Source organism: Salvelinus namaycush, chromosome 11 (assembly GCF_016432855.1).
Source record: "Salvelinus namaycush isolate Seneca chromosome 11, SaNama_1.0, whole genome shotgun sequence".
Taxonomy (NCBI): Eukaryota; Metazoa; Chordata; class Actinopteri; order Salmoniformes; family Salmonidae; genus Salvelinus; species Salvelinus namaycush.
This window is the reverse complement of record NC_052317.1, coordinates 12,137,450-12,281,628: the sequence shown is the minus strand read 5'-3', so window position 1 is coordinate 12,281,628 and position 144,179 is coordinate 12,137,450. Positions and strand designations below refer to the sequence as shown.

Here is a 144,179-nt window from a genome sequence, read left to right as displayed (position 1 = left end):
TGTCCAAATGCCTCGGACACCTGGATGACTGGCCAGACAGACTGAGGGTGGCTAAGGAGTCTGGTGAGGGAGCAGGGGACAGGGGTCCACCCTTATGCAAGCCTGCCTTTACCTGTAGTGTCCTTTTGAAGGCTGTCTAGTCTGTGTAGGGCTTTATTTGTTCCAACCCCGGACTTTAATACCCGATTCAATTGATCAACTAGTCATCAACTAAATTAGGTGGGTCAGGTGTGTAATGCCTGCACACACGGCGCTCTTCCAGGATCAAGAGCGAAGAATACTATTTTAGTGCATTGTCTCACCTGGAATTTTGAATCCCATGTAATCACAATGAACAGGGTTAGTCTAATTTCTTAGGTCACGTATGGACAGCAGTGTAGTTCAAGGTCCCAAGCCAATGTTTACACTACATTTCACCTTGTCATTCTGCAATATCCCATTCTTGAAAGAGGGCTAGGTTAATCATCAACATGCTGGCGGGTTACAAAATGCATACATCTAGTAAGTGACAGAAGTAATATAAATGATGCCGTATGATAGACAGTGTTCCCTGTGTCATTTGTATGAAACTAAACATGTATGTGAATAAATAACATTCAGCTAATTTCTTCGAATATGTCTTAAAATATCTTATAACATGTTATTTCTTATAGTACTCATTTATTACATTGTTGATTTTAAGATATTTTGTTTGTTTCCCAGGCTACAACATGATCCACTTTACGCCTCTGCAGACGCTCGGTAAATCTAGGTCCTGCTACTCCCTAGCTGACCAACTAAGCCTGAACCCAGAGTTTTCGCCACCGGGAAAGAACTACACCTGGACAGATGTGGGAGAGTTGGTGCAGAAACTGAAGAAAGAGTGGAACATGATCTGTATCACTGATGTGGTCTACAATCACACAGGTGTGCGTGTGTCGGGGGAGGGGCTTTACGTGTGTGTTTGCGGGAGAGCATGGACGTGGGTGTGGTGGTGGTGGGATGGGGCATGGACGTGTGTGTGGTGGTGGGATGGTGCATGAACCTGGGTGTGGTGGTGGGATGGTGCATGAACGTGGGTGTGGTGGTGGGATGGGGCATGGACGTGGGTGTGGTGGTGGGATGGGGCATGAACGTGTGTGTATTGGTGGGATGGGGCATGGACGTGTGTGTGGTGGTTGGATGGGGCATGAACGTGGGTGTGGTGGGATGGGGCATGAACGTGGGTGTGGTGGTGGGATGGGGCATGAACGTGGTGGTGGGATGGGGCATGAACGTGGGTGTGGTGGTGGGATGGGGCATGGACGTGGTGGTGGGATGGGGCATGAACGTGGGTGGTGGTGGGATGGGGCATGAACGTGGTGGTGGGATGGGGCATGAACGTGGGTGTGGTGGTGGGATGGGGCATGGACGTGGTGGTGGGATGGGGCATGAACGTGGGTGTGGTGGTGGGATGGGGCATGAACATGGGTGTGGTGGTGGGATGGGGCATGAACGTGTGTGTGGTGGTGGGATGGGGCATGAACGTGTGTGTGGTGGTTGGATGGGGCATGAACGTGGGTGTGGTGGTGGGATGGGGCATGAACGTGGGTGTGGTGGTGGGATGGGGCATGAACGTGGGTGTGGTGGTGGGATGGGGCATGAACGTGGGTGTGGTGGTGGGATGGGGCATGAACGTGGGTGTGGTGGTGGGATGGGGCATGAACGTGGGTGTGGTGGTGGGATGGGGCATGAACATGGGTGTGGTGGTGGGATGGGGCATGGACGTGGGTGTGGTGGTGGGATGGGGCATGAACGTGTGTGTGGTGGTGGGATGGGGCATGAACGTGGGTGTGGTGGTGGGATCGGGCGTGGACGTGGGTGTGGTGGTGGGATGGGGCATGAACATGGGTGTGGTGGTGGGATGGGGCATGAACGTGGGTGTGGTGGTGGGATGGGGCATGAACGTGGGTGTGGTGGTGGGATGGGGCGTGGACGTGGGTGTGGTGGTGGGATGGGGCATGAACCTGGGTGTGGTGGTGGGATGGGGCGTGGACGTGGGTGTGGTGGTGGGATGGGGCGTGAACGTGGGTGTGGTGGTGGGATGGGGCTTGAACGTGGGTGTGGTGGTGGGATGGGGCGTGGACGTGGGTGTGGTGGTGGGATGGGGCATGGACGTGGGTGTGGTGGTGGGATGGGGCATGAACGTGGGTGTGGTGGTGGGATGGGGCATGAACGTGGGTGTGGTGGTGGGATGGGGCATGGACGTGGATGTGCATCTCCCTCTCCTTGGTTGAACGACTAGCTGCCCAGTAGATTACAGCAGTCTGTTACAATGAGGCCATACGTAAAGAGCAGTTAGTTCAGAGGAAAATAACCAGGGTTTGTCAGCGAGCCAGGCAGGTCTCACAATTCATAGTTTAGTAGTCACCCCTAAGAGTCCTCTACATGTACAACATTTATAAACTCCCACTCTAGGGAATGTAGGAAAATTATTTTCTTTTTTGGGGGGGGGGGGGTTGTTATCAGTATAGTGTCGTGTGTTGACTAAGTTGCCATAGCAGAACTCCTAATATCACAATGGGTGTGCATACTACATGCCTCTGACTGAATATAGACTAGGGAAAGGCCACTATTGAAAGGCCACAGTCGCAAAAAAAATGGTCCTAGGATCTAGTGCAAGCTTTAAAGATGAGTGCCGTGTTATAAATACCCTCCCTCGATAATTCTGCCATAACTTAGTTATGGGTGAACTTCAACCTAGCCACTGTGTGCAGCTCTGAAGTCAAGCTGTTGCATAGCAGTTCAGGCAGACACTATGTGGAGTCTTTGTGACTAGCATGCTAAACTAAAAAGGGAGAATGAAATCATTGACTCATGCTCCAATTGATTAGATGTGTTTTGAATAGAACCTGTGTCAAAGGGACTCGTTGCCATTGGTTCAGAATTGGTTTCTTTTGTCCTAGTAGTTGAGTTGTTTTTCTATTGTCTACTTGTTCCTGTTTAGTACAGTTACCCTATTTGGTTTGCAAGTTTATCTAATGAGGGTCATTTATTATAGTGCAGTGTAGTTAGCCTGCTACAAAAAAACCTAGATAAGGCTTGGAGAGTATAAAGGCTTGAAAACAGAATTCTCTGGCCCAGGCCCAGTATTGTAAAAGGTTGAATGGTCAGAGAAACCTTATCTCCATGGCAGCTTAAAGGCCATGTGCTAGCTGACACCCAACCTGGGCTGGCTACTGGTCTGCTCTGTGCTCAGTGCAGCTCAGGGTTAACCAATGGGTGTGCTCTGCTGTTACTTGATGCAACATTAAGAAAACCTTTGTTAGTTTTCCCCTTTTCTGTCATAGTTGCTCATATCATAAGCAGGCACACACTATGGTTAGAATGCTTTTCGTACTCACAACCCGGGCTCGAATCTTACTCAATATTATTGACAGCTGTAATGGCTTCCGAAGGTGCTTCGAACAAGTATTAACTCTGGGGTGTGAAGACATATGCAATCAAGACAACTTTTACATTTTTGAAAATTCATTTGGAAACATTTCTATACTTTTTTACACTTTGAAACTGTGGAGTAGGTTGTGTACATTTGTTTTTTAAAAATGAAATGAATCCTCTTTTTTGGGGCTCCCGAGTGCCGCAGCGGTCTAAGGCACTGTATCTCAGTGCAAGATGCTTCACTACAGTTCCTGGTTCGAATCCAGGCTGTATCACATCTGGCCGTGATCGGGAGTCCCATAGGGCAGCGCACATTTGGCCCAGCGTCATCCGGGTTTGGCCGGGGTAGGCCGTCATTGTAAATAAGAATTTGTTCTTAACTGACTTGCCTAGTTAAATAAAGGTTAAATATTTAAAAAATATATATATTTAATTTTAAGGCAGCAAAATGTGAAGACTGTGCAAGGGGTGTGTAGACTTTCACTATACACTGTACAACAGCCATTTTAGTCATATGCCCAACGATTATCCTACCACTGACAGAAGGTTAGCTTTTATATCATCAGGGAGTGTCTGCATAGGGAGAGTCCATTAACCTTCATTGACCTCTGTATTAACCGCTGTAATATTCCTTGGCAAAAGGCCTCAATGTCCTCCATAACATTTAGGATGTCTGTGTGGTAACTCTTGCATTGGCCCCTTTCCCTTCCATGTGCAGCCGCCAACAGCCCATGGATCAAGGAGCACCCTGAGTGTGGCCACAACCTGGTCAACTCCCCCCACCTGAGGCCAGCCTGGGTCCTGGACCAGGCCATATGGCACATGACTTGCAACATGGCTGATGCCAAGTACGCTGCTAACGGCCTTCCCGCCCAGGTCCAGAATGAGGGGCACCTGAATGTGAGTGTCTTAAGGTCACTTTCATAGCTAGGTTTGCAACATTCCCAGAAACCTTCCTAAAATTCAAACATTTTCTGAAAATCCTCAAACTGGGAACTTAAGGAAAGTTTATGGGATTTTGTAACCCTCTGGGTCCAGAGTTTTTCCTGGTCATGCCATGATGTGGTCAGGAAAAACTCAGGGCCTTACACATATCACCTTATTAGGTTTGTCTTGATGAAATTGTGAGCTCCGTTTGTGAAGAGCTGAACCTTGAACCGTTTATATGTATATTTTTCTCTCTCAGGCAATCCGCGATGTTCTGTGGGGGCAGATCTTCCCCAAGATCAAGCTGTGGGAGTTCTTCCAGGTCAGAATCGAAAGCGCTGTGGAGGAGTTCAGGGACCTGCTCGCAGATGGTGAGAGCATTCAACTGAGCACTGTACTGTTCTGTTCTGTCTTTCTGTTCATGACATCTGCTGTTCATTATAATAACTGGGATGTATTCAGAAAGAACCAAACAGAAGCAAAGAGGCCGAAACAGGGAGGGACTTGTCCAATAAGAAACTCTCCCTTTCGTTGCAAAAAGTTTTCCGGCGTGCACTCATGAATACACCTCTGTGTTATAAACCCCTAATGCCAGTGGGTTATGCGAAAGAGTAACCGTCTCCCCTTCTCATGAGCTCCACCTGTCCAAACAGTGACCGTGTATGGATTCGCACGAGAAGTAGATCCAAGTCACAGTCAAACAGGCACCTACCTCCACCTCAATGAGAGTTTGTCCATGTCTGATGTGAAACAAAAGGAGTCAATAAAAAAGAAAAAGCACATAAATGGGATTTTTTTTGTTGTTGAATTTATCATTATCCAATTTTTATTTTAAGATGAATTTTGGCAGCTACAGTACATGCTACCTAATCCACCACCCTTGTCAATCAGACAAATGATGTGTGTTGGTATTGATTCATTAATTGAATGGGTTGTGGTATTATGTGGTTGTAATCAGGAGAGAAACCAGACCAGAAGAAGACTGGGGGTAAACAGGGACTGAAGATCATTCAGGACCCCAAGTTCATACGCTTCGGAAACGAAGTGGACATGGACTCTGCCCTGGAGACCTTTGTGCCTCACAGGTAAGTACATTGAAATTCCAATTTCCTCAATGCTTTAGTTTGCAATTGACCCCAACCCTGGTGCGTGTTTGGTACTTTATAAATGTGTGTGCTGTCTAGTTCAGCAGTGTTAAACCTATTTTGCCCCATGGGACACATTTAGTCTTCAACGAGGTACGGAGGGCCGCACAATGTTTTTCAAATATTTCCTTGCCGTCAAAATGTGCAGAAAACAGTCCTCTAGCTATAGTTTTTGGAATTTTCAATGCTCCCTGACTGTCGAGCTTTTGTTAGGGTGACTGTATAAATGTAGGTCCGTTATCATGTCGACTCAGTTTCCATTTGGTTTTAGTCATTTCAATGTAGATTGAGGTTGTAAAAAACAACAATGAAAAAAAAACAAAGAAGAAGGGTTTTAGTCAAACCACCGCGTTGATTAGGATCCGGCCCGCGGGCCTTATGTTTGACACCTCAGACTCTAGTTACTTGGATTGACAACGTTGACGATCCTGACTTTACATCAGTTCATTGAGTGGATTCTCGAATCAACCCCCAAATCTAAAACCAAGTCTCATTCTGCACATGTCAATCCATTTCCCTGTCCAGCCACAGTACACAAGCCATTCTGGAGGCCTGTAACAGGCTGTGGGGGAGACTGGAGGAGATCAATAAAGAGCAGTACCAGCAGATGATACACCACCAGGAGAAGGTAGGTACCACCCCCCCCCCCCCCCCCCCCCCCCCCCCCCACCATCAGTAGATTTGGTATGCTCCATATGCATGTCTGGATAATGTAGTCTATACATTTTACATTTCATTGTTCTGCTTCTTTTTTTCTACTCAGGCCGCGGACTGCATTGTGGGAAATGTAGTTTATGAGCGCCTTGCTGACCATGGACCCAAACTGGGCCCCGTCACCAGGAAAGACCCTATTGTTCCCAGGTAGGCCAGTGGTCGGGTCGGGGGAACTGCAGTGGGGTCGTAAAAAAAATATATATATATATATATATATATAGCTAAATTCTGGTTGAAAATATGGTGTCCTCGCTGAAAAAGTTTGACTACCACTGAGGTAGGCTGTGTGCTGACTGTATGTATATGTTAAAATGCTTCATGACCTAGTTTATTTCACTCACATTAATATAGAAAACTGCTTTAGGAACAAGGTTGACAGTATTATGACTGTCATGTTAAAGAGGCAGATTAACTTTATTGAAATCTCGGCAGTGAATAAAAAAAGTTCCATCCGTGACATAAGAGATTATATCATGCTAAACTTCTTTCAACAGGAGTTCCCTCCTCAGGGCCGAAGCAGTAATGCACATGCAAATACAATCCTTTGTTTTCACGTTTCATTATGGTTCCAAGTCAATAAATATGTGTGTTTACAGATACTTTACCTTTCCGTTCGAGGAGAAGAGCCTGGAGGATGACCTGAAGATGATGGACCAGCCAGACAAGGCCTGTCACTTCCTGGCTCACAACGGCTGGGTGATGGGAGACGACCCTCTGAGAAACTTTGCCGAGCCTGGTTTGCACTTTTTATTTGACATTCATTCACTTCTCCCAAATTGTGCACGGCTGGCACTTAGGGCAGCAACACAAGTATCTCCACTTCTGGCAGTCTTTGGCCGACTTATCCACTGTTTCCCCAGCTCTGCTGATGTTGGTGCTTAGTACATTTGTTTTTACATTATAATCATTTAAAAAGATGCTCTTATCCAGATCAACTTACAATATGTGCTTTCAGTCAAGGAAGATGATAATACCTTACACTCACTTATTTCATCAGGCCAAAGATCAGTGTGTCTATGGGTCAATGGCACCCAAACAGTCTGGAGATGCATGATCCAGTCACTCTCAACTGCTATCTTACCATGTGTAGCCCAAGTGATATAGATGAATGCTTAGTTTAGACTTCAGAGAGTCACTCGGGGGGGCTCCCGAGTGGCGCAGCGGTCTAAGGCACTGCATCTCAGTGCTAGAGGCGTCACTACAGACCCTGGTTTGATCCTGGGCTGTATCACAACCGGCCGTGATTGGGAGTCCCATAGGGTCGGTGCACAATTGGCCCAGCGTGGTTAGGGTTTGGCCTGGGTAGGCCATCATTGTAAATAAGAATTTGTTATTAACTGACTTGCCTAGTTACATTTTTTTTTAAATTAAGCTGGAAATAGCAATGCCATTCCAGTGGTAACCTGATCATTCCACAAGGGGGAGCCAGTGTGATGTAAATATCATTCCCAGTGTTACTAAAGACCCAGTCCCTGAGAGTGTCAAGAAACGAATGCCTCTTCGTCTTTCCAGGCTCCAACGTGTACATCAGGAGAGAGCTGATCTGCTGGGGCGACAGCGTCAAGCTTCGCTATGGCGACAAGCCCGACGACTGCCCCTACTTGTGGGCCCACATGCGGAAGTACACAGAGATCACAGCCAAGCACTTCGCTGGGGTCCGCCTGGACAACTGTCACTCCACCCCCCTGCACGTGGCTGAGGTACGTTCCATTTAGTCTGAGCCATTTTAGTTTGTTATTACAATCCGTGTAGGCCATACCATACCCCTCTCTATGAAACACATAGCGTTACTGCATGTAGTTTCCAAGGTAACAATTGATACACTTGATGTATGAATAAAGTTAGGGATCATTTGCTGTAAAGGGACGAAACAATGTCATTACTGAAACCACTCTCCTTCCGTAGCACATGCTGGCAGCAGCCAGGGTGGTCAGGCCCAACCTGTATGTGATCGCGGAGCTCTTTACGGGCAGCGAGCTCATTGACAATGTGTTTGTTAACCGCCTGGGGATAACCAGTCTTGTCAGAGGTACCCGGATGTTAACATGTAGTAGACAAAGCACTGGAGTGGTGGGGGTTAAACCCTAGGTTACACTTTATTTGACATATCTGGTGTTTACTTACTAACATTGAAAATGTGTATTTAAACCACGTCATAATTACATTTTGCATAGTCTGTTACCTGTTTCTTCAATGTAAGTACCAGAAAGTATCGTTGGTTACCACATCATTTTCGAGTAAACGCCAAGTACCATATTAGGACTGTAAAATAAAGTGTTACCAAAAATGTTTTGTTTTGGCATGACACTAAATCTCTGTTTTTGTCTCTTTCTGCATGTCTCTCTCACTACATCTCTTACTCCCATTTACAACCCTTCATTCATCATTCCTGATACTTCCCATACTATTGCTCTGTCTGATTAACATTTTTGCATTAAACATATCACCTGTCGTTTACTTCCTGGTCTAAACACCTCATTGACCTTTTGACCTTTATAATTGGTTGTTCTCCTCACCCCTTTGTCGGTTCTCTTCTCATTTTCTGTCTCTTTGTTTGGTCTCTGTTTTGGGTTTTGTCATGTTTTCTTTTGCATTTTGACCCCCCCATCCATCACTCCTCCATACTAACCTCCTCTCCTGCTTAACTTTGCCACCTCCCTGCATTTCTACTTCATCTTCCCTATCCCTCGTCCATCCTTTCTCTCCCTCCCTCCCTCAACCTAACCCTATACCCTCTCTCTGTGATATAACCCCTTGTTGACTGGCCTGTGGATGTGGACATGTAGTACATGTTGGACGTGGCTCGTGTGGCGATGCCCAGTCTGTATGTGGTGGCTGAGCTTTTCACGGGCAGCGAGGACCTGGACAATGTCTTTGTAAATAAGCTAGGCATTACCTCACTCATCAGAGGTAGGACTACACACCACTAGTCTGGTCCCAGATCTGGTTTGGTCAGCCTTGCCAACTCCTTTGGTCGTTGTCATGAATGACCATAGGAGTTGGTGAGACACCACAAACAGATCTGAGACCAGGTTAATGCATCACTGCATCTTTGAAGAAAAAATGGCATCAACGGGCATTCTCGAGTCCTGCATGTTGGCATCGTATGTGATTGAAAAGACGACAAAGTAATACAGTGGTATAACTGTACATCCCTTCTTCCCTCTCTTTCCCTCTACCTGGTCCCTCCAGAGGCAATGAGTGCAGGGGACAGTCACGAGGAGGGCAGGCTGGTGTACAGGTACGGAGGGGAGCCCGTCGGAGCCTTTGTCCAGCCCAGCCTCCGGCCCTTGGTGCCCAGCATCGCCCACGCCATGTTCCTGGATGTCACCCACGACAACGAGTGCCCCATCCAGGTACCTTATTCTTTAGTGCCCTATTTAGGTAGCCTATTCTTGAGTTTCACTATTCAGGTACAGCACAGCATTATAGTGGCCATTGCTAGTTCATTGCTGTAAACATATCTAGGCAATGTTTCAATATGCAGACTAGCTAGCATACTACTTAGAATGAAGCAAATATCCTGGCCATGCATTCTAAGTGATATGCTAGTATGTACATTGAAACATATTGTTAAACGATATAGGGGCTTCACACTGTCCAGAACCTGGTTGATTTCAGTATGAACTTTGGGTTTAAATCCAGTGCTATATGAAACTCCAGTGAGGCAGGGGGAGCTGTCTCCCTGTTCACAAAAATGGGAACATTGCCCCTCCAGTAAAAAATAAAAATAAAAATGGAGATATCCACAAACCTGGTTGTGTCAATTCCTTTCGTTGTTGTCTATGTTCCAGCTCCGCTCTGCGTACGACTCGCTCCCCAGCTCTGCCATCGTCTCAATGGCCTGCTGTTGCTCTGGCAGCACCAGGGGATACGATGAGATGGTGCCCCACCAGGTAACACACATACGCACTCACACTTTTTCTCGGTCATAACAGTATAATGACTTTTGTCTTGATATTTGCATATGTTAATTGCATATACACCACTATAGCATCACTATATATATTTCAAATCTCTTTAAAGAGTCATTTAGAAAAATGTAATCTTCATATTCATCATCTCCAGTATGTGAAAATGGTGTGTTTCTATGTTTAGTAGTAAAAAAAATAGAGAATGATAAGTGTTTCCAATGACATCATCAACCAATTAGTAGACAATTATTAAGCAATTAGTAGGCAATACCTACTCACAATTGGTCAAAATCACACAATGCACACCGATGGTGTCGTTGGAAACACTTACCTTCCTCTATTTGTTTTTACTACAAAACATAGAAACGTGCTATTTTCACATAAGGTTGATGTTGGGGTGGTGCTGGAGATTAAAAATTGTGAAGTTTCCCTTTAAGTATAAAGTCAAAGGAAAGTTTAGAATTATAGTAGGTACTATAGTAGTATTGTACAGTAAATAGCCATGGAGAATGAATGACTAAGCTCTTCAGTAACCATCTCCTCTGCGTGTCTGCCTGTAGATCTCAGTGGTGAAGGAGGAGCGTTTCTACCCCAAGTGGAACCCTGACGCCAAGGCCTCGTCCCCCGGTGAGGTCAACCTGAAGACGGGTATTATCGCCGGCAAGCTGGCCCTCAACAAAATGCACCAGGATCTGGCCTCCAAGGGCTTTAACCAGGTGGGTGTGTGGAGGAGTAAACGAAAACTGAAATGAAAACGAATCATGAAAAAACGAGTTAGTAAACTGAAATTAAATAATTAGCAGACAAAAATCGAATGGGGTTTTCAAGCATTTTCCCCCTCTAATTGGGTTGTCAGGCTTCTGAATCTAGTGTGGTGACTCAGCGAGATGACATTGTCATGAACGGCACCGCAGATGTTGGTCGCGCTCCCCTGCTTAGACATTGCATGCATCAATAAATGGTTTCGTGCCACGTCATTGACTGTGCAGTCGGGCACCAGATTGCTATAACATGTCAGTCGTGTTCCTCTGCTCAGACATTTCTAACGCATGCCAGATCTTACAACTCCTGGATAAGTATTTTACGTATCAGTTAACCACTTTATGTTATAGCAGTCTGGTGTCCGACTGCACGGTCGATGACGTGGCCCGCAACCATTGGTTGATGCATGCGACGTCTGAGCAGAGAAACGCACCCATTGAGATGAGCGCGATGCAAGACTTTGCTACTATGGCTACACTCGAAATGGCCACCAGTCCACCCATTATGCCTTTATTGACTTGAATGTATCAGGCTCCCGAGTGGCGCAGCGGTCTAAGGCACTGCTTCTCAGTGCTAGAGGCGTCACTACAGACCCTGGTTCGATTCCAGGCTATATCACAACCGGCCTTGATCGGTAGTCCCATAGGGCGGCGCACAATTGGCCCAGCGTCGTCCGGGTTTGGCCGGGGGGTAGGCCGTCATTATAAATAAGAAGTTGTTCTTAACTGACTTGCCTAGTTAAATAAAATCAAAATGGGGATCCTCGTTCTATTCATTATATTTCTATGGCAGCACATGCAGTCAGGAGTGAAGGAGAGGATAAAATGTGCGTCTTTTTTGCTATTCGAACGGTTATTACATTGAGCTCGGTCATTTGGCTGGCCAATTACCATCAACAAAAATTCCATGACCGTCACAGCCCTACGTTAAACCTAACCTAACCAATCACATAACTCATCACCTTATGTATTACTGCACTACAGTAGCATGAAGTGACATCCCCAAAAACAGAAACTATACTACACATAAATGGCTGTTAGCCTCCCACACACAGGTTACTTTTTGTCCCCAACACTGAAACTAAATCATATAAAAACTAAATAGAAATGCCTCCCAAAAAACAGGTTTGTTATTTTATTTCAGTTTACTTAATCGTTTTTTCATGATTAGTTTTAGTTTCCGTTTACTATAATACCCTTGGTGAATGTATAAATGTATTTGCATGATAAGAGTTGTGTAACAATGCTTGTTATTTCCTCTGTTCCCTTCCTAGGTGTACGTGGACCAGGTGGACGAGGACGTTGTGGCGGTGACGCGTCACTGTCCCAGCACACACCAGTCTGTGGTCGCCGTGTGTCGCACTGCCTTCCACAACCCCAAACACCACCAGTACAGGAAGGAGGTTCCACCCATGTTCATCCCTGGTATGATGCTTCACTGTTACCATAAACAGGACACTGCCCTCAGAATGGGCCATCCATAGAAATACAATAATACTAGAGTGGCCTATGTCATTCATCTTCATAACTTTAGAATGTGCTGATAATGGCAGACATCTTGGTCAGGGATCAGTTCCGAACCAGTATTGTTGGAACAAATGACAGGAGATGACTTGAGAACACTACAGACCTGGATGCATTTTAACACAATCAACATAGTCTCTCTCCATCTCCAGGTAAAATTAATGAGGTGGTTCTCGAGGCGCGTGTCATCGACAAGCAAGCCGGCACCTACAAGAAATGTGAGAAGTACATTAACGGCATGCCGGAGTACACTGTGGAGATTAAGGAGCACATCCAGGTAACGTGACGCCGGGGAACGTGGGTAATTACAGTTGTTTAGGCCCCCTGTCACAATGGGCTTGAGATGTATAAGTCTTTCCTCTCAAACAAAACAAATCCATTCTCAGACTGGGTCTTGATAAACAAGCTGCTTCAGGGGCATCCGGTTACGTTTCACAAGCTGGTATATTGTCTGTATTCTGTCTGGCTTGTTTGTGAGTTTCCATTGAATGCCATTTAGTTTACATAGCTATTTACTCAGTGTTATCTGCTTCGCTAAATGTACTTTTTGCTTTTTAGTTAAAGTAAAACATTTGGTAATGATTAATGCCATGTTTTTGCAATGATTTACACTAGATGACTAACAGGTGCTGCTTTTTTGAAGACACCATCTTGGTACTCCTCCGTTGTATTTTTATTTTTATTTTGGAAGCTATATAAATAGATTTTTAAAATTTTAACTAGACAAGTCAGTTAAGAACAAATTCTTATTTACAATGACGGCCTACCGGGGAACAGTGGGTTAACTGCCTTGTTCAGGGGCAGAACAACAGATTTTTACCTTGTCAGCTCGGGGATTCGATCCAGCATCCTTTCGATTACTGGCCCAACGCTCTAACCACTAGGCTACCTGCTGCCCCCATCTTTATTTACTTCTACATTTTGTTTTTGCCATGTTTATTCTATTACAGACGCCTTAATGCATATTTTTGTATTAAATTATGTTAGCTAAACATTAACATGTCAAATGAAAAGATATACACAAAAATTTACCTTAAAGCATAATTGTTTTGTATAAAAAAAAGTACAAGTTCTAATTTGACTGTCCCCACTACTACAACAACAAAATACTTAAATACATGTAATTTTGTCCTCAAAACATTTGATTTCAATGCTGTAGAATTCCATTCACTCTTATGGAGTTCTGCTTCTTCTGGGGAGTGCCAATATCGCCAACCGGTGGCTTCAAAGCGTCTCACTGGTCAATACTTAGCATCAGCAATCCAGTGTTTATATACATAATTGATATAGGCCAGCAAAAGCCAATTCAGAATTGTCCTCAACGCTCCTCTCAATACCCCATTGTGGACCTTGATACTGTTTTGTGTGGTAGTGAAACTTTATTCAACCCTGGTCTTCTGTGTCCCCTGTCACCCCAGCTGAAGGACAGTGGCGTTGTGAAACATGCAGGCGTGACATCTAAGGGCAGCAGTGAGTTTGTCCAGGAGATCGTCTTCGAGCGCCTCACCCCCGGCAGCGTCATCGCCTTCAGGTTAGAGGTCATGATGAGCAGCCCAATATACCCACACATTGAATAGAATTTAAAAGTCTACTGTAAAACACACACAAATGTTAGTGAGGAGTGGGGATGTTCTTTGGCCAGTTTGGCCTCATATTGTCTACTCACAGCTCACAGGTAATGCTGTTAACTCTTCACCCCTTCGATAGCTCAGTTGGTAGAGCGTTGGACTGTAAAATAGCAGTGATCTGTAGGTCGCTGGTTCAAATCTGTCTTGAAGGAAGAAACCTTTTGGCCTGAGAAATCTCTTCAGCATTGCAGACTGTATGTCTCCTAGCCTGGTCCCAGATCTGTTTATGCTGTTTTGACAACTTCTATGTTCATGTCAGGCCAATGGCACAAACAGATCTGGGACCAGGCAATATGTTTCCCTCTGAGATGTGTCGTTTCCCTCATCAGGGTGAGTCTGGATCCCAGGGCCCAAGAGCTGGTGGGAGTCATCAGACATCACCTGATCCAATTCAGCCCAAAGTACAAGCTTGGCAGTCTGCCCGACCAGCACACACCAACCATACTGGAGACACCCCTGGCACAGTGAGTATACATCGCACAAAGACAAGCTTGCACACACACACGCACCCACACACAAATGTACCGCTACACACACACACACGCCGCTTTGCAAACACACCTTTTGCAAGCACACCATGTCTATTGGAAAAGTGCTGAAAAGGTATAGTACAGATATTGTATCTTAATTTGATCATGTTGCAGGAGAACTTTCCTGCAATGCAGGGAATTAAAAACGTGTATTGTATTTGAAGTTTAAAAAGGCTTCTGAAGTTTGTATTTTCCACTTTGAAATTTCAGACTTGATTTTCCCTCACGAAAAATGTATCAACCCGTACCAAAAATGTACATTGATTATAATCCGCATAATAATTGACATGTCCTGTTGCTGCGGGATTATTTTCCTGCTGTAGCAAACTTGCTCAAATTAAAATCCTACATCTGTATGTTTTTTTTAAATGATGGTCATATATTTGTATTGTGAGGAATTGATCAACACACTGATCAACATACTGATCAGTGGAACTCTGTAGTCTCAAATTGTGCCCAGTAAGGTGAGCGTGTGTTGTAATGTTACGTGACCCTGTCCTCTATCCCCATGCAGGATCATGTCTAAGCTGACCCTGGCCGACATGAACATGCTGCTGTTCCGCTGTGACTCTGAGGAGCAGGAGGAAGGAGGAGGCTGCTACAACATCCCCTCCTGGACTAGCTTCAAGTACGGTGGCCTGCAAGGTACAGTACAGTTCACACAGAGGTGGGGTCCAGTCAGCACCAGGGTTGGGGTCAATTTCCCATTTTAATTCAGTCAATTCAGTGTAAATTGAAATCGAAATGAGAATTTTGCGGTTTACTTCCTGAATTGACTGATTTTGAAAGTGAATTGATCCCAACCCTGGTCAGCGCACATTGTGGAAGTTGCCCCTAACCACTGATACTGGGTCAGATATTTTTCCACCCCCCATGGTTAAGGTTAGGATTTGGGTTGGTAAGCTGATCCTAGATCTGTGCATACGAGCATCTGTACACATGAGAATATTGTTGAATGAAACTGGACATAGACATTAAAAATCTGATTCATTGTTTTGATACAGGTTTGATGTCAGTGATGGCGGACATTCGTCCCAAGAACGACCTGGGCCACCCGGTGTGTGACAACCTGAGACAGGGTGACTGGATGATTAACTACGTCAGCAACAGGCTGGTGTCCCGCGGTGGCGCTCTAGGAGAGGTGAGCACGGTTTGAGTGACAGTAATTCAAACCTAATGAATCCCTCTTGATTTTCTATAAGGCCTTATGACAAAGTAGACTGCCAAGACGGTCTGATGAACTAGACAATAACGATGCTAAATAGAAGGGAATCCATCCTACAACTCTGCCCATCTAAGGTCCAAGACCTGAGTTTTAAATCTACCAGTGTGGTAGCAGTAAGATGAGGATTCACTCACTGTCACCATTTTCCATGGTCGTCATTTTCAAGGTTGGTGTTTTCCATATAGCATGTGTTGTGCGAAACGTTTCCAGGTGGGGAAGTGGCTGAAAGGGATGTTCCACTATCTGAAGCACATCCCTCGCTACCTCATCCCCTGCTACTTTGACGCCATCCTAGTGGGAGCCTACACCACGGCTCTGGACATCACCTTCAACAAGATGTCCAGGTATGTCCCCATAGACACAACCCTGTAAATGTTTCTCACACACTCAACATACAGTCAGAAAATGATGCAATAGAACAATTGGAAGATACTTCAATTAGATGTAGTATTTCGTGTTAAAAAGGCCCTGCACCTTTAAGGGTGTGCCCAAAAACCTTATTTACATAATTTTTGCAACTTATGTGTTTTTCTGCACAATAGTTTTAATGTAAAAACATGGTTTTTCTCTGTGTTTCTCTCTTGTTCAGTTTTGTCCAGAACGGCTCCACCTTTGTCAAACTGCTGGCTCTGGGCTCGGTCCAGATGTGTGGTGTTGGCAGTTTCCCGGCTCTGCCCCCCTTGTCCCTGGCGCTACCCGACGTCCCCTACCGCCTCAACAAGGACACCGGCAAGAAGGAGCAGTGCTGCGTCTCCCTGGCCGCAGGTCTGCCTAGCAACAACTCATGTCTATTCTACTACTGTAAACAGTGGTCGGACGCCACCCAAATAACTCCTCATGTTTTTCTGTTGATATCCTGGAAACGAATGATAATAATCATCATGCTGGACTACATTGAGTAGCCAAATAACTGGTGTTTAGAAGTCTACTGGTAATCATTAAAACAGCCTATCGTTGTCGCCTGGTATTTTACTGAAACGACGGCTTTCAGCTTCAGTTCATGACCAGTTCAGTAGCTAGCAGCTGATAAAGTCCTGTTTGTATCTCTGTACCATTTGAGAATTGGTGTTTGAATTTCAGCTGTGTTCGAACATCTGCTTCCTTTATTCATCTCTACCGTCCTGTTTCACAGGTCTGCCTCACTTCTCCTCTGGAATCTTCCGCTGCTGGGGCCGTGACACCTTTATCGCTCTGCGTGGACTCATGCTGGTCACTGGTCGTCACCTGGAGGCTAGGTGACTGTGCCCCGTACTGCACTAGTATCCAAATGGAACTTCTAAGGTATCATTTGATACAATTGTATATGTTAATTCAATGTTTATTTTCATGAACAGAAACATCATCCTGGCGTTTGCAGGCACCCTGAGACACGGTCTTATCCCCAACCTGTTGGGTGAGGGCATCGGTGCACGCTACAACTGCCGTGACGCAGTGTGGTGGTGGCTGCAGTGCATCCAAGACTACTGTACCCTGGTGCCCGAGGGCACTGCCATCCTCCACTGCCCCGTGGTCAGGATGTACCCCCATGACGACTCCGAGCCCCACGCCCCTGGCACTCCGGTAGGTCACAGCAATGCACATACCGTACACACACATTTTCTTAATCTCTCTCTCTCTCTCTCACACACTCCCACATGGACACATGTATACATACACACACACGTGTAGACACCCACTCACACATGTAGACACCCACACACACACATGTAGACACCCACACACACATGTAGACACCCACACACACACATGTAGACACCCACACACACATGTAGACACCCACACACACATGTAGACACCCACACACACACGCATGTAGACACCCACACACACACATGTAGACACCCACACACACATGTAGACACCCACACACACACATGTAGACACCCACACACACATGTAGACACCCACACACACGTAGACACCCACATACACACGTAGACACACACACACGTAGACACACACACACACACACACACACACACACACACACACACGTAGACACACACGTAGACACACACACACACACACACATGTAGACACCCACTCACACATGTAGACACCCACACACACACATGTAGACACACACACTCACACATGTAGACACCCACACACACACATGTGGACACCCACACTCACACGTGTAGACACCCACTCACATGTGTAGACACACACACTCACACATGTAGACACACACATGTAGACACCCACACACACCTAGACACACACACGCACACATGCATAAACACATAAATGCACACCCAGGCACACACTCTTCATCTTTCTCTCTCACACACACACTCCCACATGTACACATACAGTATATACACCCACACACATATGCATAAGCACAATCTACACACACACGTACATTGTAATATTGTTGTATGGTGGTATTATACTTTTTGTATTGTAGATATGTAGTGGTGTAATAATGTTATGTGATGATGTAAGTGCCTTAATGTGTTTGGACTCCAGGAAGAGGGAGAGCTAATGGGGATCCCTAATAAATACATTCACTCACACACTCTCCCATCTCTCTCTCACACACACTCTCCCATCTCTCTCTCTCACACACTCTCCCATCTCTCTCTCTCACACACTCTCACATCTCTCTCACTCACACACTCTCCCATCTCTCTCTCACACACTCTCACATCTCTCTCTCTCACACACTCTCCCATCTCTCTCTCTCACACACTCTCCCATCTCTCTCTCTCACACACTCTCCCATCTCTCTCTCTCACATCTCTCTCACATCTCTCACATCTCTCTCTCTCACACACTCTCCCATCTCTCTCTCTCACACACTCTCCCATCTCTCTCTCTCACACACTCTCCCATCTCTCTCTCACACACTCTCCCATCTCTCTCTCTCACACACTCTCCCATCTCTCTCTCTCACACACTCTCCCATCTCTCTCTCTCACACACTCTCCCATCTCTCTCTCACACACTCTCCCATCTCTCTCTCTCACACACTCTCCCATCTCTCTCTCTCACACACTCTCCCATCTCTCTCTCTCACACACTCTCCCATCTCTCTCTCTCACACACTCTCCCATCTCTCTCACTCACACACTCTCCCATCTCTCTCTCTCACACACTCTCCCATCTCTCTCTCTCACACACTCTCCCATCTCTCTCTCTCACACACTCTCCAATCTCTCTCTCTCTCTCTCTCTCTCACCCACTCTCCCATATCTCTCACTCACACACTCTCCCATCTCTCTCTCTCACACACTCTCCCATCTCTCTCACTCACACACTCTCCCATCTCTCTCTCTCACATCTCTCCCATCTCTCTCTCTCACACTCTCCCATCTCTCTCTCTCACACACTCTCCCATCTCTCTCTCTCACAGACTCTCACATCTCTCTCTCTCACACACTCTCCCACCTCTCTCTCTCACACACTCTCCCATCTCTCTCTCTCACACACTCTCCCATCTCTCTCTCTCACACACTCTCCCATCTCTCTCTCTCACACACTCTCCCATCTCTCTCTCTCACACACTCTCCCATCTCTCTCACTCACACACTCTCCCATCTCTCTCACTCACACACTCTCCCATCTCTCTCTCTCACACACTCTCCCATCTCTCTCTCTCACACACTCTCACATCTCTCTCTCTCACACACTCTCACATCTCTCTCTCTCACACACTCTCCCATCTCTCTCTCTCACACACTCTCACATCTCTCTCTCTCACACACTCTCCCATCTCTCTCTCTCACACACTCTCACATCTCTCTCACACACTCTCACATCTCTCTCTCTCACACACTATCCCATCTCTCTCTCACACACACTCTCACATCTCTCTCTCACACACACTCTCACATCTCTCTCTCTCACACACTCTCACATCTCTCTCACACACTCTCACATCTCTCTCTCTCACACACTCTCACATCTCTCTCTCTCACACACTCTCCCATCTCTCTCTCACACACTCTCCCATCTCTCTCTCACACACTCTCCCATCTCTCTCACTCACACACTCTCCCATCTCTCTCTCTCACACACTCTCCCATCTCTCTCTCTCACACACTCTCCCATCTCTCTCTCTCACACACTCTCACATCTCTCTCTCTCACACACTCTCACACCTCTCTCTCTCACCCACTCTCACATCTCTCTCTCTCACACACTCTCCCATCTCTCTCTCACACACTCTCACATCTCTCTCTCACACACTCTCACATCTCTCGCTCTCTCTCACACACTCTCACATCTCTCTCTCTCACACACTCTCCCATCTCTATCTCTCACACACTCTCCCATCTCTCTCTCTCACACACTCTCACATCTCTCTCACACACTCTCACATCTCTCTCTCACACACTCTCACATCTCTCTCTCACACACTCTCACATCTCTCTCTCTCACACACTCTCACATCTCTCTCTCTCACACACTCTCCCATCTCTCTCTCACACACTCTCACATCTCTCTCTCACACACTCTCCCATCTCTCTCTCTCACACACTCTCACATCTCTCTCACTCACACACTCTCCCATCTCTCTCTCTCACACACTCTCCCATCTCTCTCTCTCACACACTCTCACATCTCTCTCTCTCACACACTCTCACATCTCTCTCTCTCTCACACACTCTCCCATCTCTCTCACACACTCTCACATCTCTCTCTCTCACACACTATCCCATCTCTCTCTCACACACACACGCTCACATCTCTCTCTCACACACACTCTCACATCTCTCTCTCTCACACACTCTCACATCTCTCTCACACACTCTCACATCTCTCTCTCTCACACACTCTCACATCTCTCTCTCTCACACACTCTCCCATCTCTCTCTCACACACTCTCCCATCTCTCTCTCACACACTCTCACATCTCTCTCTCTCACACACTCTCACAACTCTCTCTCTCACACACTCTCCCATCTCTCTCTCTCACACACTCTCCCATCTCTCTCTCTCACACACTCTCCCATCTCTCTCACTCACACACTCTCCCATCTCTCTCTCTCACACACTCTCCCATCTTTCTCTCTCACACACTCTCACATCTCTCTCTCTCACACACTCTCACATCTCTCTCTCTCACACACTCTCACACCTCTCTCTCTCACCCACTCTCACATCTCTCTCTCTCACACACTCTCCCATCTCTCTCTCTCACACACTCTCACATCTCTCTCTCATACACTCTCACATCTCTCTCTCTCTCTCTCTCACACACTCTCACATCTCTCTCTCTCACACACTCTCCCATCTCTATCTCTCACACACTCTCCCATCTCTCTCTCTCACACACTCTCACATCTCTCTCACACACTCTCACATCTCTCTCTCACACACTCTCCCATCTCTCTCTCACACACTCTCACATCTCTCTCTCTCACCCACTCTCGCATATCTCTCACTCACACACCCATCCCATCTCTCTCTCTCACACACTCTCCCATCTCTCTCACTCACACACTCTCCCATCTCTCTCTCTCACATCTCTCCCATCTCTCTCTCTCACACTCTCCCATCTCTCTCTCTCACACACTCTCCCATCTCTCTCTCTCACAGACTCTCACATCTCTCTCTCTCACACACTCTCCCACCTCTCTCTCTCACACACTCTCCCATCTCTCTCTCTCACACACTCTCCCATCTCTCTCTCTCACACACTCTCCCATCTCTCTCTCTCACACACTCTCCCATCTCTCTCTCTCACACACTCTCCCATCTCTCTCACTCACACACTCTCCCATCTCTCTCTCTCACACACTCTCCCATCTCTCTCTCTCACACACTCTCCCATCTCTCTCTCTCACACACTCTCACATCTCTCTCTCTCACACACTCTCACATCTCTCTCTCTCTCTCACACACTCTCACATCTCTCTCTCTCACACACTCTCCCATCTCTATCTCTCACACACTCTCCCATCTCTCTCTCACACACACTCTCACATCTCTCTCTCTCACACACTCTCACATCTCTCTCACACACTCTCCCATCTCTCTCTCTCACACACTCTCCCATCTCTCTCTCACACACTCTCACATCTCTCTCTCTCACACACTCTCACATCTCTCTCTCTCACACACTCTCCCATCTCTCTCTCTCACACACTCTCACAACTCTCTCTCACACACTCTCACATCTCTCTCACACACTCTCACATCTCTCTCTCACACACTCTCACATCTCTCTCTCACACACTCTCACATCTCTCTCACTCACACACTCTCCCATCTCTCTCTCTCACACACTCTCCCATCTCTCTCTCTCACATCTCTCTCTCTCACACACTCTCACATCTCTCTCTCTCTCACACACTCTCACATCTCTCTCTCACACACTCTCACATCTCTCTCTCTCACACACTCTCCCATCTCTCTCTCACACACTCTCCCATCTCTCTCTCTCACACACTCTCCCATCTCTCTCTCTCACACACTCTCACATCTCTCTCATACACTCTCACATCTCTCTCTCACACACTCTCACATCTCTCTCTCACACACTCTCACATCTCTCTCTCTCACACACTCTCACATCTCTCTCTCTCACACACTCTCCCATCTCTCTCTCACACACTCTCACATCTCTCTCTCACACACTCTCCCATCTCTCTCTCTCACACACTCTCACATCTCTCTCACTCACACACTCTCCCATCTCTCTCTCTCACACACTCTCCCATCTCTCTCTCTCACACACTCTCACATCTCTCTCTCTCACACACTCTCACATCTCTCTCTCTCTCACACACTCTCCCATCTCTCTCACACACTCTCACATCTCTCTCTCTCACACACTATCCCATCTCTCTCTCACACACACGCTCACATCTCTCTCTCACACACACTCTCACATCTCTCTCTCTCACACACTCTCACATCTCTCTCACACACTCTCACATCTCTCTCTCTCACACACTCTCTCATCTCTCTCTCTCACACACTCTCCCATCTCTCTCTCACACACTCTCCCATCTCTCTCTCACACACTCTCACATCTCTCTCTCTCACACACTCTCACAACTCTCTCTCTCACACACTCTCCCATCTCTCTCTCTCACACACTCTCCCATCTCTCTCTCTCACACACTCTCCCATCTCTCTCACTCACACACTCTCCCATCTCTCTCTCTCACACACTCTCACATCTCTCTCTCACACACTCTCACATCTCTCTCACTCACACACTCTCCCATCTCTCTCTCTCACACACTCTCACATCTCTCTCTCTCACACACTCTCACATCTCTCTCTCTCTCACACACTCTCACTTCTCTCTCACACACTCTCACATCTCTCTCTCTCACACACTATCCCATCTCTCTCTCACACACACTCTCACATCTCTCTCTCACACACACTCTCACATCTCTCTCTCTCACACACTCTCACATCTCTCTCACACACTCTCACATCTCTCTCTCTCACACACTCTCACATCTCTCTCTCTCACACACTCTCCCATCTCTCTCTCACACACTCTCCCATCTCTCTCTCACACACTCTCACATCTCTCTCTCTCACACACTCTCACAACTCTCTCTCTCACACACTCTCCCATCTCTCTCTCTCACACACTCTCCCATCTCTCTCTCTCACACACTCTCCCATCTCTCTCTCTCACACACTCTCCCATCTCTCTCTCTCACACACTCTCCCATCTCTCTCTCTCACACACTCTCCCATCTCTCTCACTCACACACTCTCCCATCTCTCTCTCTCACACACTCTCCCATCTCTCTCTCTCACACACTCTCCCATCTCTCTCTCTCACACACTCTCACATCTCTCTCTCTCACACACTCTCACACCTCTCTCTCTCACCCACTCTCACATCTCTCTCTCTCACACACTCTCCCATCTCTCTCTCTCACACACTCTCACATCTCTCTCTCACACACTCTCACATCTCTCTCTCTCTCTCACTCACTCTCACATCTCTCTCTCTCACACACTCTCCCATCTCTATCTCTCACACACTCTCCCATCTCTCTCTCACACACACTCTCACATCTCTCTCTCTCACACACTCTCCCATCTCTCTCACACACTCTCCCATCTCTCTCTCTCACACACTCTCCCATCTCTCTCTCACACACTCTCACATCTCTCTCTCTCACACACTCTCACATCTCTCTCTCTCACACACTCTCCCATCTCTCTCTCTCACACACTCTCACAACTCTCTCTCACACACTCTCCCATCTCTCTCTCACACACTCTCACATCTCTCTCTCACACACTCTCACATCTCTCTCTCACACACTCTCACATCTCTCTCACTCACACACTCTCCCATCTCTCTCTCTCACACACTCTCCCATCTCTCTCTCTCACATCTCTCTCTCTCACACACTCTCACATCTCTCTCTCTCTCACACACTCTCCCATCTCTCTCTCACACACTCTCACATCTCTCTCTCTCACACACTCTCCCATCTCTCTCTCACACACTCTCCCATCTCTCTCTCACACACTCTCCCATCTCTCTCTCACACACTCTCACATCTCTCTCTCTCACACACTCTCACAACTCTCTCTCACACACTCTCCCATCTCTCTCTCTCACACACTCTCCCATCTCTCTCTCTCACACACTCTCCCATCTCTCTCACTCACACACTCTCCCATCTCTCTCTCTCACACACTCTCCCATCTCTCTCTCTCACACACTCTCACATCTCTCTCTCTCACACACTCTCACATCTCTCTCTCTCACACACTCTCACACCTCTCTCTCTCACCCACTCTCACATCTCTCTCTCTCACACACTCTCCCATCTCTCTCTCTCTCACACACTCTCACATCTCTCTCTCATACACTCTCACATCTCTCTCTCTCTCTCTCTCACACACTCTCACATCTCTCTCTCTCACACACTCTCCCATCTCTATCTCTCACACACTCTCCCATCTCTCTCTCTCACACACTCTCACATCTCTCTCACACACTCTCACATCTCTCTCTCACACACTCTCCCATCTCTCTCTCACACACTCTCACATCTCTCTCTCTCACACACTCTCACATCTCTCTCTCTCACACACTCTCCCATCTCTCTCTCACACACTCTCACATCTCTCTCTCACACACTCTCACATCTCTCTCTCACACACTCTCACCTCTCTCTCACTCACACACTCTCCCATCTCTCTCTCTCACACACTCTCACATCTCTCTCTCTCACACACTCTCACATCTCTCTCTCTCTCACACACTCTCCCATCTCTCTCACACACTCTCACATCTCTCTCTCTCACACACTATCCCATCTCTCTCTCACACACACTCTCACATCTCTCTCTCACACACACTCTCACATCTCTCTCTCTCACACACTCTCACATCTCTCTCACACACTCTCACATCTCTCTCTCTCACACACTCTCCCATCTCTCTCTCTCACACACTCTCCCATCTCTCTCTCACACACTCTCCCATCTCTCTCTCACACACTCTCACATCTCTCTCTCTCACACACTCTCACAACTCTCTCTCTCACACACTCTCCCATCTCTCTCTCTCACACACTCTCCCATCTCTCTCTCTCACACACTCTCCCATCTCTCTCTCTCACACACTCTCCCATCTCTCTCTCTCACACACTCTCCCATCTCTCTCTCTCACACACTCTCCCATCTCTCTCACTCACACACTCTCCCATCTCTCTCTCTCACACACTCTCCCATCTCTCTCTCTCACACACTCTCACATCTCTCTCTCTCACACACTCTCACATCTCTCTCTCTCACACACTCTCACATCTCTCTCTCTCACACACTCTCACACCTCTCTCTCTCACCCACTCTCACATCTCTCTCTCTCACACACTCTCCCATCTCTCTCTCTCACACACTCTCACATCTCTCTCTCTCACACACTCTCACATCTCTCTCTCTCTCTCACTCACTCTCACATCTCTCTCTCTCACACACTCTCCCATCTCTATCTCTCACACACTCTCCCATCTCTCTCTCACACACACTCTCACATCTCTCTCTCTCACACACTCTCCCATCTCTCTCACACACTCTCCCATCTCTCTCTCTCACACACTCTCCCATCTCTCTCTCACACACTCTCACATCTCTCTCTCTCACACACTCTCACATCTCTCTCTCTCACACACTCTCCCATCTCTCTCTCTCACACACTCTCACAACTCTCTCTCACACACTCTCCCATCTCTCTCTCACACACTCTCACATCTCTCTCTCACACACCCTCACATCTCTCTCTCACATCTCTCTCACTCACACACTCTCCCATCTCTCTCTCTCACACACTCTCCCATCTCTCTCTCTCACATCTCTCTCTCTCACACACTCTCACATCTCTCTCTCTCACACACTCTCACATCCCTCTCTCACACACTCTCACATCTCTCTCTCTCACACACTCTCCCATCTCTCTCTCACACACTCTCCCATCTCTCTCTCTCACACACTCTCCCATCTCTCTCTCTCACACACTCTCCCATCTCTCTCTCTCACACACTCTCCCATCTCTCTCTCTCACACACTCTCCCATCTCTCTCACTCACACACTCTCCCATCTCTCTCTCTCACACACTCTCCCATCTCTCTCTCTCACACACTCTCCCATCTCTCTCTCTCACACACTCTCCAATCTCTCTCTCTCTCTCTCTCTCTCACCCACTCTCGCATATCTCTCACTCACACACCCATCCCATCTCTCTCTCTCACACACTCTCCCATCTCTCTCACTCACACACTCTCCCATCTCTCTCTCTCACATCTCTCCCATCTCTCTCTCTCACACTCTCCCATCTCTCTCTCTCACACACTCTCCCATCTCTCTCTCTCACAGACTCTCACATCTCTCTCTCTCACACACTCTCCCACCTCTCTCTCTCACACACTCTCCCATCTCTCTCTCTCACACACTCTCCCATCTCTCTCTCTCACACACTCTCCCATCTCTCTCTCTCACACACTCTCCCATCTCTCTCTCTCACACACTCTCCCATCTCTCTCACTCACACACTCTCCCATCTCTCTCTCTCACACACTCTCCCATCTCTCTCTCTCACACACTCTCCCATCTCTCTCTCTCACACACTCTCCCATCTCTCTCTCTCACACACTCTCCCATCTCTCTCTCACACACTCTCACATCTCTCTCTCTCACACACTATCCCATCTCTCTCTCACACACACTCTCACATCTCTCTCTCACACACACTCTCACATCTCTCTCTCTCAAACACACTCTCACATCTCTCTCACACACTCTCCCATCTCTCTCTCTCACACACTCTCACATCTCTCTCTCTCACACACTCTCCCATCTCTCTCTCACACACTCTCCCATCTCTCTCTCACACACTCTCACATCTCTCTCTCTCACACACTCTCACAACTCTCTCTCTCACACACTCTCCCATCTCTCTCTCTCACACACTCTCCCATCTCTCTCTCTCACACACTCTCCCATCTCTCTCTCTCACACACTCTCCCATCTCTCTCTCTCACACACTCTCCCATCTCTCTCTCTCACACACTCTCCCATCTCTCTCACTCACACACTCTCCCATCTCTCTCTCTCACACACTCTCCCATCTCTCTCTCTCACACACTCTCACATCTCTCTCTCTCACACACTCTCACATCTCTCTCTCTCACACACTCTCACACCTCTCTCTCTCACCCACTCTCACATCTCTCTCTCACACACTCTCCCATCTCTCTCTCTCACACACTCTCACATCTCTCTCTCTCACACACTCTCACATCTCTCTCTCTCTCTCACACACTCTCACATCTCTCTCTCTCACACACTCTCCCATCTCTATCTCTCACACACTCTCCCATCTCTCTCTCACACACACTCTCACATCTCTCTCTCTCACACACTCTCACATCTCTCTCACACACTCTCCCATCTCTCTCTCTCACACACTCTCCCATCTCTCTCTCACACACTCTCACATCTCTCTCTCTCACACACTCTCACATCTCTCTCTCTCACACACTCTCCCATCTCTCTCTCTCACACACTCTCACAACTCTCTCTCACACACTCTCCCATCTCTCTCTCACACACTCTCACATCTCTCTCTCACACACTCTCACATCTCTCTCTCACACACTCTCACATCTCTCTCACTCACACACTCTCCCATCTCTCTCTCTCACACACTCTCCCATCTCTCTCTCTCACATCTCTCTCTCTCACACACTCTCACATCTCTCTCTCTCTCACACACTCTCACATCTCTCTCTCACACACTCTCACATCTCTCTCTCTCACACACTCTCCCATCTCTCTCTCACACACTCTCCCATCTCTCTCTCTCACACACTCTCCCATCTCTCTCTCTCACACACTCTCCCATCTCTCTCTCTCACACACTCTCCCATCTCTCTCTCTCACACACTCTCCCATCTCTCTCTCACACACTCTCCCATCTCTCTCACTCACACACTCTCCCATCTCTCTCTCTCACACACTCTCCCATCTCTCTCTCTCACACACTCTCCCATCTCTCTCTCTCACACACTCTCCAATCTCTCTCTCTCTCTCTCTCACCCACTCTCGCATATCTCTCACTCACACACCCATCCCATCTCTCTCTCTCACACACTCTCCCATCTCTCTCACTCACACACTCTCCCATCTCTCTCTCTCACATCTCTCCCATCTCTCTCTCTCACACTCTCCCATCTCTCTCTCACACACACTCTCCCATCTCTCTCTCTCACAGACTCTCACATCTCTCTCTCTCACACACTCTCCCACCTCTCTCTCTCACACACTCTCCCATCTCTCTCTCTCACACACTCTCCCATCTCTCTCTCTCACACACTCTCCCATCTCTCTCTCTCACACACTCTCCCATCTCTCTCTCTCACACACTCTCCCATCTCTCTCTCTCACACACTCTCCCATCTCTCTCACTCACACACTCTCCCATCTCTCTCTCTCACACACTCTCCCATCTCTCTCTCTCTCACACACTCTCACATCTCTCTCTCTCACACACTCTCACATCTCTCTCTCTCACACACTCTCACACCTCTCTCTCTCACCCACTCTCACATCTCTCTCTCTCACACACTCTCCCATCTCTCTCTCACACACTCTCACATCTCTCTCTCACACACTCTCACATCTCTCTCTCTCTCTCACACACTCTCACATCTCTCTCTCACACACTCTCCCATCTCTATCTCTCACACACTCTCCCATCTCTCTCTCTCACACACTCTCACATCTCTCTCACACACTCTCACATCTCTCTCTCACACACTCTCCCATCTCTCTCTCACACACTCTCACATCTCTCTCTCTCACACACTCTCACATCTCTCTCTCTCACACACTCTCACATCTCTCTCTCACACACTCTCACATCTCTCTCTCACACACTCTCACATCTCTCTCACTCACACACTCTCCCATCTCTCTCTCTCACACACTCTCCCATCTCTCTCTCTCACACACTCTCCCATCTCTCTCACTCACACACTCTCCCATCTCTCTCTCTCACACACTCTCCCATCTCTCTCTCTCACACACTCTCACATCTCTCTCTCTCACACACTCTCACATCTCTCTCTCTCACACACTCTCACACCTCTCTCTCTCACCCACTCTCACATCTCTCTCTCTCACACACTCTCCCATCTCTCTCTCTCACACACTCTCACATCTCTCTCTCACACACTCTCACATCTCTCTCTCTCTCTCACACACTCTCACATCTCTCTCTCTCACACACTCTCCCATCTCTATCTCTCACACACTCTCCCATCTCTCTCTCTCACACACTCTCACATCTCTCTCACACACTCTCACATCTCTCTCTCACACACTCTCACATCTCTCTCTCACACACTCTCACATCTCTCTCACTCACACACTCTCCCATCTCTCTCTCTCACACACTCTCCCATCTCTCTCTCTCACACACTCTCCCATCTCTCTCTCTCACATCTCTCTCTCTCACACACTCTCACATCTCTCTCTCTCACACACTCTCACATCTCTCTCTCACACACTCTCCCATCTCTCTCTCACACACTCTCCCATCTCTCTCTCACACACTCTCCCATCTCTCTCTCTCACACACTCTCCCATCTCTCTCTCTCACACACTCTCCCATCTCTCTCTCTCACACACTCTCCCATCTCTCTCTCTCACACACTCTCCCAGCTCTCTCACTCACACACTCTCCCATCTCTCTCTCTCACACTCTCTCTCTCACACACTCTCCCATCTCTCTCTCACACACTCTCCCATCTCTCTCTCTCACACACTCTCCCATCTCTCTCTCTCACACACTCTCCCATCTCTCTCTCTCACACACTCTCCCATCTCTCTCACTCACACACTCTCCCATCTCTCTCTCTCACACACTCTCCCATCTCTCTCTCTCACACACTCTCACATCTCTCTCTCTCACACACTCTCACATCTCTCTCTCTCACACACTCTCACACCTCTCTCTCTCACCCACTCTCACATCTCTCTCTCTCACACACTCTCCCATCTCTCTCTCACACACTCTCACATCTCTCTCTCACACACTCTCACATCTCTCTCTCTCTCTCTCACAGACTCTCACATCTCTCTCTCACACACTCTCCCATCTCTATCTCTCACACACTCTCCCATCTCTCTCTCTCACACACTCTCACATCTCTCTCACACACTCTCACATCTCTCTCTCACACACTCTCCCATCTCTCTCTCACACACTCTCACATCTCTCTCTCTCACACACTCTCACATCTCTCTCTCTCACACACTCTCACATCTCTCTCTCACACACTCTCACATCTCTCTCTCACACACTCTCACATCTCTCTCACTCACACACTCTCCCATCTCTCTCTCTCACACACTCTCCCATCTCTCTCTCTCACACACTCTCCCATCTCTCTCACTCACACACTCTCCCATCTCTCTCTCTCACACACTCTCCCATCTCTCTCTCTCACACACTCTCACATCTCTCTCTCTCACACACTCTCACATCTCTCTCTCTCACACACTCTCACACCTCTCTCTCTCACCCACTCTCACATCTCTCTCTCTCACACACTCTCCCATCTCTCTCTCTCACACACTCTCACATCTCTCTCTCACACACTCTCACATCTCTCTCTCTCTCTCTCTCACACACTCTCACATCTCTCTCTCTCACACACTCTCCCATCTCTATCTCTCACACACTCTCCCATCTCTCTCTCTCACACACTCTCACATCTCTCTCACACACTCTCACATCTCTCTCTCACACACTCTCACATCTCTCTCTCACACACTCTCACATCTCTCTCACTCACACACTCTCCCATCTCTCTCTCTCACACACTCTCCCATCTCTCTCTCTCACACACTCTCCCATCTCTCTCTCTCACATCTCTCTCTCTCACACACTCTCACATCTCTCTCTCTCTCACACACTCTCACATCTCTCTCTCACACACTCTCACATCTCTCTCTCTCACACACTCTCCCATCTCTCTCTCACACACTCTCCCATCTCTCTCTCTCACACACTCTCCCATCTCTCTCTCTCACACACTCTCCCATCTCTCTCTCTCACACACTCTCCCATCTCTCTCTCTCACACACTCTCCCATCTCTCTCACTCACACACTCTCCCATCTCTCTCTCTCACACACTCTCCCATCTCTCTCTCTCACACACTCTCCCATCTCTCTCTCTCACACACTCTCCAATCTCTCTCTCTCTCTCTCTCACCCACTCTCGCATATCTCTCACTCACACACCCATCCCATCTCTCTCTCTCACACACTCTCCCATCTCTCTCACTCACACACTCTCCCATCTCTCTCTCTCACATCTCTCCCATCTCTCTCTCTCACACTCTCCCATCTCTCTCTCTCACACACTCTCCCATCTCTCTCTCTCACAGACTCTCACATCTCTCTCTCTCACACACTCTCCCACCTCTCTCTCTCACACACTCTCCCATCTCTCTCTCTCACACACTCTCCCATCTCTCTCTCTCACACACTCTCCCATCTCTCTCTCTCACACACTCTCCCATCTCTCTCTCTCACACACTCTCCCATCTCTCTCACTCACACACTCTCCCATCTCTCTCTCTCACACACTCTCCCATCTCTCTCTCTCACACACTCTCACATCTCTCTCTCTCACACACTCTCACATCTCTCTCTCTCTCACACACTCTCCCATCTCTCTCACACACTCTCACATCTCTCTCTCTCACACACTATCCCATCTCTCTCTCACACACACTCTCACATCTCTCTCTCACACACACTCTCACATCTCTCTCTCTCACACACTCACATCTCTCTCACACACTCTCACATCTCTCTCTCTCACACACTCTCACATCTCTCTCTCTCACACACTCTCCCATCTCTCTCTCACACACTCTCCCATCTCTCTCTCACACACTCTCACATCTCTCTCTCTCACACACTCTCACAACTCTCTCTCTCACACACTCTCCCATCTCTCTCACTCACACACTCTCCCATCTCTCTCTCTCACACACTCTCCCATCTCTCTCTCTCACACACTCTCACATCTCTCTCTCTCACACACTCTCACATCTCTCTCTCTCACACACTCTCACACCTCTCTCACCCACTCTCACATCTCTCTCTCTCACACACTCTCCCATCTCTCTCTCTCACACACTCTCACATCTCTCTCTCTCACACACTCTCACATCTCTCTCTCTCTCTCACACACTCTCACATCTCTCTCTCTCACACACTCTCCCATCTCTATCTCTCACACACTCTCCCATCTCTCTCTCACACACACTCTCACATCTCTCTCTCTCACACACTCTCACATCTCTCTCACACACTCTCCCATCTCTCTCTCTCACACACTCTCCCATCTCTCTCTCACACACTCTCACATCTCTCTCTCTCACACACTCTCACATCTCTCTCTCTCACACACTCTCCCATCTCTCTCTCTCACACACTCTCACAACTCTCTCTCACACACTCTCCCATCTCTCTCTCACACACTCTCACATCTCTCTCTCACACACTCTCACATCTCTCTCTCACACACTCTCACATCTCTCTCTCTCACACACTCTCACATCTCTCTCACACACTCTCCCATCTCTCTCTCTCACACACTCTCCCATCTCTCTCTCACACACTCTCCCATCTCTCTCTCTCACATCTCTCTCTCTCACACACTCTCACATCTCTCTCTCTCTCACACACTCTCACATCTCTCTCTCACACACTCTCACATCTCTCTCTCTCACACACTCTCCCATCTCTCTCTCACACACTCTCCCATCTCTCTCTCTCACACACTCTCCCATCTCTCTCTCTCACACACTCTCCCATCTCTCTCTCTCACACACTCTCCCATCTCTCTCTCTCACACACTCTCCCATCTCTCTCTCTCACACACTCTCTCATCTCTCTCACTCACACACTCTCCCATCTCTCTCTCTCACACACTCTCACATCTCTCTCTCTCACACACTCTCCCATCTCTCTCTCTCACACACTCTCCAATCTCTCTCTCTCTCTCTCTCTCACCCACTCTCGCATATCTCTCACTCACACACCCATCCCATCTCTCTCTCTCACACACTCTCCCATCTCTCTCACTCACACACTCTCCCATCTCTCTCTCTCACATCTCTCCCATCTCTCTCTCTCACACTCTCCCATCTCTCTCTCACACACACTCTCCCATCTCTCTCTCTCACAGACTCTCACATCTCTCTCTCTCACACACTCTCCCACCTCTCTCTCTCACACACTCTCCCATCTCTCTCTCTCACACACTCTCCCATCTCTCTCTCTCACACACTCTCCCATCTCTCTCTCTCACACACTCTCCCATCTCTCTCTCTCACAAACTCTCCCATCTCTCTCTCTCACACACTCTCCCATCTCTCTCACTCACACACTCTCACATCTCTCTCTCTCACACACTCTCACATCTCTCTCTCTCACACACTCTCACACCTCTCTCTCTCACCCACTCTCACATCTCTCTCTCTCACACACTCTCCCATCTCTCTCTCACACACTCTCACATCTCTCTCTCACACACTCTCACATCTCTCTCTCTCTCACACACACTCTCACATCTCTCTCTCACACACTCTCCCATCTCTATCTCTCACACACTCTCCCATCTCTCTCTCTCACACACTCTCACATCTCTCTCACACACTCTCACATCTCTCTCTCACACACTCTCCCATCTCTCTCTCACACACTCTCACATCTCTCTCTCTCACACACTCTCACATCTCTCTCTCTCACACACTCTCACATCTCTCTCTCACACACTCTCACATCTCTCTCACTCACACACTCTCCCATCTCTCTCTCTCACACACTCTCCCATCTCTCTCTCTCACACACTCTCCCATCTCTCTCACTCACACACTCTCCCATCTCTCTCTCTCACACACTCTCCCATCTCTCTCTCTCACACACTCTCCCATCTCTCTCTCTCACACACTCTCACATCTCTCTCTCTCACACACTCTCACACCTCTCTCTCTCACCCACTCTCACATCTCTCTCTCTCACACACTCTCCCATCTCTCTCTCTCACACACTCTCACATCTCTCTCTCACACACTCTCACATCTCTCTCTCTCTCTCACACACTCTCACATCTCTCTCTCTCACACACTCTCCCATCTCTATCTCTCACACACTCTCCCATCTCTCTCTCTCACACACTCTCACATCTCTCTCACACACTCTCACATCTCTCTCTCACACACTCTCCCATCTCTCTCTCACACACTCTCACATCTCTCTCTCTCACACACTCTCACATCTCTCTCTCTCACTCACTCTCCCATCTCTCTCTCACACACTCTCACATCTCTCTCTCACACACTCTCACATCTCTCTCTCACACACTCTCACATCTCTCTCACTCACACACTCTCCCATCTCTCTCTCTCACACACTCTCCCATCTCTCTCTCTCACACACTCTCACATCTCTCTCTCTCACACACTCTCACATCTCTCTCTCTCTCACACACTCTCACATCTCTCTCTCTCACACACTATCCCATCTCTCTCTCACACACACTCTCACATCTCTCTCTCACACACACTCTCACATCTCTCTCTCTCACACACTCTCACATCTCTCTCACACACTCTCACATCTCTCTCTCTCACACACTCTCACATCTCTCTCTCTCACACACTCTCCCATCTCTCTCTCACACACTCTCCCATCTCTCTCTCACACACTCTCCCATCTCTCTCTCTCACACACTCTCCCATCTCTCTCTCACACACTCTCCCATCTCTCTCTCTCACACACTCTCCCATCTCTCTCTCTCACACACTCTCCCATCTCTCTCTCTCACACACTCTCCCATCTCTCTCTCTCACACACTCTCCCATCTCTCTCTCTCACACACTCTCCCATCTCTCTCACTCACACACTCTCCCATCTCTCTCTCTCACACACTCTCCCATCTCTCTCTCTCACACACTCTCACATCTCTCTCTCTCACACACTCTCACATCTCTCTCTCTCACACACTCTCACACCTCTCTCTCTCACCCACTCTCACATCTCTCTCTCTCTCTCACACACTCTCACACCTCTCTCTCTCACACACTCTCCCATCTCTATCTCTCACACACTCTCCCATCTCTCTCTCACACACACTCTCACATCTCTCTCTCTCACACACTCTCACATCTCTCTCACACACTCTCCCATCTCTCTCTCTCACACACTCTCCCATCTCTCTCTCACACACTCTCACATCTCTCTCTCTCACACACTCTCACATCTCTCTCTCTCACACACTCTCCCATCTCTCTCTCTCACACACTCTCACAACTCTCTCTCACACACTCTCCCATCTCTCTCTCACACACTCTCACATCTCTCTCTCACACACTCTCACATCTCTCTCTCACACACTCTCACATCTCTCTCACTCACACACTCTCCCATCTCTCTCTCTCACACACTCTCCCATCTCTCTCTCTCACATCTCTCTCTCTCACACACTCTCACATCTCTCTCTCTCTCACACACTCTCACATCTCTCTCACACACTCTCACATCTCTCTCTCTCACACACTATCCCATCTCTCTCTCACACACACTCTCACATCTCTCTCTCACACACACTCTCACATCTCTCTCTCTCACACACTCTCACATCTCTCTCACACACTCTCACATCTCTCTCTCACACACTCTCACATCTCTCTCTCTCACACACTCTCCCATCTCTCTCTCACACACTCTCCCATCTCTCTCTCTCACACACTCTCACATCTCTCTCTCTCACACACTCTCACAACTCTCTCTCTCACACACTCTCACATCTCTCTCTCTCACACACTCTCACATCTCTCTCACTCACACACTGTCCCATCTCTCTCTCTCACACACTGTCCCATCTCTCTCTCACACACTCTCCCATCTCTCTCTCTCACACACTCTCACATCTCTCTCTCTCACACACTCTCACATCTCTCTCTCACACACTCTCACACCTCTCTCTCTCACACACTCTCACACCTCTCTCTCTCACACACTCTCACACCTCTCTCTCACACACTCTCCCATCTCTCTCTCTCACACACTCTCACATCTCTCTCTCACACACTCTCACATCTCTCTCTCTCACACACTCTCCCATCTCTCTCTCTCACACATTCTCACATCTCTCTCTCTCACACACTCTCACATCTCTCTCTCTCACACACTCTCACATCTCTCTCTCTCACACACTCTCACATCTCTCTCTCTCACACACTCTCACATCTCTCTCTCACACACTCTCACATCTCTCTCTCACACACTCTCCCATCTCTCTCTCACACACTCTCACATCTCTCTCTCTCACACACTCTCACATCTCTCTCTCTCACACACTCTAACAACTCTCTCTCACACACTCTCCCATCTCTCTCTCACACACTCTCCCATCTCTCTCTCTCACACACTCTCACAACTCTCTCTCACACACTCTCACATCTCTCTCTCTCACACACTCTCCCATCTCTCTCTCACACACTCTCACATCTCTCTCTCTCACACACTCTCTCACTCACACACTGTCCCATCTCTCTCTCTCACACACTCTCCCATCTCTCTCTCTCACACACTCTCACATCTCTCTCTCTCACACACTCTCCCATCTCTCTCTCTCACACACTCTCCCATCTCTCTCTCTCACACACTCTCCCATCTCTCTCTCTCACACACATTGTGCATAAATCCACACATGTCCACACAAAGACCTACAGGACATCAAGCAGGGGCACAGTCTCACGTCATCCTCGTGTGTTTCAGTTCTCGTTCACACAGCCCCTTTGTGATGTCATCCATGAGGCCATGACACGTCACATGCAGGGTATCGACTTTAGAGAGCGCAACGCCGGACCAAATATCGACATGCACATGAAGGACGAGGGTGAGTCCGCCACGGTCACCTCCGGTTGCGTTCACACTTTGAGTTAATAAGTAGGACCAGGAGTTTTTCCTGGTTACGTTACCTTCTGGGCCCCGGTTATTCCCTAAGGTAGCTCTAGTTGGTTATTATGTTTGTTCTTATGGTGAACATTGTCATGGTGTCTTGCTTCAGCAAACGTGGTATATTATTGTTCTCCTTGCTCCCAGGCTTCAATGTTGTGGCCAAAGTGAATCGTTATACTGGCTTTGTGTACGGCGGCAACCGTTTCAACTGCGGAACGTGGATGGACAAAATGGGAGAGAGTGACAGAGCTCGCAACAAGGGCACGCCCGCCACACCCAGGTTAAGACCTTTATCGTCATAGACCGCCAATATAATAGACTAGAATACAAAACGGTACAATAAAACACAACGTAAACCAAACTGTGAGGCAAACGTATTATTCTTCAAACATTAAGCTGTTGTAAATGCACAATGGATTCATGTTTCATTTGATCTGATTTGACTCATGTCCCTGGTTTTGTGTGTCTCCAGAGATGGGTCAGCGGTGGAGATGGTGGGCCTCAGTAAGTCTGCGTTGCGCTGGCTGGTGGAGCTCCATAAGAAGGGCCTGTTCCCCCACAGTTCCATGAAAATACATCGGGACGGTGAGTGCTGCCTGGGCACAAGCGCACACACACACACATTCTATTGTATGCAAACATACACGTACCCAACTTCCTTTTCTTTAATTAGACATAGAATAACAAAGTTTTCACTATGATTGTTTTCCCTGGCAGGTAAAGAGTTGAAGGTGTCCTATGAGGATTGGAACCATAAGATCCAGGTCAACTTTGAGAAGAACTTCTACGTGTCCCACGACGAGAAGGACCCCGACGAGAAGCACCCCGACCTGGTCCACAAGAGAGGCATTTACAAGGACAGCCACGAAGCCTCCAGCCCCTGGTGTGACTACCAGCTCAGGCCCAACTTTTGCATCGCCATGGTGGTGGTGAGTTGCTATCAGAGTGGCGTCAGCTCGTGCCCGGTTTCCTGTTCTTTTTCTCTCATTGGAATTTCAGTTTACTTCCAGAATCGACTGATTGAAATGGAATTGACCCCAAGACGGGTCCTTAGCTCTTTTCTTGCAATGATCTACAGCAGTGGTTCCCAAACTTTTTATAGTCCCGTACGCCTTCGAAACATTCAACCTCCAGCTGCGTACCCCCTCTAGCACCAGGGTCAGCGCACTCTCAAATGTTGTTTTTTGCCATCATTGTAAGCCTGACACACACACTATATGATACATTTATTAAACATAAGAATGAGTGTGAGTTTTTGTCACAACCCGGCTCGTGGGAAGTGACAAAGAGCTCTTATAGGACCAGGGCACAAATAATAATCAATAATTTTGCTCTTTATTTAACCATCTTACATATGAAAACGTATTTGTTCGTATTTGTTAATAACTCACCACAGGTTAATGAGAAGGGTGTGCTTGAATGGATGCACATAACTCTGCAATGTTGGGTTTTATTGGAGAGATTCTGTCTGAAATCATTTTCCACACACAGTCTGTGCCTGTATTTAGTTTTCATGCAAGTGAGGGTTGAGAATCCTCTCTCACATAGGTACGTGGTTGCAAATGGCATCAGTGTCTTAACAGCGCGATTTGCCAAGGCAGGATACTCAGAGCGCAGCCCAATCCAGAAATATGATTAAATAACATTTTCACAGAACCGCTTGTTGCAATTTTGATGCGGCTCTCTTGTTCAGATATCGGTAAGTGGACTGGAGGCAGGGCATGAAAAGGATAACGAATCCAGTTGTTTGTGTCATCCTTTTTGGGAAAGTACCTGCGTAATTGTGCACCCAACTCACTCAGGTGCTTCGCTATATCACATTTAACTTTGTCCGTAAACTTGAGTTGATTTGCACACAAAAAAATCATACAATAATAGAAAGACCTGTGTGTTGTCCTTGATAATGCAGACAGAGAAGAGCTTCAACTTCTTGATCATAGCCTCAATTTTGTCCCGCACATTGAATATAGTTGTGGAGAGTCCCTGTAATCCTAGATTCAGATCATTCAGGTGAGAAAAAACAGATAACCAGCGCACTTCTGTATGTTGTAAAAGCGTAACATGGTCGCTGCCCATATCATTACATAGTGCAGAAAATACACATGAGTTCAGGGGCCTTTCTTTAACAAAGTTACCCATTTTCACTGTTGTGTCCAAAACGTCTTTCAACCTGTCAGGCATGTGGGAGCCAAGCCAAGGTAGATGCTGCAGTGTACCCAAGTGGTATCGGGAGCAACTGCTTGCATGCGCGTTACCACTCCACTAGGTCTCCCTGTCATGGCTTTTGCGCCATCAGTACAGATACCAACACATCTTGACCACCAAAGTCCATTTGGTCACAAAGCTGTCCAGTACTTTAAAAATATCCTCTCACGTTGTCCTGGTTTCCAGTGGTTTGCAGAAGAGGATGTCTTCCTTAATTGACCCCCCATAAACGTAACGGACATATACCAGGAGCTGTGCCAGGCCTGCCACGTCTGTTGACTCATCCAGCTGTAATGCATAGAATTCACTGGCTTGTATGCAAAGCAGTAATTGTTTCAAAACATCTCCTGACATGTCACTGATGCGTCGTGAAACAGTGCTGTTTGATGAAGGCATTGTCTGTATAGTTTTTTTGGCCTTTTCCCCCAGCATTGTCCCAGCCGTATCCGCGGCAGCAGGAAGAATTAAGTCCTCCACAATAGTATGGGGCTTGCCTGTGCTAGCCACTTGGTAGCTCACCATATAAGACGCTTCTAGCCCCTTCTTATTAATGGTATCTGTTACTTTTATACATGTCTTACTACTCGAAAGTCTTCTTAATTCTCGCTCAAAAAACTCCTGTGGCTTATTTTTCAAATTGGCATGTTTTGTTTCTAAATGTCTGCGCAAGAGTGAAGGTTTTCATCGAGTTGTGAGATAGTACCTTTGCACATATAACACACTGTGGCTGAGGAAAGGCACTTCTCCCAATATAAGTGAACCCCAAATCAATGTAGTTATCATATTGTTATCATATTTGCGCCTCTTCGATGGTCCAACGTCCCTGTCTGTTGTTCGGTGCTTTCCCGGGTAAGGGGGCAGTAGCTCTTCGGCTGCATCAGATTCACAACTGTCAGTGTCCATGCTAGCTGGGCTAACAACAAATGTAGAATTACTGACGCTAGCATTGGATGTGCTCGTGGAAGCAGAACAACTTGTGTCGTCGACAGGTGCAGGTGTAGTACTGCTGGTAGTAGCAGTACTACCAGTAGAGCTGGTATGTGTCTCTATGGATGTGGCCTTACTGTTTGGCTACATACGGACCGTTAGTGGAATTCCCGCGAGAGAGTAACAGTTCATGTGATTGGATGTTAATTATTTGACTAGGCTACCTGTATTTGACATTGTGTTGTTATTTCGCTGAACACTAGATGGTTTCATTTTATTTTTGCCAGTGAAACAAGGTTATTCAGGTGAGAAAAAAAACTCACCCAAATGTATAGCCCTGTTGGAAAATATAAATGGACTGTTTGAAAATTAATATATATATTTTTTAAATGTGAATCACATTTTTATTTGGCGTACCCCCGACGACATTGTACCCAAGTTTGGGAATACCTGGTTTAGACCGTTTGGACGTTTTGACAGACTAGGAGTGAGCTTCTCTTCTTCTCCCGCTTCGACCATGCAGTGCGGGTAGCTTAGCTCTATTCCGTTTAGTTTTATCCTAAAAAAAACTCCCTAGTCCTTGCCAATGTCAAGCATACCAATAACATAATGCAGCCACCACCATGCTTGAAAATATGAAGTGATACTCAAAAATGATAAAATATTTTTATTTTTAGTCAATCACATTTTTATTTGCCATACCCCCGACAGCATTCCCCGTACCCCTGGGGTTAAAACTTTCAAAAAATCATATTTTAAGGTAAATGTTTTTATATATCTTTTCATTTTAAATCTTTATGTTTAGCTCACATAATATAATTTTAAAGTATTCATTAAGGTGTCTGTAATAGAATAAACGTGGCAAAACAAATGTAGACATGAATAAATGCATTTCTATAGCTGCCAATATGTTTTTTACAATGGTGGGGGAGTGCCAAGATGGCGGCGCGGTGGCTTCAATACAGCGCCCCCTGTAATTTATCTAGTGTATATACAAAACATTGTTTTCTTGACTACCCCTTGGGTGTAAATATATCTAAAGAACTGGGGTGGAGTTTGTGAAGAAATGAATGAGTTGAGTATTTTCTCTATTTTGTCCTTGAGGCTCCTGAATTGTTCACGGTGGAGAGAGCCTGGAAGGCCCTGGAGGTCGCTGAGAAGAAGCTGCTAGGACCTCTGGGAACGAAGACCTTGGATCCAGAGTAAGATACCTACAGCTATTAGTCATTATTATTAGTAGGGCCAAGTTTTTCCTATTCAGGTCATATTGTCAGGAAAAGCTCCTGGCCCCTCTTCATTTACTGATTCATTTTCTATATATATTTTCTTGGTTGTATACTACTGACATCACGTTTATTTCTCCCCCAGTGATATGGTGTACTGTGGTGTCTATGACAACGCCCTGGATAACGACAACTACAACGTGGCCAGAGGCTTCAACTACCACCAAGGACCGGTGAGTGTGCCTCACTCAGGATTGGAGTTGTAACACACCTTAAATGAGGAGTTCTTGTTCACCTTCTTATGGCAATGCTCCTGAGCGGATAAATAAAGTTGTATTGAATTGATCTGTTGGGTTTAATGACTTTTTTTAGGAGTGGCTGTGGCCAATTGGGTACTTCCTTCGAGCAAAGCTCTATTTTGCCAAGAAGCTTGGGAAGGAGACCTATGACCAGACAGTGTACCTGGTGAAGAGCATTCTCTCTCAGCATTATGTCCACCTGGAGAGGTAAATTCACACAGTCACACACACACACACACATTTACGCACACTATTTGAACACCCATCCATGTCTCTTCTAACCCCCCAGGTCTAGTTGGAAGGGTCTGCCAGAGCTGACCAATGAAAACGGACAGAATTGCCCCTTCAGCTGCGAATCCCAGGCCTGGTCCATCTCCACGGTGCTGGAAGTCCTCCACGACATGTAACAACACCTCAATTCCTGTGGGCGGAGAGCCGCCATATGATCTCACTTCCTGAGGGTAGAGACTCGCCCCATGATCTCATGTCCTCTTGTAGTTCGGCATTGTTTTATTTCACCTTAATAGTGTGGTCTTTGTTGTCTTGTTTTGGACCTCATGTACACCCTATGGACTAACCCTACTGGGATCTCAAGTATACAGCAGGCTAATGCCTAGTGAACATGTGAACAACAGCACTTGCAGTTTGTTGTGGAGGGCATTGGGAAATTGTAGTTCACAGCCTCATTTGACACCTGACTTAGTGTTGTCAAGGTATCTGTTACAGTAGATATGAGCTAACGTTATCGCACTTAAAGATGAAGTATTAAAGACAAAGTGATGTATTCTAAGGGATGGAAGACCGACTGTTTTGAAACCAGATTACCTCCTAGGTAGATACACGTTCATCTTGTCGCCTTAGCTGCTAACCTGTCACTGGTGATCCTTTTACAGACTGTATCAAAATGTACTGTACTATGAAATGTGTCAGGTGGTGATCCATTGTCGTGTGCTTCCATGCCTTTTACTGGAGTTTAGATCCCTAACTAGAAACCTCTGTGGAAACGTATCACTGTGACTGAAACCTTGTAGAGTTGATCTTCTATCTATGACCCTCTCTAAATGTGATGCATCTCTCCTTGTGAATCTGATGCCTCATTTTATTGGTCAGCATGCGTCTAGCTTATAGTGTGTTTAGTGTGTCTAGTCTACATAGTGTTGTCATGGTACTTAACGGTATATAAACAGTCTGCAACCTGACCTATTCTGTGTCTTTGTCTTCATGTCTGTGTTGAGGTGAAGAAAAACAATAGTTTTACTGACTGAGTAGCCTGTACACTAGCTCCCAGTTAGCTCTCTAGGTTGTGTTAGACACAGTAAAACCTTTATTTATTGAAACGTAATCTAGTTTTTTTTAAATACAAATTTCAAGAGAAACCTAGTTCAAAGACCGCAGTAGATTTAAAAAAAATGTACAATTATTTATAAACCTATGTCATGAAGAACGGTTATTACAGTATAATAACTGTCTAGTCCTGTTCTTTAGGATCAATTGAAGACAGCGAGATATCATGGGAATCCCGAACACTGACAAGACACAGGCAGAGAACACCTGAAAAGAGAAAAAGAAACAATAAAAATGACATACGTACTCCACATTTTCAAAGTGAAATAATTTTTGGGGGAATTGTTCCAAATTAATATTGATTGCATATCTCTTAAGGACTGACACTGGACCATTCAGGATCACTTAACACCTTTTGCCATTATGGTGTGTCTTTGGCATTAAAATGTGTGTAATTGTACTGCTGAAAAATAAAGCTGTATCCCCAGGGTTAGGGATTCAGAAGACTGAGGCAGGGTTTAATCTAACGTTTTAGCTGGGCTTTGCTCTTTTCATATTTATTTTGATCCTGACAAACTTCCCAGTCCCTCCCAGCGACAAGCATACCCATAAAATGATGCTGCCACCACAATATTTGAAAACACAGAGGATCAACAACATTGCATTCACTCATTACTGGCCTGTTTGACAAAGTGAAAAGAAGGAAGCCTGTATTTAAAAAATCCACTTCAAATCATCCATTCTGTTTGCAACAAGGCTGGTAAGTAATACTGCAAGACAACATGACAAAGAAATATATTTTTGGGCCAAAATTTTAAACTACAGTGCATTTGGAAAGTATTCAGACCCCTTCCCGTTTTCCATATTTTGTTACGTTACAGCCTTAAAATGGATTAAACTTTTTTTTTCATAATGACAAAACGAAAACAGGTTTTTAGAAATGTTTGTAAATGTATATATTTTTTAAAACAGAAATACCTTATTTACATAAGTATTCAGACCCTTTGCTAGGAGACTCGAAATTGAGCTCAGGTGCATCCTGTTTCCATTGATCATCCTTGAGATGTTTCTACAACTTGGAATCCACCTGTGGTAAATGCAATTGATTGGACATGATTTGGAAAAGCACACACCTATTATTTAAGGTCCCACAGTTCACAGTGCATGTCAGAGCAAAAACCAAGCCATGAGGTCAAAGGAATTGTTCGTAGAGCTCCGAGACAGGATTGTGTCGTGGCACAGATCTGGGGAAGGGTACCAAAACAATTCTACAGCTTTAAAGGTCCCCAAGAGTTTCTCTGTGGAGATGGGAGAACATTCCAGAACCATCTCTGCAGCACTCCACCAATCAGGCCTTTATGCTAGAGTGACCAGACGGAAGCCACTCCTCAGTAAAAGGCACATGACAACACTTGGAGTTTGCCAAAAGACACCTAAAGACTCTCAGACCATGAGAAACAAGATTTGTTGTCTGATGAAACCAAGATTGAACTCTTTGGCCTGAATGCCAAGCGTCGCGTCTGGAGGAAACCTGGCACCATCCCTACGGTGAAGCATGGTGGTGGCAGCATCATGCTGTGGGGATGTTTTTCAGCGGCAGGGACTGGGAGACTAGCCAGGATCGAGGGAAAGATGAACGGAGCAAAGTACAGAGAGATACTTGATGAAAACCTGCTCCAGAGCGCTCAGGACCTCAGACTGGGGCAGAGGTTCTCCTTCCAATAGGACAGCGACCCTAAGCACACAGCCAAGACAACACAGGAATGGCTTCGGGACAAGTCTCTGAATGTCCTTGAGTGGCCCAGCCAGAGCCCGGACTTGAACCTGATCGAACATCTTTGAAGAGACCGGAAAATAGCTGTCCAACCTGACAGAGTTTGAGAGGATCTGCAGAGAAGAATGTGAGAAACTCCTCAAATACAGGTGTGCCAAGCTTGTAGCGTCATACCCAAGAAGACTCGAGGCTGTAATCGCTGCCAAACATGCTTCAACAAAGTACTGAGTAAAGGGTTTGAATACTTATGCAAATGTGATATTTCCGTTTTTATTTTTAATACGTTTGCAAACATTTCTAAAAAACAGTTTTTGATTTGTAATTATGGCGTATTGTGTGTACTGTAGATTGATGAGGGGGGAAACAATTTAATCCATTATAGAATAAGACTGTAGAGTTACAAAGTGTGGAAAAAGTTAAGGGGTCTGAATACTTTTCGAATGCACTGTATATAGGGCAGGGTTGAGTAACCGGGTGGTAGCTGGCTAGTGATGGCCTTGAGACAGAAGCTGTTTTTCAGTCTCTTGGTCACAGGTTTGATGCACCTGTACGGACCTCGCCTTCTGGATGATAGCGGGGTGAACATACCGTGGCTCGGTTGGTTGATGTCCTTGATGATCTTTTAGGCCTTCCTGTGACATCGGGTGCTGGAGGGCAGGCAGTGTCCTGGAGGGCAGGCAGTGTGCCCCCGGTGTTTCGTTGGGCAGACCGTACCACCCTCTGGAAAGCCCTGTGGTTGCGGGCTTGTGCAGTTGCCGTACCAGGCGGTGCAGTAGTAAATACATCCCTGATCACCCGCACACACAGTTCACTTTCATAGCAGCTACATACAGCATCAACTCTTTGTTCATTCTCGTATAATTCCTTCTCGCATCTACACGCTCTCAACTGCTGAATTGTCTTTCTCTCCGAGTGAACTACCCACCACACTTTATGCACTGCAGTGCTAGCTATCTGTAGCTTCTGCTTTCAGTACTAGATTCATTCGCTGATCCTTTGATTGGATGGACAAGATCGTTCGTACTCCAAGAGCTCTGATAGGTTGGAGGACGTCCTCCGGAAGTCATAAATAAATACTGTGTAAGTATATGGACGGGGGTGAGAACCATGAGCCTCCTAGGTTTTGCATTGAAAATCAAGAAGAGAATGGAAAATAGCTGTCCTCCATGGTGCTCTAGTGGAGGCTCCTCAGAGGAGGAGGGGAAGGTCCATCCTCCTCAATGAATTTCATAAAAATGTAAATGGTAAAACATAATAAAATGTATCCTTAAAAGATAAAACGATACTAAATATAAATCACATTACCAAATAACTGATTAAAACACACTATTTTGCAAAGAAGGTCTACAGTAGCCTCAACAGCACTGTAGGGTAGCACCATGGTGTAGCCTGAGGACAGCTAGCTTCCGTCCTCCTCTGGATACGTTGACTTTAATACAAAACCTAGGAGGCTCATGGTTCTTACGAAAGCATAAGCTACAGCTAGCTAGCACTGCAGTGTATAAATTGTGGTGAGTAGAACAGTTTTTAACAAATGTATTTCTTCAAAAATAAAGGAGAAACAAGAGACAAATGGAGAGATTGTCATTTTTTTCACTTTCAGTTTCACTTTCTTAACTAGCAAATGCAGCTAACTAGTTTAACCTACTGAAACACCCTGCTCAGACAGAGGGGTGCTATGTTAGCTAGCTGGCTGTGACTTTCCAACACAACACTGGAACTCTTCCAAGTCAAGGTAAGATTTTGGTATCACTCAATTATTGCCCCCGGGCCCCACCGGTGTAACTGCTTACTGACTATACACTGTAACGTTACTGCATGATTGTAGCAGGTTTATTAACGCATTAGTTCTATTAGCTATGTTGACTATGACGTTACTTTAACTTTAGCTAATATGGTGACAACGATGTAGGCTGTGTGTAGCGTTTTGGCTTGGAAAGATTTTTTGCCTGGTCACATACAGCTGATGTGTTGTGCATTGAAGTCCACAAGCGAAGGGAAGAGGTGAGAGGAGGAGAGCGCAAGGATGCGAGAAGGAATACAACGTGGCTTCTATGAAATTGAACTGTGTGTATTCATTCTGTCGATTTTGTTGAAAAAGGTTTCTTAAACGGAAGCAAACGGAACAAAACCGGGATAAACATACTTGAATTTGTCCAATAGAAACTTTAGTTTGCAACTGTTGGACTAATGATTACACCTTATATCAGCTAGATGCAGGCAAGAGTGTGCAAGGCGGCATTGAATGTCACTGTTTGTCCATGTGTCACCTCAAATTTGTCTCTCGACCTGTGTGCACCTACGTTATAAACTTGTATTCATAGGCTAGGTTGTAGCAACCTCATGATGGGTATAGGAAAAAATGTTGTATCATGTAGTAGCCTAAACCTATCATTGTTACATTGCACTGGGTGAATGGAATATGAATGAGAGTCATCCAATATGGTGTAGTAGAAATAAGGCCATGCTCATTAAAAATAAATCGTCCTCCCTCATCTTAAACGGCACTGACCACCACTGGATTCTACCCTAGAGGGTGCTGTTTTAATCAGTTATTTGGTGACATGAATAAATTCATTATAGATTTATCTAAAAAGGATAACTTTTAAAAATGTTCACTATTTTTATTCGTATGAAATTCACTGAGTAGCATGGTCCTCACCGTCCTCCTCTGAGGAGCCTCCACTGGTTGACGTTGTTGCGCCCCAATGCGACTAGTCCTCCCATCTCCCAGGCCTGTAACAGGAAACCCTGGAATTCTAAGGAATTCCCAACAGCCTCCATAGTAACTGTGGGGAAAAGGTGAGGAGTGGAGTGGTGACCTGGGCAGTCTCAAACAGGAGTCATGCCCAATCCTAAACACTTGACCTTTGACCATAGAGAATGGCGAGAGTACGAGTGAGAGGCTAAGAAAGACAAAGCATGCAAAGCAATCAAATTGAAATCGACCCTTTCAACCAAGATGAACAAGCTATCAACATTATGTACTTATTCTTAGACAAATCTTCCATGACCAGTAACACAACAGTAATTGCTATGTAACTATCAACTGCCATACACTAGCTTACTACGTGGTTTAGCTCCACTTTATCCGAGGTTGAACTATATTTTCCAAACTGATGATTGGCTGCATATGATAAACCTAGTGTTATGAGGACTAGAGTCACCTTTCTCCCCCGTCCATTGACGGTAAAATAATAATCACATTTTCCATCCCCTCTGACCAGGCCCCTGGGCTGATCCCCTCTGACCTGTGAGATTGGCCCTTGGCCTGTAGGGGGCGGTGCTGGCTAAGACTGTGTACAGGGGGGCCCACCGAGCCATTGGGAAATGACAGGGCTCCCTCCATGAATGCAGACATCAAGATAATGGGTAGAACGTGTGGATGCATCTAAAAAACAGCTATCAAAAGGAGACTGCATCACGGAAATACAACAGACAATTGGCAGTATTTCTCATGTACAAAATGCAGTGAAAATTGTTGATTTACCATACATACAGCAAATAAGGTGTCACCAAACCATTACGAAATGCAAAACAAGACTACTGCAAATGACATACCTCTGACATACGATAAGGCGCGATTCAGAAAGAACTGTTCTGTAATAGGCCCTACTTTATCATTATGTCAATCTTCTTCAGATTTTTGTCTATGGACAAATTCACTCTCAGTAACCTACCAAGATAATTCAAGACAATTTAAATACAGACTAATTGAACAGAAAAAGAACAGACAGAAACTCCCAGTCATACAACGGGTGCTGTATCCCAGTGCTATACCGAAACTGTTGAGTGAGTTTCAATGAGGATGGTAGTAATAGAGCGAGGGGAGAGACCTTAGCCATGCGAGTATTACCTCTTTTCAAATCAAATGATGAAATTCAGGTGGCGGCATACAAAAAAAGAGGAAGTGAAGGGGTTAACTTCACACTGAATGGACAAAAGCAGGCCATTGCTAAACTCTTGCCCCCCACTTGCTAACAACGTCCTCAAAGTGGGGTTGAACTGCGCTCAGATTACGCATGACATCATGAAACACTAATCCCGTGTACTTGCCAAAACGAGTGGTCATTACTTTTTTTTTTACTTTCCCGTCATCTCCAACTCAACACAACGGTCAAGAAAAAAAGGACAGGGTTGTCTAAGTTGTTAAGCCTTAACATTTCAGTCTGTGCTTGAAAGCCTGAACGACGCAATCATCTGAAGCCATTATTTCATGAACGTCTTTCCAGATTCCGTAGTTCTTCTGTGGCCACCAACGTTTATTGTATTACCTCTAACCATTATGTTCTCTTACTATGCTCTATAAGTGTTGTGGAAAAGTCCAAGGGAATGTACTATAGTAGCCTGGTAAAGCGGTGTAAACTCAAAAAACAACAACCGTGGAACTTCCAAAACAGCTTGGCTTTTATTTTCGGTCTTCCTAAAACAGCTGGAGACATACAGTACACATTTAGAACAATTACAGCAGAAGAGGTGGAGAGACCGTGCACTGAGTGGTCGAGCCACGGTTGGACGGTCGGACCGGTTGGTCTCTCCTGACCGTGGAGCTGTGGATCCAGCTCGATATACAGTCACGTAACAGGAGCTGCCTTTGGGGGGTTGTAGTGTTACTGAGCGGTTACTGAGCGGTTTGCGCCTGACACCCAGGGTATTATAGCACCTTTGGTGGGAGTTGGTCTGGCTCCCAGGGTTTTGGGCTTGGAGGAAAAGGGGGTAGAGAGGTGGAGGGGGTGGAAGGTCTTGGGTTAGGGGTGAGGATAGGCATGAGGTTCTGGTAGGAGGAAGGAGAGATTGGGGGACAATTCTAGCCTGGTCTCATCTGTATGTGCTTTAGGGAACCGCTCTCTGCAACGTTCCTTTCTTATCATTCCAAACGTGTACAGGTAACTGCCAAAATAATGGAAACACTTGAGTAAATGAGGGTTCTGGAGGCTCTGTTATGGTGTGTGGTGCTTTTTCCTGGCATGGTTTATGTCCACTCAACCCCTTAGAGGGCCAGGTAAATGCCAACCTATGGTGATCACCTTCAACCTATGGTGAATCATTTCTACCCAGATGGGAGTGGATGACATTGCCTCCATCCACAGGGCACGAGTGGTCACTAAATGGTTTGATGAGCATGAAAACGGTGTAAACCATATACCATGGCCGTCTCAGTCACCAGATCTCAACCCAAATGAACACTTATGGGAGATTCTGGAGAACCGCCTGAGACAGCGTTTTCCACCACCATCAACAAAACACTAAATTATGTAATTTCTCATGGAAGGATGGTGTCGCATCGATCCAATAGAGTTCCAGACACTTGTAGAATCTATGTCAAGGTGCATTGAAGCTGTTCTGGTGGCTCGTGGTGGCCCAACGCCCTATTAAGACACTTTATGTTGGTGTTTCCATTATTTTGGCAGTTACCCGTAGCTTTGGCATGAAAACAAGTCAGAGTTGGCTACAGGCCAAATAACTTCTGGAACCAGGCTATAGGACAAGTCTACAATCTAAAGGAAAAGAGTCCAGGGCACAGTGCAAGGTGTCCTGTATGGGGACTGTCTTCACATTCTGTGGGGGGCCATTGTGAGTGCGGGCCCCTGGCCTGTGGCCCCTGGCCCTTACGGGGCCTTGCTCTTACAGGACTGGCAGCAGGCCTTCCTGTAGTACCAGTGTGTACACAGCTTCACCTTCAGCACCAGGGCACAGTTGGCCGTAGCCTTGTCCTGACACACCTCTTCAACTGGGGGAGAAGAGGGGGGGGACAATATTACAGTGGCCATTTTGACAGACAGACAGTTAGGCAGACAGACAGCGTTCTTCCTACCTGGGGCCTCTGTGGGACAGGCCTGCACCTCACACGTCTGCCCGGCCTCAGGTTTGAGGGCGGAATCACAGCTGTGGCCTAGCTCCTCCCCCTGGTAGCACTTCACCTCCCGAACGTGCACCCCGCTGCCACATGTCTTACTGCACTGTGATCGGAGGAGAAGAAAAGCAACGGCATTACTCACACACAGGAACAAAAAGTGACAAGCGTCCACATTTTGTACTGTGCTTGAGAAGGGAGAGAGTGAGAGCATCACACAAACCCTGCAGTTATTCTTTCCCATCTACTACTAAACTATGACTTAAATACTGATAGAATGGTCTAAATAACAGTGGAATGAGCTAGAGGAGTCTGCGCTAGACAGAGTGCGATGGAGAGGAGTCCATTGATGGTCTTAAGTAAGTGAGTAACAGTGACAGCGGTTGGATCGCTCTAACGACATGTACCTGAGACCAGGAAGTGGTGAACCACTTGGAGCAGGGCCTCTGGAAGCAGGCGGAGCTCTCCTCGGGTTTGAGGGCGGAGTCACACGTCTGCCCGTGGAACTCCTTGAACACGCCGTCCTCCAGGCCTGAACACACCACCTGCCGCGTTTTCACCCCCCGCCCACAGGTGGTGTTACACTGGTGGTACACAGGGAGGGAGGAGAGGAAGATTGTCACAGCCACAGCCAGAGACTTCTCTGTCATCTTGCATGTAGTTCCTTTGTGGATCATACATTTCACACAGCGGTACATGCAGGTAAGAAAGGAAGACTGTTACGCCCAAAACCAGTCATCGGTAGTCCCGCATTCATTTTTTTCATGACCTTTTTTTTAATGAAGTTTTGTCCTTGCTGTAAGGCCTGGACTTGTTTGTTGCGTTATTACCATGACAATGTTTGTTTAACGCGGCTACGACAATGTTTGTTAAGCGTATTGAATCAAATGGGATGAAAATAGAAACGACTGAAGCTGAACTCACGGTGAACTCTCAAATAAAAGATCTGACTTGTATTGAGCCCTGCTAGGCAAGTCTTTCTTCTCCATAAAGCTACAGCACACTCACCTGTTCCCACTCCTGTTCCACCCAGTGCGCGGGGCAGTTCTTGTCCCCACAGGGGTACACGGCCAGGGGCTTGAGGTCCAGGTCGCACTGGCCGTCAGAGATCACGTTGCCGTTGCTGTTCTTGCACGCCACGTAGCGCGTCATCCTGCCCTCGCCACAGGCCCCTGAACACTTAGAGAGTACACAGACAGCCAGGGAGGGAGGAAGGGGAGAGAGAGACAGAGTGAGGGAGGGACAGTAAGGAAGAGTAAGAAGATGTATGAGAGAGACAGTACGTGATGACAGGGAAATAGAGAGAGGGAAACAAAGGGACAAGGAGGGAGAGCGTATTCAAGATCAAGAGGAGCTGTGTTGATTTCCTATCAATTATATATTATCAAAATACAATATCAAGATTCTTTATCAGCCCATATTGTTGCTGCCAAGGCCTAAGAACATGACGATCTGAGAGTAGTTGATGGTGTAAAGGAGTTTCTTCCTGACCACGGGAATACCCCTGGGTGTTAGCTGTGCCTAGGCTAAGACCTTCGTGCAGCCGAGGGTGGTTAACTCACAGGGCCCCAGTCCGAAACAGTCCACCTGCGGTCACAGGGCGGTCCCTCACACTCCTTCTCGCTGAGTGGCCGCGAGGATTCGTTACACAGACGTGTCTCCATGGAGCAGCGCACCTCCCGACTCCTCAAACCACGTCCCCCACACCGAGCGGAACACTGGAAGAGAGAAACGACCACACTGCCCTCCATCAACGCTCAGAGAACACTCACTATTATGATCCTTCAATTTAACTAGGCAAGTCAGTTCAGAACAAATTCTTACTTACAATGACGGCCTAGGAACAGTGGGTGAACTGCCTTGTTCAGGGGCAGAACGACAGATTTTTACCTCGTCAGCTCGGGGATTCGATCTAGCAACCTTTCGGTTACTTGCCCAACGCTCTAACCACTAGGCTACCTGCCGCCCGTGATCCAGCGATGAAGTATGATAGCTAACATTTTACAACTTCATATGGTTCCTACTGTTACCCAGAACACATACTTGAAGATCCATTTCTATCTTAAAGATTCCTTGACAGATACACCATTTTTAAAAACACACACACACCTCAGACCAGTCAGAGACTTCCCACTGTGGGCCACAGCCTTTGCTCTTGCAGGCCTTGCGTGCCATTGGTTTCTGCAGCTCTGCAGCCACACACAGCTCGTCGTACACAGAGCTGTCGAAGCCTGGAGCCATCATCTTCCAGCAGCGCACTGTACGGAACTGGTATCCCTCGCCGCACGTCCTCGAACACTCACTCCACCGACTGGTCTCCCACCTAGGGCGAAGACCCAGTCAGACCAAGTATAAAGGTTAGTAGAAGGCTTTAGCTCCGCTGGCTAACGCAATCTTATGGCATGCAGGGCAACCAGGTTCAAACTCCAGTCGGTCACAATTGTACCGGAGAAAAGTTATTATTTGTGTGAAGGGAACGGCAGACTGAATGCCAACGGGCATAACGTTTCAAAGGAGCTACAAACCCAGTCGTTATTCTGAAACCATCAGGTCCTAGCCAACGGAATACAATTCAGAATACTATTTAATGGTCCACAAGGACCCCAGTCTGATGTTGCAGTCAAACTGATCATATGGGATATCTAACCTGGGTGGACACTCCTTCCCGGTGCAGAACTCATGTGTGGGTTCAGGTCTGGTCACGGCGTCACAGTAAGTCTCATCCACCTCAGAGCCGTCATACCGGACGCACAGGGCGTAGGACGTGCTGATACCTGGCAAGGAAACGTAGACTACCATGACCAATATAATACCGAAACTCACACAGCTGTTGAACAGTCAGGGTTAAACAAAACATCCCAGTGAACATGTATCCTTTACGTTAAGTTGGTTAATGAGACTAAAGTATATTTAGTGAGAGGTATGATCAACCTGGAGAGAAGAGACACTAAGTGATTTGCCAGTACCGGTGCGTGTCTATGTTTGTGTAACGTGTGTGAGAATGTGTGTGTACAATGTGGGGGGTGTACGTGTGTGTGTGTCTGTGTACACTGTGTGTGTGGTGTGGCTGGTAGCTGCACCTGTGGTACATGTTGAGCTGCAGGGTGCATACGCAGATACCTTCCATCTGTACATGTCAGCAAGGCTGATGTCACGGTCTAGCAATCCCACCTCAAACTCATTGCTGCTGGAACGCATTGGGAGAGAGAGGGAGGAAGAAGGACAAAACCCGGAGAATGGGAGGAAGAGATCGAGGGAGAGGAGGAAAGGTGATTGAACGTCTGAATTGAACCAAATTGAACCTAGCAATGTATCTACTTAATATAAAGGTAGGTACCATCGGGGGGAAAAGCATGATGGTTATTCAATATGAAAATGCAAAGGGCCAACAAATAACAACAAACTAAAGCACATATAATGCGGCAGACCCCCCCCCCCCCCCCACCCTTCCACTAAGGCAGCTCACCTCTCTGTGTCGGGGGCCTGTACCGGCTCTACCTGGTGGAGGTTGACGAGGTTGGAACTCTCTGTCCCGTTGGGCTCTGGTTGGAAAAGGAGTCCATAGGGGGCGCTGTCCTCAGCCGTGGCCTCGTGGAGGTTGAGGCTGCCTGGGTAGATCTCCAGCTGGGCCAGGCTGTTGTCCAGGGAGGAGCTGGTGTTGAGTTCCAGGAGAGGGCAGAGGTTGGAGCCATCCTGGCAGGGTTGTCTGAAGCCACCTGGCTCAGAGACCAGGTCCAGGAACAGGCTCCTGTGGAGGGGCTTGGATGGTCGGTGGGTGCCATTGGGACCGGGAGAGTCGCCATCGATCAAGTTTGAGTCTGTCCCTTGTAAAATATTGTAAAATACATAGAAATGATTTCAGATCTCATTAAAAATTCTTCAGAACAGTCCCATTACAAAAGGGCATCAAAACTGTTTGCTGATATCCCGCAATAATATACTTCGAAGAAACTTCCCAACTAAAAGTGACAGACTACAGGCCAATGTCCTTGTACGTTACAGATACAACAATGTATGTACATTTGAAAGTTAAAACTCTCTGTAAAACAGTCAAGTGGATACACAGCCCAGATATCAACTTCCTACTCAGACTCACTGTAGTTAGCAGGTGCAGGATGTCCCTGGTCTCCTAGCTTATTCTCCAGGTTGTTGTGGTAGATCTCACTGGCTGGTCTGAACACCAGCATGGCTGGAGGTCGACTGAGGTTGAGAGGAGCCTGTAGTTCCCACACAAGACCTTCATGGTCATGATCCAGGTCATGGTCTACATCTGGAGGCTCGTCCGGGACCAGAACACCACTGTGGTTTCCCAGCTTCCCATAGTCCTCGCTGGCCTCAATCTCATTATCATTGAAGGAGAGTTCAGTGGCAGTGGCGTTGGCTATTGTTTCTTGGGCCACCAGGGGCCATGGTTCTGGGACCGCTGGTTCGACAACGGACAGTGCTCGTATCTGGACCTCCTCTGGAGGTGAGGCTACTGGGGTTGTTGTGCGGGCTTCTGGGGTGCGAGGTACGGTGTACTCGTATGTGATGTGGGGCATCTTTCCATTCAGGTTGTAGTACTTGTATAAAAGGGTAAGAGGCCTTTCAATCACATTACAACAAAGCCAACATGTCAATTGTCTATTTTTAGGACTCACTGGAAAACATGCCCTAGTTACCTACAGACAGTACATACCTAAATACCTACCATGACGTTTAGCCCCTGGTCAGTGGGTCCTTGGGCGATGATGTACTCAAATCCATCTGATAAGAGGTTAGCGGGTCTCCTGTACTTGAAGACTGTGCCAGCAACACGGAAGTTACGGGGATTGTCGATAATTGTGTTCCCATTGAAAAAGAAGTGTCCTGCTTCATCGGATAGGGCTGGAGGAAAGCAATACGATCTTATGGACAACAGCTGTAACAACTTTCTCGCTAAATTAATTTTGTTTTAGATTTATTCCACGAACCCAGACACGAGTTTTGATTGGATAGGGCCTATGGTAATCGCACGGAAATCAACAACAGCTCATATTTCTATGAAGGTTGTTCTGCTCCAAAACATGTTCCGCTTGTTAAGTTTCACAATTTCTAGTTACTGTATCCCAATAAAATTCAATACAACATGATCTGAATCTTACCCAGTATATTTTCGGTTTTCCGTCTCTCAATGATCTGGATGTCGGTGGCACCAACAGGAATGTTGGTGATAAACACATAACCTGAACCAAAGGGGAAAAAACAAGATCACCCACCTTTATTTCCAGGCACACTGTGAAATGGAGGTTAGGGCTCTTTGATTTTATAGATGTTTAGAAGGGCACTTAAAAAGGTAGGATATGCTGTAAAACCTCTTGATACTACTTAAGATATACCTAACTGTGTGCTCCCTTTCCGGTGAGATCCAGACACTCTGTAGCAGGAGCTGCCATTCCCGCCGCACACGCCGCACGTATCTACTGTTTTACTGGAGTAAAGCTTCCCGTCACAACCCACCGTCTGTAGTACAGGGCAGCCAGGGGAGAGAAGAGAAGAAAGTCCTCATGCGTTTGGGATCCTTTTCCTAACCCTGTGACCTGACCAGGAAAACTAGGTATATTGTTTGGCAGATGCTTTGAACCAAACGAGACTCAAGTGGTTAATTAGGTAAAAAATCTCCTGGCAACAACTCATTACAGACCTAGGTCCAAAGGGCATTGATTGACATTGCTTGGCAGATGCTTTGAACCAAAAGAGACTCAAGCGGTTGATCACGGAAAAAAATGTATGGTCCTAATACCGATCCCTGTGGCGCACCTGACACTGGCCCTCGATGCAGACGCCCTGGTAGATGCCGTCCCGGCAGTAGGTTCCGTCGTGGGCAGGGACCAGCAGCTGCCTCTCCCCTGTGGTGCTGGTGCACTGAAGGTCACACGGCTTGTTGGAGATACTGATGTAGTCATCTGGGCCAGGAAGTGACAGAGAACAACTTAAAGAAATGCTCAGATACTCTTAAGTTCGTTAAGGCTGTTTTGACGCTAGCTACAAAAGCCAGTCCCTGAGGTTATTGTCTAGAACGGAGATTTGATTAGAAAGGGATTGAGAAATTCACCCAAATGCGATTAGATATGAATGAGAATGTTTTTATTTGTCATGTCTATATGTCATTTACCTAGAAACCGAGACATAATAGTCTGAGTTTAAAGATGACATAAGCCTTGGACTGGGGCCTTAAAGCATGATGCAAGACGTTCTATGGAAAGGTACTCGTTTCCTGATTCTGGCAGGCAAGAGCCAAGCGAGGCAGACAAAAGAATGAAAGACAAAGAGACAAATGAAGGAGTAATCATGAGAATTTTTTTTTACATCAAATGAATGCAACTAGGCAAAAGCTTGAGAGGGAAAGGAAGAAGGAGAGAGAGAAATAGAAGGTGCGTCCCAATAATAGCTTCTTTCTCCTGAAGTGTGCACATGTTCAATACTTCCCACAAATCTAAAAGCATAGGATTGGTGGAGGCATGGGCTCGGGGGAGTCTTCACCATATTTCTTATACCAGTCATTTCCTTTTCGAATCAGTGAAGGTGAACAACCGCACACTTCTATAGGGAGGAGTTATAATTGGGACCTAGCAAAATAGCATTTTAGAGAACGAAAACCATCTATGACTAATTCATTGCTTACCTGGATAGAGGGGCACCCACTCATAGTGTCTCCTGCCGAAGGCTTTGGCGTTGAACTGGGAGCACTGCTGCTGCTTAAAGCTAACACTGGTACTGACGCAGGGCTGGGGAGAAAGACGAGAACAGCAGGATGAGACAAGAGTAAACCAAGTCTCAGAAACAAATGGAAGTAGAGTAGGCAAGGCATGTTTTTTGGACCGTGACACTGAAACATCTTCGGTCTAAAGCTCATATTCCCCTTTAACAGGGCAGTCCGCAGTCGATAACAATAACAACAGGGCACCCTGCCTCTGTTTTGGTAAAAAGCTGAGGGATGGGCCTGGAGAAATGTAAACAATCTTAAATGCATACAGTAGACTGAGCTTTTGATGCAAGGACTGACCATCCAAGATATCAAAATTACGGTTTTGAGCATATTTGGAGTCTATAGAGTGTTTGTTTACATGTATAATGTTTCCAAACATTGGAGTAAAACAAGCATATATTCTTGAATATATGATAGGGTACGACAGTTAAACTTAGCTCATCTGGGCTTTTAGTCAGGCGCTGGGCCATTTAGGGGGAGATTCCTCCCCAGATAAGCACCAGGGTTTGACTTTGTAAGATACCTGTATATTCTTCAAGAATCAATTAGTATATATGCTTAATTTATAAGTCCAAAGAGTATGTAGCAACTGCAGATTGCCCTTTTAAAGGGGTGCTGAATCAATGTAAACGTAATCCATTAGAAATGGGTTAGGGCAATGGTGCATAAGCTAATAGGTGCCGAGCAAAAACTGTTGTTGAGACTCAGTTGATACTCCCAAAAGGAGAGGAGAAAATTCACTTCATGGTGTTGGGGTAAAAGCATACCTGAAATGGACATAGCTGATACTGCTTCGGAGATCCGACACAGAAGGAACTGTTGATGTTCTGTGTGGCAGTGAGTCTGGAGAGAAAGGATTTTAAACATACTTATCTGGCATGAGCAGACACAATGGGATATTACAATAAAGATACCTTAGCTTGAGCCTTGTTAAGGGTCTTACAGTGTACTCCTTAAGATTTGTAAAGTGGAAGTGGCCTCAAAGGTTCACGATAAGCTCATAGAAGAAAAAGGTGAGTTACTCTAGTATCTCCACTGTGGTAATCCCTTTAAGGAGTCAGCCCTTCATGTTTAGCCTACTTTTCTAACATGAGATAGACACATCTAGCTCTCACAGTCTGAGCCCCACCTAGACTCCAGATGTTGAACGTTCCCAGGCTTTTTCAGAGCTTTCCCCAACACTCCTTCCACTCTTCCCCTCCAGATGTGGGTCTCCTCTTCTCTCTCTCTCATTCTCTCTCTCTCTCTAACACACCCTTTCCATCTCCCCTCTTTCGTTCCCTTGTTCTCTTTCCCTCTCTCCCTGTCTCTCTCTTTGTCTTCATTCACCCACCCACCCACCCACCCACCCACCCACCCACCCACCCACCCACCCACCCTCTCTCTCTCTCTTCTTTCCCCTCTCTCTCTCTTTACTCTCATCTCCCTCTTTCTCTCTCTCTCCCCACCCCCCTTCACCCTCCCCAAACCCCCACACCACACAGGGGGAGTGTTAATGGGCGCCAGGTGGAACAGCTCAAAGTCAAACCCTGGTGCTTATCTGGGGAGGAATCTCCCCCTAAATGGCCCAGCGCCTGACTAAAAGCCCTTTTATAAATATGGCTGTCACTCTGGCCAGACTGGCCCGTGTCATGTGGAACCGCTGACCGCCGGGATTGATGTTCATTCCACAGGACATTCCTCGGACCGCAAGAGGGTGCCCCGGAGGTTATTTGTCAGGGGGGGAAACGTCTCTTTTTCACGCTCTCTCTGTCTCTTTCTTTCGTTCCCTCTCTCTTTCTCTCTCTCTCTTGCTCTCTTTCTCGACCTCCTATTCTCTCAAACGAAAACTGGTGGGGTTAAAACCTATACTTACATCTAAGCCATATGGACATATGACGTTTTGTATTTGTCTCCCTAGAAACTGTTAATCCACATAACTGTCAAGTTAATGAAAACCCCAAATCCACCTTATTTAACAAACCCAGTTCTCAAACAAATCCATCAGCATTATTCCTTGAATCCTCCACAAACAAAACACATATACATGTTATATATTATAGTACATGTTATGTCACATACATGTTATATGTTATAGTACATGTTATGTCACACACACCAACAGCAGGGGCCGTCAGGCAGGATTGAACATAGACACTTCAGACCGGAGGTCATTGAGCCCCCAATTACCAGCCGTTTAAATGAACTCTGGAGTCAAACCCGCTGATGAGGACTGACACCCCCCAGTATGAGAAGTGGGTTCAGTTCAGGGTCAAACTGTGTGTGTGTGTGTGTCTGTGTGTGTTGTGTGTGTGTGTGTGTGTTTGTGTGTGTGTGTGTGTGTGTGTGTGTGTGTGTGTGTGTGTGTGTGTGTGTGTGTGTGTGTGTGTCTGTCTGTGTGTGTGTGTGTGTGTGTGTGTGTGTGTGTCTGTGTGTGTGTGTGTGTGTGTGTGTGTGTGTCTGTGTGTGTGTGTGTCTGTGTGTGTGTGTGTGTGTCTGTGTGTGTGTGTGTGTGTGTGTGTGTGTGTGTGTGTGTGTGTGTGTCTGTGTGTGTTTGTGTGTTAGCAGCACTGCAGCCTGTCAGTCCTGGTCAGACCACTGCTGGGAGACATTTCCGGAACACTTGGAAGTAAGTGTGTGTTGTAATGCCTACATTAGGCTGTCATAAGTGTAATAGTGTAAAGCGTGTCATAACAGTTTGTGACAGCAGGAAACAGGAAGCGTTTTATAAGTCTTGATTGGTTGACTCTGTGATGGTTGAACCTCAATTTCCAGGCTTCCTGAATGAGCCTTTGGAGTATGGTAGAATTGAATTGGAGTTCATTTTGGTAGCTGTCATCATAGCTAGTATGTTGTGGGAAATAGTGTCACTCTTACAGAAATCTCAAACAGTGTGTTATAACCCAAAAACAAATGTAAGTGTTGAGTCTAATTTTCCTCCAGGAGAGTATTTCACAAACAACATTAATGAGTTGGCAAGCTAACTTTTCAAAACTTTTTTTTAACCAATTTGAGTAGCCATAATGATTAGCAGCCTGACTCCTTGGTCCCACTGGCCTAGTTAATTCTAGCATTGGGTTGGCTCTCTACTGCCTAAAGACCATAGCAGGCAGTGGCAGCTTCAGAGAAGTGATGGCTAGTTAGGTTCCCAAGTTTTGCCTTTATTTCCTGACCAGGAAAAACTGGTTGTAGAAATAATGTACGGCCCGCACACGCGATTGCTCCAGCACATACCTTTTTGTTAGGCAACGTTTCAATCCAAGAGTGGATCTTCGTCAGGTCAGTGATGGTGTATCTTTACCTCTGCTGCAGACAGTGTCGTTCCTGAGAGCGCACCCCTCCTCCACAGGTCCTGGAGCAGGTGGACCAGCTGCTCCACTCTCCCCACCACTGGGCCACCTCGTCGGGCTGCTGTCCCCGGCTCTGGTGCCTCTGGCTGTGCCGGCTCTGCCGCTGGACCTCCTCCCTCCCGTCACTACTGTCCTGGCAGAGACAGAGTATTTTACATGTGTATTACACTGTATGTACAGTATGCACATGTGTGTGTGCGCGTGGGTGCTTGTTGCGTGTGTATGTCCGTCTCGATGTAGTTTAGGTTGTCCAGAACTGTTTTGTCTCTTCTTCTCTCTCCCCATAAGGAAAGCATAAGGGACAGTTGTGTTGTTTCCTATACGTGTTGGGAAAAGCCCTGTAGCTCTAACAGTAGGGTTGCTGTGCAGACTGCAATTGGCAGCAGCAGCTGGCTGGACTGTTCCATTAAACCCGAGCGGGTACGGAAAACGAAAAGACCGAAAATCACTTTAGGTGGCATTCGCACAAGATTCCCATTGTAAGTGTTCTGTCTGTGTGTAAGAGTAAGGGCAGCAAGCAACACAGTAACATGATTGACTTTGCTATGCTTCCTCTGTTCCTGAAGTGTGTCCTCCCTGCATGAATAAGCACACACTGGGGAGTGTTTCCCTAAACCATTCAGTGAACACATTGCGACCACTTATGGTGCTATGGTACACTTTCCACCGGACAAACCTGTTAACACGTGTTTGGATACACAGACTGAAGCAGAGTCCAAAAAGGCTGCTGCTACCTCCTGGGGTATGCCTTAAAACCTATAGACATTCAGAGTTTATTCCAAGTGGTGAAAGATGCAGGGGTGATACAGTTTACTTCTGTGACTTAAAGGAAAGCAGAAACCTAACCAAAACCTGTAATCCATTTAGGAGGGAGAGAGAGGGGGAAGGAGAGAGAGAAAGGGGGGGGGGGGGGGGAGAAAGAGAGAGAGAAAGAAAGAGCCTAAAATTCAAAACAGAGCTGGTGGTTGGCTATGAATATCTTTTCTTTACAGAGGTAGAGACAGGCCAAGACTTTTAAGAGCATTACTGTGCTTTTGATGAGTTAGAGAGGTGGATGAGAGACTGGAGGGAGGAGGAGGAAGAGAAGGAGGGAGGGAGGGGGAATGGAGACAGAGGGAGGATTGAGGGCTGCTAAAACGAGTGCTAGATGAAAGGGCCAGTGACTGTCTGTGAGTAACTGAAGCTGACTCCTGTTGTCTAGACTTCAGGTTAATCGTAGCCCTCTAAACCTGACCATTAGAGTGCATTAACAGCACACAGACACTGCCATGGCTGGCCACACTGTTCTAGGGCCTCGGATTTCTTCCCAATGATTAATGTTTCACACTCAATATTTCTCAAGAGTAGAAACTGTGGTTATAGAACCTATATTCATCTGCACATTTTGAATGATTTGCAGCCATTTTTGGGTGGTATTTTTAGGTTGCCTATAATTTTAGTTTTATAATTTTGGGAAGACTTGTGTTTGCATGTTTTGCTGGCCTATAGTCTATATGACAGCCATATAGATTTCACAACACGCTCATTTTACATCACCACAAATTTGAATACAAGAACTGGTAATGAAAAAAAAGCAAAAAAAAGCAACAAAAAAAAAAGCAAAAATCCGAAAAGACTGACAGTTCTGTAACTCAACTAGGGGGACTAGATGCTTGTCCAAACAAGAATGTGCAAGCCCCATATGTTTCTCTGAATGCCTTCTGGATATCTAGGAATCTAAATAGACTATTTAGTTTTTTTTAACGTTTTAATGCACCAGGCTCTCAAACAATGGACCTCCCGGGAAGTACAAATTAGTATACTTTTGGAGGCGGCGGAGTCCGGTGGGGGGGATAATTGTGCATGGGACAGTTGTATTACAACGTTACTGGAGTTAAGCGGGTCAGCTGCTGCCGCGACCGAGCACGGGTCAGGTGGATGCCATGTGGATGATTCAAGAGGCTGAGTTGTTACTCATACATCAAGAATGGACACGAACCCTTGGAAATGGAAAACCATATCGTTCATAAATGCTGTTTTCACGTATGTAGACGGTTTGAAGCATGTCTGTAAAATGTTCCCGTAAATCTTTTTTCAGAAGCTGTGTTATAACATAGTTCCCTGATGTTGGTTTGAGGTAAACTAGCCGCGGCTACTTTGTTAGCCCATAGGATCCTCTTGTAATATCCCATGTCAAACGTCTCCAGATTACCTTCCTTCAATTTGAACTGAAGTACAATCCAGTACCGTATCCTTCCTCGTCTTCCGCCCCTGCCTCATTAGTTTTAGTCCAGTGGACCACGAAGCTCTCTAATAATGTGCAGCTACTTCAACAGCTTCGGAAATGCCAGGCAGGCAGAAATAAAGACTCCAGCTGGGGCTTTGATCTTAAAGCATAAAGAGTCTAGAAAAGGAGTTCGGCATGAAGGATAGCGGAAAAGAAGGCGCAAAACCTAGACTTCACTAATAGCCTACAGTACCGAATGGATTGAAATTGTTGCAGGCAAGCATGGGTTAGTAGGCTAGTCTAGAAAACAGCGTAATCTCTTGCCATTTGAATGCTTTCACACAAATACCGGCATACACGAGCAGACATTTGCGTTGAGAACAAGGATGTTTGAAGCGCACGGCTTTATGGATAAGATAAAAACAATTTTTGAATGAAAAGTATGCGATTTACCTTAATGTTGCTGGTGGATGCTCTCTCAAAAGTTCCGAATAGGAAGACAGCGCTGTGAATAAGAATAATACCGAATCTTGCGCTCCAAAAACAGTACATGGTTCATTTAGGAACAAGGAGACCTCGCCCCCCCAACCTTAACCACAGCTTGAAAGGGAGGCTCGCACTAAGAGGTCTATTGGGAAGAAAATCCTTGATGCTTTCTTTAATGGCTTTACAACCTGCTGGCCCGAAGGGAAAAGGGGGTTGGTCAAGCCGGCTTTGATTGACGTTGTAGACTTGCAGAACCTTGTACCCTAAATCTGAAACCCACTTCTGGCTCTTTCAATAGTGACTACCTCCACCAGGGGTAGTGGGATAGTTATCCTGTGTTTGTGTGTCTGTCTGTGCGTGCATGAAAGAGCCAGAGAGAGAGAGAGTTTTGGGACCATAAACAAGAGTGTTTTGGCACCATAAACAAGAGAGAACATTTTCACATCGATTTGCCTATATTTATAGGGTGTAGAGAAACAACTATTGATAGTATAAAAAGGGGAAAGACCTATGGTGTTATGATGTAACACAGAATGGGGAGGTAGTAGGGTAGTTGAACTCACATCTCATGTGGGCTTATGCATAAGGGAGTGACCGAAATTTACACAATTGTTACCCGGAGGAAAATGGGGGAGGGTCATGATTTTTCAATTTCCAGGGGAGGGTCCTGTCATTTGTAATTGATTAACAAATCTAACGCAATGGTAAATCTATGCGCTGGCGGTAGGTAGCGCTATAGGTCCGGTGGTGTGTAACAAATATTTTTGATATTTTCACAACCAAAAATTTTCAGTGGGGTGCTGGTGGCACAAAAGGACTAGGTTTTGATGAATAAACCAGTTGTGGGTGTGTCAGGCTTGGCCACTCACTGGCCAATCAGAACGTGCTCCATGGCTAAATATGTGGTTGCTTCAAGTTGTGTATTTACTGTCTTTTATGTATTGCATTTGAATCAACTCCAATTACAATGTTAGTCCATTATAGTTTGTTTAATCGTTTACAGAAATTAAATAACAAAATCTAGACGCATCCCATCTTTGCTAAATATCTTAACTTGAACCTGTTTGCAGTCCACATTGTTCTAAGTAATTGCATGGCTTCATTGTTGAAATATATGCATAGCATTCGCGCTGATATAGGGGCTAGGCCTAGTGTAAATGACATTATGGATGAGCATGAACATGCCAAACGTTGTCAATTAGCAAGATACAATTCATTATTGATAAGGCCTAAAAAGAAAGCAAATAATTCAAATAAAATTCGAAACAAAACAACAACTTGTTGTAAATAGCCTAAATACACTATGTCTAAATACACTTACAGGCACAATAATTACTCCCTGCGGGCATGTAATAGGCTATTAAAACAACGCAGACTATGGAGGGTTTTAAGCACATCCAAACTTTTCACAGTAGCTGAACAGAGATCCAATTTAAAGAAAAAGGGAGAATGTCCACTCACCTTTAGAGTGCTCCTAAATATAATGTTTTGTATACATATTGGAACCACCATACAGAACGCTTTTACACTTCTCCAGAAGCTGAATTGCATGCGCATCATGGACGTTTTCACCATATAACCAGGACGGTGTCATTTATTCTATGTTGGGTTTGAATAAAATTGGACGAAAAACAAGCAATCTGTTCGTTTTTTTTCTCAACAACAACAATAAATTAATATAAAATGTAATGATGTCATAAAATCGGCAGGATAAAAAAAACGAAGCATTGCTGTTGAACCAGCCTTCATTATAGTAGGCCTAGGGTAAGGGTAGCCTACAGAAGGATTTGGGTTTAACAAATGTGAAACGGCAACAAGCAATTTTTACAGGAAAATAACTTCTAAATACGAAGTTTACCGGTATTCACAGAGGTTCTCATCTCTCGTTTCATGATGGGTATGGACACACGTAGCCTTACATCCAGGCTGTATCACATCCGGTCGTGATTGGGAGTCCCATAGGGCGGCGCACAACTGGCCCAGCATCGTCCAGGTTTGGCCGGGGTAGGCCGTCATTGTAAATAAGAATTTGTTCTTAACTGACTTGCCTAGTTAAATACATTTATTTTTAAAAACATCATGGAGGGGACTGATGTCCTGTTCAGTTTGAGAGGGAGAGCGCGAAGATGAGAAGGAGGACCGGAGGTAAGCTTGCTACTGCTAGAATTTATTTTAATAAAAAAATATGTTTAGTTGCCCTTATTGAAGCTATTTATCAGAGTTATTGACCTCACAATAAGACATATTCGAGTAATTTACATAACTTTACATTAATATGAAGCAGCAGCCGTGGAGATGGACAGTGCATGGGTGCTGAAAGTTGGCTAATTTGAGAAGTCCTCATTCATTTAAACAGTCTTCATTTTAATATGACTTTAGGCTATTACCAAGAGGGCTTTGTGTTGGAGCCTATTTCTTCCTATTCAATAAATAAGAGGTCGATCTACCTGTTTCACAGACTAAATTATAGTCTAGTATCCATAGATTTTGTCAACCAATTCCGTCAGTCACCATGCACTCCTCAAATATCTTAGTGTCAGTGAGTGAAGGGCTTAAAACCAGGGCTCGAATTGAGGGGTATGTGAGGGTATTGTGGCTTTTCACTTTGTTCTCAGATTAGCTGTTATTTGGAGCCATGGGGTCTGCTAGCTCAGCGCTAGGGGTACTTAGCAAGGCTCCGTCCCCAGTACATCCATGTCCATACAGGGCAACCATATCAGGAAAGGACACGCACCCACTGTGTGTCGTCTGCCTGAGTCTCGAACACATGGAAGCAGCATTCAACGACCCCCGGTCATGCATCCATTGTAAGGATTTTGCTGCTAACACCATCCATCGGAGAGTGCACAGAGCAGCCCAATGTGGTTCGTCTCACACACTGCCTTCGAGCGGGGAGACTACCTCACAGACCAAGCCCTCATGGGTCGACGACATGGATGGCTATCCCAAGGACCTTCACCCACTTTTCCAGGGCTTGGCCCCGGAGGAGGGGGAAGGGGACCTCGTCATCAGCGGAGGAGGAAGAGGACAAGGAAGCGCAAGTCGTTACCTCTAGGCCCTCTTCTGCCCTTAGCGGGGTATCGGTAGAGGATGACAGATATTTGGCCAGTGATGTCTTCAAATGGGCAGCGACCACACTCACCATTGAGTGGCCTGAACCCAGAAAGGGACTGGTAGGACAGAAGGAAACTCCCCTCTCTCCCCGTCCCAGGCATGCATCTCCGCCCAGCTATCCCAGCTTGCATGGTGGAAGCCAAGCGCAATTGGGACAAACCCTTGACCGGCAAGGTCCACACCAGACTTATTGCAAGCATGAATGTCAAGGACATTGAGGAGCTGGGCCTCAGCAAGCCACCGGGGGTCAAGCCGTCACTGGCTAACCACCTCAACCCCAGTTCCGTCACTAACAGGCACTTCTACCTGGTAAGACTGACCATTTCTTCACATCCACCTACCAAAAGGTCTGTGTGTCTTCTGCACATTCTGCACAGGTGTTGAAAGTTATGTCCCTACTGCTGTCATACCAGGCCAACTTGATGCTAGAGATGCATAATAACTGAAAGAAGGAAAGGGAAGCCTTCAACTTCTGCCTGCTACGTAGACCCAGGAATCGTGGCTACCTGGCCTACCCCTCCACAAGCCAAGGCTTTGTGGCAGGAAGAGGCCAATTTGCTGGCACCATGGCTATCCACGGGAAGCCCCCAGCAACGCAGTGGGCATCAAAGTATCTAACAGATGTGTGTATGGAAATGTTTTGTATCTTATGTTTTGTCCCGTTTCAACAGGAGTAAATTAACTTGGCTAGTTTTTGCCAGTTGATGTAGCTACCATTACAGCTAGCCAAAAGTTGGCTAACGTTAGCTAGCTCACTACCTTTAGCTGTTATTTCTGCCTCAATCACACTAGACCTGAATCAAACAATGAAAACAGCGGCCAAACAATTGAAGACCGATATTTTAACGTTTTTTTTACAGCGCAATGTGAGTTTTTTTTTGAGTCAGTATAGCATTGTAACGTTATTGATCTGTCAATTTCCCTACTGTAGGTAATTCCCTACTTCTCAATGACATGGTATAAACAGCTCTACAGCCTTCACTGTCATGATGCACAGTCAGTACACAACACTATGCTCATCATGTCTTAGCAGGATCAGATGGTGACAGAGGTCTCAGCAGGGTCAGACAGCCAGGGAAGACCAGTCTGTGACTGCTGAGTATAACTTTTTCAGATGCAACACTTTATTCTCTGTGCAACAAACACTGTATGAAGGCTCAGGCTAAGACCCAGATGCAGACACAGGAGATGGATAGTACGCGTTTAGAGTTAATTATCGAACAAGGGGCAGGCAAAAGGTGAGTCAACGCAGGCAAAGAGTCGTAATCCAAAATCAGAATCAAGCAGGTACAGGACGGCAGGCAGGATCAGGGTTAGGACAGGCAGAAAGGTCAGAACTGGGAAGACTAGGAAAACAAAAACTAGCGCACAGGAAACACGGGAACACGCTGGTAGGACAAAATGGGACAAGACGAACTGGCAACAGACAAACAGAAAACGCAGGTATAAATACACAGGGGATAATGGGGTGGAGATGGGAGACACCTGGTGGGAGGTGGAGACAAGCACAAAGACAGGTGAAACAGATCAGGGTGTGACACACTGCACAAGCCAGAAGTTTCAAAGATTGAAACAATTTTAAGGCAGTTTGACAAACCTCAAAACTTGATTTCCAAACTGTATCAAGGGTTGATAGAGGCTTTTCCTGATTACACAAAACATGTCAAACAAAAATATAAGGAAGACCTGGGAGACACTATTGATGATGATGAATGGATACAGATATGTTTTAATGCCCATTCATGTTCATATAATCCCAGACATAAATTACGTCAATTTAAGACCATCCATAGAACGTACTATATGCCACACTCAGAAATGTACTTCCTCTGCTGGAGATGTAAAACACAAAAGGGGGCATACTGTATTTGCATATGTTATGATCTTGTGAAGGCTGGCTGAATTCTGGCAAAGACTATGTTATTTTATCTCAGCATGTCTACAGATTCTCCTTTTTCCCTGTTTTTGTTTGCTTGGAAATGTTGATATTGCAGACTGTTATAAGAAGAAACTGTGTAACCATAGCATTTATAGAAATGCATTGCCATTAATTGGAAGGTTGATGGCTCCTTTCTCCTCCAACAATGTCACAATGGATGGCAGAAATGTCAAGTTATGTATGACTTGATTTGATTTATTACAAGATTAAGGGTATACTGTGCAACTTTCATAAGGTCTGGAATATTGTATGACAAAAGGGGTCTGTATTGAAACAATTTTTTTGTCAAGCACTCACAAATAGATAACAATTTTTATGGCACACCAGACACCTGTAAGGGTAGGCAACAACACACCTGCCACGCTGATCCTCAACACGGGGGCCCCTCAGGGGTGCGTACTTAGTCCCCTCCTGTTCTCCCTGTTCACCCACGACTGCGTGGCCAAGCACGACTCCAACATCATCGTTAAGTTCACTGACTACACAGCGGTGGTCGGCCTGATCACCGACAATGATGAGACAGCCTATAGGGAGGAGGTTACTGCTAGGACAACAACCTCTCCCTCAACGTGAGGAAGACAAAGGAGATGATCGTGGACTACAGGAAAAGCAGGGCCAAACACGCCCCCATTCACATCAACAGGGCTGTAGTGGAGCGGGTCGAGAGTTTCAAGTTCCTTGGTGTCCACATCACCAACAAACTATCATGGTCCAAACACACCAAGAAAGGAGACTGAAAAGATTTGGCATGGGTCCCCAGATCCTCAAAAAGTTCTACAGCTGCACCATCAAGAGGATCCTGACTGGTTGCATCACAGCCTGGTATGGCAACTGCTCGGCATTCAATCGTAAGGCGCTACAGAGGGCCAAGCTTCCTGCCATCCAGGACCTATACACTAGGCTGTGTCAGAGGAAGGCCCCAAAAAATTGTCAAAGACTCCAGTCACCCAAGTCATAGACTGTTCTCTCTGCTACCGCACGGCAAGCGGTACCAGAGCACCAGGTCTAGGTACGAAAGGCTCCTTAACAGCTTCTACCCCCAAGCCATAAGACTGCTGAACAATTAATCAAATGGCCACCCAAACTATTTGTACTATCCCCCTTTGTTTTTACACTGCTGCTAATCGCTGTTTATTATCTATGCATAGTCAATTTACACCTACCTACATGTACAAATTACATCGACTAACCAGTACCGGTACCCCCTGTATACAGTATAGCCTCATTATTGTTATTTTATTGTGTTACTTAAAAAAAAAAAACTTTATTTTATTTAGTAAACATTTTCTTAACTCTAATTTTCTTAAAACTGCAGTGTTGATTAAAGGCTTGCAAGTAAGCATTTCACGGTAAGTTCTACACCTGTTGTATTCAGCGCATGTGACAAATAAAATTAGTTGTAATGTTTTTTTCATTTTATTTTGCACCTGTCTCAGTGGACTAATCAATTGAGGAGGCTGCGGGGATGCCACGGTCCAAGAATATGGGGATTGTGGCTCAGATGCACAAGGCACGTCTCTCTCCAGAATGCGCTCTGTCCCGCCATTTGGTGGCTAATCATTGTTTATAACTTCAAAGTGTGCATTGTTTGCTATGTCTATCAATTTGGCTCCCGAGTGCCGCTTTGGTCTAAGGCGTGTGGTCAGTGCTAGAGGCGTCAATGCAGACCATGGTTCGATTCCAGGCTGTATCACAACCGGCCGTGATTGGGAGTCCCGTAGAGCGGCGCACAATTGGCCCAGCGTCGTCCGGGGAGGCCCCTCTCTCGTTAACGGTTGTCACATTGTATTGTGGAAGCTCTTATATTGGCCTATAATAGCAAGGGGTTACAGCCTCCGGAGGGCCTGAGGGCTCACTCCACCAGAGGTATGGCTACATCTTGGGCACTGTGCAAGGGCATCTCCTTACAGGAGATTTGCGATTGCAGCTTGTTCAGCACCCCCACTTATATTGTGTTCTACCGGTTAGATGTCACTGCACCTTCATTGGGGCCTCTGAGGGTTGATATGTGAGACCACCTGGCTTCAGAGAGCATGTGCGATATTGGAGTTAGCCATAACCCACAGTGAGATAGAAACAAATAATTGAAAGAGAACGTAAGGTTACTTGTGTAACCTTGGTTCTCTGATATGAGTGAGATATCTCACCACATTCCTCTACTCGCAAGAGTGTGAGGACGTTTGGCATGCTCAAGAATGACCAGAGGGCGGGCGACAGACGGGTATGATTGGTTCTTCGAGCTACTTAGAGATTCTGGGGAATCCTACAGTGAAATATCTCACTTATAATATCAGAGAGCCGGGGTTATGCAAGCAACATTACGTTTCCTGGAGAGCATATCCTCTTTGTCCTGGTCTTTTCAAGAAAATAATGTCTTACAAATCCTATAAACACAGACACAATGTTTCTGGCAATGAGTGAACAATGCATAGCATATACAGTACAAGACCAACTTTTCTAATGCCAGTCAAAAGTGGTTAGAGTTCCACAGCAAAGGCTAAATATTATTATTCCCATGCTGTTTGAAAGCATGTTTGAATGAATATGCCATGAAGTTTATTTTGTCTCAAACATATATTATACTGTTTACATTATGTTATTGATTACACAAACTTAAACTCGCATTCATTCTCTCAGTTCTCGAAGAATGTTGCTTTTGTCTTCCTCAGGAAACATGGTTACGGACTTTGATTGAATAGAAACCCCAACAACTGTTCCACTTAAAGCCGAAAATCTATGAAAACGGTATATTCTACTAAATAGTCTTATGGAAATCAAACCCAGCCCCAACAACTGGAAATAACGCCCGCAGCTATGTTTCACTTGCTTTTCTGGCCAAATCTCTCCATGTTTCCATCAATGTGTATAAGCTGTTCCATATGGAGCGATGTAAGAAGAGGGAGTTGAAAACACAAGAGAAGACAAGGGGGACTTATTTGTATGTTTTGTATTAGTTAAGGTTATCATTGTATGTGAATTATTTAATGCTCCCTCACAGAAGGTCTTACCTAGAGGCCAATGTAATATTTATGGAGGGCTTTGATGAGGTCTCTTTAAGGAACAGATTGCAGGAGATTTCCCCTTTAGCTAATCTGCTGAATATCTTTCCCATGGTTGCACCATCCCATCTGAACTCCAACCAGACAATAGTATACCACCTAGGATAATGCAAGCTTGTTCTTGTGTTACCGTAAATATAGAGGTTTGACTGGAGAGGCATGTTCAGACGTTTCACCCCAAAAAAACTTTCCTGTCAGAATCCCTCTTTTAGGAATTCACTATACGTGTGGTTCACTGAACACATCATATGGAATACCATGCAGAAGATTTTACTTAAAAGTAATCTATAATGTTCAAAGTTGTTGGGGGAGGAAAGGGAACTGTATCAAATTTAAAACAGTCCTAAAACAAATCTTTGGACATGTGTTCGGCTGACCATTATTAGCTACCACAAACTCTACAATCTGTGTCTGTTATCAGATTCAAAATCTTCCCATGGTATATTACTTTTTTATTACTACTAAAAGGAAAGCGGTAAATCAATAAGACGTTATACTCAACAAACAACTCTAAACCTCCTATGCTGACTTATACACAGTTAATTTCCTACTTTTCTTCAAAGTTCCCCAACCCCAATGATAAAAGAAAATAGTATCCCTCAGATCAGTATCTGCACTCCCTGGCACGTCTCCATAATATTACAGGCACCTTTGAAACAAAAAAGATCTGTGATTTCACTCACACAGGTACCCATTAAAGAGGACCTCTAGCGGCTGTGGCATAGCTGTAGGTGTGTGTCAAAGCAACAACGTCAACCTCCCTGCCACATACTGCTGGAGGGCTCTGTACCTACACAATAGACTGTTGTTCTAATAGCTTTGAATGAGGGGTGCCAAGCAACACGGATCTGCACCTCTCACACTTAAATAAACACTGACATATGCGCATTCCATAGCACAGGGAATTATCAATCAAGTATTACTCAACCACGAGAACTATCCTTCAAATCAAATCAAAGTTTATTGGTCTCGTACACAGATTTGCAGTTGTTAACACAGGTGCAGCGAAATGCTTGTGTTTCTAGCTCCAACAGTGCAATAATAATATCTAGCAATAAAAATGTTTAAAACCATACACAAAGAATCCATAAAAATTAAGCAATTAAGAAATATCAGAATGAACAATGTCAGAGAACGGAATATAAATATATATATATACATAGTATATGAATAGAAAAGGTGTGTACAAGACCTCCCGAGTGGCGCAGCGGTCTACGGCACTGCATTGCAGTGTTGTGGCCTCACTACAGCCTGGGGTTTGATCCCAGGCTGTGTCACAACCGGCCGTGAGAGTCCCATAGAGAGGCGCACAATTGGCCCAGTGTCGTCCGGGTTAGGAGAGAGTTTAGCCCGGGGGGGGGACTTTACTTGTCTCATTGCGCTCTTGCAACTCCTTGTGGTGGGCCGGGTGCCTGCAGGCTGACTCGGTTGTCAGTTGAAAGGTGTTTTCTCCTACACATTGGTGCAACTGGCTTCCGGGTTAAGCGAGTGGGTTTTAAAATGTGCGGCTGGCGGGTCATGTTTCGGAGGACGCATGACAATCTTCGCCTCTCCCGAGCCTGTTGGGGAGTCGCAGCGATGAGACAAGATCGAAATCATGAAATTTGGGTGAAAAAGGAGGTAAAAATGTCTCAAATACATTTTAAAAAGGTGTGCGCAGTAGTTATATAGGATGAGCCATCAGTATAATACAGTATATAAATACATATAAAGTGGGTAAGACAATATGTCAACATTATTAAAGTGACCAGTGTTCAATGACTAGAATACAGTATATACTGTACATTTTTAAAGTACATAAACATTATTAATGGAAAACTCTACCTAAAAAATACCTTTTGGTAGCCAGTGTTGATATAGCCCCAAAATGTTTTGCATGTCAACAATCAAGTTTTCAAGATATATTGAATATTATTCATTTTGGGTAACAGACATATACAACAAAATGTACAATGTGGACCCAGAGGAAATCCCTTGAAAGTATGAATTAAAACGCTTGTTTCCAAAGTGGTCTTTGATGGTAAAAACAATATATATAATGATTAAAAGGCAAGACAAAATTACAAACAACCAAAAATACATTCATGTAACGGTTTTCGTCGTCTGAAGAAGAGTAGTCGGACCAAAGCGCAGCGTGGTAAGTGTTCATGTTTTTTATTTACACTGAACTCTATAACAAAATAACAAGAGAATAAATGAAACCGAAACAGTCCTGTAAGGTGCAAAACACTAAACAGAAAATAACTACCCACAAAAACCATGTGGGAAAAAGCTACCTAAGTATGATTCTCAATCAGAGACAACGATAGACAGCTGCCTCTGATTGAGAACCACACCCGGCCAAACACAAAGAAATACAAAACATAGAAAATGAACATAGAATGCCCACCCAAATCACACCCTGACCAAACCAAAATAGAGACATAAAAAAGCTCTCTACGGTCAGGGCGTGACAATTCATTTATATAGACATCCTAAAAAATGGCACTATACACTGCACTTCTTCCTAACCTTAAAAATCAACCATATTAATTTCACATTAATTGCACATCATACCGATCCTTCAAATAAATACACCATCAATATAACTTTCAAAATATAAAAATACAGCCGATATTTCTCTCTCTCTACTTTAGCAGTTGTGTTCGGATCTATAGTGCATTCGGAAAGTATTCAGACCCCTTCCCTTTTTCCGAGAAGAAGTTTGGAAGCAAACTGGCCTCCATCATTCTTAAATGGAAGAAGTTAGGAACCACCAAGATTCTTCCTAGAGCTGGCCACCTGGCCAAACTGAGCAATCAGTTGAGAAGGGCCTTGGTCAGGGAGGTGACCAAGAACCTGATGGACACTCTGACAGAGCTCCAGAGTTCCTCTGTGGAGAGGGGAGAACCTTCCAGACAGACGACCATCTGTGCAGCACTCCACCAATCAGGCCTTTATGGTAGAGTGGCCAGATGGAAGCCACTCCTCAGTAAAAGGCACATGACAGCCCACTTGGAGTTTGCCTAAAGGCACCTAAAGGACTCTCAGACCATGAGAAACAAGATTCTCTGGTCTGATAAAACCAAGATTGAACTCTTTGGCCTGAAGGCCAAGCGTCACGTCTGGAGGAAACCTGGCACCATCCCTACGGTGAAGCATGGTGGTGGTAGCATCATGCTGTGGGGATGTTTTTCAGCGGCAGGGACTGGGAGACTAGTCAGGATCAAGGGAAAAACTAATGGAGAGATCCTTGATGAAAACCTGCTCCAGAGTGCTCAGGACCTAGGACTGGGACGAAGGTTCACCTTCCAACAGGACAATGACCCTACTAAGCACACAGCCAAGACAATGCAGGAGTGGCTTCGGGACAAGTCTCTGAATGTCCTTGAGTGGCCCAGCCAGAGCCAGGACTTGAACCCGATCAAACATCTCTGGAGAGACTGTAAAATAGCTGTGCAGCAACGCTCCCCATCCAACCTGACAGAGCTTGAGAGGATCTTCAGAGAAGAATGGGAGAAACTCTCCAACTACAGGTGTGCCAAGCTTGTAGCATCATACCCAAGAAGACTCAAGGCTGTAATTGCTGCGAAAGGTGCTTCAAAAAAGTACTGAGTAAAGGGTCTGAATAGTTCTGTAAACGTGATATTTACATGTAGATTGATGAGGAATAGTTTTTATGTAATCCATTTTAGAATAAGTCTGTAATGTAACAAAATGTGAAAAAATGTGGGTCCTTCCGGACAAGTCAGTTACAATTACACATACCCGAGACCCGTGATAATCATATCAGATCCGACCCCGACCCGTGACATTATTTAGAATTCTGGATCCGGACCCGCTCAGGTCCCAGATCGGGTCTTGGGTATTTGGGTACAGGTGAATCCATGAAGACCTTTATTTTGTACACGTCCATGTTCCCAGTTTTGCGCGCGAATGCTACCTAGGTGTGGATAAGTTCTAATCATCACAATGGGGACAACATCCTCTATGCACTTCCTGATGAACCCCGTCACCGAGGCATTGTATATGTCAATGCTATTCTCAGAGGTGACCCAGAACATTTCCCAGTCCGTGTGATCAAAACAATCTTGAAGCATTGATTCCAATTAGTCTGACCAACGTTGAACAGTCTATACCACGGGAGCTTCTTGTTTAAGTTTCTGCCTATAGGTGGAAAGGAGCAGAATGGAGGCGTGATCTGATTTGTCAAAGGGAGAGCGCACAGGAGATGTGTTGTTAGAACTTCCTCTGATTTCCTTTATTAAAGTCCACAGCTTCAATAAATGCGGCCTCAGGATATGTGGTTTCCAGTTTGCACACAGTCCAGTGTAGTTCCTTGAGAGCCGTTGCGGTGTCGGCTTGGAGGGGAATATACAGGGCAGTAATGATGACCCCAAAAAATGTATTGGGAGGTAATGCGGTCGACATTTGATGGTGAGGTATTCCAGATTGGGAGATCAAATGGACTTGAGTTCCTGTACATTACCACAATCACACCATGAGTTGTTAATCATGAAACAAACCTCTCCGCCTTTCTTTTTTCCGGACAGTTCTTTCTTCCTGTCCACGCAATGGACAGAGAACAATATATCCGGAGAGATCCATGATTCCGTAAAACATATGTTACAGTCCCTGATGTCTATCTGGAAGGTGATCCTTGCCCTGAGCTTGTCTACTTTATTGTCCAGGGACTGAACTTTAGCGAGTAATAAACTCGGAAGTGGTGGATGGTATGCCTGAGTCTGACTAGGGCCCCACTCCTTCGACCTCTTCTCTGGTGACTGTTTTTTGTCGCAGCCCCTGGGATGACTAGAGCTCCCTCAGGAAGTTCAAACAAAGGATCCAGATCAGGTAAGTCAAATTTCTGCATGAATTTCTGGTGAGTGACCGGCAATCTAATATCCAAAAGTTATTTCCGGCTGTAGGTAATAATATAAGAAACGTTCTGAACAAATAATGTAAGAAATAACACTCCCCAAAAAACGAGCTAAAAACAGGGTGACCGTGTCTGTTGGCGCCATTTTCAGAGGGTGATGAGGTTATTGTAACTGGTTTGAGTAGTTTGAGAGAGTATTTTTATATTTTTTTAAGTGCGCATACTATTGAATCTTTCTATTCAACCTGGACAACCTGGGTAGCCGTAGCATAGTAAATGAAAATCCAGGACACTCATATTAGTATGATATGTTACGTTTGGTATGGCATGTATTCGTTTGTGGATGTCAATCCTCCATTTCGTATGATACGTTGCAAAATGCAATTCGTATGATATGTCACGAATTACAATTCGTATAATACATTACGAATTTGCAATACGTATGATACAGTATGTTACGAATTTCAATTTGTTGTGGCTAACGTTAGCTTGGCTAGGAGTTTGGTTAGGGTTTAAGGTAAGGGTTAAGGTTAGGGTTTAAGGTTAGGGTTAAGGTTAAGGTTAGGGATAAGCCAGGCATACACTACACGACCTTGGCCCTGATTTAAATGTCCCAGACAAGTTTTTGAGATTGGAGACAAAATCCCCAATGTCATTGCCTATTCAGGCGCATGGCCGTAGAGACACAATCTGAAGTTTACCAAGCCATCCCAGACGTTCCAATATTTTAAAATGTCTGATTTTATCTGCACAAAATGTGCAAATGCTCTTGTAGTGTGAGATGTGCAACGACAAGTTGAGAACGGTGATCAGCAGTAGCCAATGAGAGCTCGCCAGAGAAGAAGCCAAAGATGATGACGTTGTATTGCATCACCCAGAATGTGTAGACTATCGAGCAAGAGCGATGACTACTACTAATATGCAGGTGTACTTTTTAACCAAAGCCAAAGTGTCAAATCAATACAGCTCTGAAGTTCACAAGCAATGTTATTCAATAAAAAATGTATTGGCTAGATATTTCAACTCTGTATGGCAAGCGTGAATGTCTGACTGAAAACGTTTGAGGCTGCTTTGAGCCACAGCTCGTTCTAGCTACGTTACCAATCTAATCACGTCATCACATCATTGTTTTCGCGAGACTGTGTGGTATCGAGAATCCTCACGATCAAATGAAAAATTTTGTATTGTGTGACCGCTGTCTGTGCCACATTGTTTAGTGTGCGCACCACTACGTTGGAAAGAGAAACAACTACAGGAAAGACGGTTGTTTAATGTGAGAGGCTCAGTGATGTTAGGGTTAGGAGTTCGGTTAAAGGGTTGAGGTTGGGCTAGGGTTAGGGGAAGAGTTAGCTAACATGCTAAGTAGTTGCAAAGTAGCTATAAAAGTACTAAGTAGTTGCAAAGTTGCTAACTAGCTAAACTTGTCCGTGATGAGATTCCAACACACAACCTTTGGGTTGCGTTATGTGTTGGCTTTTGCGTTAAGTAACCCTATGTCTTATGTAACCATACCAAACGTAACATACCATACTCATTTGAGTGTCCCGGATTTTTGTTTATTTTTGTTATGGCTAGTCTATGAGACCAGGCTGTTCTATTCTATTTTTAAGATACACTTTTAGAACTAGAACACAGAATAAAGTGTCTTAGTTGGAGCAAAGGTGAGATGAAATTACATGAAAATACATGACTGTTTCTGGCCCCCTGACATTATATGATTTGAGAAACAAGAGTTCATTAACCCAAAACAAGAGAATCAAAAGTCTGTTGCAAGTAAAACATACAATATTGTCATTATTATGAAATACACCCTGTATTATGGCTGTTCACTAAAGAATATATGAAGAATAATACTCACTTATCTTAATTCCCACATTGCTGGAATGTTGGTAGAATAATTTCCATGACATAAAACGATGCTGACAGGAGTAATCCCCTGGATGGCGCTATCGCGTAAGGTTCTCCATCGGGTAAGACTTACCCTCACACATTTTCCCTTTATTTCCACCAAAAATAGCCTAAACTCAAAGTAGGTCCGATTTATGAGCTTTTATGATTTTAAATCAAAATCGAATAAAATGTTATACGTCACATGCTTCATAAACAACATGTGTAGACTAACAGTGAAATGCTTACTTCCCAACAATGCAGAGAGAAAAATATAAAAAATAATATACAAATAATAATAGGAGGAATAGATACACAATGAGTAATGATAACTTGGCTATACCGAGTCAATGGGCATGAGGACATTTAGGGAGATATGTTCATATAGGTAGGGCGGCAGGTAGCCTAGCGGTTAAAAGCGTTGGGCCAGTAACAAAGGTCGCAGGTTTGAATCTGCAAGTCGACTAGGTTAAAAATCTGATGATGTGCCTTTGAGCAAGGCACTTAACCCTAACTACTCCTGTAAGTCGCGCTGGATAAGAGAGTCTGCTAAATGACAAAAAATGTAAGGCTAAAGTGACTAGGCAGCAACGTATGTGATGAGTTAGTTTGCGGTCCATAGAATAAAATCACCTATAACAATACCCTACTCGCCAGGAATTTAAATGAATTCACTCAAACATTTCCCAAGGGCCAAACGAGGCATTTAGGCGACAGTTTAGATGGGGGTATACAATTAAAAAGAAAGAACATCCCTTCTAACGTTATTGTTTCACATCCAATCTGTGGGACAGACTCCACCCTGTATCCAATATGGTCAAGTCCTTCCCATCTATCCATAACCAACCATGTTCATTCACCTCCAACTATCAACAGGCATCATACCTATCACTTACAGCGAAGGCAACACAATACTTTTCACCTGAGAGGATTCAAAATTAATTTCGGATTCATTTCGATTGAAAGATCACAGACATTTTCTTTAACCATGGACATTTTCTTATAAAATGTTGATATTTCAAACTAGTTGATTTCTTTTAGAATTCGCTGCAGATCGTTTCAAAGGCATACTTTTTTGATTGGCAACGTCTCAATTGGGCACCGGGTAATTTAGATGATGATGTCTAGGTTGCAGCTATTGCTCCTGTTGTGGTGCGCCATCGCCCTCACTTGGGCACCAGTCGCATCCAGCGATGTGATGGAGAACTCTCTGACAGATGTCCATGATGGAATTAAAGAGCAACTAGAACAAACCGAGGGACCACTTCTGGATGATGAGATGGACAACCAGGAGAACGTTTTAACTCAGGTATTTACGACCTCGCTCTGGATTTGTTCGGATTGACAGGCTAGTTTTACGCATAGCCTACCTATACAAAGCCAGGTGCGACATTTAATCACAGGGGCGAGGAAGAAAATGGCATTTTCTCAAGCATTATAATTCATAACTTTCGACTATAGAATATTAATAATTGATACTTCATCGTCTATGAGTACTGGCCTGGGAAAAGTTTAACTATTATGTTGAGCACTTATCATGCGTAATTACACATGCACAAAGAGCATTGCCATTATAGTCAGTATTGGCGTTTTGCTATGAACCATAAAGCATCTGCGATGCGATAAATTGAAGGTGGTTGTTTTACCCAGCAAACCAAAACTGGTTCTGTGAACGTTCCCAGAACATTCATTAGGTTGCCCCAAAACGTATAACACAAAAACGGTCCAGCTGTGCTGATGATTATGCAATGTTTGTATAAATTATTTGCCTGATGTTGCAAGAACATTCCCAGAACCCATTTTGTTAATACATTACCTGGAAACCTAATAAGAACCGTAGGGGAATGTTCTGCAATGGTTGTTACAGATGTTGTGCATAACATTCCAAATATATATATATATTTTTTTAATTCTGGGAAGGAAAAAAACATTTTGTTATCAAAAACATAATTGGAATGTTTTTGGGATGTTTTCATCCTAATGTTAGATAAAATCCTAACTGGAACTTTATGGGAATGTTAGCTAATGTCCTGTGAATGTTCCCGGTCTGCTTGGTAGTTACTTTGTAAGTGATTTTTTTTTTAAAACAGTATTTTTTCTACATTAGTCGATTCTTAGTCATTAAACCATTTTCAATGTGCAATGTGCATAGAGTATTTGGTATCTGAGAGATGAGATGGTGGTTTTTCCTATGTAGGACTAAATGTATGCATTCTCATGAATATGCTGTGTTGTTCCATATAAGTAATCCATTTAAATAGTTACTTATATCTTATAAGAAATTGCAACAATGCATGTGTCTGTGTGAATTGTGTAATGCTGTGCTCCTTCATTGGTGGACTACCCATGCTCTACCCATCTCTTCTCCATTGTAGCTGCTGGGTGATTATGACAAAGTGAAAACGCTGTCGGAAGGCTCTGACTGTCGCTGTAAATGTATTGTCAGACCCCTGAGCAGAAGTGCCTGCAGGCGGATAGAGGAGGGTGCAGCAAAGGCCGAAGACTTTTACACAGTGGAGACTGTGACATCGGGGCCCAATTGTAAAAAGTGTGCATGCATAGCCCCGCCCTCTGCTCTGAATCCCTGCGAGGGAGATTACAGGTTCAAGAAGCTGCAGGAGGCGGGGAAAGATGACATCAAGGTAATACACAAGCGCCTGCATCTCTCTGAGGGGAGACAACACCACACGGCTTCCTTCTTAAAACAACCCCCGTCTGCGTATTATCTTTATCAAACAAGGAGTTACCGCATGTCCTTTCCAGTGGAATATTTCCTCAAACTGTACTTGATCTGATGGAAATGTCCACATCATAAGCGGTTATTGAATACGGCATACATGACAGTAAGACTTTACAACTAAAATAACATGGAAAGATGTACTGTGATTATTCTGACTACCGTGATCTTGCTTTTACAGCTCTCAACAATAATGGAGTTACTGGAGGGAGCGTTTTACGGGATGGATCTGTTAAAGTTACACTCAGTTACAACTAAACTTCTCAACAGGGTTGACAATATAGAAAAGGTTTGTATACTGACACTCATAGGCATTTCACAGTCATAGCTTATATACCTTAAAGTCTGTGGTTGTGGTACTGGCTTCTCACCCTTTTCCTTTGCCTCTGTCGGTGTCCAGACCTTTTCTCGTAACCACACGGAGAAGGAGAAAGTGAGTGTGAGGAGCTGCTCTAGTGAGGAGAATGAGAGAGAGAAGGAGAGAAGAGCACAGCAGAGGATGGAAAAGAGAAAACGTCTAACTGAGCTGGAGCCGTCCCTGCAGAAGGATACGGCTGCAGCCTATGCTAACACAGAGGTAACGCGCACACACACACTATGCTAACACAGAGGTAACCAAGGCTGTCAGTCACTCCAGATTTAGAGTGGAAACGATGGCGAGGGATTAAGGTAGCCAGTAGCCTGGCAGCGTCTTTAGTACAGTGGCGAGATCCAAACTAGTCTGGGTTCTTGACTACAACAGTTTCCAGACAGCCCAGAAAACAATGACTTAAAATGATCGTCTTACTTTGAACCTCGACTGCATTCATTTTCACAAAACCAATGCGATCAAAACCATAGCATTTGTAGCCTAGTATTACAATTAAGAATCAGAAACAGAAACCTTTACTGCCATGCAACAAACAAATGGTTGCTAAGAATGTATTGTGTAGTTACAATTCAACATGTATAGTACAGTTGTCTCACTAAAAGCTTTACGATAACACATGTGATTTGGTCCTTTGTGATTGGATCCTCCTAAAGAAGAAGTATGAGGAGCGCTACGTGGGGGCCAAGGGCCAGGGGGCCACCAGGCCCATGCTGAAGAGGAGCCAGCCAGAGGACAGGGAGGAGCCCCAGTGGCCCCTGAAAGGCAAGGTGGGGCCCAACGGCATGGTCATCAGAGGGGTGACCTTCTACAAGGCCAACACAGTGGACGATGGAGCCGGTGAAGAGCTCAGTAAGTCAATTTATATACTGGACATAATACTAGAATAACTAACATAGCAGTAGTCCATCCAGTTCAGAACATACAGCAAATCTTCCCATTGATTTTAGTGTTATAGGCTTCTTTTTTTAGGGGGGGGTCTCTACATTGGGGCTATGCCTATAGACATGTTTTGTTCTGGGTTTTTAATAGGACATTGGAGAGGCTTCTTGAGTATATTGGTGTAAATGCTTCTTAAAACCTTTGTGCTGCTCATTCACCACCAGCAGCAGAGGAAGTCCTGAGCGGTGATGGTTCCATGGACCTACTCATCGATGACCAGCTACTGAGACCCACACAACCCAGACCTGTGGCAGGCCCCCCAACACCTGCATCCCAAGACAGGAAGGGGAACCCAGATGACCAGGCGACTGACACCCCCAAAACAGCCACTAGTCCCCAAAGGAATCCCATTACATCTGCCCCTGGAGCTACCGGGACACCATCAACCACTGTTTCCATCCCGACCACCACCACCATTCAAACAAACACTAACACAACGGTTGCGACCACCACAACCACCATTCAACCAGCGACTACCACAACCACCACTCAACCAGCGACTACCACAACCACCACTCAACCAGCGACTACCACAACCACCACTCAACCAGCGACCACTACAAAACCTGAAACCGTGTCTGTTTTGACCACGTCTCCAACCACTGCACTGCAAAATGTCAACAGCACCACAGCCCCGACAAGCAAGGTGACTAGTGCGCCCAGACCCAAGCATCACATCAGCTGGACAGAGGGCCACTCAGAGGTTCCCTCGGCGACCCCTAAAGTCCCTGGTAAAAACATATCTTTGGTTGATGGGGTATTTGATTTTCCAAAGTCACATTTTAATTTGATACTCTTTTCTGGTGGAAAATAGTGTTAATTTTTCGATCTTTAAATACTCGAGGAAAGTACATATGTTGTCTTTATCTCTGTATGTTTACTAACAGGCCTGTGCAAAGACACTCTGGCCACCATCTCTGACCCAGTGACCCATAATACCTACGGCCGGAAGGAAGGTGCCTGGATGAAGGACCCGAAGGGCAACGGAAATTTAATCTATGTCACCAACTACTACTATGGCAACAACCTACTGGAATTCCGCGACATGGACACCTTCAAAAAAGGTATTCTCACAATTGACTAGTCCCAAAACCGAGTAGCTGTTTAGGTTCTGGGTGCCAAGATTACAAGACAAACATGGCAATAGATTCATGTAATGGTGGAATTTGATTCGTGTGATGTGCATTGCTCAGTATAAAGAATACTCTTATTTCTGCATTGTCTTGTTTCCTGTCAGGACGCTTCACCAATTCCTACAAGCTGCCGTACAACTGGATCGGCACGGGTCACGTCGTATACAACGGAGCCTTCTACTACAACAGGGCCTTCTCCCGTGACATCATCAAGTTTGACTTGCGTCTACGCTACGTTGCGGCCTGGACAACGCTGCATGACGCAGTGTTCGAGGAGGAGGAGGACACCTCCTGGAGGTGGCGAGGACACTCGGACATCGACTTTGGGGTGGACGAGAGCGGCCTGTGGTTGGTGTACCCTGCGCTGGACGAGGAGGGCTTCCACCAGGAAGTAATCATGCTAAACCGTGTGAACCCGGCTGACCTCAGCCTCCAGAGTACGTTCAGAACAGGCCTGAGGAGACACTTCTACGGAAACTCCTTTGTCATCTGTGGCGTCCTGTACGCGGTGGACAACTTTGAGCGTATCCACGCCAATATATCCTACGCCTATGACACGCACACACACACCCAGATGATCCCCAGATTACCGTTCACCAACAACTACACGTACACAACGCAAATCGACTACAACCCCAAGGACAAAAAGCTGTACGCATGGGACAACGGTCACCAGGTGACCTACGATGTTATATTTGCATATTAAAAGCCGTGGAGTAGTGATAAAATAAAAAGGGACCAGCACTTTTTTTGTATAAAAGTTTTTTTTAAATATATAAAAAAATTGCCTTAGTGGATTGTAGAGCAGTCTACAGGGCCTTTGTGTTGTACTGTATAATTCACATTTTGGTGCTCTGTCTTTTATTGCTCAAAATGGCTCCCGTGTTGTCCCGGCGCATGTTGTATTTTATATAATGGTCACGGTCTTTAACTGCCCAAAGGGCAGCAGGCAAGATCATTCAGCGAAGCAAGACAAGGTATTTTCTTACTGCTTGTTAGAAGTTTAAAGTGTATGTTGTATATACTTTAATTAAAAATAAAACTGTTAATAAAATATGCATTCAAACATGAATGCTGACACACAAACAAGTCATCAATATTAGGACTTGTTACTGTCCATGGTTTTATTTCAGAAAACCCTTTTAAAAGGTACTGCAAACACCATGATAAACCTTCAAGCAACTCAAAGAAAATTAGGTAATTATTACACCCTCATTTTACACATTTCAAATAATGCAAATAACGGCCACATCTCACAGTTACATGATGTTTGTATGATACATACAAATGAGTCTTGCGTATAATTGTTTGAATGTCTCATTTTGCTCACTCACCAACATGGCTTTAAAAAGCAACAAGCATAACATCACAGGATAGGTCTATTCACTTTTAAGTATGTGCAATATATCTTGTTAACATGGCTTAATTCCATCAATAGGGTCCAGAATCAATTAATATGTTTTATATTAAGCTATTTTCAATTTAGTTCAATTTTTGCTCATCTAAAAGAATGCTATAGCAGTAGGGTCAAGACAGTGAAGGTTACCAAAGGGTTCAACTTTAAGTCCACTATTCATTCTACCAAAATACCTACAGTAGATGCCTGCATTGGCATTCTGTCCATTTAACATGAACCAGACGCTCTAAACCAAGCAATATGGAAGTAAACAGTTGCTGGACAACTTCTTTAAAAAGTCGTAATAGATTTGGAACATCTGAGGCACAGGGACTTGTGGAATACAGAGGATGTGTGAATCTGATGCTAAACATTTCCAGAGAGGAAGACAAGGCTACTTTTTTGTCACAGTTTATTAAATACACCAAAAGGTTGGTAAAATGATAGGTTTTTAGATTGCCAGGCCTTTTAGGTGAGGCCAATATCAGGCAGAGTCTGATAGAACACCAACCGATGCTGATGCCTTTCCGTTGGCATGGGTGGATTGGAAGTCAGTGGTGTTGGCGCGTAGGATCTCTGGGATGCTGGAGGTTTTGATGTGGAGGATCTTGGTGTCCATGACCTCACAGTCAATCTGCATCATCACCTCAAATGTGTCGTCCTTGATGACAGAGTCTGTAATGGAATACGATCAAAGTCAAAAATATGATTATAATGAAAATCAAAACCCTTCAATGGTTCATATTCAGTTGTCTGGAGTCTAGATGCCTCAACAGTCAGAAGCCACATCTGAAGTTTTATGTAATACAAGCCTCAGCACCATCAGCACTTTTTAGCAGACATCTAATGTTTGGAATTTGAGTTTCACTGTATAGGCCATTTGAGAGGATCTACTGACAAGATCCCATTATACTGTCTCTCTATAAGGATCCCATCCCAAAAAGTCTGTCCTCTTTGCACTCTAGATCCCAAACGCAATAGTCATTATCTGGTTCACCGCCTTCTCTCGGAGACCCTGTCTGGCGTCAGGTGGCTGAGGAGCCTGCATTACTGCTGCAGGGTGAGCCACGGCTCCTAGAAGAACACCTGCTGAAGCCATCAGCCACACAACCACCGGAACGGCCAGGTCCATGTGGCTTAGCTGACGGGAGGAATTTACTAGCACATGGAGGGATCAGGTTTTGGATCTAAAAGCTGATTAATGCATACGGAAATTACATCGGAAAGGTTACGCAACCGGTGCATTTTGTGGACACGTGGTGCTGTAGTGCAAGGGAAGTATGTAGGTGTTTTCTACTTAAGCAATAAGGCCAGAGTAGGTGTGGTATATTATCAATATACCAGGGATGTTCTTATGTCCGACGCAACGTGGAGTGCCTGGATGCAGCCCTTAGTCGTGTTATATTGGCCATATACCACAAATCCCAGAGGTGCCTTATTGCTATTATAAACTGGTTACCAATGTGATTAGAGCAGTAAAACTCAATGTTTTGTCATTCCTGTGGTATACGGTCTGATATACCACAGCCTTCAGCCAATCAGAATTCAGGGCTCAAGCCGCCCAGTTTACAATATAAGTTTGATGATAAGAATACAGCTGATTTGGATGGTCCTTCCGTTTGTGTTCTGAATGTCTGATTGAGAGAGAGAGAAAAGAGATGCTCACTCGGCAGAGAAAACCATGACCGTCAAACTGTGAAGACTACGTAAAACGGAGCTGTATACAAGTTATAAAAGACTATGCATGCCTGCATGCATGAGATAATCCACTATATAAAAAATATTACCCAATAAAGTGAGATAAATATGCCGTGTACATTAAATTACATTGAATTGAACACATTATTTTGTTACCGTTCTTTTTCAAGAGTGCTGAATCTGACAGACAGTATTTTTGTGCACTGAATCAGAGTTTTTGAACGCCTGCATTGTCTTTAGATGACAGTGTTAAGGTGTTCAGTTATTATTCCAAATGGCACACCTGTATATTTATACAGACCATGAGCCCAGCTAATTCCAAATGGCACACCTGTATATTGATACAGACCATGAGCCCAGCTAATTCCAAATGGCACACCTGTATATTGATACAGACCAGGAGCCCAGCTAATTCCAAATGGCACACCTGTATATTGATACAGACCAGGAGCCCAGCTAATTCCAAATGGCACACCTGTATATTGATACAGACCAGGAGCCCAGCTAATTCCAAATGGCATGCCTGTGTATTGATACAAACCTGAGGTTGGAACCGGGATAAGGAACAGAACCAAAAAACGGAAAAAAATCTGAACCGGGAACAAAAGTGATTGATACTGTTCCGAAACAGAACTGTTATGTTAAAAGCATGGTAATCATTTATTAACTTCTTATGGCTGCAAGGGCAGTATTGAGTAGCTTGGATGAAAGGTGCACAGAGGTGCCCATAGTAAACTGCCTGCTCCTCAGTCCCAGTTGCTAATATATGCATATTATTATTCGTATTGGATAGAAAACACTCTGAAGTTTCTAAAACTGTTTGAATGATGTCTGTGAGTATAACATAACTCATATGGCAGGAAAAAAACAGAGAAAAAATCCAAACAGAAAGTGGGAATTCTGAGGTTGGTCGATTTTCAACACAGCCCCTACAGAACACACAGTGGGATATGGATGAGTTTGCACTTCCTACGGCTTCCACTAGATGTCAACAGTCTGTAGAACCCTGTCTGATGCCTCTACTGTGTAGTGGGGCCGAAGGAGACAGGAAATAGTCAGGTCTACCATGACCTGGCCATGCTCTGACCATGCGCGTTCACATGAGAGGGAGCTCTGTTCCATCGCACATCTGAAGTCAATGTAATTCTCCGGTTGGAACGTTACTGAAGATTTATGTTAAAAACATTCTAAAGATTGATTCAATACATCGTTTGACATGTTTCTACTGACTGTTACGGAACTTTTGGACATTTCGTCAGCTTTTAGTGAACGCGCCTTCTGAATTTGGATTTGTTTACCAAACACGCTAACAAAAATATTTGGACATAAATGATGGACATTACCGAACAAAACAAACATTTCTTGTGGAAGTGGGAGTCCTGGGAGTGCATTCCGACAAAGATCAGCAAAGGTAAGTGAAGATTTATAATGCTTTTTATGAGTTTTGTTGACTGCACAATTTGGCGGGTAACTGTATGGCTTCCTTTTGTGGCTGAACGCTGTTCTCAGATTATTTAATATAGTGCTTTTGCCATAAAGCTTTTTGAAATCTGACAGCGGTTGCATTAAGAACAAGTGTATCTTTAATTCTATGTAAAACATGTATCTTTCATCAAAGTTTATGATGAGTATTTATGTTATTTGACGTGTCTCTGCAATTTCTCTGGATATTTTGGAGGCATTTCTGAACATGGCGCCAATGTAAACTGAGGTTTTTGGATATAAATATGAGCTTTATCGAACAAAACATATATGTATTGTGTAACATGAAGTCCTATGAGTGTCATCGGATGAAGATCAAAGGTTAGTGATTAATTTTATCTCTATTTCTGATTTTTGTGACTCCTGTCTTTGGCTGGAAAAATGACTGTTTTTCTGTGATTTTGCGGTGACCTAACATAATCGTTTGTGGTGCTTTCGCTGTAATGCCTATTTGAAATCGGACACTTTGGTGGGATTAACAACAAGATTACCTTTAAAATGGTATAAAATACATGTATGTTTGAGGAATTTTAATTATGAGATTTCTGTTGTTTGAATTTGGCGCCCTGCACTTTCACTGGCTGTTGTCATATCATCCCGGTAGCAGGATTGCAGCCATAAGAAGTTTAACATTATTTCACTTCCGGGCATTTTTTTCAGTACCACAAAAAAATGCAACAACCAAAGAGCCTATGCAAAGCTCTCAATGCCACTCAGAAACATATTCCAGTGTCTGCCTGCCAGCTGAAAATCTTTGCCAGTGTGTGTGCGCGTGTGTCGGCTACCTGCCCCTCTGAAGCATAGGCTACTGTAGCCTACAATACGTTACAAGCGCGATTCAGAAATTAGGGAGAGATGTTTACTTGGATCAATTTTTTCAATGCTAGTTCAGGATACTATAGTTATCACGTTTCACATTGGATGTATTTCCTTACAAAACGTTCTGACGTGTTTTTAATTGTGGTGCCGCTCTGCACACACAAGCTTGTTATCTAGCTAGCTATCTTGCCCTGGTCAAACATTAAGCCAACTCTCAGAAGGTCAAAGACATTCAAAATTCCTCCATAGGTATAATTCTGTGGGACTAATTCAGATCATGCATGTCATAACAAGATGCCCAGCACTTCAAGCCAAGCCACCTCCACCCTCTTTCACGCGCTCCCCACCTGAAAAAGTTTACGCCTTACATAAAATCATGCGTAATGTCTGTCCATTACGCATGAAAACAACTATAGCGTGCCCACTCCAAACTTCTCTATCCGCACTGATAGGTGAAGTAATCTACTGTCGTGCTTAAAAAAGGAACAGAAAGGAGCGATATAATCCGGCATGTTTTTGGGGGGGTTGAACCGGTTCAGAACTATTTTGCAGGTCGGAACAGTGGAATCGAATGCAAAAAGTAAACGATTGGAAAATAATTTAGGTTCCAACCCGATACAGACCATACCAGAGTACAGCGAATTTCCAAATGGCACCTCTGTATGTTGACAGACTGGACAAGCCCATACCTAATTCAAAATGCCATATGTGTGTATTCATACAGACCATACCTAATTCCAAATGCCATGTGTGTACTCATACAGACCATACCTAATTCCAAATAGCACACCTGTATATTGCTAGACTTTGCCTGAGCATAGCTCATTCCAAATATCACCCTTGCTGATACAGACAAGGCAGGTCTACTAATTCGAGTCAGCCCACAGCCCCTCATCTCACTCCCCCAAAATCCCTTTCTATCAGCTTCCCATCCAGTTTCCCTTTGGGGTTACTCGGTGAGATGGGTCTTTGGGTGAGACCAACCAGAAACTTAACCATGTAAACATGATAAAATATGTTGGCCTGTTAACACGGCAGAGTGAAGTGGCTTATTTCAAATCATGAGGGAAAATACTCAATTGCCCTTCATTATCCTTCACATACCATGCAGTCCCTTCAACTGAGGCCAATATTGGTTATGATAAGGTTACCCAAAAGGCCAACTGGCATTTTTGCACAGTATGTTGCAGACCCGAAGAGTGATTCGGAGGACAAATCCACTGTTTTATTAGAGTAGTAAGGAATATCAAAGACATTTCTACAGATGGAAGCTATTTATGGCAAAAGGGGGTCTTTCTAAACAACCACACTCTATGGCTGGGGCAAATTACAACCTACCGTTACAATCATCTGGCAATTACAGTGCATTCGGAAAGTATTCAGACCCCTTGACTTTTTCCACATTTTGTTACATTACAGCCTTATTCTAAAATTGATGAGGAAAATATTTAATTCAATCAATCTACACACAATACCCCATAATGACAAAGCAAAACATTTAAAAAAATATTATTTTTGCAAATGTATTAAAATTTTTAAACAGAAATACCTTATTTACATAAGTATTCAGACTCTTTGCTATGAGACTCGAAATTGAGCTCAGGTGCATACTGTTTCCATTGATCATGCTTGAGATGTTTCTACAACTTGAATGAAGTTCACCTGTGGTAAATTCAATTGATTGGACATGATTTGGAACGGCACACACCTGTCTATATAAGGTCCCACAGTTGACAGTGAATGTCAAAACAAAAACCAAGCCATGAGCTTGAAGGAATTGTCCGTAGTGCTCTGAGACAGGATTGTGTCGAGGCACAGATCTGGGGAAGGGTACTAAAAAATGTCTGCAGCATTGAAGGTCCCCAAGAACACAATGGCCTCCATCATTCTTAAATGGATGAAGTTTGGAACCAGCAAGACTTTTCCTAGAACTTTCCGCTCGGCCAAACTGAGCAATCGGGGGAGAAGGGCCTTGGTCAGGGAGGTGACCAAGAACCCAATGGTCACTCTGACAGAGCTCCAGAGTTCCTCTATGGAGATGGGAAAACCTTCCAGAAGGACAAACATCTCTCCAGCACTCCACCAATCAGGCCTTTATGGTAGACTGGCCAGACGGAAGCCACTCCTCAGTAAAAGGCACATGACAGCCCGCTTGGAGTTTGCCAAAAGGCACCTAAAAGGACTCTCAGACCATGAAAAACAAGATTCTCTGGTCTGATGAAACGAAGACTGAACTCTTTGGCCTCAATACCAAGCATCACATCTGGAGGAAACCTGGAACCATCCCTACGGTGAAGCATGGTGGTAGCAGCTTCATGCTGTGGGGATGTTTTTCAGCGGCAGGGACTGGGAGACTAGTCAGGATCGAGGGAAAGATGAACAGAGCAAAATACAGAAAGATCCTTGATGAAAACCTGCTTCAGAGCGCTCAAGACCTCAGACTGGGGTCGAAGGTTCACCTTCCAACAGGACAATGACCCTAAGCACACAGACAAGACAACGCAGGAGTGGCTTCGGGACAAGTCTCTGAATGTCCTTGAGTTGCCCAGCCAGAGCCCGGAATTGAACATCTCTGGAGAGACCTGAAAATAGCTGTGCAGCGACGCTCCCTATCCAACCTGACAGAGCTTGAGAGGATCTGCAGAGAAGAATAGAAGAAACTCCCCAAATACAGGTGTGCAAAGCTTGTAGCATCATACCCAGGAAGACTCGAGGCTGTAATCACTGCCAAAGGTGCTTCAAAAAAAGAACTGAGTAAAGGTTCTGAATACTTATGTAAATGTAATATTTCAGGAGTTTTTGTCTTTATAAATTTGCAACAATTTCAAAAAAACTGTTTTTGCTTTGTCATTATGGGGTATTGTGTGTAGTTTGAGGGGGGAAAAAAACAATTTAATCCATTTTAGAATAAGGCTGTAACGTAACAAAATGTGGAAAAAGTCAAGGGGTCTGTTACGTTCTCCAGTTTCTGTGTTGTTGTGGGTTTGTATGTGTGTGTATTTCAGGAAATGGCTTCCTGGAATCCTAAAGCAGCTGATTGGTCGGCCCCATTGCTGATTGGAGCTCTGACACCTCCCTCTCATCAGGGGAAACAGATGTCTCTTCAATTACCAACTCCTTCACCAGCTTGATAAAAGCCAGTGTTCCTTTGTCAGGGGGGAGAGCTTGTTTTATGTCCTGTGTTGGTTAGTGAAAGTTTTGTTGATATTATTTTGTAGCCACTCCTTCAGAGGTATGTGTATGCCAATAGGACTTAGTGTTTTTGGTTATTGAAATTGTTCACTTAAACTATTGGTAAATTATTCTGTTTCATTTGTTCCCAGGAGGGGAAGGGGAACGCACCTTGGGAGTGTTTAGGCAAGAGGCCTGCGGGGGTACATAACCTGTAGTATTGAATCTGTCTATGCACACTAGGTAAGACCTGGGCGGACCACCACCTGTATTTTGGTTAGTGCGCCAGTTGGTGCTAAAGGTTAAGTGGGAAGGCAGGTAAGGTAGGAGAGGGGCTCTTTAATTTTTACTTTCTTTGCTTTGGTTCCATCCAGCCCCTTTTCCCCACATTACCGTGTAAACTGTATTTTTCTCTGCCTCTGGCATCATTCCCCGCACCTACGATCACATACTTTTTCACTCCACGGGGAGTTGAGGTGTTGCGTTCCCTCCTCCAAGAGGCGTACGTAACAAGACCTGAATACTTTCTGAATGCACTGTATATGCAGACACCTCTGTGCCTCTCCAAGGATATTATCTAATGATATGCAATAAGCATAAGATATCCTTTCAACAAAGCCATAAGCACATCAAACTAATTCCTCTCTGGCATCCACTTCTGCACGTCCCAGAAAAACTGAAAGTGTGAGAACAAGAGAAAAAAATATTTGGCCGGATATATATGAGTGAGAGAACAAGAGAAATAAATATATATATTGATAGAGTATGGATAGAGGGTGCTGAAGGTACACAACAGGGTGGCAGGCATCTTAGCGGTTAGAGCGTTGGGCCAGTAACCGAAAGGTTGCTTGTTTGAATCACCGAGCCGACAAGGTGAAAAATCTGTCGATGTGCCCTTGAGCAAGGCACTTTACCCTAATTGCTCCAGGGTGGCCGTTGATAATGGCTGACCCTGGCCGTGACCTCTCCGAGGTTGTCTCAGTTGGGGGAAAAAAACAACAACAAAAAACATTTCCAACATACACATGCGTATTAATACACACTTGTACATGTGTGAAAAAGGACAAATATAAGCAACCAACAAGCAGTCCGCGTACAGTTCTGTTTTGCAAGATGGTGCACAGCTGCATAACAAAGTTGATCCATACGACTCAGAAAACCGGTCGTGGAAAGTTTCAGACCATTAAGAGTGTAAAGAGGGTAAGAGAGGCCTCTGCAGTTCTCGGTACTGAGGGGCCTCTGAGACGCACTAACGTATGTTCACAAGGGCCTGGCTGTTGGCCATGACGGTGGGGCTCCTGGATTGAGGGCAGCCGTTCCCCAGAGGACTGCAAGGAGGAAGGTTTTCCTTTGGCCGGAGACCCCTGTCTGTAAGGGCTGAGCTCTGAGAGACAGTATGGCTGCGGAATGGATGAACCATGATAATAGATCCAAAGCACAGTGGTCTCACAGCACTTACTGCTGAGCATAGAGTTTCTATGAGAAACTGTACATCCGAAACATCAGACGCTATGAGAATCAAGTGCAGTGGCTGTTTTCTAATTTGGAATTTTCACATTTTATACATCTTAACAAAACGTTTGAATGCTAATCATAGTACATATTATGGCAATACTTAGTAGCTTAAAATACAGACCTATAAAATGTATCAATAATTAATCATAACTGCACACAAAAAACTAAAAAAACATTCTGAAGCCTGAGGGGACAGAACCCAAACAAAGGAGGGTGAATAAATTCCCCATGACCTAGTAAAATCTGACTCATATTTTAAAGCACTTCTCTGAAACTTACCCCTACCCGGTCACTGGAGAGACAGTAAATCACCTAAGATTAGAAAAGAAAAATGTCCTGTACAGTACTGTCTCTGAACTCCAGGAACTATATATTCTTTCCTTAAAAGGGTATGGAAAATACAACAGCGTTCCGCTATCATCTGTATCCCACTTCCTTTCCTTTTCTTCAGGGTAGAAGGGACACCAAAAGACCAGTACAATTCCCCTCAGCAAAATAGCCTAATTCATTGCACATGCCAGAAATACAAAGAGCTTAGCTTACACATGAAAACGATTTCTGTTACTGACTCAATAGGAAGTAAATACAGAGTAAAGCTTTCAAGACTAGAAGAAAAAGTGTGTGAGTATTCATCCACCACACTAACAATCAGTTGTTGAAGCTGGTTCAAGCTTTCACTAAACTAATGACTATAGTTACAGTGAGTGTAGGTTTTCTGTTTATACACTGTGGGTAGGTGGAGGTGTAAATTGGCCGTGGCTTCTGATTACGTGAAAGCTCTGCTCTAAAACGTACAATACACTTCCTTAGAGTTCAGAGTCAAAAGTTGATATTTGGCATGCTGTTGCTCAGTTCACATTGTCTACTGGTCCTTACCGTTCATATTAATAGCTGGTAACACCAAGGACATCTTTGGCCTGCTCCCCTTGCTGTGGTTGGTTGCAGGGAGCAGAAGGTGATCCTAGAGACACAGAGAGAGAATGGGGGATTAGAGAGTGAATGCAGTGAGTCATTACTCAAGAGTTCACCTAGTCTTTAGACAAGAAGGAGATACATTTGACAGTAGAGATGTTGTGCTGTTCAGGGCGGATTTTCTCTTGCAAATCCCAGTAGGACTATGCATGTGGACTCAATTTGATTTAACCTTTATTTAACTACAGTACCAGTCAAAAGTTTGGACACACAGACTCATTCAAGGGTTTTTCTTTATTTTTACTATTTTCTACATTGTAGAATAATAGTGAAGACATCAAAACTATGAAATAACACATGGAATCATGTAGTAACCAGTGGCGTAAAGTACTTAAGTAAAAATACTTTAAAAGTACTACTTAAATATTTTTGGGGGGTATCTGTACTTTACTATTTATGACAACTTTTACTTTACTACATTCCTAAATAAAATATTGTACTTTTTACTCCATACATTTTCTCTGACAACCACTAGTACTTGTTACATTTTGAATGCTTAGCAGGACAGGAAGTGTCAAATTCACGCACTTATCAACAGAAGACGTGGTTGTCCCTACTACCGCTGGACTTGCGGACTCACTAAACACAATTGTATCTTTTGTAAATAATGTCTGAGTGTTGGAGTGTGCCCCTGGCAATACATACATAAAAACAAGAAAATGGTGCTGTCTGCTTTGGTTAATATAAGGAATTTGAAATTATTTATACTTTTACTTTTGATACTTAAGTATATTTTAGCTATTCAATTTACTTTTGATACTTAAGTATATTTAAAACCAAATACTTTTAGACTTTTACTCAAGTAGTATTTTACTGGGTGACTTTTACTTTTACTTGAGTAACTTTCTATTAAAAGGTATCTATACTTTTACTCAAGTATGAAAATTGGGTACTTTTTTCCCCACTGGTTGTAACCAAAAAAGTGTTAAACAAATCAAAATATATTGTAGATTTTAGATTCTTCAAAGTAGCCACCCTTTGCCTTGATGACAGCTCTGCACACTCTTGGCATTCTCTCAACCAACTTCACAAGGAATGCTTTTCAAACCGTGTTGAAGGAGTTCCCACATATGCTGAGCACTTGTTGGCTGCTTTTCCTTCACTCTGAGGTCCAATTGATCCCAAACCATCGCAATTGGGTTGAGGTCGGGTGATTGTGGAGGCCAGGTTATCTGATGCAGCACTCCATCACTCTCTTTCTTGGTCAAATAGCCCTTACACAGCCTGGAGGTGTGTTAGGTCATTGTCCTGTTGAAAAACAAATGACAGTCCCACTAAGGGCAAACCAGATGGGATGGCGTATCGCTGCAGAATGCTGTGGTAGCCATGCTGGTTAAGTGTGCCTTGAATTCTAAATAAATCACAGACAGTGTCACGAGCAAAGCACCATCACACCTCCTCCTCCATGCTTTACGGTGGGAACCATATATGCAGAGAGCATCTCTTCACCTACTCCGCGTCTCACAAAGACATGGCGGTTGGAACCAAAAATCTCACATTTGGACTCATCAAACCAAAAAGACAGATTTCCACCAGTCTAATGTCCATTGCTCGTGATTGTTGGCCGAAGCAAGTCTCTCCTTCTTATTGGTGTTCTTTAGTAGTGGTTTCTTTGCAGCAATTCAACCACGAAGGCCTGATTCACACAGTCTCCTCTGAACACTTGATGTTGAGATGTGTCTGTTACTTGAACTCTGTGAAGCATTTATTTGGGCTGCAATTTCTGAGGCTGGTAGCTCTAATGAACTTATCCTCTGCAGAAGAGGTAACTCTGGGTCTTCCTTCCTGTGGCGGTCCTCATGAGAGCCAGCTTGATGGTTTTTGCGACTGCACTTCAATCTTTCTGGATTGACTGACCTTAATTTCTTAAAGTAATGATGGAATGTCGTTTCTCTATGCTTATTTGAGCTGTTCTTGCCATAATATGGACTTGGTCTTTAACCAAATAGAGCTAGCTTCTGTATACCACCCCTACCTTGTCACAACACAACTGATTGGCTCAAACACATTAAGAAGGAAAGAAATTCCACAAATGAACTTTTAACAAGGCACACCTGTTAATTGAAATGCATTCCAGGTGACTACCTCATGAAGCTGGTTGGGAGAATGCCAAGAGTGTGGAAAGCTATCAAGGCAAAGGGTGGCTACTTTGAAGAATCTCAAATATAAAATATATTTTGATGTGTTTAACACTTTTTTGGCTACTACATGAATCCATGTGTTATTTCATAGTTTTGATGTCTTTACTATTATTATACAATGTAGAAATAGTAAAAATAAAGAAAAACTCTTGAATGAGTAGGTGTGTCTAAACTTTTGACTGGTACTGTATGTAGTCCCACTGACGTCAGAATAACTACTTCCCAAGGGCGACCTGATATCAATAAATGTACATAATTTACAGTCATGGGTGCCATGGTCAAGGGGAGTGACTACAACCCAAACAATGCCTCAAGCCACTGTCTGTCCACCTATAGGCTGACAACAAGAAAAAAATACACGTAATGACAGACCAGAGACATCCAGACACTTCCGTGGCCACTGCGGCCATAACTCTGAAGTGCACGCACCATGAACCCCACAAGGCACAAGAGGTACGGAATTCACAAAAAAACGTCCTAAAGAGAACTTAAGGCCAATAAATCTCAACATACATTGACCTCTGATCATACCTTTGACTGTACAATGTTTTCACAGTTTGGGGTGTAAAGACAGTCATTGTTTGAAGAGACAGGCCAAAAACAGTAGTTAACAACAGCGTTGACACCTGGACAGCAGGTTGTGACATACACATAAAAAGAACAGGAGAATGATGTGGTTGTAAATGTATTTTAAAAGCAGACAGCTGGGGCTCTATGAAAATAATCAATGATGGGCACATTAGCTAGACAAGCCATCCATTGTTCAAAGAAATAAATCACAAATCAAGCACATGGCCATTAAAACCCAGACCATATCAGAAACAGTCATTTCTTGACACAAACCAAGGCTACTTTTCCTCCATTTCTATTAAGTTGGCAGAGTTCAAATGCATCTACATGCTGTCTGATCAGCTAGTCATCTAGGTTCCCTCCATGGAACCCTAGCCTTTATTAGAGGCATGAACACAGTAATTCAAAGTCCTGTTAAACATCGGTGGTCTGGGAGAGGAGACCCATGCATGGTTGAGAGACCACTGTCCTTCTGTGTTTGATTTAGCCTTCCTGCAGTGCCAGGTGGGTCGGTTCTGCAGTTTTGGGACTATTCCATTGGTTCTATTGCGGCAGGCAAACTCAATCAAGCCCAGCTACAGTATTTGAAAAGATTTTAAAGAGTTAAAAACAGAGCTGTTCCTGCGAGAAGAAGTCACGGAAAAACAAGGAACTTCAGCCCGAAGCTCACTGATGTAGAACAGATATACAGTAAAGTAGGACTACAGACTGAAGAGCTACGGGGTCAATTAGGATCATTGAAGTTAGGGCTCCCAAGGACTAGTTAACATGTCAAAAGACTCAAAAGCCCAAAAAAGTCAGATGTTTACAGTAGACTAGAGTGACGGCACAGAGGTAAATATTTTGTTTTGAAGCCAGCTGCCACTCTGGGGAGTACGTATGACTTTACCTCAGATGGACATAGATGGCTAACATAAATGTTAGCATCTGCTAAAAGTAGCTAGCTACATGATTGGTCTGCTTCTGAGTAAAATATCGGCGCCAGTACGGACTGGCTCGGATCAGCACAATACAGTGTCTAAATAACAGTGTAAGTAGGTGGAGATTAACATTGAGAAGACATGGAAGCCAGGGTCAACTGCACTTATAATAGACTGAGACTCTGGTTCTGACCCAGCCCTTGAAACAACACCAGTTCTAAGAAGCTGACAGAAGTAAGGAGCTTAGTGAAAAACATACACCAGGCACTGTTCCCCATTGGGTATTCACAGCACACACAGGCACAGACACACGTGATAACACACACACACACACGTACACATGGATTTTGTATTGAGAGTAGTAGAGTAGTGGCTTGGGGGAACACACTTAATGTGTTGTGAAAAGTGTCAGGAAACGTAATGTCATTTTAATTGTATATACAGTTGAAGTCGGAGGTTTACATACACTTAGGTTGCAGTCATTAAAACTCGTTTTTCAACCACTCCACAAATTTCTTGTTAACAAACTATAGTTTTGGAGAGTCGGTTAGGATATCTACTTTGTGCATGACACAAGTAATTTTTCCAACAACTGTTTACAGACAGATTATTTCACTTATAATTCACTATATCACAATTCCAGTGGGTCAGAAGTTTACATACACTAAGTTGACTGTGCCTTTAAACAGATTGGAAAATTCCATAAATGATGTCATGGCTTTAGAAGCTTCTGATAGACTAATTGACATCATTTGAGTCAATTGGAGGTGTAGATGTGTTTCAAGGCCTACCTTCAAACTCAGTGCCTCTTTGGTTGACATCATGTGTAAATAAAAATAAATCAGCCAAGACCTCAGAAAAATAATTGTAGACCTCCACAAGTCTGGTTCATCCTTGGGAGCAATTTCCAAACACGTGAAGGTACCACGTTCATCTGTATAAACAATAGTACACAAGTATAAACACCACGGGACCACACAGCCGTCATACTGCTCAGGAAGGAGAAGTGTTCCGTCTCCTAGAGATGAATGTACTTTGGTGTGAAAAGTGCAAATCAATCCCAGAACAGCAAAAGACCTTGTGAAGATGCTGGAGGAAACAGGTACAAAAGTATCTATATCCACAGTAAAACAAGTCCTATATCGACATAACCTGAAAGGCTACTCAGCAAGAAAGAAGCCACTGCTCAAAAACCGCCATAAAAAAGCCAGACTACAGTTTACAACTGCACATGGGTACAAAGATCGTACTTTTCGGAGAAATGTTCTCTGGTCTGATGAAACAAAAATAGAACTGTTTGGCCAAAATGACCATTGTTATTTTTGGAGCAAAAAGGGGGAGGCTTGCAAGCCGAAGAACACCATCCCAACCATGAAGCACGGGGGAGGTAGCATCATGTTGTGGGGGTGCTTTGCTGCAGGAGGGACTGGTGCGCTTCACAAAATAGATGGCATTATGAAGAGGGGAAATTATGTGGATAAATTGAAGCAACATCTCAAGACATCAGTCAGGAAGTTAAAGCTTGGTCGCAAATGGGTCTTCCAAATGGACAATGACCCCAAGCGTACTTCCAAAGTTGTGGCAAAATGGTTTAAAGACAATAAAGTCAAGGTATTGGAGTTGCCATCACAAAGCCCTGACCTCAATCCTATAGAAAATTGGTTAGCAGAACTGAAAATGTGTGTGCGAGCAAGGAGGCCTACAAACCTGACTCAGTTACACCAGCTCTGTCAGGAGGAATGGGCCAAAATTCGCCCAACTTATTGTGGGAAGCTTGTGGGAGGCTACCCGAAACGTTTGACCCAAGTTTAAAAAATGTAAAGGCAATGCTACCAAATACTAATTGAGTGTATGTAATCTTCAGACCTACTGGGAATGTGACGAAATAAATAAAAGCTGAAATAAATCATTCTCTCTACTATTATTCTGACATTTCACATTCTTAAAATAAAGTGGTGATCCTAACTGAAGTAAGACAGGGAATTTTTACTAGGATTAAATGTCAGGAATTGTGAAAAACTGAGTTTAAATGTATTTGGCTAAGGTGTATGTAAACATCCTACTTCAACTGTAACTGCCTTAATGTTGCTGGACCCCAGGAAGAGTAGGCTAATGGAGATCCTTAATAAATACAAATAGAGCCTATCAACAGCCACCTTCAGGAGAATGAAAGAGGATGGATTATTGCTGCGTTGGTGCTTCAAGGGCCCTTGCTAGCAGTCTTCAAAAGGACACATGCTAGCTGTCTTCATGGGGATACAGTAGGCCTGCCCCCCATTCGGCTCTTTGGCAGAGGTTGTAATAGCGGCTAGGTCTGAACTCTAAGAGACCACACGTTTCCATGAGTTTTGAAGAAAAGAAAAAAAGAGAAGGAAAAGAATCCTACCATTTTGTTCAAAAACATCTATTCACTTTAGCGTAGTACCCCAGTGAGCCAATTATCCTCACCGAAAGTGATTCAGGCAGTGTAGGCATGTATATATTCCTGATAATCACATCCCCCTACAAAACCTTTGGGTTCTGCTGTTCCTTCCCACAGCAGCCCAGGTCTACCCATGTGCATCAAGTTAGTGTTCTGCTCTTTCCATCACTTGCGTTGTGGCGTGCGCTTTGGGACAGGCCAATGAAATCAGAAGCTGCTCTGTTCATTCCATCAGGCCAGAGAGAGGGCTGAGGCTTAGGAGAGCCGACTGCAGCTGTGCAGTCCCTCCCTCCCTCCTCTACTGTACATTCTTGTCTACTGGTAGGTCTCCATGGCTGGCTGAATGACCCATTTGAAGGCTAGAAGTACAGATCGTACAGAAGCCGGCAGCCACATCCAATAATGTCACAACGCTTGTTTGCAGAGTGCCATTCATCCAGTTACTGTAAATACGTGACACTCGCTTAAAAAAAAGAAACATTTCACAAATGTTGAACTTCGTCTCCATCATCTCCAGCACCACCCCAACATATGTGAAAATGGTGTGTTTCTATTTGTTGTAGTAAAACAGATTCAAATGTAGATATGTTCCTTTAAGACCGTCAAAGTGTGGAGGGTTTGACTCATTGACAACAACGCAATGTACAGCTTATGTACAGTAACTACTGGAAAAGGAGCATACTTGGTTTGCCAGCAAACGGTTTCCATTGACGCCATGATACCAAAAAAAATGTATAAGAGTCCCTTATCCGGTCTGAATGATGTAGGCAGGTCAGAAAACAGGCGGTGGGTGGGTTGATGTCTCCATTGGGGCTCGGTAAACAGGGCCTTCGGGAAACATATCTGGTCCTTGGATAAAGGGCCCTCAGAGAGCAGAGCTGACGGGCACACAAAAGAGCTAAAGAGCGGCCCCTGGGAGTTGATGGTCCAAATGGAGAGATTGTGATCAGAGTTCACTTTCCTTCTCTCTCTCTCAGGTTCTCACAAAACAGACGTTGGCAGGCCATCAGAGAGAATGGTCCCTGCTAACTCTCCTGAGCAGTCATCAGGTTGGAATAACGTTGCAAATCAGACCTAAGACTTTCTGAATTGATGGCTAATTTAATGTGGGGGGGGGGGGGGGGTGGCGGGTGGCAGTGTTAGGGGTGCAATGGAATAAGACAGTCAGTCCTTCTGGTTGAGAATGACAATGAAAGCCTTCTCAGTGTAACAGAGGCAGAACTGAGAAGGGGTTCAGACGATTAGCATCATGAGAATACTATTACGAAGCCTCAGAAGACTTTACAGGTTTCCCTCTATGATATGTCTAAAGGAATGTCTGGAAACATATCAGAGGAGAAGGACTAACAGATCTAGGGGGTCTCAGAGTTCAAAGTTTGTGGTAATTTTTATGAAAATGGAGGTATGTTCAATTTGGTAATCAAATACACTTTCCTGGCAGAGGTTGCCGATAAACAGGTTCTTTTGACTTCTGTTTTAATGTAAATGTATTAAAGATGTGTCAGTACAATGGATACATCATTCGAATTGACCAGACAAAAGATGTCAAAATGTGTAGGACGGAAGGAAGATGTGCTTAATCAACAAATCAAAAGACTATCTATGGTTAGGCTACACCAAATAAAAATGAAAAATAAATAAAAAATATGGAAATGGACTCCGTCGGTAACCCTAAACGGTCATTTTAGCCAAAACGCCACACAGAATAAAATTTATAAAAACAGCCTCAAGGATCTTCTTTATTGTTCTAGATAATTCCTACCGAATGTGCTCGCTCAGAATTCTATACATCAAACACACGAATGAAACTCGCCAATTGGTCAGGCATTAACTGAACACTGTTAAAGCTACAAATCACATACAAATGCAATACATATGCTCATTTGTGACGATTGAAGTGCCAATGTACATATATAAATCAGCCACAGCCATTTTTCAAGCCTCATTCATTCATGCATTCCAAATCAAATCACATTTTATTGGTCACATACACATATTTAGCAGATGTTATTGCGGGTGTAGCGAAATGCTTGTGTTCCAAGCTCCAACCGTGCAGTAGTATCTAACGATTCACAACAATAAACACATTTAAAAGTAAAAGAATGGAATTAAGAAATATATAAACATTAGATTGAGCAATGTCGGAGTGGCATTGACTGAAATACAGTAGAATAGAATACAGTATATACATAAGAGATGAGTAAAGCAATATGTAAACGTTATTTAAACATTATTTAAACATTTGGGAGGAGAAAAAAAAGGGAAGGAAATATTTTCCTAAGCTTCAAAAGACCATCTGCTTTTTCAGTTGGGGCTTTCCGCCTTCAATTAAGACAGAAACTTGGTACCCTTGGTTATGCTCAATATGCCCTTCAAAATTGTTTCATGACCGCTTTATGATTCTGTTTCTTTCCCACTCAGCAGTTTCATCTGTTGAAGACATGCTGATGACAATACTGCGTCATGAAACAGACCGGATCTCCATTTGGCCATGAGATCAGCCACAATCCGAAGGACACATTGTTGCCTACTTCTATGGAAAATGCTATGGAATATGGGGCTCTCGAGTGGCGCAGCGGTCTAAGGCACTGCATCTCAGTGCTAGAGGCGTTATTACAGACACCCTGGTTCGAATCCAGGCTGTATCACAACCGGCCGTGATTGGGAGTCCCGTAGGGCGGCGCACAATTGGCCCAGCATCGTCCGGGTTTGGCCAGTGTAGGCCGTCATTGTAAATAAGAATTTGCCTAGTTAAATAAAGGTTAAATAAAAAAATCTAAAATAAAAATATGCATGGGGTGACTCACCCTGCGAAAGGACACCACGTAGAAAGTGTCGCCTCGTCGATTTAACTCATCAAAGAAGTCCCTGTAGCTTTGATGGCGTGAGTAGTACACCTGAACCTCACTCCCTGGCCTACTGAGAGAGAGAGAGAGAGGTGACAGTGAAATACATTATATGACATCAAATTATGCCATATCAAAACTAAATCAAACATAACTTTAATTACATATCAGATGTATATTAACTGACATCTAAGAGTCTGACAACCACAGTCAGAGACCTAGAACATGTTGATGAAATTTACAGTAACTACATTTACTGTAACTAAAATCACCATCTCCTTTACATTAACCATTATGACAATGGTATTATTATGCCTATTACTATGTTTTAAGATAATAAGTAAACTAGTAATAGTACTGCTAGTTCTCAGCTCACAGTGTAACAAGTTGTATGTTTACCACACACATATTTTTTTATTTCACCTTTTTTTTTACTTCTTCGGGATCGGTGTCCCATCCAGGGGATGGTTGAGCTAACGTAGGCTAATGCGATTAGCATGAGGTTGTAAGTAACAAGAACATTTCCCAGGACATAGACATATCTGATATTGGCAGAAAGATTAACAAGACTTTAAGCTAACTGCACTATTTACAGTAGCTATTACAGTGAAATAATACCATGCTATTGTTTGAGGAGAGTGCATAGTTTTGAACTTGAAAAGTTATTAATAAACAAATTAGGTACATTTGGGCAGTCTTGATACAAAATTTTGAACAGAAATACAATGGTTCATTGGATCAGTCTAAAACGTTGCACGTACACTGCTGCCGTCTAGTGGCCAAAATCTAAACTTCCCCTGGGCTGTAATAACACATTATGGCCTTTCTCTTGCACTTCAATGATGATATTACCAAATAAAAACATTTAGTTTTTTTCTTTGTATTATCTATTACCAGATGTAATGTGTTATATTCTCCTACATTCCTTTCACATTTACACAAACTCAAAGTGTTTCCTTTCAAATAGTATCAAGTATATGCATATCCTTGCTTCAGTGCCTGAGATAAAGGCAGTTAGATTTGGGTATGTCATTTCAGGCGAAAACTGAAAAAAAGGGTCAGTCCAATACGATTCATGTAGCATAGGTCTACCATTTGGTGACTTGGTAGACAAGGCTACCATTGTGGTTGGGCAGCTAAATAGCAACACCACTGGTTTGGCCTCTCATGCTACTGAAGAAAGAGTAGTGGAGCCAGAAAAAAAACCATGGCCATAAAATTATTTGGAGAGAAATTATGGTGAACATCTGAAGAGTTTGGGAAAGTGAGACATCGAAAATACTGTAGGTTCCATTTACAACGCAATTTTTTGATAAATACTTACTCAGAGTAGCGGACTGTTACAACCGAGTTACTGGACTGGTTCGTCTGGGGTCTCTCCTCAGGTGACTTCTGTGAAAAAATGATAAAATGCTGGTCAGTGAGTCATTTCAGTTAAATTCTGAAACTTGAATCATATACTGAAGATTGGAATACCATTGTGTTTTTTGTCTTGGCTGACTGATGACAAACTAAAAAACAAGTAGAACTTAAAAAGAGACACATTAGTTATTTATGTGGCATTTTTTTTGGTAGTTGACCATTCCCTTAGCCAGTATGCCACATTGAGACTTCAGCATGCTCTCTAAGAGCAGTGCTCTGTTGTACTGACCATAAGAGCCTGATCCTCATCCCATCTCTGCTATACATATGGCCTGTGAACTACATGTGAAACTAAAGCACAGGAATAAAACCTGTCACCATGCAAAATACATGTACGCTGAAATGTTTTCCTTTAAAATTCAATACACTTCCCCTTTAAAAACTTTCAGATCAAAATCTAAAAACATATCAGTTAGCTTCTTTTAAGTCATGTTTGAGCACTTCAGGAATAATTTGATACGACCCATATCGTTGGATGACACATGCAATATTACCATAAAAACCAACAAGGTTCGGATGAAATTAACACTTTAAAAACAACTGACTAAAGCCTATCAATCAAAAGACAATGACAGTGAGTCCTGGCACGCAGGTTCAACAGGTCACTGCATGAGTGGCCAGCAGCTGTGCAAACAGCATCAGGCTCATTTTGAGAAATTAGTCTTCCTGGCATTTCGGGACATGCCGAGGCTCTGAAAAGGCGTTTAATGTTTCACCGTGGTTAGAGATTTGTGCCCAGAGCGATGTACATTTTAGGTCACCCTCAGTCTCAAACCTCACCCCTCATTGAGTCAATCAACAACTCTCCTTACTGTAAGTCAATCGTTATGCCTCAGCCTCACGCTTCAAGGAGGGTAGACAACGGATTTAAGGAGGGGTGAGGCATGAGGCTGAGGGTATAGAATGTACACCTTAGGGGGGCCGAAACTGTGGACATAATTAAGAGATCTTAAAACACTATTTTTTAGCTTTGTTTTTCCTTAGGGTGCTTTTTAATCATTCCAATTTTAGTGTTATTCTTTTGTTTTTTATCCTCTTATGTTGCGTGGTAAATAAATATTTAATGTATAAAACTTGCTGTATAAATAAAGCTTGATTTAATTTGATTACACCGTACAGATGAGGGGGATCAGGATTCCATTGAGACAGTCTAATTCTAGTCTCCGATAAATCCTACCGAATGTAGTACAAGTTTACCACAGGCATTTTAGGACATGGCAGAAACTCAGAAGATACTGAACGGTATCCTGATGTGGAGCAGAGATGAGATTGGATAGACAGAGGGCACCTCAAATCCAATCACATTTTATTCGTCACATGCACTAAATACAACAGGTGTAGACCTACAGTGAAATGCTTACGTACAAGCTCTTCCTCAATGATGTATAGTTAAAAAAAGACGATAAGAACACATAATAATGTAGGCTATTTACAAGGAGTACCAATACCATATCGATGTGCAGGAATACATGGTAGTTTAGGTAGATACAGTGATACAATGACTGAGGTTAAAATGCAGACAGTCTGTTTTAATTTGAGGGTAATTTCATCCATATCAGGTGAACCATTCAGAAATTACAGCACTTTATTTTAGGGGACCAAAAGTACTGGGACAAAATCACTTGTGTATTTTTTTTTTTTTTTATTTTTTTTATTTTTATATATCCATACACGCATGCATACATATATACATATATACATACACATACCTATATAGACATACATACTTTTTTAAAGAATATACCTTTATTATTATTCCCCGCAACCCTACCACCGCTCCCCCAATTGGAGTAAACTAATAAACACTTCTGCTTTTACCTTCAATTTATACATCTTATACCTATTTTACAGACACAGACTACTTTATAATAGTTCTCTCTTGTTTGTTCTTAGTCCTTCCTCTATTTCTGTTGTCCATCCAATTTTATTTCCACTTGTAACTGTGCTATTTCACAAAAGCTTATGTGTATTAAAGTATCCCAAAGTTTAAAGAACAGAATATGTTTCTAAAAAAGTCTCCATTAATGTGGATGCTACCATGATTACGGACAGTCCTGAATGAATCGTGAATAATTATGAGTGAGAAAGTTACAGACGCACAAATATCATACCCTCTAAAAAGGCTAACTTCCCCTGTTGTTGTAATGGTGAGAGGTTTGCATGTCTTGGGGGTATGATATTTGTGCGTCTGTAACTTTCTCATTCATCATTATTCCCGATTCATTCAGGACTGTCCGTAATCATGGTAGCATCCACATTAATGTAGAAGTGTTTAGAAACATATTCTAGTCTTATTTACAATAAAAGTCCCTCCAAAATGACAAAATACATTTTCATTCATTTATATTGAGCATAAAATAATCTGAAACACAACCAAAACAAACAAGAAATGTGTCCAACAACTTTGTAGTCACAAGCTTGATGTAATCATTGCGTGCTAGGAATATGGGACCACATACTAAACTTTTGACTACTTTGACTACGATATGGATGAAAAAACCCTCAAAATAATGTTGACAGTCTGCACTTTAACCTCATAGTAATTGTATCATATTTCGACACGCACACCACACAAAACCAAAAACGTCACTCCGGTACAAAATAAAATCAGCTATGCATAGTCACTTTACCCCTACCTACATGTACAAATTACCTCGACTAACCTGTACATTGACTCGGTACCGGTTCCCCTGTATATAGCCTCGCTGTTGTTATTTTATTGTTACTTATTTTATTACTTTTAGTTTATTTAGTAAATCTTTTCTTAAATGTATTTTCTTAAAACTGTATTGTTGGTTAAGGGCTTGTAAGTAAGCATTTCACGGTAAGGTCTACACCTGTTCGGCGCATGTGACAAATAAAATTGGATTTGACTGCAGAATCTGAGAGTGGCATTACTCATGAACAGCTTGAGTTTGGTATTCAGCCTGACTGTATGATGTCCAGTCTGTATCGTAGATTTCATTCCCCTTTTCACCTGAAATATCCCTCCTCCTCCTCAAACTATGTGTGCTAGCCTCATTGCCGTGGGAATGGAAGAGTGGAGCGAAGAGGTTTTAAAGACACTCCGCGAACAAAATCTGGCCTGACCTGGTAAGACACTCAAGTCTAATATTCCAAGTGATATCACAGGAAATATGATGACAACAAACATTATGTCCACTTTTTCCCCTTCTTTCCACACGGCAGGTTGGTGAGGATGGAGAGAGAGTTACAGATGGATGTGTTTCCTCCAATGCGTAGAGGGCTCTCCAAGTCTGTGCTTTACAGTGCGTTTCGTGGAGCACAGTGTTTTTTTTTCAGCTGCACTGTAATAAACTTACAGTCTGGGGGTTCAACCTCTGCCCTGCACTTTACTGGAATGAGATAGTCAGCCCTCCTAGCTTCTTCAAAGGACTTCTATCGAACAGACTGCTTCTCATCAAATTATACTGTAGGTTCAAAGTGGGAACACAGGGGAAAAAAGGGCATCAAGGACGTCAAAGCGCTAAAGAGGTGCCAATATTCTGCAAAACTAGGATCAAATCTCCAGGTCGGAGGAATCACAGTTCTCTATTGTTAGCCTCTCTTCAGCTCCTTCTGCTGCAGGTAGAGGAACATGCATAGGGGTTTTCCCAAAGGACAGGAAAGTCTGGAAGAGTTTATAGTTTAAACACATCCAAAGAAGTGCCGTATGAAATCTGTTTCTCTGAGTCGTATGAAAGAGTACCTTGGGAAGAGTTGATCACTCACACTGTGTATGTCCTATAGCCTATAAACTGTATATAACCCAATGCAACAGGGCTCTAGTCAAAAGTAGTGCACTTCATTGTGAGTAGTGTATCATGTGAGACACAACCAGTGAGAAGAAATGTCCAGGGTCTAGCCCTGGGGGTTACGTGCGTGGGAGAGATGGTGGTAGAAGTGCCTGTAAATAGTTTGGAATGGTCTGCTCCCAGTTTCCATCTGTTTGTGAGAGGTCTTAGCCTTGAGCACGAAACGCTGTACAACTCTAACATTATAAAACATTCAGAGCTTTATATCCTCTCGCTCCTACCTACCACGACGATCATCACAGAGAATTCACTAAACTTCCTGGAAGACCCAGAGGGTGTCATAAACAGCACAAAACCCCTCCTTCCAATTAGGCAACCCCCTTAAATATATCTTACACAGGAAGCTAGAAAAATGTGGAGTCTTCTCAAAATCAAAATTCCAAGCTGTCGATTTCTGAGTGAATAGACTATTGTAACTAAAGCAAGCTAAATGTGAATCAGCCGTCTGCGTTTGGGTTTGACCTGGTTATCATTTGCGTCCCATGTCAACTAATGTTAGTGGCACCATTTCTTTGGGTGTCTTCACTAGTATGTTTTTCTCTACAGTAAGTGGTACATACAGTAACAAAGGACAGTTTTGTGTAGCTCACACTTCATGAAGACAGGGTTAAAAGCTTTATGTGAACTCTCTCAACCAATGTTAACCCTTTACACTTGTACCCGTAAACGGTTCAATGGGAAAACAGCGGCGGTACAGTAACACGCCACACATGACGTCAGAGCTCAGGCTCAGCGATGGGTTTTGACTGACAGGCGTTCTGAACTTAAGCACATCGCGCGACAAGAAGTTGCTCCCATCCCTCCCGCGCATTTGTTGTTGTCGGAACGAGGGAAATGCTGTAAATTAAGAGGACTCTTATGTATTTTTGAAAAATGAGACGTTGAGGATTATAATAAATAGTGCTCGGATGTCATGCATGCAAGCCAAGCACCCGTTAGTCAAAATGTGCGCTTTTCCATATCATAAAACTCCTGACATATACAGTGTCAACATTGATGATCACTATGTTTGATGTACAGTTACAAGATGACATGGCGTCATACCCTTGGTGATTTGAACCCGAACGAACCTATTTTTGTCTACTTTGAAGAACATTTGCAGCGGCACACGCACCTGCATGCACTCGTGACTCCTTTCTATGGGCACCATAATAATGATCCGTTTCCCTGAATTGTGTGAAAGCCTAACACCGTAATATCTCATTTTATAATTCAGCCAGTCGTGTTGGCAATAGAACAAGCTTATGCTGCACCTTACAACACATTCTTACAGGAATATTCTTATGTTGCTAAATGTATTTTCAGATGTTGTTATCGACAAATGCGTGCGAAAAGTACAGTAAATGTAAAATGCAGATACAAATCAACAGTTTAATGTTTGTATTCAATCTTGTGTCAGGTGAACTGTCGTGTTTTGGTCTAATAAAATCTCCAAACTGCTCCCTTTCAATTGCTACCGTGGTTATGCATATGCGTTTCATATGTACTCTGTAAGAAACATTTCTATTTAACCCTATCCATATAGGCCGATTCCCACTAGTATAAAGGGTTCAAACAGCCAAGCACTCAAATTCACATTATTTAGCTTCTAAGTGGGACCAACTTTTAGGACTACATTTGTGGAGCTATCTAGCTCCTTTAGAGATCTCGGCCCTCTCCGGCAGCTCAGTCTGTATAATGCTGTAAAGCAGCAAAAGGAGCCTGTAAAACGAATGTAAAGATTTAGCTCCTCACATTCTGAAGCAGCATACTTGACTCACTGGGTTCAAATGGAAGTCACTCTAAAACAAAACAAAAATACGGTCTATAGCAGTCTTCAAACATCTCTATTTAGGCTGTCATAAATGACACATAACAAAACACGCAGAGGCTGTGGAACCGACTTACCCGGACCCTTATTCCTGACAGCTTAAGGTCCTGTAACTTCTGCACATGTGCTGGATTCTCCACTTCCTGGCAGTGGTCTCTGCTCGGAGAGAACTGGCTAGCGAACGGTGGTCGTTTGGATAAAGTTAGATCAAAGCTGAGTCAATGTCTGCAAGTTCACATTGCGATAGTATTCTACAGAACAGAACCCGAATACAATAGAGTAGTATAACGTTACTGTAAGACAAAACGCAACCTCGTTTCTTATGAGATTTTAGAATGATTGTGTGTCTCTCATGTGGCCAAAACTCAACCAAACAAAATATGTGCTTTGATTGAAACGAGGCACAGGTAGGCTATGCTACAGTTTGCTAACACCATCTGCTCTACAAGTCGCTCACTACGTCATTTGAAACACCGTAGGCTACTTGAAACAACACTGCATAACTGTAGAATATCTAAATGCACATCCCCAGGAAACTGAGATCAAATGGTTGGTATGCAGACGCTTTTTGGACATTTAACTGGTAAAACATGAAGAATTGTCATTCAAGATTGACAAGTGGGAAATGGGAAGGGAGGGGGGGGTTATGGCAACAAGTCTTATAGCAAAACCAAGTCAAATGCCATCAACTAATATCAGCATCTAACATAAGAAAAAGGCTTTAAAACTGTAAGTTCAATTTCGTTATTACCTGTAACAACAAAAACATAAATATTTAGCTATTAACCAAATTGAGTCAGATGTCGGCAGCTGTGACCTCATTGCAAGAACAATACACATATTGTCACTAAACTGTTTATGTTCCTGTGGCAGCTCTATTAAATGGGTCATCATGGAGAGCCGTCTTGACACGGGCCTGAAACCTGAAACCTCTATTGAAGTAGACATCGGCCTACGTACTGACAGTTTAAATATCCTCTGAGGTACTGCTTAATAACCTGTCCGAAAAATATGCAATGACCATTACGGACGTTTGATCACACTTTAAAACGTCTCATTATTTGGGCCATGGGACCTGACCAGGGAAATCCAATGACCTAGTTAGTATAGCTTTTTCGCTGTTTTGTAGACAAGCAGGTCATAGAAGAGTCGTCTAACCTACCAGGACAGTTTTGGTTGTGTGCTGATCTGTTGTTGTATGTCTGGACTGATCAGTGGTAGAGCGTGTGGACTTGGTTCTCTCCTCTTCGTGTCGATGAACCCAGCCTCGCAAGTTCTGAGTCAGACTGGATTATAGGGGAAGAAGGAATATTCAGGTTGAAGTTAATAAAGTATGGCTTCTATGTAAGAACTGTTGAAGGCAGCTGCTGGCTTTCATATGAGCCTCATCCCTCTCAAATGATGACGGCTTGAAGACTGAGTGAGTTTCACAGTTCCAGCCACCTTTTCATTCCACTGTGACGGCGTCAAAATGACTGGTGAACAGTTTGGTTTTATGAGCTGCCAACCAGGCTCACACATTATAGTCTAGTTAGCAGTGGGAAAGACAAAGGCTAGCTCTACAGAGAGTACTGAGAGGACTCATTCATACTCAATTCAGGTAGGTAAATACAGTGAGTTCAATATGGAATTGTATTCTGAAATCGAGGTACCCTAGTCTTACCTAGCCAGATGTTCTAATCTTGCTTCCATACTGGTGGTCGAGACAAGAAGGCTGGAAGACTGAGGCTAAGTAGAACCAAATTCTCGGCTGTTAGTAGGGTACTAATCAGATGGACTTGGTTAGTACTGACCGGAGGGACTTGGACCTGGAGACAGGAGAGTGGGGTTGGCAGGGGGGCGAGGAGGGTGACCCAAACAGGAGAGGCTCCTTCTTGACCACAGCTAGAGCCATCTCTGGAGTATAATCCTCCCACCTATAGCACAGAGAGGGGAGAGAGAGAGGGAGGGAGGTGAGGGGAGAGAGGGAGGTGAGGGGAGAGAAGAGAGGAGAGAGAGAGGGAGGTGAGGGGGAAAGAGAGGGAGGTAGGTAAGGCGAGAGAGGGAGGTGAGGGGAGAGAAGAGAGGGAGGGAGGTGAGGGGGAAAGAGAGGGAGGTAGGTAGGTAAGGCGAGAGAGGGAGGTAGGTAGGTAAAGGCGAGAGAGGTAGATAGGTAAGGGGAGAGAGAGAGAGATTAATCAACACCTCATCGACAACACATTCACCTTCCCTCTGTGATCTCATTGTGATCCAGCTGCTGATACGCTGGTGTATGCTGTGGGTTTTCCTTGTGGCCTAAGGACTGGAATATTAACCGCAATAATCAGTCACTTATTCTGGACGTCCCAAGTGTTCATCAATTCTAAACGAGCAGCTGATTCACATCTGGAACAAACAACACCTCAGATGACTTGAAAGCCAAACATTTCCCCTTAGTTGATGAATTAGGTCATAAGTTAAAGAAGGGGGTTACATTGAGTCCTACGTAGTGGCCTGCAACAATAACCTGCAGAGCCAGTGGCCTCATCTTCACGCAAGCACACACACACGTTGGACTGGATGTCTCCTGGGAACGGTTTGATAAATGGTCTGTTCCCGACATCTGTGTGGAACTCCAACTTCAAAACCTGTTGACCAGATGAATGAGCCCTGGGCTCCAGATCAGGACACAATAGGGTAGAGAATGCGGGCATCAAAACAGTCCATTAGCCCAAACAAAATGCCGTATTGTGTGTATGTTCTATAGCCTAGTCCCAGATCTGATCATGCTATGTAGCCTCCTATGATGACGAGGCTATATGTTCTACGACTTCTCATATCAAATCACACAGTTTGAGTTAGCCTAGCACTGTACTATCATCTGCTCAAAGCAGGCTATTTGCAGTAGGTGATGTAGTACTTTGTAGCAGGCAGCTGGACACATGGGGACGACCAGTGGTGACTGTAAAATTAAACTGGCCACTAAAAAGACACCCCTAGTAATACTATTTTATTGTGCTCTGCTTGTAACACTCCAATTCAACCCGCAGATTTTTCACCACAGAATGATGTGTCTAAATAAGGTAAACTTTCGTGAGTCCTGTATAACAGGATGTAAATATTATCACCAAGATAAAATGAGCACTCTCAATCACCCCCCCCAAAAAAAGCAGGGCTGGAAATAGATGCTTAGTCAAACAGAAACAACCGATCAAATCCTCTACAGTTCTGTTTCTTTGGACAGAATTAAGTGCTCTTGGATGCCTCCGATTCTACTCCAGAAGCCTGGTAAAACACTTGAGTGTACCTACTTCTCTTCAATTCAGCATTACTCTTTTTTTACTCATCTTATTCCTGGTTCGTGAGCATTTTTCCAAGATAAAGATGTGGCTTCAAAGCATAGGTGAAATTGCCAAGGGGATGGGGGGGGCGACGACAACATGCCCGCCTCCCCCCCCGAGATATAGAACAGTGCAAAATGTTTTTAAATGCAAATCAAAAATGTTTTGTTTGTTTATTTTTGGGATGTGGGGCCCCCTGGAGGTAGGTGTTCCCCAGAAAATAGCAGGAACAAGGTAACAGGAAGAGGGCTCTTAATGCCACATGGTAGAAAGACTATTCATGTCTGGAATATTCCAGGACTTGCCAATTGTTTTGTACGCAGACCCTTTTCACTACACAATGCCCCTCAATCTGCCTTTACTTACCTCTCTGGTTTTGCTAACTAGAAAAAATATATCCTAGAATTGCCCGATTTCAGTGTGTCACAACCTCATCCAAGCCAGCACTGGCCTTGCAGTCAGGTGTGTATGTAAGCCAACTTTAGAGCCCAGCCTGGAACCAATTACGTCAACCCTCAAGCTTCGGTAACAGTAAGTGAAATATTACTCCTGGACTAATTTACAGTTTCAATGTAGACTCTCCCCTGACTCTCTCTTTCTCCAAGTCTTTTCAACAGGCAATCAGCCAGTCCTTAGTTCAACTTAGACCACACTGAATCCTGAGGTGTCCCAGTGTCAGTGACCATATTTATTTAATATTCATTGAAATATATCTTAAACGACAGCTGTTTGTTAGACTGAATATCAGGACGTTAAATATACTGGAAGGTATATTTTAGCTCAGCCCCCCAAGTGTACGCCTTCCACCTGTAAACTATGAAAACTACAAAACGTGATAGGATATAATCTACTAAGTTGATCATACATTGTAAATATATGTAAATATTAACGTGCATCATTACAATAGTACTCAGTCTTTATCTTTTGTGTCTTCTTAATATTTGCATTGAAATACCGTCATTAATGATGGTGAGGACTTATCTTTCCACTTATGCTTCCACATACCGCTTTCAAAATACCCCTCAAGAGAGGCATAATAAGTCATGTCAAACTGTGTAGAATTGCAGGAAATGCATTTACAATTTTTTTTACAAATTCTGGGGGGGGACGGGACCCCCAGACCACACGTCTACTGTTCATCTCCCCCAAGATCTACACCACCATTTCGCCCTTGCTTTAAAGATGGAATCTGCATTAGGATAAACAGCCCCACAAATGGACGTGCCTTTGTTGTTTTGGTTCTGTTGAGAAAACCGAGTGACGTGTCAAGCAGCGTGCTTACAAGAATTGCAGTACATATTCTGCTGTTCTATCGCATGTGCAATGATGTCCGAGGTACAATTCTTAGATTTTTTTAAAGAGTTTATTGTTTGCCTTTACTACTTTGTTGTTGTAATATCCCAAATGGACGTGGAAGTTTCACCAATTAACAAATCCAGCTTTAAAGCCTATCAATCTAAGCCTGTGCGTGATCTGGCCGATGGTGTAAAATAGTCGAGTTCCTGTCAGCGTGCATGCAGGATTTGGTTATTCTGGGAACCAAGATTATGTGAATTGTGAGATAATTGACAATTGTAAAGAGTACCTGAACACCGAAAACACTTATGCAACCTCACACCTCTAGTTGATTTTCCATTAGTCCATAAAAACAGCAAAGTACTTCTGATGTGGAACATACTGAGGCAAGAGAAGACTGGGTCCGTTTCCAATGAATTAACGAGCTTAGGGTGTACCCCAGACATATGATTACAGTAATTTACATTCCCGTACAGTAAGAGCATCCCATCTACTTACTTAAGTCATTCTTCAGGCTCTGGTAAACGAGTGTCTCGAGACAGGCTCTGCCAGAACACTGAGGTACAATCACAAGTCAGTGAGAGACTTAGCAGGAACCATTGGTTCTCGTTGATACATAACAGGGCTTCACGATTCCTACAGGGCTAGAGTGCTGTGCTAAGGCTTCTCTGGTGCTACTTATCCTTATATGAGAAGGAACCACCTGGTGTAAGACTGTGTGGAACAAATTGTTAAAGATGAGGTTTCTAAATCATTGCGGGCAGGAAATGACAGTGACAGAAGTCCAATACAAACCGATAATGAATCAGTTTGCCATGGCAGCAGACCGCATTTAGAAGCAATTCAAAGGAAAAAAATTAATAATAAAAACGGACGTAAAATGCGTTCAGTTACAAGGGTAGTGTGTGTGTATGTGCACACACTGTATATGTGGCTTAACAGTATTATAAGTATATTGAGTCGGGAAACCCTCCTGTTCATGTTGTGTTAATTACCTGTCCTGGGATTGGTGGGATTGTGGGTACTGGGCATCCAGGGGCTCCAGTGGGGACTGGGGGTCTGGTGTTTCCTCCCCTCTCCTCTGTTGTTGGTCGGGGGAGAAGCTGAGCAGATGTCGGCTGCTTTGTGGCTTCCCAGTGGACAGGCTGGAGTTGCTGGTCTCTGACTCCCACACACTGAGACCAGAGGGACAGGGCAGGGCTTTCAGTTACACAAGCCAGGCCAAACACAGCAAGAACAACATGGACTAACACACACACGTTGATCTGAACATTATTAGAGTATTTCCCTTTAAGGACAGAAATGTTCTGCAGTGAATCAGTCACACACACACACACACACACACACACACACACACACACACACACACACACACACACACACACACACACACACACACACACACACACAGTGGTTTAAGCCATTACAAGGATCAAAACTTGTTTCCAATTTGACATGTTGATGGTAACTTAGTGTTTCATTTGTTATGAATCCATAAAGGCTCATTTTTATCAAAATGGTCAAAATGCCTACACAGGCATGAAACAACCAAGACGGGCGATGAAGACAAGAGGAAGAGTGGTCTGAACAACAGATCAGGAAGCAGAGCATTGGTTATAGTGGCCAGACTACAGACCGAAAACCACACAAAGCTTCACGTGGCGTAGGAGGGAAGGCACTCTTGGCTAAACCACACCAACAAACACACACACACACACACACACACACAAAAAGACACACGGCCATGCGTGCGCGCACCCACAGCGAGAGAGTGAGAGAAAAGAGGATAAAGCGTGTGGTCTCCTACTCGAGCCAAAACAATACCAGACACGACAGATCTGAGAGCAGTGTTCAACACAAAGACACACGTCAAGTTGTGCAGCAGTATCAAATGAAAACAGTTACAAAAAATAAAAACGTACACCCCTCGAATTCCTGCAAATGAAAACCAAACGTGGGAGTGAAAAAAAGACTCAACTCAGCAGCAGGAACTTATTCATTGAAAAAAAACATTTGATATTGACTTGAGCCATGACTGGAAACACTGGTGTTGTTTTTATTAAAACTAGTCTCACCATGAGCCGGAAACATTAGCGAAAGTTCGCTCAGCTCCTGACCGGGGTTTACTGAACAAATACTTGTGAGAGGATTTAAAAGGGACATGTTCATTCAGAACGGAATGGTAGAATACATTTAGAGTCTAAAAATGAATAAGCATCTCCAGGCTGTTTCTCCGAACCTGCCGGCCGGCGTGGAAGGGAAGCAACGCTCCCACATTCCTAGTTCTGGGAAGCTTGAGCATATGGAAAACTCAGAGCCCCTCTCCTCTCCCTACTCTCATCCAACTTTCCGAAGCCTTCCTTCGTGAGGGAATTTTTTGGGGGATGTGGCCTTTTTTCCGAGACATTGGGGGGAAACGCCTAATTTATAAGGCATGTTGGCAAATTATCCAACTCTGGACATAGCAAAGAGCTGACTGACTGACTGGCTGACATAAAAGCCACCCTATTGATAGATCATTCATTTGCATGAATGATCATATGTGAATGTGGTTGATGTTAAGTCTGGAAACTGGAGGAGAGACTCAAACACATTGGTTGTGACATATACTACAGTGACGCTGCATGAGGGCTTGTGGAGGGTTGTCGTGACACTGCATGAGGGCTTGTGGAGGGTTGTCGTGACACACACACACACACACACACACACACACACACACACACACACACACACACACACACACACCAGTGCTCACCTTATGGGACCTGTGTTGAGCACGAAGAAGACCAGGACGACCATAAGACACACAGCCCGTCTCTTTGGAGCCGTCACCTTCAGAACAGTGTTCTGTGGAGAAAGAGACCAATCGACTGACTTCACCTAGCTGGATCTACGCAAGCTATGCATTGGCACAAGCGTCCACCTATCAAATCATGCGAGATCAGTGATTACTTCAATCAAATGAATCAACCCTTAGCGCCTTGCCCCTGTGAACTTGCGGAGGTCCAAGAGGATTGGATAGGTGTTAACAATGTGGCAAAAATCCCCTCTCGCTTACCATAGGCCAAGGTGGGGTTACTGCCATATTGCTTAATGCTTCACCTATGAATTCCTCTGAAATCTGATCTTGTCCTATCAGATCCAAAAAGTGATCAAGGGATTGATCAAGAGCACAAGGGACGAAGCAACTTCCTGGAATTAAACACATCCCTGCTCTTCGTGCCTGTCTGAGCCTGTGGCACTGTTCAAATACCGTCAAAAATGCAACCCTTAAGACAATCACTGCTATGTAAGTGAGTGAAAAGGTCAAGTCATGGTTTCCACCCCATTGTCTCCACTTATCTTACGTTTTAGATCTGTGGTTTTCTCAAGCTAAGAAGGAAAGGTGCAATTTGAAGGTGTTCAAACCGGGCCGTCCCTCACCTCAGTGAGAAGTCCGTCCAGCTGGGTCCTAAGGGATCCGTTCTCCCGGAGGAGCCTCTGGTTCTCACACAGTGCCCCCCTGAGACGGGCCTCCAGAGCCTGCTGGGCCTCTTTCCTCCTCAGCCTGGACAGCGTGGCCGAGTCACGGTTCTTCACCATCCTCTGCTGCCGCCGCACCACACACGCCTGGACAGGTGGAGAAGGAGGGACTGATATAATAAATGTGACATGGTTACAGTTCAAAGTTACCGCACATATTCAGCATACAGTTGAAGTCGGAAGTTTACATACACCTTAGCCAAATACATTTAAAAACTCAGTTTTTCACAATTCCTGATATTTAATCCAAGTAAAAAGTTAGGATCACCACTTTATTTTAAGAATGTAAAATGTCAGAATAATAGTAGAGAGAATGATTTATTTCAGCTTTTATTTTCTTTCATCACATTCCCAGTGGGTCAGAAGTTTACAAACACTCAATTAGTATTTGGTAGCATTGCCTTTAAATTGTTTCACTTGGGTCAAATGTTTCGGGTAGCCTCCCACAAGCTTCCGACAATAAGTCGGAATTTTCCATTCCTCCTGACAGAGCTGGTGTAACTGAGTCAGGTTTGTAGGCCTCCTTGCTCGCACACGCTTTTTCAGTTCTGCCAACACATTTTCTATGGGATTGAGGTCAGGGCTTTGTGAAGGCCACTCCAATACCTTGACTTTGTTGTCCTTAAGCCATTTTGCCACAACTTTGGAAGTATGCTTGGGGTCATTGTCCATTTGGAAGACCCATTTGCGACCAAGCTTTAACTTCCTGACTGATGTCTTGAGATGTTGCATAATTACATCCACATAATTGGCCTTCCTCATGATGCCATCTATTTTGTGAAGTGCACCAGTCCCTCCTGCAGCAAAGCACCCCCACAACATGATGCTGCCACCCCTGTGCTTCACGGTTGGGATGGTGTTCTTCGGAATGCAAGCTTCCCCCTTTTTCCTCCAAACATAACGATAGTCATTATGGCCAAACAGTTCTATTTTTGTTTCATCAGACCAGAGAACATTTCTCCAAAAAGTACGATCTTTGTCCCCATGTGCAGTTGCAAACCGTAGTCTGGCTTTTTTATGGCAGTTTTGGAGCAGTGGCTTCTTCCTTGCTGAGCGGCCTTTCAGGTTATGTCGATATAGAACTCATTTTACTGTGGATATAGATACTTTTTTGTACCTGTTTCCTCCAGCATCTTCACAAGGTCCCTTGCTGTTGTTCTGTGATTGTACGTTCATCTCTAGGAGACAGAACGCATCTCCTCCCTGAGCGGTATGACGGCTGTGTGGTCCCATGGTGTTTATACTTGCGTACCATTGTTTGTACAGATGAACGTGGTACCTTCAGGCGTTTGGAAATTGCTCCCAAGGATGAGCCAGACTTGTGGAGGACTACAATTCTTTTTCTGAGGTCTTGGCTGATTTCTTTTGATTTTCCCATGATGTCAAGCAAAGAGGCACTGAGTTTGAAGGTAGGCCTTGAAATACATCCACAGGTACACCTCCAATTGACTCAAATGATGTCAATTAGCCTATCAGAAGCTTCTAAAGCCATGACATCATTTCTGGAATTTTCCAAGCTGTTTAAAGGCACAGTCAACTTAGTGTATGTAAACTTCTGAACCACTGGAATTGTGAAACAGTAAATTATAAGTGAAATAATCTGTCTGTAAACAATTGTTGGAAAAATTACTTGTGTCATGCACAAAGTAGATGTCCTAACCGACTTGCCAAAAATTATAGTTTGTTAACAAGAAATTTGTGGAGTGGTTGAAAAACGAGTTTTAATGACTCCAACCTAATTGTATGTTAACTTCTGACTTTAACAGTACATACAGTATGTGGTCCACGTGAGAATCAAACCCACACCAACTCACAAACACCATGCTTAACTCCACCTATTCAGAACAAACATGAACAATTCAAAATGGATGTCCGCAACACAGCAGAATTCAAAGATGATATGATACGAGTACATTGGCCTTGGCATGCAGATGGCATTGGCTGTGTGTTTACAAAAACCAAATCTGGTGACGCCAGTTACACCAGACATAAGCCATATCCGGCAGTAAACCCTTTTGGACGCCATCTTGACTGCTCAGACGGAGCAGGCTATTTGTTTGTCTAACACAGCACATCACACTCAGTCACATACTCACTCAATAAAACCCAACAGGTGCAGCTGCTGCGAAAGGTGGAAAAAGTGACCCGGAATCATCAATTACAAGCTGATAATGACTCCAGCATGTTTCCCCAGAACGGACCTCATACATCCTAACTTCACGCACGCTCGCACACACACAGACACACACACACAGCCTTTTTCCATGTCTGAGTGGGCTGGGAGCTGGACGGACATTGTTAGGACGCTGACATAATTAATGGTGGGATTATTTAAGGACGACCATCCAGGGAGAGAGAGAAGGGGACAGGACATTCTCAGTGTTAAATAATGACCCATAGAGGAATGCTCTTGCAATGTTCTAGGAAAAAAACTAAATATGATTCAATGAAACAGGATAAAGCGCACAGGTTAGGCCTAACAGTTCCATTTTATTTTTAGACGGCAGACAGCCATTGTTTACGTAAACTCAGAGCCAGACACTCAGAGTCTAGTAACTGGCATACATTCTGTTGTCCTCCAATGCCCTCTCGGAGTCTTTCTACCACTGAGCCACAGACCACAGGAGAACCCTGCTATAGCATTTCAACTGCTTTGTCTGCTGCAGCCCATTTCTGAGGCCATGCTTCATAGCATTTCTAACAGCACAGATTTCAGGGCTATGCAAATTCAGACCACACTTTTTTATTTGGTCTCCGTTGAGGGGGGAACCCTGCCATCGGTGACGTCTTGGGAATATCGAAAAGTGCATGTCTGGTTACCCAATAGTGGGGTTGGGGGGTGGGGTACGTGTCCTGCAAGGGGAAAATGATACCCTGCCAACAGTACAAACTCCCCCTCCACCACAATGGTAGACAGTCAGCAATCTAGCACTTCAGTGACTGTGGGGTAAACTGGGAGTCGGGAACATAATCTGAATAAGAGGCTGAAAATGAGAATTATGTGAAACAATGAGTTGGTGCTCTCAAGAGATGTAGATTACAGCGTGGTTGTTGATTGGAGGATGGGATGTTTGTTGTTGTTGATGTAAAACTCTGGACAGTGGGGGGGAATGGGGAAATCAGCCGTTTTTGTGTGGTGAGATTACATCAAGCTCGGAGGACCATGTTGTTATTGTTTTACGGTATTGCTTTAAATTGCTCTAGCCATTTTTATGCAGTGCCTTTGTTAACAAACTACTCCCAGACATGAGTGTGCATGCATCCACAAGCATGCACAAGCACGTGTTAATCTTAGGCATCTACCTGTGAGGAATGTCTACTTGGTACTAGTAAAAAAATTGGTTTTAACAGTACCCAAAACCATCCAGTGATTTTATTTTATCACAGGAAAAGAGCTACTGCGTACAGCAAATACTACAATGTGGGTTTGATTGGATTAAGCCATACGCTACTGTACTGTACACAGACTTACAGTACATGAACAGTATTTCTTCAAAGATAGTGAGCCTTCTCCACCATGAGCCATACAAATGATCTATCTATGTATCTAGCATCCCTACTGTACTAGTCTGTTCATTTTTCTGAATCAAGATTTTTCTTTTTAACTGCTTTTGAAAACCATTCATCCTATTCCTTGGCTGTCGATTCCAGTTCCCAGGAGCATCTAAAAGACATTTTGGCAGGAAGTTGGCCTCCTAAATTACACTATGATTATCTAGCATCGTCTCTACATAGCCTCCCCCTGCTTTGTAGAAGCACGGCCATAAATTGATATGAAATGTAATTCGTCAAAAACAGTGCAGCCAAGCCAGTGATGCTACTACAGTGCATTAAAACAACAAGGAACATGGATTATGTCAGTGAGAGGCTAAATTGGCAGTGGTAAAACTACAGGGTCCTACATAGATTACTGTATTGAGTCGCTCCATGTAATTTCAGCAAGCCATGACACCCACCATCTCTGATTGCTCCGAAATCGTTTCTGTTGTTAGAAACAGATAAGATTGGCATTCCTGAAACGTTATTTTGTTAAAATGTCATTTGATCTCGGAGAAATTAAGTTAATTGATTGCACCCAAAAAAAATGGGCCATTTTAATATATAGGATTCAGATATTCAATAAATATAGTACCCAACATCCGATTTGGACCAAACGTCTTCCTAACAATGAGTAAGACATGAGGAATCCCCCCCTCCCCAAAATTCAAAAGATACCCACGGAACTCCCACAACCCCATGCCAATCCAACCCCAACAACCAGTATACAGTATCCAGTTCTCTATGTTTGATAATATGAAGCTGCAGCTTGGGGTATTGCTTCTTTATACTATGTAATGTATTATTATTTTTTCCCCCTATTCAGAGAAATTTGTAATTGAAGTTGCTCGCATTATTTACCATAAAGTAGTGTACAAGTTCCAGGTTTTACCCACTGGATGCCACGGTTCCAAAAAACATTACCAGATTCACAGGGAATACATTACATAGTATGGAGAAGCAATTCTCCAAACCACAGCTTCATACTACTTGTCAAACATAGAGAACTAATACTGAATACTGGTTGTTGGGGTGGGATTGGCATGTGGTGTGGGGGTCCATGGGTGGCTTTTGATTTCTCATGTCTTACTCATTGGTAGGAAGAAGTTTGGTCCAAATCGTATTTGGGTACTACATTCATTGACTATTATCTGAAACCTATACATTTTAATTGCCAATTTGTGTGAAATCAATTTGCCTAATTTCTGAGATCAAATTATATTTCAACAAAATAACTACAGAAACGATTTCAGAACAATCTGAGATGGTGGGTGTCTAAATCCTCTTTCTTGTGCTTAACTTTTTGGAGAGTAGCTTCCAGCATTGTGTTCTGATTTATTCCATGATTTATTCACTCAAATGAAATGCACACAGTCGTGACACGTCTAGACTAAAGTCATATCTTACTCCAGTCAACATATGTGCTCACTCAACAAGCCCGGGTCTGCCCAGTGTCCATCCAGACATCAGGAGGGAGGTGGGAGTCATCAAGAGATATGGGTGTCTACTGCCTGGGGGGCTTGGTGGTCCCAGACAGGTGGAGGAGGGATGAGGCTGGTAGTTAGGAGGGCAAGGCCGCTTTAAAACCCACAGGGCCTGAGAGTGGTCAGACAGAAATGGAGCACCTGGATTTTTACTGTGGTAACACTTACCTGGAGGAGTTTGTCTCATGGATGTAACATGTTGTCTCACGGATGGAACATGTTGTCTCACGGATGGAACATGTTGTCTCACGGATGGAACATGTTGTCTCACGGATGGAACATGTTGTCTCACGGATGGAACATGTTGTCTCACGAATGTAACATGTTGTCTCTCGGATGGAACATGTTGTCTCTCGGATGGAACATGTTGTCTCTCGGATGGAACATGTTGTCTCTCGGATGGAACATGTTGTCTCTCGGATGGAACATGTTGTCTCACGAATGTAACATGTTGTCTCTCGGATGGAACATGTTGTCTCTCGGATGGAACATGTTGTCTCTCGGATGGAACATGTTGTCTCTCGGATGGAACATGTTGTCTCTCGGATGGAACATGTTGTCTCTCGGATGGAACATGTTGTCTCACGGATGGAACATGTTGTCTCACGGATGGAACATGTTGTCTCACGGATGGAACATGTTGTCTCACGGATGGAACATGTTGTTTCACGGATGGAACATGAGTAGAGTGATGGGGTCTGTCCTTATGTGGTTGGTAAGTTAAATATTTATAACATCAACATTTTGCAGCCTAAAATAGGTCAATAACATGATGTGGTGAGGAGAGATTAGAAACATCTCAAACAATGTTTTCTTGTAACGTAGAACATATATCTAAAACTTATACCTGTCTCATAACAACTGGAATATTTCAGCTTGTTCTTAAAAAGTTCCCTCAAGTGAAGATATATTTAGATTTGGCGTGTTGGCACAGTGTTGCGTCATCGCTGAGTAAATGTTAGTAGTACTGGGGATGGAGTGCTGGTGCCTGGTCGTTCATGTGACATAGGAAAGCCCCTCACATTAGGCTACTCACCCATTCCAACAAGGTGACATAAGGACAGCTGGGGTGACTGGTTTATTTATCCTTGTCCTAAAGAAATAATAACGTATAACGGTTAACCACAGTTTAGGACCATGTATAGCACTGTGGTAGTGAAAATTATATTATTTGACTTTTCTAAAATTGAAGAAAGTGGATAAGCTAAATATAGACGAATTTTAAAATATCTTATTGTTTAGGAGGCAGGAGTTTCTCCAATACAATTTCTAATTATTATGTCTGTGTTATGCTACAAAATGGGGGTTTTACAGTGGTAAAGCTTGGCAAAAATATTTCACCCATTAGTAGCCCTAGTAATTGCTATCGAGTTGTTGGCTCAGTCAGATTATTTACAACTTGTCGAACATGACTGGAAATTATGAAAATTAAATATTTATATAGTAGCTCAACAGAGACGTAAAACTGTAAAAAAATATATATATATATATATATTATTATTATTATTTCCTACTTCCTCAATCATGACCCTAGCTAAACTCTTAGACAACTTCAGAGAATGAGAGGCTGTGATAGGTTGAGCTACATTTTGAATATATCAGGGCTAAGGGATGATATTAGGTACAAGGCGAAGCCAGAAGCAACTGTCATGTTTTACCGGTGATGTCAACGATTGTTTTATCTCCTCTTTGGTTTGAAACAGGGAGATAAATCACCCATCTTCCTGTGGGCCTCCTTGTCCTTACTCTCTGGGCACAACCACAGACAGCTAGTCCTTTCAAAAGACCCATTCAGACACTGTGCCCTGCTCAGGTTCCCAGGGGGTTAAAGGTCAAACACAATTGATTACCAGCCTTACATGAGCCCCCAGAATGGGAGGAGGAGGAAGACTATGTCCTGTTCTCCCTGACCTGACGGTTGGTCCGTCAATGTAAGCAAACCCCCCCTCCACACACACAAACACACAAAAGCCATCCTTGTCTTCTAGCAAGGCGACAAGCCATGACACAGCAAAATGCTAGCTTTTCAAAGAAAATCCCTGGCACTACATTCTGGCCATCACATAGTCACGTAAGCTTTGGAGATGGCTAACAGTTCTAACGCATAGTGAGACTCAAAGGTCTGGAATCAAACCGTTTCCTTTGGAAAATTGCAAGAGGATGTCCATCCAGCCCTTGGCTTCCATTTTGGATACTTAATTTCACTGCAATTAATTAGACTGAAGTAATTCAATTTAATAGAAAGGAGACACACGGAGGTCAGATCCATTTCAATGTCAAACGTACCTCAGTGTCCACTGCTGTGCTGTGATAGGTCACCGTCATGGGATGGGCATGGCCAGAGAGGGCAGTGGTCCCCATGGTAACATGGGAGACGGTTGGCATGGTGACCACCTGGTTGGTGACAGCGAGGAGGGCAGGGGCTGGGGAAGTGATCTGGGGTCCAATCAACTGTTTCGGCTTGAGATGCATTGTGTGACCTGCTGATGACAAAGACCAGATGCAGAGTTAAGAAAGAGTTCAATCCGTCTGTTTTAGCCTTGTCCCAGACCTGGATTAACTTCAGGCTATGGCATGACAGAGTAAGACGAGTTAAAGCGCATGCAGATCTGAGACCATCCCATGTCCCACTGGGGCCTTTTCCACTTAAGAGTACATCACTGTAATAATTGATGGATTACTGTCATAGTAAACAGCATTTTTCAGCTGGGGAACATGTACAATCGCTCTTTACAAAGCTCATCTCATACGATCAGGCCTGGATTCAGATAGTATTCTTTTTTTTCTTCTTCCTAACCAGACTGTAGTTTTTTTCTCACCCTCACCCACGATCACTAAGGATGTCTGGTCACCTGTACGGGTTATTGACCCCCCCCCCAAAAAACGAATCAACACCCCGGATCCATCCCACTCCATGTCGAGTCAGACTCTCGTTTAGTGCTGAGAGCCTGTCCCTCCCTCAGACCCCTTCAGTCCTCCGAGGACCCATTATCAAGCCCTGCCACAGTCGCCTTCAACGCCCTGGCTCTAGTGAAGTCTAATGGAGTGTAATAGGGAACTGCAGAGGAGAACGCTCCCATGCTAGTTACTCTGTAATAACACAAGTAGCCCTAAGTTCCTACTGAGGTTAAGGTCTTTTAGTCGGGCTACTAATGGGCCATGACATTACTGTCTCAGAGAGAACATGGATGACTACTGTGAATAGGAACCATTGGAGGAGGTGAGTAGTTGTACTGATGACATCAAGGCCTATATGATGGACGTACCCGTTTGATCATTGGCATATAAATTAGGGTTATGGCAGTTACAGTTGATATGAGTGTGCTTTGTGCTGACGTTCATGAAATATATGTTCTTAAAGATTAATATTTCCACACAGTGGTTTTCAAACTCTGTCCTTGAGGTTCCTGCAGGGTATACACCGGTCATAAACCGGACACTGTGTTTCTGTAATTGAGGAGGAGGCAGTAGCCTTCTTTGAACAAGAGACAACAGACTGAGGACACCTTGTGGTCAAGAGCCACATGTGCAGTCATAGAAGATACAAAGGCATAGAACTGTTCCACTTTCATTTTGGATGATGAGTCGGCTTTAACTTTTCTTTCAAATGCCACAATCAGGTATATAGATAACATGCACGTATCCACTTCAGATAGGGAAATGGGTCACTAGATTTTTTAATTTTAGTAATTTAGCAGAAGCTCTTACACAGATCGACTTACTGTAGTGCATACATCTTCATACTTTTATCATACTGGTCCCCCATGGGAATTGAACCCACATCCCTGGCATTGCAAACGCCATGCTCTACCAACTGAGCTACACGGGAACAAATCAAAGGACTATTGGACTTTGAGCAAGCCAAATAACCTGAATTACTTCAGTGAATAAGACACACCAATATAGATGGACATTAATGACAACAAACTGTGCACATTATTCAAATCACTGGTAAAGACATTTGATTGTATGAAGACAACACAAGCCTACAACAGAATGAACATTCTCTCACCAGTAGAGGGGGCAGTAGCATGGACGGTCACAGGTGGTGGTACCTTGACCACTGAGAACACAGTCTGTAGGCCAACGGGCTGGATGACAATGGTCCTGGTTTTGAGAAATGGGGCCACAGGCTGTGTTAGAGGGACAGAGGGGGGCGGTTTGGGCTGGATTGTCACCCTCTGGGGTGGGTGGGCAGGTCGCTTGGTAGGCTTGGCTGGCAGGAAGAAAACAATAGAATAAGAGATAAATAAAAACAGTGTGATAAATACATTTACATTTTACATTTACGTCATTTTGCAGACTCTCTTATTCAGAGCGATTTACAGTAGCGAGTGGGATAAGCTATAATATACATATAAACAGACAGGTTAAATTATTTTCTGAAGATAAAAAAAAAGTGTCCAACATTTTGACATACACGACACCATATATCCACCATATTGTTACATATCAATGATTTATCATGAGTGTTTTAGCTGACCTGAAGAGACGTCTTACCTCTGGGAGATTGGCTGACCCGCTTGTGCATTTTCTTTCCAGGAGTGAGCATTGTCGGCAAAGGCTGCATAGACACGGCATCCTCCTGCTGGTAGGGACGTGCATGCACAAGAGAGAAGTGAGTGAGACTAGTGAGTGGTTAGCCTTCTACTTAACACATCGTGTTATGTGAAGTGTAGACTTACTTTCAGAGACAGTGGTGACAGTGAGGAGGTATCACTGAGTGCTGATCCAGGTGATAGGGAGGACCCAGGAACTCCAACACCTGCCAACAAAACAATAGGAACTCAATCCAACTATCTGTCAGCAGAGGCATCACATTACAGTGTCTCTTCCTCTTTAACATCCCGTGTGAATGAATAGCCATTCTACCCAACACAGTACGGGGGGCCTCACAGGTGCAACTTTCCCACGCCAAAGACATCCACCTAATGTCTACTGACATGGGGGTGACCAGGATACGTAGAGGGCCTGTGTGTGTGTGTGTGTGTGTGTGTGTGTGTGTGTGTGTGTGTGTGTGTGTGTGTGTGTGTGTGTACTGTATGTGATTTCTAATCTATTACCAGGAAGTCACAGGGTTCTGGGAGGGTTTCTGACAGTCGTCTTCACTTACTTTGCCTTGGCATGGGGCCAACAATTCGATCTTGAGTCATGGCTGTTATAGGTTGACGGAAAGTGACGCAACGCTGGTGATTTTTTTTACCTGTGCAGCAAGCGTCAGTATCCCCACTGGTGAAGGATCTCCAGTGTAACAGATTCATGTCATTCACCTGAGAAAGGTGCAGTCTTGTTAACTGTCACACAGTAAGATAATAACACATAGCATTACATAGAGGGGGAATGTGTTGCACTACCTCTTTCAGTGCCGTTTCCTCGTGTGGCGTGAACTCGAATTCTTGAAGGAGTTCCTCTGCATCACTTAGGTTCTCAAGTTCTTCAAACAAGTTGATGTCTGTAACAACGTTGCAGGGGGAAGAGATCCGTGTAAATATTACAACGTCGCTAATTATATATGTTTCAAGGTTGCAAAAGATTATTCAAAGTTTCCAAAGTAGCTTCATTACATTCAAAGATGCAGCAAGATGGGGGGGAGGGGAGTTGCTTATGGCCATCTCAGTCAAAACGTTGGGTTTGTACTGCTGAGTATGAGCATCAAAACGTATGTTATATATTGAACACAGCAGTGATTGAATTGGGCATGAGCTCACCGAAGCCGAATACCGGCCCTTCAAATGTTCTACTGTTTGAGCCCGTTCCTCTTATAGAATATTGTCTCAAAAGTATTGTGGAGCTCCTGCACCTGAATGTAAACAGTACCGGCACCTATTTCATTCCAAGTCAAGCAGTGGAATGCGTACACGGTTTAATGATACTGTTAGGTGGTATCTCATTTCCTGACAGTCAATGAAGTTGCACGCAATGATGTATAGGGTTTATACACATCATTGGTCGCATGTAGCTAGCGTTTACAACACAGCTATATATGTAATAACAAAGATTAAATAAGCATCGCACCTACCCCATTCACCATCATGGTCAATGCAAATATCCGCTAAATCGCTGCCAAAAGGGCCATACTGTAAATTACTGTCTAAATCCAACTGTAACTCTGCCATTTCGCTAATGTTACGAATTCTCAAAATCGTCACAACAAAGAATACGTGGTCACATTTCCTTGTTTGGCGTCGACTTTCCACCATAGAGATAAATAGAGCACTCATGTTTGTATCTCTGCCAGTTTAGCGTATGTGACAACATGGGCTATCTCAATTTTAAAGTAGTTAATTTTCTTCTTTATTGGCTAATTGCTCCCAACCCATAGAAATCCCCACCCCGTTGGCTACTTTAAAATGGTGAAAGCCCTCAACGGCAATCTCCAGTTTTAAAATAGTTATAGCCATGATGAGTCCTCTATCTATCTCAATGTTCTACACTGTAACCGCTGTGTAAACCGCTGTGTAAACCAACACGTCCTGCTATTAGTACGGACCACGAAGAGGGACATTTGGCTACAAACCAAGTGTTCTCAGAGGCTGCTCTTGACAAAACTCAACAACTATTTGAACGAGCAGCACACCTGACATCCACAATTTTAACACAGAAAAAAGTATCTTCCTCATATGGATTATAAAATAAAATAAAAATGGATATAAGTATTTGGAAGTAGAAGGGTATCCTTCCGGTAGATAAATGTTTAGACAGAAATTCTGAAATAAGACATCTATTTCAGATACACCATGGAGCTCAACAGGCATATTTACAATTATTGTAATCTGCTTTGTTCAAACTTTTTAGAACTTACTCAATAGATATGTCCGTAGGAGAAAAACTATAGGTGTCCTGCAACGTAGACAGACACCTATGAAACATTTAATGGTACACAGGGCAAAATGGGGACAGCTATTCTGAGATAAAGAAATGTAGTACTTTATTATTATTGATATAAATCATCTTTGTAATTTTAAATGTCCTTGATTTGAGTGTGGCTATCGGACCCGTCTCCACGAGGGGGCAAAAGGGGCTTAACCCCATCAGTTGAAACTTGTGCCCTCTCAATTTTAGTTTTATGTCCCTATATAAAAATAGCAAAAAAATGTAAATGATTGAGTGACAGGTTAACGCAAAATCAGTATCTACACCGCGCTGTGTCAGCACAATGGACAGAGAGCGCGTAGGGGGGCTATGGAAAGCCCATGGGGTGGTTAGGTATGACTGCTTTGGTTTTCCATAAAAAGCGGGGGAAAACGCTTCTCATTTGTGGTAGGCTAAGTAAATCATGTGATACACCTCCGCCTTTAATATTTGATTTTGATTTATAAGAGCGGGTCAAGTTTACCGTTGAAGCTGCTTCACTCAACTCTGCCTCATGCCCCACCACTACAGAGTTCAGTTAGCTTCTTAGCCAAGCATTAGTGTTATTAGCCTTAGCCTATTTAGCTAGCTCAAACCAGCTAATCTGCCACAATGGCTATCAGAAATTGATGATGCTGTCGAGCTCCAGCTAGCTCCGTGTGAGGGGCTATTATCCTGGTGATGATTGTTGAAGGGTAGGTAGCACCCTTCAACAAGCATGGCCAGGATAATGACTCCACAGCCTCCTCCAACTCCGACTGTTCCTGACGATCTTGGAACAGAGCCAGCCCAGGTTTGCCTAGACTCATACCCTACCCGCAGGTTTTCTGTCCAAATGTTTTTTCATTTAATAGCAACTGCCTTGCAAGCATCACATATGAAGAGGATGCAGTCATCCAGGTGGCTGAGTAGGTCTGTGGAGGACTCGTCCAGGGCATGGACATGCTTCATCCTTCACCCATCAGGTGAAGTGGGCTGCTCTGAGTCCACTGTGAGTATGTAGGTAATGCCAGCATTAGTCAAATCCTGGGCATCTTCTAGGTCGGATGCCGCCCCGATGTAGACTCCTGCCTTTACCCGAACATTAGCTTGTCATCAAGGATTTCTCTGGGGTAGAAGACCTGTGGCACTGAAAAGACTGCGAGATACATGACTGATATAGAGAATATGGAAGTCATTAGCTAGCTAACTGGCAATTTTTTACAAAAATTATGTACTAGATAGCAATGTTCCTAATAATCGGACTATAACGTTTACAGTACCAGTCAAAAGTTTGGACACACTTACTCATTCAAGGGTTTTCTTTATTTTTACAATTTTCTACATTGTAGAATAATAGTGAAGACATCAAAACTATGAAATTACACATATTGACTCATGTACCGTAAGTTCTGGACTATTAAGCGCACCTGAATATAAGCCGCACCCACTGAATAAAAAAAAAAAGTATTTTGTACATAAATAAACCGTACATGTCTATAAGCCGCAGGTGCCTACCGGTACATTGAAACAAATGAACTTTACACAGCCTTTAAACGAAACACGGCTTGTAACAAAAATAAATAGGCTTTTAAACGAAACACGGCTTGTAACAAAAATAAATAGGCTTTAACGAAACACGGCTTGTAACAAAAATTTAAAAAATAGCAGTAAACAGTAGCCTACCAAGAAAGTCATTGGTCACTATCGTCCTCCTCCTGTGCACTGAAACCACTGAAGTCATCTCCTTCGGTGTCGGAGTTGAATAGCCTCAGAATTGCTTCATCCGATGTTGGATCGTTTTCATTGTCGCTCTCGTCACTTTCATCCGGAGGCAAATTCCCCGCTGAGCTCATGCTGCCCTCTTCAACACGCAGCAGTCCAGCCTTTCGAAACCCGTTGATGATAGTGGATTTTTTGACAATGCTCCACGCTGTCAGGACCCACTGGCATGATGGGAAGTTTGAGCGCGCTTGATTTACGTCACATTATGTGACGGTGCTCAGTTTTTTGGCGGCATGAATCTTGTGAAAGCGGGAAAAATCCATAAATGTATAAGCCGCGAGGTTCAAAGCGTGGGAAAAAGTAGCGGCTTATAGTCCGGAAATTACGGTAGTAACCAAAAATGTGTTAACAAATCAAAATATATTTTATATTTGAGATTCTTCAAAGTAGCCACCGTTTGCCTTGATAACAGATTTGCACACTCTTGGCATTCTCTCAACCAGCTTCACCTAGAATGCTTTTCTAACCGTCTTGAAGGAGTTCCCACATATGCTGAGCACTTGTTGACTGCTATTCCTTCACTCTGAGGTCCAACTCATCCTAAACCATCTCAATTGGGTTGAGGTCGGGTGATTGTGGAGGCCAGGTCATCTGATGCAGCACTCCATCACTCTCTTTCTTGGTCAAATAGCCCTTACACAGCCTGGAGGTGTGTTGGGTCATTGTCCTGTTGAAAAACAAATGATAGTCCCACTAAGCGCAAACCAGATGAGATGGCGTGTTGCTACAAAATGCTATGGTAGCCATGCTGGTTGAGTGTGCCTTGAATTCTAAATAAATCACTGACAGTTTCACCAAGAAGGGACCATCACACCTCCTCCTCCATGCTTCACGGTGGGAACCACACATGCAGAGATCATCTGTTCACCTACTCTACGTCTCACAAAGACACAGTGGTTGGAACCAAAAATCTCAAATTTGAATTCATAAGACCAAAGGACAGATTTCCACTGGTCTAATATCCATTGCTCATGTTTCTTGGCCCAAGCAAGTCTTTTCTTCTAATTGGTGTCTTTTTGCAGTGGTTTCTTTGCAGCAATTCGACCATGAATGCCTGATTCACGCAGTCTCCTCTGAACAGTTGATGTTGAGATGTGTCTGTTACTTGAACTCTTTGAAGCATTTATTTTATCTACAATTTCTAAGGCTGGTAACTCTAAGGAACTTATCCTCAGCAGCAGAGGTAACTGAGAGCCAGTTTCATAATAGGTCTTGGTGGTTTTTGAAACTGCACTTGAATAAACTTTCAAAGTTCTTGACATTGTCCGTATTGACTGACCATAATATGGACTTGGTCTTTTACCAAATAGGGCTATCTTCTGTATACCACCCCTACCTTGTCACAACACAACTGATTGGCTCAAACGCATTAAGAAGGAAAGAAATTCCATAAATTAACTTTTAACAAGGCACACCTGCTAATTAAAATGTATTCCAGGTGACTACCTCATAAAGCTGGTTGAGAGAATGCCAAGAGTGTGCAAAGCTGTCATCAAGGCTACTACTTTGAAGAATCTCAAATATAAAATATATTTTCATTTGTTAAACACTTTTTTGGTTACTACATGATTCCATATGTGTTATTTCATAGTTTTGATATCTTCACTATTATTCTACAATGTAGAAAATAGTAAAAAAATAAAGAAAAACCCTTGAATGAGTAGGTGTCAAAACTTTTGACTGGTACTGTAAATTTTATCCACAAATTGATAAGGTACGATCTGTCAATTAATAATCTTCACTCAATAAATTGACATTTTTGACAGACAAACACAACTTGCTAGGCTAACTAGCTAACGTTACATTTACAGTTGAAGTCTGAAGTTTACATACACCTTAGCCAAATATATTTAAACTTAGTTTTTCACAATTCCTGACATTTATTCCCAGTAAAGATTCCCTGTCTTAGGTCAGTTATGATCACCACTTTATTTTAAGAATGTAAAATGTCAGAATAATAGTAGAGAGAATGATTTATTTCAGCTTTTATTTCTTTCATCACATTCCCAGTGGGTCAGAAGTTTACATACACTCAATTAGTATTTGGTAGCATTGCCTTTAAATTGTTTAACTTGGGTCAAATGCTTTGAGTAGCCTTCTACAAGCTTCCCACAATAAGTTGGGTGAATTTTGGCCCATTCCTCCTGACAGAGCTGGTGTAAAGGAGTCAGGTTTGTAGGCCTCCTTGCTCGCACACACTTTTTCAGTTCTGCCAACACATTTTCTATAGGATTGAGGTCAGGGCTGTGTGATGGCCACTCCAATATCTTGACTTTGTTGTCCTTAAGCCATTTTGCCACAACTTTAGAAGTATGCTTGGGGTCATTGCCCATTTGGAAGACCCATTTGCGACCAAGCTTTAAATTCCTGACTGATGTCTTGAGATGTTGCTTCAATATATCCACATAATTTTCCTGCCTCATGATGCCATCTATTTTGTGAAGTGCACCAGTCCAGCCTGCAGCAAAGCACCCACACAACATCATGCTGCCACCCCTGTGTTTCACGGTTGGGATGGTGTTCTTCGGCTTGCAAGCCTCCCCCCTTTTCCTCCAAACATAACGATGGTCATTATGGCCAAACAGTTCTATTTGTGTTTCATCAGACCAGAGGACATTTCTCCAAAAAGTACGATCTTTGTTCCCATGTGCAGTTGTAAACCGTTGTCTGGCTTTTTTATGGCGGTTTTGAAGCAGTGGCTTCTTCCTTGCTGAGCGGCCTTTCAGGTTATGTCGATATAGGACTCGTTTTACTGTGGATATAGATACTTTTGTACCTGTTTCCTCCAGCATCTTCACAAGGTCCCTCTGCTGTTGTTCTTGGATTTATTTGCACTTTTCGCACCAAAGTACATTCATCTCTAGGAGACAGAACGCGTCTCCTTCCTGAGCGGTATGACGGCTGCGTGGTCCCATGGTGTTTACACTTGCGTATTATTGTTTGTACAAATTAACGTGGTACCTTCAGGCGTTTGGAAATTGCTGCCAAGGATGAACCAGAATTTTTTTTCTGAGGTCTTGGCTGATTTCTTTTGATTTTCCCATGATGTCAAGCAAAAAGGCACTGAGTTTGAAGGTAGGCCTTGAAATACATCTACAGGTACACCTCCAATTGACTCAAATGATGTCAATTAGCCTATCAGAAGCTTCTAAAGCCATGACATCATTTTCTGGAATTTTCCAATCTGTTTAAAGGCACAGTCAACTTAGTGTATGTAAACTTCTGACCCACTGGAATTGTGATACAGTGAATTATAAGTGAAATAATCTGTCTGTAAACAATTGTTGGAAAAATGACTTGTGTCATGTACAAAGTAGATGTCCTAACCGACTTGCCAAAACTATAGTTTGTTAACAAGAAATTTGCGGAGTGGTTGAAAAACTAGTTTTAATGACTCCAACCTAAGTGTATGTAAACTTCCGACTTCAACTGTACATACACTACCGTTCAAAGTTTGAGGTCACTTAGAAATGTCCTTGTTTTTGAAAGAAAAGCTATTTTTTTGTCCATTAAAAAAACATCATTAGCTACACAACGTGCCTTTGGAACGCATGAGTGATGGTTGCTGATAATGGGCCTCTGCACGCCTATGTAGATATTCCATTAAAAATCAGCCATTTCCAGCAACAATAGTCATTTACAACATTAACAATGTCTATACTGTAATTATGATCAATTTAATGTTATTTTAATGGTCAAAAAATTTGCTTTTCTTCCAAAAACATTTCTAAGTGACCCCAAACTTTTGAACGGTTGTGTACGTCATTGGTTGTGAATTGCTCTAATTCAATTCTTGAATTTGAATTGAATTTGCCACACCCACAACCCACAGGAAGCAGGAAGTAGAATTAAAGGAAGTAGAATTAAATTAAATTCCAATGGCTTATTTATTCTACACTATACAAATTACATTCTAAATAATTATAGTGGTCTGGAAATATTGTTGTCTATTAATTAATCTTTTTTTAAATATCAGAAAAAAAATACATTTTCCATAATGCATTAGATCAAACACTGCCATATGAAAGGGAACAAACTAGCATCTTGTCACAATGAAAAATACTGTTCAACATCTTAGAGTGAATCAAAATAATATTTGAGAAATGGTCTGTGTATTCTCTTTGCATTAATAAGTGGCAGATCCTTTTGATAAAACATTTATCAAATGAATGAGACTTTCATGTGTCATGTCTCAGTTGAATTAGTTTGAATGGCTTTGAATTAAATTCTACCTCCTTCAATTCAAATTGAATTCAAATGCTGCTTCCTGTAGGGTGTGGTCAATTCAAATGGACCTCAACCCTGCCTAATTATGCTAGCTATGTCAAGGGAAAGGGAGAGAGGGAGAGCGGGAGGAGCTCAGCCATTCACATAAAGAGACGCGCGTGCAATTTCTGAACTGGGAAAATTTTCACGCGGTGAGGAATGTTACAACATAACGTCACAATCAGAACGATTGGAAACTATTTCACGCTGCGAATATTTTTATGTGGAACTTGGGCTGCAGGAGGTTCCTTTTTATTTTCCGTGTAATGCAGGGATGTATGTATGTTTTGGAAACATCTAAAATACAGTGACCCCTTCTCATATCATTACCAAGCCCTGTAATGCCAAGAGCTAAGCAAAGAAAAGAGTCCCCTCATCCAGCTGGTCCTGGGGCTGAGTTCACAAACCTGTTCTACTACACACTGAAGCCTCAGGACCAGAACATCCAATCAATCTGAATAAAACAAATTACAACACAGACAAAACTAAATTGCTTATTGGGAAACACAAGCACAAAGCAAAATGCAGTGCTATCTGGCCCTAAATCGTCAGTACACCGTGGCTAACCATTTGACCATGGTTACTGATCAAAACCTTAGAAAACCTTGACAAAGTACAGGCTCAGTGAGCACAGCCTTGCCATTGAGAAGGGTAGACACAGGAGAACCTGGCTCCCTGTAGAGGAAAGGATGTGCAACCACTGCACCACAGCAGAACCTGAGACAGAGCTGCATTTCCTAACAAAATGTAAAAAATATAAAACAATTCAAAATTCAATGCAAATATTTTGATTACACATAGTCTTAAAATATGTCCCCTCCATGTAAGATGTTTTAACATATTTGGTTTCAATAGGTGGCAGCAAATATACATATTAAATAGATTCGGTGGTCTACAGAATATCTTGATAACTGTCAAAGAGAATATTCATGTATAACCATTTGGTCCACTCAACATAGATGGTATGGATGCACAACACATGCATCAACAATTTGAAGTGTTTTTTTTTTGTTGTTGTGAAAATGATGATTCAGCAGGATATTCATCTAACAGTGTTGATATAAATAGTCACTTGTTTACAAAGTAGACTGCATATGCTATTGTATACTTTACTCTTCTATACTTTACTCTGAACTCAACAACACCCAGTTTGTTATTGATCAAATCTGATCTTTTGATGCCAGTCTGTTCTCCAATTTCAGCAAGCGTCTCCAATAAGCCCCTTAACATACATTATAAATAGTACAGAAAGCTGTTCCTAGTGGGCGTGACGACAGGGTTAGGCTACCCTCAATTTATTGTCTTTGCTGAAAAGTAGGCCTATAGTGTCCAGTTTGGACATTTCATCTCGGTTTGGTCACAGGAGACGCTGTGATTCTGACAGTAAAATATGATGATGCACTTTCATATTTCTTTCCCACTTCCCTTTTTCCCACAAGTATCTAAAAATGGAGTGTTACTTGCTAGAAGTGATACTGCCCTTTTGCTTGAGGTTGGACCTTCGTAAATGTGATGTGAAAGCTGACACGATGGCATTTGAGCAAGTGTGAGTCACTCTTCAAGGGCCTCTGCAGCCCTTGATGTGGACTCTGGCTTGCAGAGCGCCTCTGATCTAACAATCATAGATATCACCCGTGTTTGACAAATCTGACATGCATTTGAACTAAAACACTCACCCATACACCAAGCTGCAGTAATAGTGAACCTTGATGGTGTAGTCAGTAAACTGATAAGCTGGATGAATGTCTTGCAACATAATGTGAATGCAATCAGAGTGATATACATACAGTACATGTAAATGGATAGTTAAATGGATTTGTATACAGAGTATGCCAACATTAACGTAAGAAGAATCTTTGCCATGTATGGCCATTTGGTCAAGAGCATCTTCTCAAGGAGATGATATTTTTGACATACATTTTCTATTGTGTAAAAGTAGCTTAATGGTACACTGATATGCAAATAAGATCTGTCCTAGCTAAAATCTTTGACCTGTCATCAATCAGGCGGCACTGGCAGGGAGCTAGACTTCCAGTAAAACATGGTGTGCTTTTTTAGCGTCACAAACTCAGTTGACTCTTACATTGCACATAAACAGGTCACAGCTGTGCTGGGCTTTGGGTGTAAAGGTCTACACAACCGATTCCAGACCAAACGTGGCCCCCCTGCACCGTGGGTTCTTCTAATCCCTGCTGGGCGGCTTTCCTCTTTGTCCATCCCCTTCTGTCTCCCTCTATACCTTGACACGACGAAGCAGGTGTCTCCGGGCCCTAATCTGATTGGTCCCTTCAGGACAGCTCCATCTTAACCTGAGTTGGTCTCGGTGAATCCCTGATCCAGCCGCCTCTTTTACAACCATGGCGCTAAGCCAGACCGCAGATCCGGTATTCTTTGCATGCATATACGATGCAATGGGATGGGATTATTGTGACATTTTCAGTTTATTGGTGTCTAATTGATGTATATCTTTTGTTTGGGTGACATTAACCATCATTCAAATAGTGATTGTTGTTATTCTTAGGTCAGTTAGGACTGGACCACATCAACGCATCCTTGCGTGGTCTGGTCTGGTTGGCTTCTCATTTGACTGTAATTACCTCTGTTAACCCTCTAGAACCTGGGGATTAACAGGTTAATACAACATGGAGACAGACCGTGCTCCCTTTGAGCTAACACCTGTAGAAAATGGATTAGGACTTGGAGGAGTCGCCATAGGAGCCATTCGTGTTTCAGAGGCCTTCTGGAGATGGATGGCCTTCCCACTGGTTGAATCAACATTGTTTCCACGTCATTTCAATGACATTACGTTGAACCAACGTGGAATAGACGCTGAATTGACATCTGTGTCCAGTGGGTTGGTCCTTGGAGGGGGTGGAAATACAGAAGGTTTTCATGGTTCAATGCTATAGGAAAAGACTAAGACATAAAACTTTTTAAAGAATGCTGCATGTGGGCTGACCATCACTCTTGAATAGCAAAGTCCTACATACAGGAAAAATAACGGTTACTCATGGCCACCTTATTATATACCATCACAGAAAGTATATGACACAGACATACAGTAGGTTCCTAGAGCATTGCTCTTGTAGTTGCCAAAATATTTGAGATGGCATGTGAATATGAAATTCCATTGAAACGAAAAGGAGGCTACAAAATACTATTGTGGTAAATGTTTCAATCTTCTTCTGTAACTACTGTACCATTATGTGTAGATTGCGCATGGTCAGGAATAACCCTGACCCTAATTAATTGTGATATACAGTATTTAAGATACAGTCAGCACATGGCAATTATTTGCTTTTTCCTCCAAAATGCCAGGATATCCCTTGCTCTCCTTTTGTTATCCACTGCTACATTCGGAGCTGTTGTTGTCGAAGGCTTCCACTGTCATTGTACTTTTGAAAATAATTATTCTGGCCACTATCTTGTTTATAAAGGAAGAGGCTTGAGTGTTCCTCCAATTTGGCAGCGGGCGGGTACTCTCTTCCTCTGTTAGTTGATGGTGTGCCCCCCCGGTCCCCTTTTCTGGCATTCTCCAGGCCCTATTGATTTTGCTCTGTTGTTTCCTGTCAAATGCCCTCTTGAAGATGACTATTTTAGCCCACTGTTTGGCCACTGTGCTGTGCTTCAGGTGGAGTTCTCAAGGGAAGGGCCAGGTGATTTCCTGTTGTTTGTCTCCCGATTGTTCCCAGAGGTACTCTTTGTTTGGTCTGTTTGCTGGAACTGTAGGAGTTTTTGTGAGCCACCCTACTCCTTCCTCTTAGTCCTAACCCTTGAATGTTTGCAGATATGTAAGGTGAAGCTATATGGTGGGAGTTTCGCCAATACACTGCCTATATCAAACCCTTCTATCCAGACCCTTTGGACCAGGAAACATTGAGGGGTTGGTAGGCCAATGGGTAAGAAATAGGAAGCGAATTGGGACAGGCTGTTGTTAGCCTTATGTACCAGACTCATAGGCTCACTTCGTAAGTCACAGCAGCTGTTGAAAGAGACTATAGAAGCCTGAACAAGGACCGGGCGGACACATTTTGTCCTCTCGGTCGTTCCCCTACTTGACTGCATGGGATCTCTCCAACGGTTGTTCTGCTGATTAAATGACCAGAGCATGCTATCCATCTGGTTAACTGCTCAGCTGGCTTTCACAATATTCCCCTTTTGTCTCGCTGCCTCTGAGTTATTGCTCAAGGTTTTTGTTGTTGAAGCAATGCTCATTTGGATGCAAGGAGCCTATAAACCAATAGGCCCCACAACCTCCACAAGTCCCATTTGGAATAGCTGATTGCTAATGATGATGTCCACTCTCCCTGTAATGTTTACCTCAGAAAGACCTCTGGTTTTCTAATGTGATGAATTGGACTAACATTTTGATGCCCGGCTCTAGTTTACAATCCATTTGGATACGTTGTTGGATGACCCGAGGACTGGAAAACAATTCCAGCTTCGTTGGGGTTCCTCAGGGTTGAGCGTTGGGCCCATGGTGGAGCGCTCATATGTTGATCAGCGTGTCATGGGTCAGGTCCCATGAGCCCGGCTGACAGATCTGTTGAGTAAGATTTATGATGGACTTCCTGTGTGTCATTGGAGCGCTACTCTAGCTGTCTTTCCTGTTGGTCAGCCCAGGGCTTTCTCCAGTAAAACTAACGTTAAGACGGTGTCTCAAAGTAACCGCAAGGTCTCCTTTTTTGTCTGTTTGTTAAAAAACAGTTATCAACAGGTATCAGAGATAACTAAGTACAATTTTTGCTCATCTTTATCAAGTCAAGATCTTAGAATGACAGAAGCTGGTTGCGATTTCGAATTGCCACAGACTTGAATGTCCACTTTCACCTTGAAATACCAAAGTGTCTTCGTCTGGCCATGTTGATTCAATATGTTGACTCACCAATCCCAGAAGGGTAGTATTTTTGTACTTCTTGAAGTTTTTATTGATTTGGCCAAGCACAGAGAGGCAGATACAGCAAATTAATGAAGAAGTGGCCCCTTTCACAAGACTTCAGAGGAGAGCAAAGGTCCCGTCAAATAAGGACAAAGAGTTTTTTGACAAATGACGGCCATCTTTTCAAACGCTGATGAGAAACCAAACCTGAAATGGAATCCCCAACTGTCCGTTAGCCTCATCAAGCTCCATATTCAAAACACTTTACTGTCTAGCTATAGATCTCATCACACACCCTCCTAGCCTGAAAATGTCACTGACATGGGTTGTTTTTTGTTTGTGTCTATTTAACTCGACTGGACGCATGGAAACTTAGCTGATGTCAAAGAAAGAGCTCACAATGGAAAGTTGGGTTGCACGTTTCATCTTTTGTGCCCGGAGATTGATGATGTATGAGATTGATGATGTTCTACACGCCTGTGCTGTCTGTTCCCAGTCCATGTGTGCACTGCGGCAGGGATCCACTCAGCAGCAGTGTGGGGGGTTGATGATGGAAGAGGGGGAGGGAGCTCATAGAGGCATGATGAGACTCCGATAATGAGTTCACGGCAGATGGAGAAGACCCAGCCAACCAAACCGACTGTTCACACACACAAACACACACACACACGCAGATGCACAGGTCACGCTTTAAGACACATTCACACACAGAGTCTAACACACACATGCACATACAGTCATATCTGCACACGCACGCACGCACGCACGCACGCACGCACGCACGCACACACACACACACACACACACACACACACACACACACACACACACACACTCAAAATCACACACTCAAATCCATATGCATGAAGATACACACACACACACACACACACACACACACACACACACACACACACACACACACACACACACACACACACACACACACACACACACACACACACACACACACAAACGCACATCCCAATCTCATAACCTCATCTTTATTTAACCAGTGGAGGGAGGGTGATTCAACTGTGGTGGCTATAATGCTCACGTTGTGTAACAGACCAGACCGATAACTTTGTAACACTGACAATAGAGGAAATAAAGCTATTCTGCACATATCGTGGGCAGATGCAAAATGCAGTAATGGAATACATTTAAAAAATCATCATGTACAATCATCCTCTCCCGCTACAACTATTCATTGTGCACTTTACCCCATGAGGACACTATCGAGTGAGCTTGCGTCACTGGGCTATATGAGGGACAGGGAGGGCTGTGGTGGTCACTTGTCCTTCTCAGCTCTCTGTTGGGTTAATTCTCCATCTTAGGTGATGCTATATGGTGTTGAGGGTGGGGTCTGTTGCCTCCGTGCTTTTCAATGGCTTTCACACAGCCTATTGTTGTGGACAAGCATCAATGCTTGCTCCTGTTTAAACCACTTCTGCAATGATTTAAGTCACATTATTTGATTATGTTGAGGTTTTTTATTTCTAAAGATTGAAATGCAGACAGCCAGGCCTATATGTTATTTTTCATGATTCGAGAAACACACACGGCCGACACACACACAGACACACACACGTGCCCACAGACACATACAGTACACACAAACACGGCCACACACACATGCACACATACACACACACACATGCACACACACGCACGTGCCCACACGCACACAGACACACACTTACACACATACAAACAAACACAGCCACACACACATGCACACCCACAACAACAAACTTTGTTTATTGATTGTTATTCACAGATGTCCCCTCCTGTTTCGATTTTGAACCATAAATAATCCTATAGTTTATCTGATGGTAAACGTGATTCAAAATAGAATAGTATTCTGCCACTTAAAACCGTGCTGTGCAATGACACTGAGTAACAGGGGACAATGTCCTAGGCCTAGACCATGTGGCTCCATTAGTGAGATAAAAGCAAGGTTGATAAATGGTATTTTTAGTCCCCTTCTCCGACTTCTTCTCCGACTTTCATGAATTTACATTATCTAACGGGGGACAAATGAAAAGAGGCCCGATTGGTGTGGAATGAGTTGGAAGAAAAGCTATTCATCTTTGTTAGCATCCTCCTGTGTTCTTTTATGGGTCGGTTTCCAAGAAGGGGGAGCTGGGGGAGGCTTTCCCAGCCAGGGAGCAGAGCGACGCCTAACGGAGTGGCCAGCCGTGGTGCTCGCAGAGCGTCCTTGTCCCCCCCACGAGAGTTCAAGACTGTGAATGCTGGTGACTTCTTAATAACCTCCCAGGGCAGTGGGAGCATCACACCCTTAAATGACCCTTCCTCACTCTTTAGAAAGATCTTGGGTGGGGGGGTCCAAGGGGGTCTTCAGACCTTCCATCAGTGGTCAAACGTAGAATTACTATAGCTACATCCCTTTGGAATTTGAAGAATGTTCACTTTAATTCCTCAATGACATATTAGCATGTTAACCTACATATTGGCATTCTCTGATTGAAATATTTAGCTGTGCAAAAAGAAACATTTGAATACATATCGTCCTCCTTTGGAATGCCCAAAATGTAGCCTAGTAGCAGATTTGAAGTGGAAAGCCTATTTTTAAATGTAGGCCTAGTCTACAAGTAGCCACATAGGTATAAAGAGAAACAAAATTTGATAAAACATGGATCTTACAT

General features: G+C 44.1%; 4 protein-coding genes and 1 non-coding gene across 9 annotated transcripts in view; 3 read left to right on the top strand and 2 right to left on the bottom strand.

The window, feature by feature from the left end:
• The window catches only part of LOC120055831 (glycogen debranching enzyme-like), a 53,441-nt gene extending 10,322 nt beyond the window's left edge, over positions 1-43,119 (top strand). The window contains exons 4-34 of the mRNA XM_039003826.1: positions 1-63; positions 703-906; positions 4,118-4,299; positions 4,586-4,697; positions 5,285-5,411; positions 5,997-6,099; positions 6,235-6,332; positions 6,782-6,921; positions 7,698-7,885; positions 8,972-9,095; positions 9,378-9,541; positions 9,980-10,081; positions 10,660-10,815; positions 12,135-12,285; positions 12,537-12,661; positions 13,803-13,915; positions 14,342-14,476; positions 15,057-15,187; positions 15,547-15,683; positions 15,978-16,111; positions 16,357-16,532; positions 16,900-17,002; positions 17,102-17,327; positions 37,080-37,200; positions 37,407-37,542; positions 37,735-37,847; positions 37,980-38,191; positions 41,499-41,596; positions 41,763-41,850; positions 41,990-42,123; positions 42,206-43,119. The exon at positions 1-63 is cut by the window's left edge and continues 107 nt beyond it. Of these exons, the coding sequence (XP_038859754.1) occupies positions 1-63; positions 703-906; positions 4,118-4,299; positions 4,586-4,697; positions 5,285-5,411; positions 5,997-6,099; positions 6,235-6,332; positions 6,782-6,921; positions 7,698-7,885; positions 8,972-9,095; positions 9,378-9,541; positions 9,980-10,081; positions 10,660-10,815; positions 12,135-12,285; positions 12,537-12,661; positions 13,803-13,915; positions 14,342-14,476; positions 15,057-15,187; positions 15,547-15,683; positions 15,978-16,111; positions 16,357-16,532; positions 16,900-17,002; positions 17,102-17,327; positions 37,080-37,200; positions 37,407-37,542; positions 37,735-37,847; positions 37,980-38,191; positions 41,499-41,596; positions 41,763-41,850; positions 41,990-42,123; positions 42,206-42,323 (4,214 nt within the window). The 3' untranslated portion in view covers positions 42,324-43,119. The remainder of the gene's footprint in view (positions 64-702; positions 907-4,117; positions 4,300-4,585; positions 4,698-5,284; positions 5,412-5,996; positions 6,100-6,234; positions 6,333-6,781; positions 6,922-7,697; positions 7,886-8,971; positions 9,096-9,377; positions 9,542-9,979; positions 10,082-10,659; positions 10,816-12,134; positions 12,286-12,536; positions 12,662-13,802; positions 13,916-14,341; positions 14,477-15,056; positions 15,188-15,546; positions 15,684-15,977; positions 16,112-16,356; positions 16,533-16,899; positions 17,003-17,101; positions 17,328-37,079; positions 37,201-37,406; positions 37,543-37,734; positions 37,848-37,979; positions 38,192-41,498; positions 41,597-41,762; positions 41,851-41,989; positions 42,124-42,205) is intronic.
• LOC120056321 lies at positions 4,949-5,082 on the top strand. The gene has a single exon (XR_005477771.1). It is a non-coding gene; the product is annotated as a small nucleolar RNA SNORA75 (small nucleolar RNA).
• Positions 43,120-50,546: 7,427 nt separating the features above from the next.
• si:ch211-267e7.3 (ADAMTS-like protein 2) lies at positions 50,547-66,721 on the bottom strand. Its single transcript, XM_039004530.1, has 18 exons — positions 66,626-66,721; positions 60,836-61,017; positions 58,323-58,398; positions 57,472-57,574; positions 56,607-56,752; positions 56,186-56,309; positions 55,952-56,032; positions 55,519-55,694; positions 54,925-55,390; positions 54,295-54,652; positions 53,909-54,015; positions 53,476-53,602; positions 52,938-53,151; positions 52,391-52,546; positions 51,837-52,007; positions 51,236-51,412; positions 50,790-50,934; positions 50,547-50,705 (listed from the first exon to the last, which is right to left on the bottom strand). The coding sequence occupies exons 1-18, from the start codon at positions 66,719-66,721 to the stop codon at positions 50,584-50,586; spliced, it is 3,027 nt and encodes a 1,008-aa protein (XP_038860458.1). The 3' UTR covers positions 50,547-50,583.
• A 167-nt stretch (positions 66,722-66,888) lies between these two features.
• Positions 66,889-84,689, top strand: LOC120056282 (olfactomedin-like protein 2B). The gene is made up of 8 exons (XM_039004529.1): positions 66,889-66,999; positions 80,809-81,075; positions 81,352-81,459; positions 81,571-81,747; positions 82,194-82,389; positions 82,647-83,210; positions 83,367-83,543; positions 83,717-84,689. Exons 1-8 carry the CDS (start codon positions 66,889-66,891, stop codon positions 84,316-84,318), a joined length of 2,202 nt encoding a protein of 733 aa, XP_038860457.1. The 3' UTR covers positions 84,319-84,689.
• Positions 84,690-84,705: 16 nt separating this feature from the next.
• Positions 84,706-129,936, bottom strand: LOC120055830 (cyclic AMP-dependent transcription factor ATF-6 alpha-like). Of its 5 annotated transcripts, none has more exons than XM_039003825.1 (16): positions 129,769-129,936; positions 129,104-129,201; positions 128,953-129,019; positions 128,435-128,514; positions 128,250-128,337; positions 127,762-127,965; positions 126,036-126,232; positions 118,630-118,815; positions 117,962-118,053; positions 116,202-116,381; positions 112,405-112,527; positions 111,774-111,897; positions 104,889-104,944; positions 103,526-103,634; positions 94,570-94,654; positions 84,706-85,683 (listed from the first exon to the last, which is right to left on the bottom strand). In XM_039003825.1, exons 1-16 carry the CDS (start codon positions 129,863-129,865, stop codon positions 85,493-85,495), a joined length of 1,977 nt encoding a protein of 658 aa, XP_038859753.1. In that variant the 5' UTR covers positions 129,866-129,936; the 3' UTR covers positions 84,706-85,492. The 5 variants fall into 5 exon arrangements, with proteins under 5 accessions (XP_038859753.1, XP_038859748.1, XP_038859750.1 ...); XM_039003820.1 differs by having other exon boundaries at positions 103,526-103,637; positions 104,889-104,956; positions 129,769-129,935; XM_039003822.1 differs by having other exon boundaries at positions 104,889-104,956; positions 129,769-129,935.
• Positions 129,937-144,179: the final 14,243 nt, after the last annotated feature.

Bases quoted from the DNA above. Each gene is read 5' to 3' on its own strand.
- si:ch211-267e7.3 (XM_039004530.1), bottom strand. From the start codon at position 66,721: ATGGTGAGTGTGGTCGCTGCCCATTTGAAGACATCACTGGCCAAATAT. The intron at 61,018-66,625 runs GTAACGACTTGC...TGTCTCTGCCAG, and splicing joins GGGCAGAAGAGGGCCTAGAG to GACAGTAGTGACGGGAGGGA. The intron at 57,575-58,322 runs GTATGCTTTTAC...CTTTCTCCCCAG, and splicing joins ATCAGCTATGTCCATTTCAG to CCCTGCGTCAGTACCAGTGT.
- LOC120056282 (XM_039004529.1), top strand. From the start codon at position 66,889: ATGAATGTCAAGGACATTGAGGAGCTGGGCCTCAGCAAGCCACCGGGG. The intron at 81,460-81,570 runs GTTTGTATACTG...GTCGGTGTCCAG, and splicing joins GGGTTGACAATATAGAAAAG to ACCTTTTCTCGTAACCACAC. The intron at 81,748-82,193 runs GTAACGCGCACA...ATCCTCCTAAAG, and splicing joins CAGCCTATGCTAACACAGAG to AAGAAGTATGAGGAGCGCTA.
- LOC120055830 (XM_039003820.1), bottom strand. From the start codon at position 129,865: ATGGCAGAGTTACAGTTGGATTTAGACAGTAATTTACAGTATGGCCCT. The intron at 127,966-128,249 runs GTAAGACGTCTC...TCTTCCTGCCAG, and splicing joins GGTCAGCCAATCTCCCAGAG to CCAAGCCTACCAAGCGACCT. The intron at 118,816-126,035 runs GTACGTTTGACA...CCACCTGTCCAG, and splicing joins GCACAGCAGTGGACACTGAG to GCGTGTGTGGTGCGGCGGCA.